Source organism: Pezoporus flaviventris, unplaced genomic scaffold (genome assembly GCF_033815535.1).
Source record: "Pezoporus flaviventris isolate CSIRO_AGI_PZ_B2104156 unplaced genomic scaffold, CSIRO_AGI_Pfla_v1 ptg000066l, whole genome shotgun sequence".
Taxonomy (NCBI): Eukaryota; Metazoa; Chordata; class Aves; order Psittaciformes; family Psittacidae; genus Pezoporus; species Pezoporus flaviventris.
In genome coordinates this window covers 19,591,997-19,736,175 of record NW_026892614.1, presented here as the reverse complement: position 1 = coordinate 19,736,175, position 144,179 = coordinate 19,591,997, and the positions used below count along the sequence as shown (strand labels likewise).

General features: G+C 44.0%; 2 protein-coding genes across 2 annotated transcripts; both read left to right on the top strand.

Moving 5' to 3' along the window:
* Positions 1-10,985: 10,985 nt before the first annotated feature.
* On the top strand, positions 10,986-11,687 carry SF3B5 (splicing factor 3b subunit 5). The gene has a single exon (XM_061470885.1). It carries the CDS (start codon positions 11,058-11,060, stop codon positions 11,316-11,318), a length of 261 nt encoding a protein of 86 aa, XP_061326869.1. The 5' UTR covers positions 10,986-11,057; the 3' UTR covers positions 11,319-11,687.
* Positions 11,688-31,263: 19,576 nt separating this feature from the next.
* FNDC1 (fibronectin type III domain containing 1) lies at positions 31,264-90,258 on the top strand. The gene is made up of 20 exons (XM_061471426.1): positions 31,264-31,464; positions 50,213-50,425; positions 52,071-52,169; positions 53,576-53,690; positions 54,231-54,418; positions 55,040-55,147; positions 58,444-58,632; positions 59,419-61,776; positions 62,901-63,016; positions 64,692-64,803; positions 65,749-66,129; positions 70,804-70,869; positions 71,540-71,701; positions 73,663-73,893; positions 75,281-75,389; positions 82,406-82,485; positions 85,148-85,177; positions 86,652-86,813; positions 87,834-87,956; positions 89,438-90,258. Exons 1-20 carry the CDS (start codon positions 31,374-31,376, stop codon positions 89,551-89,553), a joined length of 5,049 nt encoding a protein of 1,682 aa, XP_061327410.1. The 5' UTR covers positions 31,264-31,373; the 3' UTR covers positions 89,554-90,258.
* Positions 90,259-144,179: the final 53,921 nt, after the last annotated feature.

The window sequence follows — 144,179 nt, the reverse complement described above, 5'->3', positions numbered from 1 at the left end:
AGATGGTCAAAGGGTTGGAGTGTGTGTGAGGACCTGTGAGGATAGGCTGAAGGAACTGGGCTTGTTTATCCCAGAGAAGAAAAGATTTAGGGGACTTAACAACAGACTGCAGGAGATGAGTGATACAACCCAAGTGTATGGCAGGAGAATGAGAAATGGTGCTCATAAATTGAGGTCCCAGTAGGAAATAAAGGAAAATTCACCGCTATGAGGGCAATGAAGCATTGGAACAGAAGACTGCCGGAAGGAGTTGTGGAATGTCTATTCTATTCTTGGAGATTCTCAAGACCTGGCTGGACAAAGCCCAGACATAGCTGGTCAGAAGTCTGCTTTGAGCAAAAGGTTAGACAAAACAACTCCCTTCAGCCTCTTCCAATCTATGATTCTGATGTAATCCAAAATCAACAGGTGGAGAGGCCAGATCTTGGTGTTAAAAAGTACCTCTAAATAGACAGCCCCTAAATCCCACATCCCACCTCAGTGCAAGAGCCGCCAGACTCACCATCTAGTGCCCATTACTGCATGAACAGAGTCTAAGATAGATTTGTTATCTGCTACGGAAAAGCCAGCTCTTCATTAGTCAACATTCTTACTGCAACACGCCTACATTTCATTTTAATCTTGGCTATAAAGCTAATGAATTTATCTTCCAAAGGTTTGTTGTTTCTAATGATACATATCTGCAGTTTGACTTTCTTGTAGCTTTCTTTTAAAACAACTCTGTCTTTGTTCAGGTGTCTGGGTAGAGCAAATTACCTTCTCTGGCTGTCAGTGCAAGACAAAACACACTCTCCTGGCATCAGGTTGTGGCCTGACAGTGTATATTGCCAAACTGATCCAGGCTGGTCAAAGAATTTTATCAGACAGTTTAACAAGTGTTTGCAGTATATTACAAGTCATAAGACAGATTGATTAGATGCAAACAAGCACTCTCCAAATTCCCTTACACACCCAACAGTATGTCCATCAGCCTTCAAACCTTCAAATCTTTCTACATGGAAATTTTCAGTTTTATTCCCTGGAGATGAAAGGAGATAGACATGCAGTTGTTGAACGGCAGCATTTCACTTGCAAGATGATTATCCGAGTAATGTTAGAAACCCTGTCATACTCATGGCTTTGGTGACAAATTAAGCTGATGGACTAAGCTAGGTTTTTAATGTATGTGACAACAGTGATAATATTGCATTGCATTTATAAACTGTGTTCCACTTCAGGCTCTCTAAACCAATTTGTGAGCAATTACTTTAAAAATACTGCTATATGTATTGTTATCCATGTATTATAGATGGGAAAGAATCACAGCAAGGGTCAAAATGCCTACAGGTGTACAGGAAGCCGTGATCTAACTAGAAGTTGCATGCAAATCCCCTGAATGCTAGTCCTCTCCTTTCCTGAAAAGATTGCATGCCTTTTCATGTCTCTGCCTTTTTCTCACAGATATTTTGTTTCTCTTAAGGCTTATGCCTCCAGACAGCCATCTTTCTACTTCATTTCCTTAAATAATTTCTTAGGTGTGAATGCTATATAGTTGGCACAGAAAATATTGTGTGCTACTTAATAAGAATTCCTATGCCAGTTAAATTTAATTGCCAAATTGAGTGAAGTCAATAGAAGTTTGACCGTGGCATCAAGTGAGACAGGCCAGTATTTAAAAATGCAGGAAGCGTGAGATGGAGGACAGGCAGTGGGCTCTTTCGGTACTGGTACACAGGAGAGTCAAAACATAATGATCATGTGTCCAGCTGAGTGAACAGAACGTGTCTGTGTGCCCTTTAGCCAATGCCCTTAAAGCAAGAACGAGAAAGCAAAATGAGATTAATTATACAAATGCTCTGGCTGCTGGCTTTGGCAGTTACAACATGTGTTTTTGATGAAATGCTTCCCAGATCCTAGAGACAAGCCCACACTAGTGCCCGGAATTCAGATATATATACAACTGCAAATCACAACCAGACTTGTGATTATCCAAGCTCCCCAATGAGCCGATCCCAGAATCCCAACTCTGATGCCCCAAACCTGGGAGAAGTAAAGGTTTACACCCAGATACTAGTGTAGCAATCCAAACCCAGTAGTACCACACATCTGTAAGACATACTTTGCATCAGCATACCTTCATTAAAGTGCCTTTCTTAGAAAAAACCTGACTACCAAAGGTCTGTCTATGACCAAATTTTGTTTCTACCACAATCCATTGACAACCTTCATGAGAAAAGTGTAAAAAAGAGGTTGAAAGTGACCTTTGTCTTGAGACAGCTGCCTAATAACCAATAGCTGTGGGATTTCTGAGATGGAGGTTGCATTCAAGCATCCAATCAAGCTGAAAAGATACTGTCAGAGCCAACGTACAAGCTGTTGTTTGTATGGAGCATATTGGTAGAAGCAGTTGAAAAGTGTATTTAGATGTGTCCCTCACCCCACCGCTCTGGATCATCCTGGGCAAACAGTTTCACTTTGATTTGGGTAAAAAAGTGAAAATTTCCAGATTTGCTATAAAAGTGGTAGAACTCATTGGAGATAAACACATGACTATTTCTGCATACAAATAAAAATGCAGGTCTCAGAGGAGCTCCACTGTGCACCGTGTGAGAAGGGCAAGAAATGTGTCAGCATGAGTGTGGGCTCAGCTCAGACTCTGCTCAGTGACGTAGAAGGAAACAGAAACTTAGCTGACAACAAAATTTTCCAAAGGGCTAATTTACCCAAAGCAAACCATTCTGCTCATAAACAAGTCTCACCTAGAGATGATGTGCTGAGCCAAGTCAGTGGAAAATCTCTGGGGAGGCCCAGCTGGGCAATAGGAACAGTGCAGCCCCAGAAAGGAGCCTGCTCTGCCACCAGCTCAGAATAGTGTTCTGGCAGGGGATTTCACTGCTGCCTGTGCCAATGTACCCGTCTATTGGATGAGGCTGGTATTTTCCTTTCTTAGTATGGCCATCAAGACTTAGTGCTTGTAAGACGGTATACAGTTCTCAGAAGAAACACTATTGCACTTCCTAATATGGTTTATAAAGGAAACAGTGACATCCATAAAGTAGACGACTGCCGTTAACACTTTTTTCCTCTAGATTTATGGCCACCTTTTTCTTAAAGCACAGTTACATTCTTCTGTTTCTTTGGCTGATAAAGCACCAGACAAATTACTCTCTCTCAATGCAAAGTTTTTTCTACTTCCTCTTGAGCATCAGCTCTTCCTAGTTAAAAGGCCAATTTTTTTTTTTTTTCTACCACAAATATCAGTCAAACCAGCACACCTACATCTGCATGAAAATGTTCTATTACGATTTCTATGCCACTGTTCTGGAATTCTACGCGTACACAAAAGATCCACCTTCTTTCCTGACCCTAACCTACCATTGAAATTAGTTTATTGTGAAGTTCTTTAAATAGGGTAATAATAATGTCTTAAAAAAGGTGTCCCTGCCCATGGGAGGAGGGAACTAGATGATCTTAAGGTCCTTTCTGATCCTAACGATTCTATGATTCTCTGATTCTAAAAGCACAGGTGCTGTTTTTTTTGACTTAAGCTCCATGTGAGGGTCTCTTAGGATAGTAATGATGACTGGTTTTACTAGTGAAGGAGAGCACAAATTTTATTTATTTATTTTTCTACTGTGTGAAGGAAGAAACACTCGGCCAGAACTGAACACCAGAGTGCTTCAGAAGGGGACATTCCATAGGTACCACTGAAATGATTCAAACTGTAATTAACTATCCCTGCTATCCCAAAATACAGGTGCATATGCATTTGGGAATGAGATGAGTATCAAATTGCAAACTGAGTCACTTGACAAGCTTGTTTTACGCTTCCAATTATGCAAGCAAGTTTGTGACTCAGGATCTATACAAGTCTGTTCTCTGACAAGACAAATCAGTTCTGCCGCTGAGCCAGTCAGAGCAGCCCTTTTCACAGTGATAAATCCAGCAGGCAGCCATGGTATGGAAAAGATTGTGGAGCCTTTATTCTGTGTGCAGCTACCTCTATGAGACAGAGTAAATACATTTTAAAGAAAAATAATCTTCAGGTCATCACTACAAAAGGAACTAATTAAATGGGGGAGAGAAGAGGTGTCATGGGATTACAGTGATTGGTGTTCATGGTTCTTTAACTAAAAGAGATTATTTTCTTTCCCATAGCATTTTCTGTTACTACTGTTGTGTCTTCATCCCTTGCTCATAAAAATCGTCCAGCAACTTGCTGTATTTGCAGTTGTTGTTCATAATTAATTTCTTTAATTGTCTCTGATTTGTTTTTTTTTTTTTACTCTTGCAAATAATTTCTTACGTGTTAGAATGTGACAAGGTTGGAGGTGCCATGCCAGTTACAAGCAGTCACAGACTCATGCACACATTGGCATGGGAATCTCTGCCCCGGCCTGTTCTGGAAACAGACATATTTTGCTGGCACATCTTGAACTAACTGTAATCTTTCCTTACCCTTCAGGCTTGATTCTCTTGAAGTGCCAAGTATGAATGACTGTTGCAAATAGTCTTGGCACTTGAAATACCTAACCCTTAACACCTACTGACAGAATGTCTAGGCTGCATTCACAATAAAAGTGAAGAACCCACTGGGCAGATTGCACTTCCCTCTCTCTACCTGTAAGAAATACAACCATTAGTCCTGGATATATACATATATATATATATATATATATTCAAAACCTTTGCCTTCATATTTACATATTTACATTCATATTTACATACATATACAAAATCTTTACACTCATGCCCAGGGGTGAATCTCACCAACACCCACCTTAGTTGATATTATAATAATCCTACCGTGAGGCCATGAATGAAGCCCCACTGTGTGAACTGCAGTGCAAGAACTGTAAGAGAATGCCTTAACCAAGAAGAGCTCATCATTATACGAGGCTGAAAAAGATATGGAAAATGGAACAGAGAGTTATGTTTTGCAAATGTTTTATTTGGCTTTTCCAAAACGTCAAAAATGGGTTTCAGTACACAGGTGTATGTGAATACTGAATTGCCTGTTCTTTACAACAGCTATTCTGAGAGATCCATAACCATCTTCTACATGATTTACGCACATCCTGTTGGGGCTCTAGATCACAGCCCCAGTGCCAGCAGTTTTCACAATGACTGATGCTTTTCTTAAAGCCTCTGTCCCTGCAACCATTTGAGCATGTGAACATTTCAGCTTTAGTTTTCTAAAACTAAGTACCTTCAAACATCATAAAGTACTTTCAATCATTTATGGAGAAAAGCAAATATGAACTAACTGAAATACAGAATCTCAAAAGGGAAAAAAAAAAAGGGAAAAAAAAATCACCATTTTAAAAGCTTCCAGTTTTGGGTGATTTCTGAGTGCTCGGCCTTGACTTTGTCCAACTGTTTTTTGGATTTTGTCCAGTTCAATGCCTCTCAGTCTTTGAAGGTTGCTGAGGAGGTGGGAAGAAATATTACAACCTAACTAGATAACATGTTTCTGCTGTACTCCTTGCATATGTTTGCTTTCCAAAATCAACAATTATTTTTCAAGCTCTCAAATCTCATGCCAAAATGCATAGATGGGGTGGCTATCACCATATATTACTAACATTGCCCAATCCTGACTATAAATACCTTGCTTCCAGTGACTTATTTCTTGCCAAGTCTCCACACTCTGGATTTACTTTTTATTTTGAGGATCTGCTAAATTAAACATTTTTCAGCTTTTAACAAAAAGATATTCCCAAGAATGAAACTGTCAATCAAGAAGAGATATATCATAAGTTATCAACAGCTGTGCCTTGAACATACGAAATCCTCTATGGTGCTTGGTGTTGTGAAAAATTATGTTCTCTCTGCCTCAAGTGTAATAAACAACAATTCTTTGATAAAGGTGAAAGTGAGATACATTGCACAGCCTTATTATTGAAAGCTTTGCTTTTACAGTAAATGCAAAAGGCTTATGTACATTTCTTATTTCAAATGAGGAAGTTTGTAATGCAAGTTGAGAAAGAAGCAGTTAACTGACAGCTATTGGTCTTCCTTTTCCTAGAGATGCATGGAAGGAACAGTTTTATTCTTCTTTTTTGCAGTTATGCTAATTTCCTAAATATCTGTTGCTTCCCCTTCTCTCCTCTGCCCCGTGAGCAACCCACAGCCTGAAATTTCATAACATGAATTAGTACAACATGCACCAAATAGACGGGTTGATGATCCCCTGATACACGCTTACTGCAGAGCAGGAGATGAAATGATGAATACTCGTGCACTTGTGTGTAGGGAGGAAGCTGTAGGGGAAAGGCTGGTTGCAAATAGGCTTCCTTGTACAGAACATTTCTGAGTACTGTTCTGAAGAAATCAGTATTTTTAAAACATGATATTTATGTGGCAGATAAAAAAAGAAACAGCTGCATTAAGGAGCTACAAGAGTCACACTTAAAAAAAAAGGAAAGTCACCTCCTCTGTTCTTACCCTTTCCTGCACACAGAAAGAAGACAAGTGATACGATATACTGAGCTACTCAGTGGTCAAATCAATTTCTTCTAATTTAAGCTCATGTACGTTTCTGATATCTTCTCTGAGGCCTACTCAAAGATATATCTTTCTTCACTGCTACTTTTGTATACCTTGTTGAACACAATTAATAGCTCTATTAGCTGTGACAGTTTATCTGGGGTGAATAAAGGAAAGACACCCAAAGAAAAGTGTGGGTAGAATACAGCTGCGTCTTGGATAGTCCTGTAGTCTTTCCTTGTTTTGTGGTGTTTACTATTATGACTTCATTTTATTTCAAAATACATAAAAAGAACAAACTCTCCCCATTGCAAAAATATGTGTGTAGACACAAGCAATTTTAATTCACTTGGCAGACTATTATTAGCTCCATTTTTAGCCTGCAACAGTAACTAATCCCATTAGTGGAGGGGTTTTTATTTTTGAAGTGATGGCTTAGGAATAGCCCTCTAAACAGCAAGTGAGACCTGCCTTTCCCGGACCTCCACTGTGCTCTTGGTAAAGGTGCTCCATTTTCTCCCTCTGCACCACATTTCTCAGATCATCACATTATTTGGAATCTTATCTGTATGCACTGTGCTAGTGACCCCTACTGTGGCTCTACTTTTAAGGTGCTCTTACACCACCCTAGGAGATTGTCAATGACGTGTAAATTAAGCTGATTAAATTGTGGTGCACACCTAAGGTACATAACTGTTACTCAAATGTATACAGAAGAAGTAGTGTGTCATGGTGATATTCACAAGCAAGTGATGGAGCGTGAATCTACTAGACTGAAGCTTTGGGCTACAAGAGGCATTCCTAGGCAGGGGACCATTAGGTCACAGATCTAATCAGTTTCATAGAGAAGGGTCTAACACACGGTCAGTTAACCTTATCAGGACCTTTATGTTTTCACTCTGCCATCATGCAACAATGGTGTACTACAGGATATGTTATTTTAGAAGTACTTTAGGGAGTTTCAGTAAAGCTTAGTGTATAACCCTGGTGTCATACCATGCAATAAAACCAAAACAAAAATATCCTAAAACCACTGAAACTGACATTAAAAATAAACATTTTATTTCCCATGAGCTGCAAATCACTTATTGCAACAGCCCCCTGTCCTAAGTTGTGACACACCATAACACACCTAAGCCTAAGCATGGCACTGTCCCATACTAAATTGATTCCTGCCTTGAACCTCAGCCCAAGATAATTTTTCAGCAGTGAATTTATCTAGTTGCAGTCTTATATAAAATAATATGATTCCCTTTGCTGATAGGAACAGTAATGAAAGCAGCTTGAAGTGTATGCTTTCAATGGTATGATAGACAGTATTGTTTCTTTTCCTTTTTTTTTATTCCATGTTCTTATCTGATAGCTTTGGCAAAGAATTAGCCACACAACCCTAAAAGATGCTTTCAGATGTTTGAGTATTTTCACATTATAAAAACAAAGCAACAGCAAAACCTAGTTTCTAGTAGTGGAAGAGAGTTTAAAACCATGCTTGCTGGGAATGTTTTTTCTCTATCTCAGAAGCAGCCCCAAAGGCTGCAGGTGGTTGCAATGCAAAGGCATGTTCTTATACTGGAGCAGAATCACAGTTCTGACTGCAAGGAAAATGAACTAGAGTAGCTTATGTAAAACCAGGTGGAGAAAGACCTGCTTATGAAACAAGTTTTTCGCAAGAGTTTTATTTGCGCTCTGATATTGTATTGGTGGGAAAAATCAGTATAGTGAAGAATAGAGGAATTTCTAAAAGAACCCCTGAAAACCAAACCCAAACAACAAAAAAACTCTGCTATCATCTCTTTGGGTGTGTGTTGGATTTATCTATTAAAATCTTTGCATCCCCTTGACTGTGGGGTATTTATGTCTTCACTCTTTCACCCGAAGGGTCAGCAGGAAATTTACAAACTGTTATATCTTGCCGTGGGCAGCCACTGTAACTCTGCCTTTGTTAGTCCAGCGGCCGCCTCTACCCTCTTTCTCTACACTTTGGGGAAGCCATCAACTACTCCCGTTTTACGGAAGTCTATTACTCCCGTTTTAGGGAAGAATTTACGCAGGTCCAACACTGACATCCAGTGGCCACTGCGGTTCAGGACACGCTCCCGGAGTCTGGACTATTTAAAACTTGGCTTGAAGTGGTACGTGCGGCTTTACTCTTCAAATGTATTAATTCAGCACTTAAATCAATGAATTTATGTGATTTCCATAAGTAAGCGTCGGTTGTTCCAGACAGTAATTATCAACATGGCTTCAGAGACAAATATAAAGTATTCTGATAATTATATTTAATGGTACTCAGTACAAAGGTTTTGAAATATCCTTAAATGCTAAATTATTCAGGAATCCTAACTGCACAAGGATATTACGACTAACTGATAATTCTCTCTATATATGCCAACATCTGTGCATAATGCATACTTACTTACACTCTGCCTCTCCCCAGTCGCTTAATAATCCTGAACTTGAAATGCAAGTGCCCAAGTGCAGGCATCCATTTTGCACTATCTAACAAGCAAAACAAAGACCAAAAATAAATTTGCTTTTGTGTGAAAGGAGAAATGAAGATAAAGTGAACATAATTGAATATAATTCTTCAGAGCTAGTAGCTGAAACTTTGTATTTTTCAAGTGAAACTTGAAGTTAGGTAATTACTCGCAAATATTTGTTAGTTGCCTGTTGGCTGGTAATTTTACTACTTGTTTTTTCTTCCTATTTTTGGTCAGTTTGTCTGGTACCCTCTGAACATCTGTCAAAAGTCATCATCCTTCAAACCATCATTTAAAAAAGAAATTAAACCCTTCCCATGTTCAGATTATGCCCTTTTTTTTTTGTCTTTCTATACACCAGCATATATAGGAACTCCTGAGGAGTTGCGTGCATTTGTTTGTTTGTTTTTTCTCTCTTGGTCTCTCTGGAAGCAACCACAGAATGCAATTGCTGTATTCAGCTGTGTAAACTGCTTCCTGCTGAGTAAGCCTTGATAGCAATGACTCAACAGATCCTCTTAAACATAATAATAATAATAAATCATAGTCTTCATCTAATTCTTTGCAGTAATGGGTGAGGACAATTCAGGACATTGTTTTGACTTTGTTTTCTGTGGCCTTTTAAACAAGGGGCTTAGAATCATCTGGGTTTTCACAGAAAATTCATGTGGGTTTCTTTTGACTACAGGGTGTTTACAAGGACAGAAAGAAACAGCTCACTGTCCTGTTGGAAATTTCTGCAACATTTCTTTCCTATTTTAAAAGAAGTGATTAAAAACATTACTATATGCAAACATGAATCATTTCATGCATTTTAAACTTAACATTATGTAAGCTCTGGAATAGAGCTGGAGAAGAAAAACTATTTATTTGATGGATGATAAAGTTTATTTCAAGCTCCACTTTCACCAAAGAAGATAGGCAATGCAATTTATAATTTCTGTGGGGTTCATATCTGCTTATGTGTTTAACATTCACGTAAAATACTACCTGCCTTGACCAAAAAAATCTTTCTTAACAGAAATACTTAGTTGTGGCTTAAATCCCTTGACCCTGCTCAGTTGCAAAGCCTGCCTGGGGGAAAGTAACTAAGAGCTCTGCACCACAAAGGAACAGGGATGGGGACTACAGTACTTTCCTCAGCTACATTCAACAGAAGTAACCTTACCAAACTACAAAATGCTGAGCACCTCTTTGGCCTTTCTCTACATGGTCTTTTTGTACAAGAGCTACCATAGAAAGTGCTGCATTGCCCTCCAACCAAGCAAAGGGGTGACAAAGATGAGTGTTGGGAGCTCTTGGCACTCCTGGCTGTTTTCCTGGGTTTTCTTTCTTTAGGGCCAGACTTCCTGCTTCCCTTTGTTTATGAGTCAAACTGAGATGCAGTGTGTGCCGAGGCAGTGTCAGGAGCTGGGGTGAGCTGTGCCCTGAAGTGTGAGCCTTGGGGTTTTGCTTTCCTGTTTTCTGGAGACTCTCTGATGTTGCTCCCCATGACCCGTTATCTAGGTGTTCTGTAGCCAGATTTGACAGCGCACGCCCCTTTGATTCTCAGAGGAATTAAGCAGTACCTACCATACCAAATCCATATTGCCCTGATTTGGCAGGGGTGTTGGCCTAGATGATCTCCAGAGGTCCCTTCCAACCCCAACCATTCTGTGACTTTGTGATATCTTCGCTTTACAAATTAACCTGAGGCTTTAACTTGAGGCTTGAGCCTGATGCTTAACTGAGCCTTGTACCTGTCCTGAGAATACAAGATCCTGAACTAGCCGCTAATCGTCAAGTACATGCTTTAAAATAACTATGTGTCACAGATGCTGACCTGGGATTACAACTGTCATTCGTCTTACTACTGAGTTAGTCTAGTCATATAATGAAACTAACAGTAAATGATTTTATTGCAGTGCAGACCGCATAAGCTTTAAAACGCGCCAGGGTCCTCCCCGGTGCGGGAGGGTGGCGGGAAGACTACAACTCCCGTCATGCTCTGCGGGGCGCCATGTCCGGAAAACAGCTGCTGCTCCTCGCCGGCCGGAAAAGGTGCCTGGGCGCCACTTCCGCTCGCCATTTCGCGCCGCGCCTCTCTTCAGCGCCTGTGTGGCCGCCGCCATGACGGACCGGTACACTATCCACAGCCAGCTGGAGCACCTGCAGTCCAAGTACATCGGGACGGGCCACGCCGACACCACCAAGTGGGAGTGGCTGGTGAACCAGCACAGGGACTCGTACTGCTCCTACATGGGACACTTCGATCTGCTCAACTACTTCGCCATCGCCGAGAACGAGAGCAAGGCGCGCGTCCGCTTCAACCTCATGGAGAAGATGCTGCAGCCCTGCGGGCCGCCCGCCGACAAACCCGACGAGTCTTAGCCCGCCCCGGGCCGCCTCCCGGCTCCAGCCCCTGGGCGCTGTGCCTTAGGGGCGGGTGGGCCGGAGCGAGCGGCGGCATCGGGGCTCCGCTGAGCTCGCCTGCCCGCCTCTGAGACCGAGCCCTGCAACGAGGGGCTGCCGTTACGCCCGCGGGAAGGACCAAGGAGCCGCACCAGGGAGGAGAGGGAGCTCTGGCGACTGTGGCCCTCAGGCCTCGTGGTCCCTCTGCTCCAGTTGGTGTGGTCTCAGAGGACTCTGACGGGAGAGGCCTCGCAAAACGCCGGCTTCTGGACAGTTTCAGCTCTTACATGTACTATTGTTCGGATCTTTTAAGAATGGAAAATAATAAATCTTACTGGGCATTTCTAATGTTTTGTTTGATAATCTGCTAATAAGAGGTACTTGTTCTGAAAGGAGTGCTGGTTAAGCGTCATTAAGCGTTTATACAACCATCCGAGGTGCGAAGCTCAGATAACGGGTAGCATTTTCCCAGCGGGCCTGGCTGGTGCTTGGTTGGCGGAGCTGTGTTTTGAGGATCCCTGCTGACGAGGGAAGAGTTTGTGTTGTTAGTGTTTGTTGTGTGTGGTGATTTGTCACCTAGTGACTAGTCACTCTAGTGCTTCAAAACCCCAAAATTGCTGTTATTTAAATACGTTTTTCTTTCCTCATCTTCCTCTTTCCTGTACTTGTGTTTTCCAAACTTTGATTCTCTCTGATCCAACTTAGCTACTTTTTTTTTTTACTAGTGTTTTGTAGTCATGTAGTGGGTTTGGGTTTTTTTCATTACTCTAAACAGGTGTATTAATGTGGGGCTAGGCACTATTAATATGGAACAGGAACAAACATTACTCACAGCTACTTCACAGTAAAATGGTTGTGCACTGCTACTTCAAAGTAAAATGCTTTAAGGTGAAGGAATCTTAGACTACAAACTGAACTATGTTGACTTTTGTCACTTAAAATAGGCCTTTTGTTCAGAATCTCAGTTCTAATGATTGGGAAGAGTGAAAAGAGATCTGTTGCTTGGAGAAACTAAGCGCTCTGATTTCAGACATGGATCATTGTAGCTTGGAGTGGCTGTGGTTTTGGTGTGGGTTCTTTTTCTAACATTGAGAGGAGTGTTCAGTGTTTTCTGATCCTATTAAGACTGAATGCAAGCTTACCAATGATTTTTTTTTAGTGTTTTTTTTTTCCTCATCTCAAAACACGTGAGTCTTACTAAGGTACTCGTAATAATATGATAAAGTAATAAAAAGTGCACAAGCGCCTGGTGCCACGTTAAAGTCAGTACATTTATATTCTGAAGAATTCAGAGATGGCATTTTTCCAGTTTTGTTGCACATATTAAGATGGGGGGAGGTGGTGGTGAAGTGGTCCTAAATAAATGTTACCTGCAAGTTTTATCGGGAACTACTGCAATTTTCAGTAAATGAGGGTGACTTGTTTGGTTTTCACTTCTCATGCAAGCTGTCACAGGTGATTTGAAGGTCATCTGTTCCTCACATACTCAGGAATGTGGCTGAAAGTTTTTCACTAACTTGAGTTCAGGCACTTACTAGTAGGTGTGCAATGCAGCCTTGCAAAAAATGAGTAAATTTGTATGTAAATCAGGCAAGTTTCCTATTACTATTAGTAGAAGTCTGCTCCAGGATCAAATCTTAGAAACTTGCCTTTTCTCTGATAGGAATAAGCAACATGCTCAGTGAAAAAGGGTGGCATGGGGGCATCCCACGGAGTAAGCTGCTGGTCCAGGTTCTCTTGCCTTACACATACCATAGCTATTTTGTCATCAAAAAAGACCAGAAACATCAGTTACTCTATTTCCTTGCCCAAAAGCAGCTCTGTAAGGTGTCTGATCTGCTGGCAGCCAACAGGCAGTTGGTGTGTGGAATGGACATCAATGTCAGGGTTGGTTCACTGGTGTCAAAGGAGCTTGAGCCTCAGCGCAGGAACTCGGGAACTGGAAGAGCTGGGGTGAGGGTACAGATGCTTCTGTAACAGGGTGGAAACTGAGTTTGCAAAGTTCTGTGAAGGCGAGTCTTGAATCTCTTATGAAGAAGAGAAACTGCCACTTAATCTACTCCTGTGTAAGTTAGAACTTCAAAACATTTCAAGCAAGATTTCTTTGAGACTAAACTGCTACGGTTAGCTCTATCAATGTGTGTTCTCAATACATTTTAAAATGTGAGCAACAAATGTATGACACAAAAGGAAAGATCAATGTCCCCTTGCATGCTGTTATATAGTGCAAACAGCATTCAGAGATGGGTCAGTTACATGCTGAGCAAACTTGCTGGTTCTGTCACGTGTACTCACTTGGATCCCAGTTAAGCATATGCCTCTGTTTTAGTGTGGTTGGAAAAGGTTTTTAGGAGTGCCTGTACTAAGTAATATTTACGAGACATTGCAAACACTTCCTTAAGAAATGTAGAAAACCAGAGCAAAGTTAGAATTCCCGAGAGTTCAAGATAAACTTGAAGACAAATGGGAGACACTGAAGAGTGTGTTTCTGGGCTATGGTATTTTTCCTAAATCCCAAAGCATGTTTAAAACCAATGAAGGCAGTGAGCTCTTCTGGCTATTGGGCAAGAGTAAAGCGTCGTAAGAATAGGGTTACCTGTGCTACTGGGATACATCTGTTTTTTACCTCCATCCCAATTAAAAGATGAAGGGTACTGCTTGTTTAAAAATTTGCTGTATATCTGCATGATGTTCTTTCACATCCAAGCATTATGGCTTTAATTGGGCTTCCCACTGTGATCTCTGGCTCATTTTCCTGAGTTTCTGTAGCTTAATTTCACATAGTGTGAAGTATGAGAAATACAAGCTATTTCCAATGTGATGTGCATTGACTTTGGTAAGAGGGAATGAATTTCACCTGCTTGTGTTCTGGTAGTTAACATGTCTTTGTAAATTCTCTGGGCAGTAGAACATACATGCATTTTTAATTAAATTCTAATGGATATTATATATAGTATTTAATGACTGTTAGCTAAAAATAGGATACTGAACCAATGCTAGGTTGTCTGGGATTTATGAATGCAGTGAGAAGTAAGTGGATGGCAGGTGGAAGGAAAAAGATTTGCTTCTGGTGCCTTAATTATACATGATTGAAGAGAGGGAGAACCAAGCTTGACTCTTTCAGAAAAAAAAAAACAACATGCAAAGCTTCATGCTAAGATGGTTTATTTTACTTATAAGTGGGCTATGCTTAAGCCAGAAAATATTACTGGAGAAGTGCACTGCCACCTCTATTTTTAATTATGTTTGCTACCATTCTCTTCTTAATGTGGCTCTCTTTTTACAACAGGTAGCATAAGTGTGAGGTTTGCTAATTGTTTTATATATTAAGAAATCTCTGCAGCTTGCTGTCTGTATTCTAGTTACTTTTCATTCTAAGTGTTTTTTTTTCTTCTTGTGCTACACCAGAGGGCAGCAAATGCAGCTGCTGTTCAGCTGGAGGCACAGATCATTGATAGAATTGCATTCAGTTGTGCAAGTTTGCTCTGAAAAAAAAATAGACGGATACTTCTAAAAATTGCTAAAACTTGCCAATAGTCAGAAATACTTACTTTTTCCGATGTAAGGTTCAAGACATGCATTATAGCTTTTATGCACCATGGGTGAATAGAGCAGTATGGGAGCCCTAGCACAGTTGGAAAAAAAAGTCCATTTTGAGGTGGAATCAGAAATTTTGAACAGGTCAGTTACAACAGCATTTAGTTAGGTTCATGCAGGGCATAATTAAACCCATGTTTTCTTCTGTGGCACAGCTGGCTTAGAAGTTCTTCATAGTCTGATGCCTCTTGGGTAACGCTGATAATGGTGCTTGTGGGGCTGCAGTGTAATAAATCACATTGCTGAAAGATTGTTAAGATTAAACTTGCAAAGTTAGAGTTTGTAACCATACTACCAAGCCCTGAGGTTACATTTTATATCTGATTTCTCTCATCACATTTTTAGCTTGACCACACATGGCACTGGCACAACTGCATAGTGAACTGCTGTGGGCAGACTGAGAATAACCAGGCTGATGCAGGACTGTCTGAACTCTGGAGCATTTGTATTGTATGTCCTGTTTGGTGTAAATATTGAAAAAAAAACAAATATACAATGCTGATGAATAGAGAATAATAAATACTTGTGTTTTGTGATTACTGCTGATGGGGTACTACTGTTATAAATCACTTCCCACTTGGACATCTTGAGTGACATTGTGTGCGGATTCAGTACTTCATATACTAAAAGGCCAGGGGTGTCTTTGGCATTATTAGACCACTGTTCATATTGGTTTAAGAGATGCTTGTAACAAGACTCACCTACAGCTACTCAACTGCACCTTTGAGGCACCTTTCAAAGCATGTGGCTGAACTTTGCCAAGATATCACTGGGTCAGACTTGATTGAGCAGGTGCTCCATGGGCTGCCCTAAGAGTGTACAGACCCATCCAGACAGAGGCTGGGAAAATGGCTTTGCACCCACACCAGAGCTTTGGGACTTTGCCAGGGAGCTGCAACAGGCCTTCATCCAAATGTTGTTTAAGGAGCTATATGCTGCTTTTCATTGCTTGTTAAAATGTTTTCCTTCTAAGATACTGATTCTGAAGCAGCTATTTACAAGACAAATCTGTGAGCAATTTTAACTTGTTGCACTGCAGAGCTAACTGCAGCTGTCCTGGGATGACCCTGGGAAGCTGGAGTGAGCGCTTTGGCAGACATCTTTCCCAATGCTCTGTTTTGTGATTTTATTCCCAGTATTTTGACTGTTTGTTTATGATGAGGCTTTAAGGGAAAGAGATGATGCATATGCTCATCAAGAAAGCAACTAGGCCTGTGGGAACTCAGCAGCTGCATAGGATGACTGTCTTGGTGGAAGGTCAAGACTAGGGGCAGTACAGGGCCACAGGCTGGCCCTACAAGGCTTTGCTCACTTGCAGGCTAGGATTTACCAACCCAAACAGGGCACACGGAAATTCAGTCTGTTAGTCATGCAGACCTGGGTTTTATCTAGCTTTTGCTATCTTAGCTGGAGCTAAGATCTTGTGATTGATAACTCCAGAACATAGGCCTCATCGTGCCAAAGGTATCACTCTGAGCTGCTGTTTCCTTCAGAATATGAAGCATGGTGCAGATGAGACAAAGAAAAGCCAAACTTAAAACTCTGAAAACAAATTGAAGCATCGCTCCCTGAATGCATGCACCTCACCAGTGACACTGCCAGCACCAGCAGAAGGAAATTGAACTGGAGTCAGCAATGTATGAGGACTGTGTTAAGGCATGATGTTTGGACATGATGTATGTTTACTAGGAAATTAGGAGGTGAAGGGCTGTAGAGTTGAGGGATTACAGTGTTTAAGAATTCTTAGAGAAAGAGATTTCATTCCTTTTGCTGCCCTTATGGCAGTTAGCTGTAATCCTTTTGCAGAAAGCTTATCTTCTTCCCACCACTCCTCCAAAGGACACTACCAGAAAAGCTAACGTCATGAGCCAGGAACAGAGCATTTTTCTTGGCAAAGCTGAGCAGACAACTTCAGGCCTTTTCTACACAAAGAAAATAAATGTAAAATGCCTGTTCCTGGCTATCACTCTCTGCAGATGCTCTTTTCCTGGAGTAAATAAACTGAAGACAAGTACTTGAGAGCAAGTTACTTGCGGTAAATTAACTGTGAGGATGCATCTGCTGCTCTGTAGCTAGTACCTGTTGCAAGTCCCTGCTTTAGTGTCAAAATCAAGGTCTTCTGCCTCTTTGCTCGGAGGCACTTCCCTTGCATCACTGGACACTGCAGAGCTCAGAGTGAGGGGTCAGCACTGAGCTTGAGTGTTGGCCTTGGTGTAGTCTCAGTGTAGACCACTGTATCTGCCTCCTCACTCAGTGTTCTGTCTCTGCTTTCCCCTCTAAGCAGTCACTCTGTGACATACCACCCACAGCAACAGCAGTATTTTGCTATTGCTTAACTTACCAGCCATGCAACAATTCTTCCTGGTGCTGATACCTCAGTTTCCTTCTCCAGTGATGCTTGAGGAGAAGAGTAATCTTACTTTGGTAAAGCCCATGAGCTTATGAATAATTGCTCTGGTTTAGGTTGTCAGTGAGCAACTGGCTTGTGTCAGCTGTCCAGTGGAATAATTTGGGGAAGACTGCGGCTCCAAATTAGTTCTATATATACACATTTTGAGATACAAATCTGGACTGGAGTACTTCCAGACTGAATTCTCCCCCACACTCACTGTGGCTAGAGTAAACAGCAAAATGCCATACGTGGGGTTTATAAAAGCAGTCCAGATGGGGAACAGTAACTCCAAGCAGCTTTTCCATGGTGCTGGAGTCTTTCCCATTCCAGGTGGTGTTAAACCCACATGACATCATGGCAAGGTTGGCTACTGGCACAATGCACTGCAGTCGGTAGTCACCTGCTGATGCATTGTATCCCACCAGAACATACCTCTCCTGCTGCAGCAGGTAGCTGGCAGCTGCCTCTCTGGTGGGGAACGTGGCTTTGAGGGGAGGAAGGCCAGGCACTTTGCCAGCTGTAGGTGACCATGCTAGGATGCAGAGGGCTGGCTGCTTCTGGGGGACTTGGCTGGATGAACAGTGTATAGCTGTGATTGCTTTTTGTCCTTGTGGTGCCCCTGGAGAGCATCCCAAATCCTGTAGTCAGGCCCCCAGGAGCACAATTTATACTCCATATGAGGCTTGGTATCTGTAGCATCATGCTGCAGATGCATTTCCTGGGGGAAGGGTTGAACTTAATGATCTTAAAGGTCTTTTCCAGCCTGATTCCATGATTCTATGCAGCATCTGCTTGGATGTAAACCAGTCCTATGGGGCTGTGTCTTTTCCTGGACCACAGGAGCATCCTTCAGCTCCTTGCAGCACCCTGACTCATTTGCCCACATCTTCCAGCTTCTCCAGCGAGGGAGGCACAGTTTTAGAGAGTCACCTCCTTCCCCATGTACTGCTGGTAGGTGGGATGCAGCATGGGAAAGATCGCATATTTCTGGGAGTCAGAAGGTGTTGATGAGGAAATGACTGAAGCTGATCAGCTGAAAGGTATTCTTTTACTTCAGCATGGGTTTTCATTTATGCTGAGGATGAGGAGAGGGAGCACTATGTCTTTGCAGAGCAGCACCTAAGGGAGGAAGTTGGTGACACAGACATTGCCGGCAAGCGGGGGACCCGCACATTTGATGGTCTCTGCACTTGCTGCAGTGTGCAGAAAAGGGAAGTGGTTGGCCATGAGCAACACAAAACTTCAAGTCTCTGGGGTGTTCCCTGGCGAGCATCCCCTGTCCTCAGAGAAACTTTAGCATTTCAATATGTGCTTTTGTTCTCTTTAATGAGATGAAAAAACAAAACAGTGAAAGGTTTTGTTGCAGAAGGGTATTCTAAATAGTTCTGATTAGGGACGGTTGAAACATAAAGTTAATTTTACACGGTTTATACCAAGAGGAGAATGTTATTACAGTTAATACCAAGAGAATAAAATGGAATCCAACATCAGTAGCTCTAAGAGGAAAGACTTGGAGGTGCTGGTTGATGAGAAGCTCAACAGGAGCTAGCAATGTGTGACTGCATCCCAGAGAGCCAACTGTATGCTGGGCTGCATCAAAAGAAGTGTGTCCAGCAGGTCGACAGAGGTGATTCTCTCACTCTGCTCTGATGAGACTCCACTGGAGTACTGTGTCTGTCCAGCTGTGGAGCCCCCAGCACAGAGATGACAAGAGTGCTGGAGCACCTCTCCTATGAAAGCAGGCTGAGAGAGTTGGGAGTTCTCAGGTTGGAGAAGGCTCCAGGGAGACCTTGCAGCAGCCTTCCAATGCCTAAAGGGACCTACAAGAAATCTGAAGTGGGACTTTTTAGATGGGCATGTGGTGGTAGGACAAGTGGGGTGATTTTAAGCTGACAGAAGGTAGATTTAAATTAGACATTAGGAAAAAATTCTTCACTATGAGAGTGGTGAGGCACTGGAACAGATTGACATGAGAAGCTGTGGCTGCCACATCCTTGGCAGTGTTCAAGGCCAGGTTGGTCGGGGCTTGAAGCAATCTGGTCTAGTGGAAGGTGTCCTTGCCCATAGCAGAGGGGTTGGAACTAGATGAGTTTTAAGGTCCCTTCCGACCCAACAGATTTTCTGAGTCTATGATGATAAAACCACTTGATATAAAACACTACGATGCCTTTTAAAAATGTCCTGTCGACACTTTGATCAGTGCATTTTCATGAGATATTTGAAGTGTAGTTAAGGTACTTTTCTACTCGAATTCTGTTGTCTTGAATACTTTTCACTGTTTTTTAACCGAGAGCGTTATCTCTTCCTGCAGTTTAGCCATTCACCAGAAGGTGGAGCTTAATGTCTTGTGGGTGAGCTAGAATTGGCAGAATTTTCACTAAATCCTTTGGATTTCAGGGCTTGAATGAAATGTCTTAACCCCCCCCCCGCCGTGTTTTGCAGAGGAAATCCGTCTGGATCAGCATGACAGCTCCCCAGGCCATAAAACCTCAATCTCTGGAGTCTTAATGGTCCCAGCCTGTCTGGGCCCTGCACAATCTAATTAAGCCAAAATATCATCACCTGAGACACATCAAAGTCCAGAACCCTTGTATCAAGAGCAAGAATAATTGTGTCCCTGGAGATGTTGCTTTCTTCAGGATTACTGGGAAGCTAAGGAATAAGATAGAGGGGAGCATTTTTCTCATGTTTCTGCCCCAGTCCCAGCAGGCACGGAGCACAGTCTTAGCGTACCTGCGCACCAGCAGATGTTCAGCCTGATTCCTGCATGCTGGATCATAATGCTGAGTTCTGTGCACCTCTTGGTAATCTTGGGGTCATGCAAGCTCTTAAAAAGGCTTTCTCTGGCACCCAAACCACTGCTGCCTTGTAGTGGAGAGTGCAGGGGGAGTGGAACTTGATGATCTTAATGTCCTTTCCAACCCTAACCATTCTATGATTTTATGAGGTGTTAAATTGTCACCCGCAATCATTATGCTGCAGTAGAAGGAAGCCTTTTGGGTAGCATTGACGCAAATTCCACAGTAGCTCAGGACAAGTGTCTCAGATATTGATCCTGAATCAATTCTCTGTGAGGCCATCACAGAGCAACAGGAATGGGTGATGTTGTCTGCAGTGTTACTAAAGTGCTGCACAGCAATGGGCTGCACAAAAGGAAGCTTTCTCATGGCTTTCTGCTTAGATACACAGTGTTGCTTAAGTCCACTCCAGTGTTTAGGTAGATACCTAAGCTGGCTAGCTGTGTCTAGCTGCCTTATGGATGTGCTCAGGACTAAGACTTCTTACTGAACAGTACTTGACTAAAACCAGCATCTCCCTCAGCTTTCCTTAACTGTAGTTTGGGAGGAAAGATAAATTGCCTTCCTTCACGATGCAGGGAGTGTTTGACTCAGAACACCCCTTGCTCATGGTCCTCTTTTACAGGATAGAAGTTCGGGTTCAGATATCTTTGGAGCAAATTAATGTAGATCCTGTTCCTGGGGGTTGCAGAGGAAATGAGGTGTTGACACCTTCCCCATGTGTGAACCTTCTACTGAAACTAGGTGACCAGAGCAGCTGCTCTGTGGTGGTAACTTTGCATCACAGCCACAGAAATGTCTTTTATGGGTCACACCAAAGTTTCACCTAGATCTGTGTCCTGCTTTGGCAATGTCCAAAGCTGACGTCTAGGGAAGAGGATAAGAATATGTATAGTGATTCCTACAGTACTCCTCTGACTAGCCGAGGGATTCATGGAACTAGAGAAGATGATGCCTTTATGTTAGACTGCCCTTTTAGAGACTTGGGTCAGTTCTAGTGGGCAGTTTTCCTAGCTCCTGTTTGTCTGTTTGTCCTCTTTTGTCCCACCACCTCAATTTAGAGACACTTTGGAAAATGTTTAGCAGTAGTGGACCCATTGGAAGTCACTTTGGTGTTGAATGTAACAGATTCCTTTGGTTAGCCATCTAGATGCGGGCGCTATTGGTTAGTGAAGATCCAGCTTTTGATGACTGGTACAAACCCATTTGCTCAGTATAGCAAAACCCAAAATGGGTAGCCAAAAATTTTACCTATTGAATCAGAATTCAGTGTCCTCTCATGAAAAAGAAATGAGAAATCGTTTTCTGCCTATTTTATTTCAAAACAATAGTCTTATCTCTATTTCAGTAAATGTGTGGTTTATTAACAGTGAAGATAAGTCCCACTGTGCATTCAAAACATTCCTCTCTTCTGCATCCTGAAAAGCAATCAATAGACTCATAGCAATATTGGCACTTAGCAGAAGTTAACCACAACTAAGAGTGAGGTTAACATGGCAAACCCATTTGCTCAGGAAGCTCTTGAGACAAAGCTGAAATACAGTGTTCCTGTCTGGCAGCAGAGAGAAAATTAAGCATTTTTCGTAGCTCTTAAAATGCTTTTAAATGCCAGCATTCCCATGGGGAAAATCAGTTTCTGAAAAGAATTTGCATCAAAATTATCTTTGTACCCACTTCTCTAGAAAAGAGTTGGTTGTCCTTTGTTTTCATAACCACTGTGCCAAGTATCCCAAGTATGAGGAAATACTGAGTTCTGCATCCTACTTTCAGCAGCAGTTTCCCTTCAGGCAGCCATTTCTCCTGCCAGAAAACTGATGCCAGTTCCCCTCGCAGTACAGTTTGGATGTGGCAGTGCCAACCACGCAACCGTGACTCTGAGGCTGTTAATTCTGGTGCTGCCAGAGCCCAGTGGAGGTTTGAGGTCTTGTTATTCTGGGTGTTATACAGCAGGAGAAAAGAGATGAACCCTGCCAAGAAGTACCTACAAGCAGGAAAAGGGAAGACATACAACAGCTGGAATCTGTTGCATTGGAGACTGCTGAGAAATGACTGAGATGTCGGGAAAGCCAGGTTGGACAGAGCCCTGTCTGTCACAGGTCTAGTGTGAGATGTCCCTGCCCATGGCAGGGGGTTGGAACTAGATGATCTTAAGGTCCTTTCCAACCCAAAACATTTTATCATTCTGTGATTCTGTGAGGGCTTTTCAAAGGTGGAAGCAACCTAGATTACATAGATGTATAAACGTGAAGGGAATTAATTAAACCTCATCTTCATCTACCTAGTTGGGTGTTCTCATTCAAAGTAAAAATGACTCAGTTGATGATATTAAGCCACCTTCACTTCACAATTTTAATAAATTCCAGTGAGTTTTTCTTACTGTCCCACTATGATACAACTCCCTTTTCCAAGCTGGGGCTAGAGGAAGGAAGGATAGAAGGAGCAGGAGACATTCTGATTACACAGGGTCAGAAACAAGAGAGCAGAGTGCCTTGTTAAAAAGATGAGGCTTGAGCAGATAACAGCCCTTTACAGCAATTTCTCACATGCAGAAAGTCTGTAGGGGAGAAAATAAGGCACCGTCAAATGCTGAAGAATGATAGAAGCTTCACCTAGGGAAGGTCTGAAAGGTGAGAAGAGAAGCCTTTGGTGAGGTGGAGCCAGTAGGTCCTAGGAAGCAAGAGGGCAAAAATAGGGAGTTAAGAAAATCAGAGTAATGCTTTGAAGGGACTGAGTGCAAGGTCAGGCAAAACCGTAAAGGATGACTGCTGGGAAATGATGCAAGAAATGACAAGATTTTAGAGAGGCTGAGGAAGATCAAGAAAACTGAGACACAGAAGCAGTCATATCCAGTGGAAGGAGCAAGTGAAAGATGTTATCCAGGAAAAAGGAGACAGAGGAAGCTGGTATTGACTTGGCAGACACAGAGCAGTGCTAAAGCAGCTGTCAACATCACAGTCAAGCAGACCAACGAAGGAGCAGTCCATAGTAAAGGTGAGATCCATTTCAGTGAGTATGAAACATAGACCACAACTGCAGGACAAATCAAGGGAAAAGAGGAAAGATGCCAGGTAATCAAATGGACGCCACTGTGGAGGTGTTGGTGGGGGTGTGACTGGGAGGTAATGATGTAAGGGAAAGTTAAAGTCCAGGGCAGGTTATCCCAGAGTTACCATGGGACAGCAATATCAGCATGGGGCAGGAAGAAGAGTTGGACAAAGTGGTGATGATGGGAAAAGGGCAAGTAAGAGCAGGGAAGTGCTAGAATTAGTAATAGTGAGAGGAAAAGCCCAGTAGCTTCCCTCCACTTCCTCTCCCTGGAACAGAGGGCTGGGCCTAGTTGCTAAGGAAGGTGTGAGAGAGAAAAGGAAGGAGTAAGAGAACCATAGGAGCAAGAAATGATAAGATGCTATCTGAGGATGAGGGGTGAAAGATAAAAAGGGAGGAGATATGAGTAGGCAAAGGAAAACTGAAGGAAGACAAAGCAACAGTGCTGGAGAGGACAGGGAGGAGGTTGCAGCTGGAGATGACCTTTTGAAAATGCTACTTGGACTCCAGGCTGCTTTCAGTCCCTAACAGAATGAGAGGCAAATGCAGGTCCATGAGACTCAGAGGTGCCTCCTGCAGCCACAGCATGCTCAAACCATCGCTAGTTCTTCCTCTGCCAGGCTGAGCTCCCATCTCCCTTTGGCACCTGGATCCTCACAGTCCATTATCCACAATCACAGAACAGGTGTCTCAAAGGAAGGTACCTTGTCCCTGCAACAGAGGAAGAACTTCATCAATGCAAAACTGAAAGATAAATAAAGGTAAACCACCCTGAATGGCACAAACACCAGAGAAGAGCTTTGCCAGGGTTGCCATCTGCTGTGTTTCCAGACTGGTTCTTCAAGTATGCAGAGCCATTATACATTGGAAAAATCTTTGTCCTGAGGCAGCAGTGCTGTATCCCTCACAGTGGAGTGATCTAATGTCCAGTGAAGCATCCTCCTTGTTCCTGGGTTGCAGGCAGAGCTGGAGAGTGTCAGTAGCATCTTGTCCAAGAGCAACCTGGTCCAGTGTGAGGTGTCTCTGCTCATGGCAGGGGGTTGGAACTTGATCTTAAGGTCCTTTCCCACCTTAACCATCCTAAGATTCTATGATTGTCTCTTCCAGCCCCATCGGCAGTCCCAGCTGTGCCTGGGGAGCATGCTGCCCTCCGAGCTGCCCCCTGTGAGATTAGGCAGGCAATGCTGTGCCACTTTGGGGCCACCCTACTGGGCCCACGGGTCCAATGGAGATGTAGCTGCACATTCAGGGAAACCTCCTCCTGGCTGGCAAATACAGCAGTGCCTGCAGCCGAGCACTGTAGCAGAAATACCTGGCTCTTGTAGGGTGGCAGCCAGGGCTTGGGGTGGGAATCTGGCCTTCCTCACAGCCCTGGTGACAGGAAGACCATTCACGAGGAAATCAGGCACAACTCTCCAATGTTTTGGGGGTCAGCTTGTGCAACAGCAGTATTGTTTCCAGTCGCCAGGCTGACATGAAGATTTAGGCAATCGGGCTGCTTGGCAGGAGGCTCTTTCTGAAGAGGAAGGGGAAGAACAAATGTCTCAGTGCTGCAGGAGGCTTGCTTGGAGCATGTGAAGAGCCAGGGGGGCTCTGGTTAATTCCTGTATGCGAAATGAGATAGAGGGAGGAGGCCTTGGCCGGGATCCCCCTTTAACTCTAGCTTTAAATAGCCTGTGCTGTGCATGGGTCAGAATGTTTAATAGGTCTGAGTTATACTTTGTCTTTATGCTCATCATGTAGCATTTTGGAAAGCTCTTTGGGAAACCTTGACTTGAAAATATATATAACATCACTTTTGGGGAGGAGAGGGAGGGGGAGTGGGAATCACAGTTCTGGGAAGATCTCTTGACCTCAGAGAAGTTCATTTGTTCTTGTTGTCTATCTAATAAACGAAAAGTCATGTCTGGTCAACACTTTTTCAGTTATCTGTTTAAGATCTGCAACCACAAACAACTGCAAATATTTGAAATCTTTGTGAATCACCCTAAAGGTTGAAAATCTTTTGTCTTTCTTCCAAATGCCAGCAGATACACCCACAGTTAATTCCAGGCATTTAATACCACAGGTTCAAAGTCTCCCAACTCTGCAGATCACCATCTGCACTTTACCATGTTTTTGGGGTACTGTTACTGTAGGATAACATGACCTCAGTGATATGACTGGCAGCAAATTCATGGGGTCGTGCTGTGTAGCAACTGGAAGAATTAGTCTTGACTAGTGAGATGCCTCTCTGCTTGGTTGCTGACAAAATCAAACACTAGTTTGAAATTCATTGCACTGGATGTCTGCCAGAAAATGCAATGCAATCCAGTTTATTTGAATTCCAAGTGTCCTTAGTAGGGCTGAAGCTGGAGTAAACAATATCCCTAAAAAAAAACATTGTGAGAGGAAGCAGTTGCAGTCATTAAGGAAAAAGCAACCCCAAGCCATTGATCAATCTTGCTTTTTTCCTTGCCAAACAGAGACATAACAATAGCCTGCTCTTTAACAGAAGGATCTCAGTGAAGGAATATGCTCTACTGGTGTAAAAAAAATAGAGTTCCTTTCTCACTCCTGAGCTTCCAGGAGCATGAAGTTCTTGGAAGTGCCTATTGGGAATAAGCTGTCTCTTGCTCCCTGGTGGGGGACCAGAAGGAGCGTTAGGGAAATGAGCTTGGACAGATCTCTAACTCAGTGGAGTCTATATGGGTCCAGAAGATGTTTGTTAGAGTTGGGAGATGAGTTCTCTGAGGCTCTCATCTTCAGAAATCATTCCTGATCCTCTCACAACCCCTGCAAGTGCCAAGCCTGGTGAGAGCCCTTACCTTGCAGAACCAGAGCTCCCTGTCCCCATCCCTGTTCCCATCCCCATTCCCATCTCCATTCCCATCCCCATCTCAGCCACCATCCCTGGGCCAGCAGTATGGGAGCTTCCCTGCAATGGCAGCTCTGAGCTGTTGGCCGTGCTGTCACCAGGCAAAGAGAAAAAGCAAGTAAGGGTAGCCCAGCCTGCATCCTCAAAACTCCTAATTTCTGGCAGGGGGCTTAGCTCCTACTGCAGGAGTTAATGCAAGTAGAGTGAAAATAGAGGTCTAGAAGTCCTAAATTCTCCACTGCTTAGCCAGCCCGTGCTGCAGGGCCCATCCATGCAACTCAAATGCCCTCTACCCCTTGGAGCTGTGATGAAAATCCATTTATTCTGACAAAGTGGCAAAGGTCAGGCTTTTGTGCACAGCCCAAACCTCTGTCTCCACCGGAGGCTTTTCCCACTGCTGTCTTGGACCTGCCACTGGGCAAGATCAAACTGGGCTCTGGGATAATGTATTTAAGAAGGCAGGGGAAAGACACATCACAGAACAGCATCCAGAGAGAGGGGTGAGAATATGTGAGAGAAACAGCTCTGCAGGCACCAGGGACAGTGCAGGAGGAGGGGTGGAGGTGTGTCAGGTGCTGCAGCAGAGGTTGCCCTACATACAGCCTGTGGTGCAGATCATGATAGAGCAGATGTCCACCTGTGGCCCATGGAGAACCCTCACACTGGAGCAGGGGGATGCCCACTCTGGAGCAGGCTCCTGGCAGGACCTGTGGCTCAACGGGGAGAGCTGGAGCAGGTTTGTGGCAGTGCTTGTGACCCTTAGGAGACCCACACTGGAGCAACCTGTTACTGAAGGACTGCACCCCCTGGAAGGGACCCATGCTGGAGCAGTCTGTTACTGAAGGACAGCACCGGTCAAAAGGACTCGCATTGGAGAAGTCTGTGGAGGACTGTGGTCCATTGGAAGGACCCCACGCTGGAGCAGGGAAAGAGTGAGAGGAGGCCTCCTGCTGAGGAGGAAGGAGTGGCAAACAGCATGTGACGAATTGTCCTTAATCCCATTCGTCATCACCCTGTGCTGTTTTGGGGGAGGAGGTAAAGAAAATCGGGAGTGAAGTTGAGCCCAGGAAGAAGGGAGGGGTGGGGAGAAGGTGTTTTTAAGGTTTGTTTTCATTTCTCATCGCCTTACTCTGATTTGATTGGTAATAAATTAAACTGATTTCCCCAAGTCAAGTCTGTTTTGCCCATGATGGTAACTGGTGAATGATCTCTCCCTGTCCTTATCTCGACCCATGATCTTTTTGTTCCATTTTCTCTCCCCTGTCCAGCTGAGGAGGCAGTGATAGAGCAGCTTTGGTGGGCACCTAGCATCCAGCCAAGGTCAGCTCACTACACAGACTCTCATTGTGTCACATAACTGGTATCTATATACACACAGCACTGGAAACACAAGATGGAGCATCAGGATTTGGAGGTGGGTGCTACCATCATAGCAATAAATGACACACTCCTCCTGAGGCAGGCTGATAGAAAAAGCAAGAAAAATGACCAAATCAAAGAATCTTAGAATAAGTACACCAATACAACTAACTTCTGAGGGCAGCAGGCTGGGTGCTCTGCCTTCCTAAGGCTGCAGCCCCACAAATCCCCAGCTCCGAGAACCCTCTTGCCATAAAGCCATTGGCCTGAATGAAGCCGCAGTGCTTCCCAATTGCTCTGCTTGTGCTGCTCTGCTTCCTGTGCTCGGCTCAGCCTTCACCAAAGCCCTGCTGGCTGGGTTCCGTGAGCAGCTGTCTCAACAGCCATTTTCATGGGGCTTGCTGTCTGGACCAAGGTGTGTTTGCATGGCACATGCAGGCAGAACGGTGTCTGCTTGGAAGAGAAAGTGGCATTTGGGAACACAGGGCTGGAAACCAAATCACCTCTGTGGGAAGGAAGAGCTGCTAAAATGGAGCCCAACAGAATTAGTGCTGGGCATTTTGCCCCTAAAAGTCATAGAATCATTTAGTTTGGAAAAGACCATTGAGTCCAACTGAAGTGAAAACATTGGCATTTCTATAGGAGAATGGCATGGAAAAGATATGGTTTCAGACATAAATGACTCAAGCAAGGCATGCCAGCTCTACAGCTGCCTGAAAAAACTTAGTTGCTCCTTGTTTGTGTGCAGGCATTCTTTAATGACATAATCTCCTCTTGTTTAGCTTTTCTTTGAATGAGTCTACCAGATGGGCACACAAGAATTCAGACTGCGTTGACATTTGTCTGGTAATTTCATTTAACTTAAACTTTTCAGTTTCTTCTGACAGTTTTATTTTTGACCCTGTTCCTAGAAGTTGCATTGAGAAAATACCCCAAATACCTTCAAGAACATGGGCCTGAACCATTTTTATTATTAAAACAATGGAAATCTTTCTTTTAATTTCAGTTGGAGTTACCAAAGCACATAAATGGAAGTAATTAACAGATACATTAAAGAAACTGTTTGCAAGCAAGTGATTGCAGAAGAAGAAGCCAATTTCAGCAAATAATAGATTATCGGCTACTGGTGATTTGCCAGTAATAAGTATATTCTACACTGTAGAATAAATAAGCATTTATTCTACAGTATAAACCAAGCATTTGTTTTATGTGACACAGCTGTCTGTGCTTCTACCAACCTGTGCATATGCCCATGCTGAAACAGGACAACCTGCAAGGAAAAGAGGTAGTTACCAGGTGCTTGTAGTAGTTTTACATGGTTGGAAGGTATTTCCTGGCTCTCTTTTAGCCTCTTTTCTCTCTGTTAGTGGCCTTCAACAGAACTGTACTCTTCAACTCAAAAACTTTATATGATTAGCATGCTTTAAACTGTTTCAGTTAATCTTGAAGTAAAATACCTACTCAGGCTTACACATCTAAATGATCCTTGAACTTTATGCAGGTTTAATGTTAAACAAATGCAAAATGTTTGGTCTCAAATCATTAGAACAAAGTTGTGCTGAGCGATGATCTCCATTAGAGTAAGTGGCCAGAAACTCCTTTAGCAGTGTTTAACGCAGCATTCCTACTTTCTCATGCATAAACAAAGCAAATGTCAATGGAGCATACTGAAAGGCTGCTGTGTTTTCACTTGTATCCAAAACAGCAATTGCAGCTTGTGTGGAAGCTAACTTGCTTAGACACAGCACAGCAGGTGTGGCTTTACCACATGGTGCTGAACCATGCCTGCAGCACATGCTGCCACATCCATACCTGTACTGATGCTGGGGCTGAATCCTGTTTGCTTATGTCCGAGCGAGCTGTCACCAGTACTCCAGATTGCAGAGGACAGAAGCTCTCTGTACATAACCCCTGAGGTTCCCTATAAATATCTGGTCAATTCGGCTCACTAAAATTCTTCTCTTGCATGTCTCTGTGTGTCTGTCTCTTCTATTTGTAAACCTGCCCATACAAACCGGTGGTATTACCATTTCTACCCCAGAGACTGAAGCTGTCTTTCTTTTGCATTATCAACAAATATAAAGAATGAGTAAGTTTATTTACTGGGAAAAAAAAAGCTGTTTCATTAGCTGATGCAATTAGCAGAGCTCAAAGGAAGATGAAAAGATGAGGCAAGGAGCTCTGCTAGATTGTGCCAGCTGAAGACCTGCTGCAATGAATTTTTCAGAACAGCTGATGCCCCATATGAGAACTGTGTATGTCATTAACTCATCAGTGTTCAAGTGAGCCCTTGATTCATAAACCAGAAAAGGGATTTCAAAGGTGCACTCAGGGCACAGGTGTCATTTAATGTAGAAGGCTAAATTTGATACCTCACTGCGTGACTGCTGCTATTGCACTGCAGCCACATTCTGGACGAGGCCCCTCAAGAAGGGGAGAACTGAAGTCAAAAGGGGATAGCAAAGCAATAATGTTCAAGCAACAGAGGCAGCATTCAGAACAGTGAGGGGAATAGTGAAAAGTGAAGAGAAGGAAGTTACCAATGTTGCTTGATTCAATGAGGAACTAAGAGGCAGCAATATATTGAATGTGTGTTATTACATGTGTGCCTGATTTCAAGCTGTCTGCAGGCCTGGTCTTTAGAGATTCCCTCTCTTTGGTATGCTGCTTTGTTTTTAAGAGCCTCTCCCAGGTTCTAGAAGGAAATATTCCAGGATTGATGATAAACAGTCTTCTGGAGACCCCCACAGCTACAGGCTGGGACCAGCTGCCTTTGCTATCATGGCGTGCCTATGCTACCACATAATTTGTCTCCCTACCTCAGTTCTAGTCTACAGTTCCTGCCTTGCAAATGGCTGCTTGAATGGGAGCAGGTATGTTCGACGGCAGAGGTGTAGCCTGAGATTTCAGTGCCGACTCTGTGCTGGTCCACCATGTACTCAGCAATGGCGCTGTGCAGCAGCATGCTAGGATGGGTGTCTGGGCAGAAGCTGGTTTGGAGCTAGCACCTGCCACAACCCTGAGCAAAGCCTGGCCTTGTTATTTACCTTTGAATCATGCTTTACTTGCTTGGTCTGTTTGTTTGGGGGTTTTGTTTGTTTTGGTTTGTTTTATTTTCAGAAAATGTAGTGTTCCCAGTGCCTGCAGAATCATAGAATCAGCAAGGTTGGAAAAGACCTTTAAGATCATCAAGTCCAACTATTACCCCAGGACTGCCAAGACCACCACTAAAGCATGTCACTAAAGACTTCCTCTAGTGTTTTTGAACACCTCCAGGGACAGTCATTCTATCACTTCCCTGGAAAGCCTGTTCCATGGCTTAAGGTTCCTAACCCCAGGAACCCTAATCAAGCATGTTCCTGTTCCAAGAAACTCTTGTATCTTACCTCTACCTCCGTGGCAGGCAAGAACTGTAATGCCTGACTTAGAAGCACCATGTAGATCTGACAGTGCATCTCCCCAGTACAAGACAACTGAAGCAAAAGCTCTGTTCAGAAGTGGGGTGAAAGTTCAGCAAGAACAAAAGATATGAAGGAATGACAACCCTGTGTAGAAAGCTCTGTCCAGTCGTTCATATGCTGTGCTCAGCCAGGCCTGAACACCAGCTGCGAGGCCACAGTGACACCGGGAAAGAGACAAAATGTAGCATGGTGCGTGGGTAACACGAGTGGACGAGCTGAGTCTCCGCTGGTTGCCGGGGAGCAGGCTCAGGGCTCGGGATCAACCCGTGGACAAGTTTTCTGACGGAGCCAGGTGAGCGGCAAAGGATGCTGCTGGGACCGACAAACGGGGCCGGGTCGGCGGGGCCGCGGGGGGCGGAGGCCGGCGCTTGCCTCCGCGGGGCCGCCCCGCTGCAGTGTCCTGGCAGCCCGGGAGGAGGAGACGGCGGGGCGCGCAGGAAGCAGCGGGGCAGCCCCGCGGAGACGGACGCCGGGCGGGCGGCAGCTCCGCGCCCCGCCGCTCCCGCCGCCCGCGTCCCCGGCCCCATGGCGGAGCCCGCCGCACTCCGAGCCGCGCCGCGGCCCTGGGCCGCCCTGCTGCTGCTGCTGGCCGCGCTCCTGCCAGCCGCCGCCCCAGGTAGGCACCGGGGGTGAGCTTCGGCCGCCCCACGCGTGTCGCCGCCGGCCGCCGCGGGGAGAGGTGCAGCGCGGCTGGGGCTCGTCGGAGCGCCGCAGCGAAGGGTGAACGGGTGCTTCGGGGCAGCCCCGCTCGCTGCCCTCGCCTGGCCCGGGGACAGGGGCCGCGGCGGCATCGCGGGGCGGAGAGACCCCTGCTCGAGGCGGGCAAAGCACCTGCCGCTGCCCCGCGGCTGTACCGTCCCTCCGTCGGTGCCGGCAGCGCTGCCCTCCCGTAACCGGGGGGGGAGACCCGAGCTGTGACAGTGGGGGTCTGCAAAGCTGGGCAAACCCCGAGGGCTCCCCGCGGCTCTCGGAGACCGGGACCCTCCGGCCAGCCCGCTGCTGCTCGCCTGCTCTTGGGGCAGCTCCGGGGAGCGGGGCTGCAGCCTGCAGGGACGCTACCGGCCAGACCTGAGCTGAGGGCAACGGAAAGCTGCCGTCCTCTTGCCTTTAGTCCCCGGATGCCTTATTCCCGCTGGCACCGGGTGTGGGTCCCTTCGGAGCGCCTGGGCTCTGCCGAACAGCCCCGCTGGCGAGGGCAGCCCCAGCGCCGAACAGCCCACTTCTCTCCATTGCCGCCGCCGGAGCCCAGTAAATCGGACTCTGGAGCAGCCTGGGCGAGGCAGCGCTGCCGTCAGGATCCCGGGGACTCTCAGCCTCCTGTTTAACCTGCTCTGGAGGTGGCAGATCTTACCGTCCTTTCCCGCGTGCGCTCTAACGGCAGCACTCAAGGCACTGTTTGAACTGCAGGCAACGCTGAGCCACGAAGCTGCCTCAGCTTGTGCCCACAAGGTTTTAGACCCAGAGGCAGGGTATAGAGGGACATACGGACGCGTTTCAGCCCCTGATTTTAACTACTGGGGTTACAGTGGCCGGACAGTTGGGTACACCTGCTCCGGGGCTCTGGCTGTCCCATCTCCAGCACGGAGCTGCAGTCTGCAGAGGAGCCGGCCAAGCCTGGTAGTATCTCACCCCCTGGCAGCCCTGGGCTTAGGCAGGAGAGCCTGGGACCTAATGTCACCTGTATCTCCTGGGGAGTTCTAGAGTGCAGCTAAACAGAGCAGAAAGATCTTTGAGTCTGGTTTGAAGACGGTGTGCACCCTGCCCTCTCTGCTGTGACTCTGTCGCGGAGTAGCAGCGGTGTGTTTACAGAGGCTGAGTGCAGAGCAGCTTTGCTGGCATGTGCCCATGTACCCACCGCTGTCTCTTTTTCTGTGACGTGCTGTGCCCGTACAGGTTAAACCTGGTGGTCTCCTGGAAGTGGATTTGTAGTAGTGCTGCTCTGTGGTGATGGGAAATGGAGGAGGAATGGGATGTGCTGTCTATGGGGCTGCCTGCTGGCAAGTGAGAGGAAAAGAAGGGAAGGGAGCAGGGGAGCTTGTGTGCTGTCAGCATGGGTAACATCCATGGGAAATGTCATAGCCTCTGAGGAAAAGTGTTAGCTGTTGAGTGCAGGCAGGCTCTTGCTCCTCTGGCTGTGCAATGTCTAAAGTGATTGTAGGGGTGTCTGAAACTTCACTGAAAATTTTGGATGTAACATCCGTACAGTCTTTTTTAGCTTGCCGTCCCGCTCCAGTGTGCTGTAAACCCAAGCCAATTTCTGAACAAACCCAAATGTCTTGGCATAGCGCTGCACGAGAGCTCTGCGTGCTTCCCAGCTACAAACCTCTGGAGCACACCAAAACCTGCTGCAGTGGGAGCACTGCGTGGTTAACCCCAGAGCGGCTGTGCAGGGATAGGGGTGGGCTGCACGTGTGCTTCTTGTCCCTGGGGGTGTGCTGGCCATGCTGAGCCATCATCACTTTCTTTCTCCAGTCTAGAGAGTACTTTATAAGCCATTAACCCAGGCTGGGCTCTGAACAAGTGCAGTCTCAAGCAGGAGGGCTGGCGGGTGCTGAAGTCCTTTCTCAGGGGGTAAAAGCTTTTGCTGAGTGCCTTTGCCTTCTCATCTTCTAGCTCTGTTTGAAATGGTCCCTTCCTGTCCTCCTTTCCTCGCCTTTCCAGCACACGCTCTGTCTAGGTGACCTGTTCCAAACCCACTCTGCACTTCGGAGCCTTTGCCCAAGTGCTGTGTCTGGGAGACAGGGAGACTGCCTTGGCTCAGCGGAGGGGCTCTGACAAAGGAAGTGAAAGAACCCTTCACTTTTTGCCCGTGAAAAGAAAAGATTTCCCCCCAGTGAGGGGAGGGTCTGGCATTGGGCTGGTGCTGTCATTGACAGTGCTTCTGCTTATCAAAAGGGAAAGTCAGAGTGGGGCCTGTGCCCGGGATTGTGTGGGCAGTCTCTTGGGCCAAGGAAGTGTGGCGCCCAGAGGGGCGTTGTGCCAGAGCCAGCTTAAGGGGCAGATCCCATTTGTGTATTGCCAAGAGAGATTTTGTTGCTTGCTGCCAGATCCTGTGCCTGGGAGGATGGATACTGAGGACAGAAAGCAGCCCTGTAGGAATCCTCCTTGGCTGCTTTTAGACAAACAATGTTCGAGCACCACCTGTGGCCAGTGGGAGAAGTTTTGGAGGAACGTTAAGATAAGGCTGTGCCCATCGCAAGAGCCTTTCTGACCAACTCTCATTTTCGCTCCTTGCCTAGACTGTGTGACATAAACAGAGAAAGCAGAAGGGTCTCCAAGGGAATTTTCCACTTCATTTAGCTCTAAGGAATGTATCTTCTCAGTTATTTAGGACAATGCTGTAATGGTATTAACTGTAGCTCTGTACCAGCCTTTGGGTGTGTCAGAGGTATGAAAGACCTTGCGCAGTCCAAGTCTGTAATTCCAGCTCTTCAGACAGCACATGGACTGAGGCTAGCTGGACAAGTGGTTAAGGAGATGCTTTCAGAAGCTGATCTATACAGAAGGAAGATGGGAGGGTATGAGGGTGAGTAAATCATGCAGCAAAACAAAGACATTCTTTCTCTCTGCTTGCAGAGGGAATGGGATCTTGTGTGTATTGATCCAGTGCCCCAAAAATACAGCTTCCTCCTCAGACACATTCAGTGCTGAAGTGACATTGCTGTTTCTCAATGCAGGACACTAAAATGGTAAATGTGGCTTCTGAGTCTCAAGGATAGCTGGGGTCAGACTTCATGTCTGCTCCAAGTTGTGTGTGTCTGTCTGCAGGTGGCCTATTGTCTCCAGATCAATACAGCAAAGAAGTGTTTTCACCAGGCTTAGTTTCTGGTGCACGTCTAGGACCCACGGTTTCTCCAGCTGGCAGCTGTGTCACCCATCTCTCTCCATCAGTGGGGAAGAGCTCAGGTTTGTGCCTAAGATGGCACTGGAATCTGCTGGCATCAGCCATTGGCTCTCTTAAATTTACACTGCTGCCAGCTGAGGTACAACCAGGACTTGGACCTTTTTCTGCCCAAAGACCTTTAGGGTGAGCCCATGTTTAGTGGCCTTAACGTGATCCCAAATACTCAAAAACCTGCAGCTAAACCAGCACCTGTGGTTTTGGGTTGAGTTTTTTTTTTTTCATTTGTTTCTAGTTTTGCAATGTCAGGATCTGCTTATCTTGTTTAGCTTGAGTTACCTATCTTCATAAATCAGTATTCCTTAACTCTCCGCTCATCTACCCAAGCGAATCATCCATATCTAGGTGCATGCATGTATCATGGGAACATTACCCACTTGTGTGTGTGATTTCTGCTGGGAGGAAGAGGGGGGGCAGATGTTTAGCTGAGCCTCCCCCAGGCTGATAATGCACTATGCAGATGAAGTGCTCACTTCTCCAGAGGGAGTGGCATAGGCGTTGATGTGCCTTTCTGCCTGGAAGCTCCCTGCTACCATTTTTGTCCCCCAGGCTGAGGTGTACTGTGTTCTTGTGCAGCCCTGAGAGGGCACTGGCAGCCCTTCTTGCACTGCACTGATCCCTCGGGCACAGGGGGATGAACCGCTGGGTGGTAAGGCAGTGAAATCCAGAGGGCAGCAGCAGATCTTGAACCTGGAAAGATCCTTTCCCTCTGGCTGTGAACTTGCGTTTTGGCTGTGTTTGCACTGACACCATAGCAGCTGAGGAGTGGTGTGGCTTACATTTTCAGGGCAATAGAAGAGTGATGGGTCTCTCGAAGAAGAGCGAGGTTGTCTAGAAGATCCTCTGCTCTGCATGACCCATTTTAAAGCCTTTGAAATAATGTTTAAATTTTCTTATATGTGTTTGCTGTGCTGCCGCTTATTCTGCTGCACTCTTGGCTACAAAACGTAGTGTTGAATGTTCACAAACTGCAGTGCCAAAATAAGCACTGCCAAGATCAAGACAGTGGCTTAAAAAGCACAAGATTTACAAAACAAGAACTGCTGAGATCTTTTGCTTTGCTGTCTGTGCTCTGAGTCTCGTGACACACGTTTCTGAGCTTTCCTCCACACCCTGGATGTCTAGGGATTTGGAGAGACAGCATGGTTTAGCCTGCATCTCCATTGCCTCTTACCAAAGAAGCACTTAGATGAGCAAGGGGATTTTGTACTGACTGTACCTGGCCAGATGGACTTCTTATGCTCTGATCCCAGATCTCACATTCATTCTTAATTGCAGGCATCAGCAGCATTTGCCTGCAGCACCTCCATAGTTGTATTAATTTCCTTTGGGGATCTACAGGCACCTGAAAAGTGTCAGGTTTCCCTGGTTCCTCTTTAAGATTTAGACAAGCTTGTAATGAAAAGGAGCTTTTTCTATAGCAGACCACACGGTTGAGTGCTTAAGTACTATACTGGTAGCAGAGTTAACATGAGCAACATCAAACAGTGTTTACATGATGACTCCTTCATTGCTCAGTCTTGGCTTGCCTGGGGAGATGGGAGGTTGTGCTCACAGCTCTTGTGCCTCTGGTCACTTGCAAGACCTGTGCTGACCTCTGACCCGCTGTTAGCTCTTCATAAATTACATATGTGCCATGGGGTGCAGGAGCATTTTGAGATGCATACCCTGTCTGTGTCAGACTCCCATGCTATGGTAAGAGCTGACCACACTTCAGTGTCTCTGAAATCCATCTGCATATGTGGCTCCATTGCAGTGTAGGTGCTTGCATTTGTCAGAGTTGATCTATATTTAAAGCAGGTAGCCCCAAGGGGTGGAGAAGCAAGGAAAGGTGGAAAAAAGAACCAAGTCATGTAGCAATTGTGTGCTCTAAACAGAAAGCTTTTCCTAAACAAAGAGAAATTGTTAGTTACATCAGATGAAATACTGAAATCCTGTAGTAAGGAAGGCAGTCCGTGCTTCTCCTTGCCCTGGAAGAAGACCTGGAAGGTACATCCAAATTTCACTATGTACATTATTAGAAAGTGGTCTGGAGAAGGGTGTGTTTTAAATCACCCCTCTTCAGTGGGTAACTTGATCATCAAATCAGCTCTTCATGAAATAGAGCAAATTACCCTTTGAGGACTGCGAACTGTGTTCATATTTCATTGTTCCAGTACAGCTATTTTGCTATTACACAGTCATCAAGTCCTCTTGGGCATCTTGCAATGGTCCCAGTTCCAGTGAACCTTTCTGTTTGTATTCTTCTGGTGTTAAACTGATTATTTTTCCACTGGAGGACTCTGTTATTCTTAATGTATACATCTGCTGTAAAATAAGAGGCAACTTTTCAAGTGATTATTTGTCATCATGTTTACTGTGTAGTTGGCTGCAATATATTGGCTGAAACTGGTTTTTGGGGAAAAGTGCAGAACTGCTGGAGGCAGAATGTTATCTTTTCCCTGTCTCTAAAAATACAACTGAAATAAGAGAAATTGAATAGTTAACGTAATTTGGTTTGGTGTTCTGTAATTAAGTGCTTTATCCCTCCTTTCAGAGTGGCATTGTTGGAAGGATGTAGGGAGTGGGAAAGGGTTTAGCTGGTAACAGGGAACAACTACTGAGTTTGGCCTAAAACTCCCACAATAGAAAGTGGCAGATGTGACTGGTGAATCATGCTGCTGTGGCTGGCAGCTTGTGATGTCCAGTGCCCAGACCAAGCCCCGCTACCTTCCTGGTCAGCCCTCTCAGAGCTCCTGCATGCTCCTGCTGCCAAAGGAGGGAAGCATGGGAGCAGAACCCTGTGCCTAACCCTGTTACTCCTCTGGCAGCCTGGGAAGTAACCAGGCCTCGTGTTCTCAGCCTTGGGAAGCTAGTGTTTAGTTTTAGCTGTGCTGCTAAGGTCACTGGCCAGCTCCGCAGGCTGTGGGCAGATAGATGGAGAGCTGGATTTAGATGCTGTTATTTTAGCTGGGTAGAGTCTTGCTTCACGTGGCAGTCCTGCTGAAATACCTATCAGCATCAGAATCTGGCCCTCCATGAGCAACTGTGCTGCACTTTTGCATAGTCTGAATGTCTTTCCCTTTTGTCAGTCACCTTTTGAAGCCATGCCTGGTTTGGTAACATAACTGTGTGTTCTTTAGTGTCAGATGCTTTGCAGATGTCCCTGCAGCTCATGCACGGAGAGGCTGTAGCCTTGTGAAGCTGATGGTGATCCAGTCACATGGCAGAAAGCTTGCTCCGCTTTGCAGGAGCGGGTGCTCTGGGTTATGTGTTTGCAGCCTTACTGTCAGCTGGGCTTCACGTTGGCTTCCCTCCTAGGCATGCTGATGGTTTGATGTTTCTGGTCTCCCAAAGTAAATGTATTATAAACAATTTAAGAGCGAATGGCTGTGATGGAAAGGGTCCATCTGGCTGGACTGAGACTTAAGCCTGCTTTCAGGTTGCATGTATTTTTAATATACATATTTGGTAAGTGTCCGAGGACTTGTTACTGGGGGGGTGACATGGGTATCACAGGACCTGGTTTCATTCATAGGTCTCAGTCAGACTTTCAAAGTGACGTCTCTCCTTTCCTGGGCTCCACTGGCCCTGTTTGAAAAACTCTCTGAATGCTTTTTCCATGCTGTGGTTCCAGAGAGCTGCCCAGCCTCAGCCTCTGTTCCCTTCTGCTCAAAACTTTCCAAACCAGAAGTAATGACTGAAAACTTCTGTGAGATGCTCAGTAGTATTTCCACAGGGTTTTATCAAACCTCAGTGAGAGGTACTGTCATCCCACGTAGCATCCCTTCCAGGCAATGAGCTGACTGTCCCTGGGGTGGAGAGGGGTGCATCTCCGTAAGATCCCCTCTACAACTCAGGACACAGGTTCTGATATTGTCTTGCTGTAGACTCCCTCTTGTCTACTATGTATTGGGCTGTGATTTGTGATAGGCTTACACACATACTTACCTGCTGTGTGAAATCAGTGGACACAGCTGAAGAAAGTACGTGCATGTTATTTTGCTGGATCAAATCTGCAGACTGATGTAGCTTGGTGCCTGCCTGTCCAATCTGGAGATGTTAATCCAGCTGCACCACAGAGAAGTGCTTGAGGGTCAGTTCAGCTTGGTGATCAGGTCATGTTTCTCTGGTGAAAGAGACTGTGAGCACAGGCTTGGAGAGCCTGAAAATGTAGGGTATCATTTATTCCAAGTTAGAGCTGCACTTGGAATGCGTGGCATTAAAGACCTGAAAATTTTCCCACCAAGAAGGCTCTGAATGGCATTTGTCCCTTGGAGTGTATGGTGCTAGCAGGCACAGAAGAAATGGCTATATTCCTAAAGAAGCAAAGCCAACAGAAAAATAAGCTCTTCTGTGATGGCGCAGCAAAGGTACTGAAAACCTAGGAAGTCTAAACCGTAAACAGCAATACTAGCAAGCAAAATTCTTGTTAGGTGTGTATGCAATGTGATGATTGCTCTGCTAGGGGGCTGAGTTCCTGTTCTTCATTCTAAATGGCTACTGTAAGTCAAGCTGGTCCTCTGAGAGTGTGAGTGCATGTTTAAGGGCACTGACTCCTCAGTGGGCCCAGCGTCTGTCTTCATGAAAGCCGTTCCCAGTCAGGGTCAGGGCTTCTGAGTGCCAGGTAATACCTGTTTATTGCCACCAGATGTCTCAGACCATAGGGGATCCTCAGGTGCCCTTCCAGCAGCTGAGACATGGAGCAGGATGTGCCATGCCGCTGGAAGTGCTGATTGATGAGGGCCAGACACCTCTGCAAACACGCTCACTTTCCTCTACAAAACCAGCTGTTTACGTTACCATCGGGGAGAGATGATGAGTGGTATGAGACACTGTGGGGTTCTGGTCATGTTTGGTACCACACTGTGCAGGTCAGGCTGGAAACCTGCAGCTGATGGTGTGACATGGGAATGGGAATGACTGATACCTTGGAGGGGTGGAAATAGATTTCAGACTGCCATTTTAGTAAAGTTAAAAGAGAAATGGCTTTGTATTGGCTCAAGTCTTTCCCTATGGTGGTGACAAGTGAGCTGTCCCATGTGTTCTTGGAACTGTGCAAGAAGGCTGGTGTGGGCATGGCTCTGCCTGCACAGTGGTGCAGTGGGAGCATGTCTAGGAGAGGATGGTTTCCACACTCCCCATTGGGAATGGAGGGGAGGAACCACCCATGTATGTGTTAGCTGAAGGGAAGAAGAGGGAAATACAAGATAAATGTGCTTTGTTTTTTTTTTTTTCTAGCACCAGCAGATTGAGAGGAAGGATGGCAGCACAGTGGAGAGAGATGAAGGGACAGATGAGATAACTGATGGACCTCAGGGGCTTGGTGGGGGTATGCATCAGAGTAGCTGATGAGTTAGTATGGATGTTCCTGAAAGAAGGTGGTGTGCCTGGAGATAGAGGAGGTTAATTAGGTAGAATGGGTTCCCAGCATTCTACCTGTTGCTTTCTTTGGGGAGAAGCAAGTTTTTTCTTAAGACCAGAGCCTTGCAGAACAAGCAGCTAATAGTTGCAGTGAGGGTGGCAGAAGCAGACCCTATGTATCCGAACATAAGAGCCTCCGTAAAGTTAGCTATAGGGCTTGCAAGATTGTTGGCAATGAAAAAGGAGCCATTTGGCTTTTTCAGCAAGAAGGGCCTCTTACGAATATATATTTGAAGCTGTTTGTACTGTATAAATATATATATATTTTTAAAAAAACATTTTTGTTACAGTTACAAGCAGTCCCTGTAGAAACCAACAAGGCAAATACTAAAACTTTTAAACTTCTGTAGCAGCTTTTCAGTAATTTGGGGCCCCTTTGTGTGGAAGGAAATCACTGTGTTTCAGGAAGCTTTGCTGCTTTAACAAAATGTTTGTGCTACTGAACGGTAGCAGATGGTCACCCCAGAAGACGTTAGTGAGTTGCTTAAGCTACTTGTAAAGCAGTGCAAATTTCTTTGCCTTCCTAGCCTTGGTTTGATGGATCTGAGCTGGGGTTTTGCTTCTGCTGTCACTGCAGGGCTGGTTACTCAGTGTTGGCCACACAGAACATTCAGATCCAGGCTGCACATAACTCTGTTAAGAAGCATCTCCTTGCACGCCATGCAGTGGAAGCTCTGTGACTGTAGAAGTCATAGAAGTAAGGGTTGATTTTCAGCAGGAGCTCATATAGGGACTTCGCAAAATTGGTTAAGAGCTCACAAAGTGGGCAGTGCCATATGGGTGTTTTGGTATTTGAAAACTTCATTCCTTGTCAGAGAGTCACCTAGCAGCAGTCAGACAGTGTACCATGTCAGTACACTCTTCCACTCCACCACTTCTTCCAATCTCCCACTTTGGGTGTTCAAACAACAATATGTGAATAACACAAAGTAAGAGTCCATGCACATTGGTAATGTATGGCTCTGGCAGACTGCTAGCTATGGCATATTAAGGGCTCTGGAAGTCTAACATGGTTCTTCCTGAGACTTGATCTCCTGATTTTTGCAGAGACTTTTTTGAGTTGAAGGGTTGATTTTCTTCCCCAGAGATTCCTCTTGCCATATATCCCACTGGTCAGGCATGCTCTGTGCTGTGTGGGGAGAAGCTGCAAGTTTTTAACCTCAACATTGGAGGCAAAGCCATCAGTTGTTTTGTAGATACTTGTATTTCTAGTCCTAGATATCCCTGGGCTAAAGCAAGGAAAATGGCATGGATTTGCTTTTACAAACCTGTACAGCTGTGAGTGCATCCTTTCAATATATTGAGCTGCTTTTCAGGGGTATTAGTTAGGTAAAAATTTTGCTGACCATCCCAGCTAGCACTTGACAGACCACAATGTGCAAACTGATGTGGTGACTGCAAGTGGCTGCTGCCATTTGCCTCAGTCATGTTTGCTCAGCTATCGTAGGACTAATGTAGTGTGTAATACAGCCCAGGGCTTTCCTTGAAGACATTGTTTTGAATATGACTGCAGAGGTTTGCTTTTTGAATGTGAAATAAGAAAGTGATCTGTCAGTAATGGAGATCTGTGCCTATTCACTTCTTACCTGAGCCCAAACTAGTACAGAGCTCCTAAGAATGGTGATTACTATTACTCTGACCATTTCCTTGGCATGTGTTTTGTCTAGTATCTGTGAGCTTTGCACTTCGGGAGACTTGGGAGTGTATGGACCAGCTTCCCTTTTTTTAGGGTACAGAATGGTTGGAGCTAGATGATCTCATCGTCCTTTCCAACCCAAACTGTTCTATGATTCTGTGATTCTGTGTACTTTTTGAAAGATCTTTTACCATAAATAATGTGGCATAAAATTATTTAGAAGGATCAAGGCTGGTGTTATTTCAAGACATGAATTGTGAACAGTTTTATAGGTAGATAAATAATGGTTTAGTGGGTTTTATTTGCATTTTGCATAAAGAGGAAGAAGCAAAGACTGTTGTTTTAGGATGTACTTTTTCCAGTTCCTGTGAAGAAACTTAATCTCTGAGAGCTGCTAAAGAGCAAAGACCAAAAGAGTGTTTTGTTCCTAGCAAAACTGTACCTTGAGAAACTCTCAAATGTTTCTGATTTATGAAAGGTTTGCAAAGGGAAATAAAAATTGAGAGTTTAAACTTTTTTCTTTCCTTCACACATGATGAAACTTGAATTCCTACTCTCTGACTTTGTGAGTCTGAGGAATTTTTGGCAGTTTCTAGTGGAAAGTTGAACGTGCACTTCAACTAGGGATGGAATGGAAAGACTTTACGTAAACATGTGAATCTCCGATAGATTAAAAAATCTGTGTTACTGTTACGGGTCAAGGGAGCCGGTTTAGATATATTGAGGTGCTTTTGGAGAGAGGTGTAAACCACCTTCACCCCATACAAGTAATCCAGAGCCCTTAAGAAGGATGATTTGGTGAATCCTTCTCAAGGATGCATAAAGGAATGAACCAGTAGCAGAGCCACAGCATCCAGATTTCCCACACCGTGGATCCAGAGCTAATCTTTGCTTCAGAAATGTCTCACTGACCCTGTTTTAGTGTATGTGTGTGAAAATCACAGTTTTCTGGGATTTTCAAAATCTCAGGTATCTAAAGAACAGTTGAAGGAATGAGTTTCTGGCTAGTTGTGGCTTGGCTAACACTCATCGCTGTTTCCACAAATGACTGATGTACTTCGTTTGGTAGGTGTTAATGTGCCCAAGGTGAATAGGATTATCAGAGGCTCTGTGGAGTAGGGGTGTGAGGGTGAAGGTGGCTGAGAACTTTTGGTTCCCCTCCACAACCTGACACCCCTAACTAATACAGAGGAGGTTAGCTTTGAGGATCTGCCATAAAACATCCCAGCAGCCCAGAGCTCAGTGAGGTTTGGACAGAAATCAGATATTTGAATAGGAGCATTTCATTAACAATACAATTCAGATAAAAAGTGAATAATATGAACTAAGCATATAAAGCTTTGTGCTTTATGGATGTGGGTAACCACTGCTTGATATAGTTGGAGTAAAAGCTGGTGCAGAAAGAGAACTGTGCTGCCTGCTGTGACTTTCCATAAGCCTAGTCCATATCTCCCATCAGGATAATTATGCCCAATGTTTTCTTCAGCCTTTGAATAAGCAGGGCCTCATTCTTCACTTGACTGCCTCTGTAATGTGGCACTGATTTTAGTGAGATTGCACTAACATGAAAGCAGAGCAATGGAGTGAAAATTTAGGTTCATAAGAAGTAATCCAGGTGTGCAGCATACAGACGCTGCCACGGTTTAGTTAGCTCCCTAATGAGCAGTACAGTTTTAGTAGGTGTGTTTTCCTTCCTGTAGATCTGTGGCCATACCTGCAGGAAGCAGGACATAGGTTGGCTCACAGGAACACATGCTCTGCCTCTGACTTGTTTTCCCTGCCAACCCACTTCAAAGCTAGTTCAGGCTGCTGGGTTATGAGTGAGGGAGCAGCGGTATAGGGGATGCATGACAGCCTAGAAACATAACTCTTTTTTTTACTGCCTTTCCTGTGGGCATCTTTTGAGGCCCACCTAGAGGGGAATAGGCTGGCTCACCTGCAAGCCATCTTTATGGGTGAAAAGAATAAATGTGGGTAGGCTGCAATGCAGTCCCATGTCCAGGCTGGGCAGAGTGGCATTGTGCAAGCTCCATGCTGGTGTCTGTGCTGGAGAGAAGGGCTTCCGTGGGCTTGTGATCCTGCACAGCTGGGTCACCCTTCTTGGATAGCCGTATCTGTGTGGGCATCAGCTGTGGGTGGAGAAGTACCAGCTTCAACCTGTAGAAAGCTCTGCATATGTTCCTTGACGTGGAAATCTCTAAAGAAAGATTTCCCTTGGTGGCAACTTCACAGAGTATGAGAAAACCACTGAGATTAAGTCAGTCTGAGTCATGTTCCCATGAAACCATCCGAAATTTTCAGATAAAAAGCAGTGCTGGCAGGTGATGTAATTCTTTCCTATTGCCATGGTGGATTTTACCATGTGCATTTGTACTGGGGTCAATTCTTTCTCGTAGAAACACGTGTAGAGATTATGGCTCAGAAGTGGTAGCTCTCCATGTGGGAGTCAGTATATTTTGCAAGAGGAATAATATCCATCTTAGTGCAAGCTCTGTGTTATCTTTGCCTCCTTCTGCTGTTGTCACAGGCAAAACTGCCAGGTTGTTAGAGGAGAATGAGGGTGTTGCCGCTTATTACAGGTTGTGCAGCCAAAATCCTGCTTGGGTTCCAAGGGACACTTCCAGTAGCCCCACACCCCTGACAGCCTTTGTTTTGGGGACAAACAGCAGACTGGGGCAGCCAAAATTGTAGGTCTGTTAGCTTTGTGGCAATCTTTCATGTTGCATGTGTCAGGAAAGGTGGGATGAAGCTGTTGCCTCTACAGATGCTTGGCATCCCACAGAGCCGTACCCGTTGCAGGTCTTCTGCCTTATTCTCCAATGTTGAGCCGTTAGGAAAACCTCTTGTTTTAGGGCATGTGTTTGACAGTGGAGATGTGAAACTTGCAGAGGAGGACACAGACTAGTTTCGACTTGGAATTTGATTACCCTACCATACATGGTATGAATGGAGGTAATGAGCGTTGAGGTGTGAAAATGAGATGTGCAGTGGAAAGCATTTTGACATAAACTGGTTGTGGCCCCTTTGCCCTCTGCCCTCCTGTAGCAGAAGTGCTTCCTAATCTCCCAGCTCAGCCCTGTGGAGATCCTGGCCATGAACAGGGCAGCCCTGCACCTTTGCCAGCTGGTTTTGCCTGCACTGCTCTTTCCAAGAAGCCCCCAAAGGTGATGCCTTTTCAGTACCACCTTTCCTCCAAGTCAGTGAATGGACAGCACCCCGTATGAAGAGTTGCAGACTAGGGCCACAGCTGCAGTGTGCTCTCGCAGCTGCTTTGGGGTTGCTGGGGGTTTTTATCACCACGGTGCTTTGATCACTGGAGAAACCTGAATGAGAAGTGTCCAGAGGAAGCTGGTGTGATTGAGGAGGCTCAGTGGACTCCCTTTAAAGGGTTCTGATGTAGAAGGAAACCTGTGTTTGGATGTCAGTGGGAGAATGTAAAGCCTTTAGTACTTCACTTTTGGTTGTTCTCAAGTCATAATATATATATATTAATCATGTAGAAATATGTTGTTGAGTTTGGAAAATGCCCTAGTCCTACTGTGCTTAGCATTCAGAAGGCTCTTCAAAGAGAGCACTGGAAGGTTCTGTCGATGCTGTCAATTTAAAGAATGTCCTCTGGATGCCAGGTAACTCTTCTACAGATGTATAATGAGTTGCTTTGCTTAAATCAGACATTACAGTTGGATACTGGTCCTCTGCCCAAAACTCCTGGCCAGAGCTGGGTGAATTATGGCACACTTTCCATTGTGCTTTGCAGGAACTAAAGCGTTCCAGTCCCCACTTTCTGCGCCAAGCAGAAGTCTGTGGAAATGTGCTGAGCGATTATTCTTTATCTTTTTTTCTGAGAGAAACAAAGGATTTATGTGTCAGTTGTCTCCACTGCTTAAACTGATTGGCTTATTCCCAGGAGGACATCTGACACTGAGTGGCATTAAAAAAGTTGATCAACCCACATAGGGACAAGGTTGATGGAGCTTTTTAAAGTGCTAGGGAACCTACCAGTCCAGTAAGCCTGAGTCTGGATTTGTTCTCCCATTTCAGTCCTGCTTGCTCTGATCGTATGCTCATGCTTTTACACGTTAACTGCTGCCAACGCTACAAAGATCCTCACTAGACCTAGTGCTATGCTCTGTGTCATGGCTGGTCTGAAGTAACTCACTGAGCCTTCTGGAGTTAGAGCAATCAGCCCATCTTGGTTCAGAGGGCCACATCAGCACTGTGTCTGATGTCTGAGCTGGCTTGCCAACTGCAGGAAATATCTTTGTAGAGTGAACTCTTCTGGGGATGGCCCTGATCCAGCCCTCATTGAAGCTGGTGGAATTGCTCTCACTTTCTCAGCGGAACTTGGATCAAACCGCCAACTTAAAGAAAAAAAATACCAGTAATACTTTGCCAAAGTGACATGGAGTGTTAATTTTTTGGGTGGAAAACAAGTATCTTCCTGTGGTATTTTGTCTGTTCTCTTTGTTACTTTTTTTGCTGATGTGGCTTTGGGATAGCTGAATGGCGATAGGTAGCAGGGACAGTATGTGAAGGCAAGGACCAAAGCAGCAGCTCCTGTGTGGGTTGCTGGATGAGAAAGGTGAGATGTTCTCTGTCCCTTGTGCCTCTCAGTTATGGTAAAATGCCATTTTTCTCTTCCTGTTCATAAATAACAACCAGATTGAAAGCCCTGAGTTGCACAAAGGACTGTAGAGCTTTAGACGTGTGGCTTTACTAGTAAAGCTCTGCTTTCTCCTTTTTCAAGTACACTCTGTTTTGAAATCTATTTCAAATCAGGTGAAAAAAACAAAGTGGTGTATCAGAATTGTCCCAGCCCTTAAAGCCAACACACAAAGTGATTTACCTGCTGGAAGTTGGTAGGGCAGTATGTAGAAAACAACACCCATTGCGGGCATGAAGAAGGGATGGGTGATCATGCTGTAAAGCATTTTTGAGCACAGTAAGCTCTTTTTCCTGATGAAGGGCTGGCTGTGATACAGCCAGTACATGAACCCGAGTGTGGGTTTTCTCCCCCCACTTCTCTGGTGCCTCTGGCCAGGCTGGCGTTCCTCAGTCTTTCTGCACCCTTGGGCAGATGCCTATCTTGGTTTCACAAGTTGCCTACCAAGAGGGCAGTTGTAAAGGTGCCCTTAAATGTGTTTGCCACACGTGCTATGAACTTAAGTGTCACCACTCAAGCAGTTGCATTTAGGAGAGGCTGACGCAGTAGGTTTTAGGAGTGTGGATGTTTTACAAAGGGTCTTACCTCACAGATTGAATGAATTTTAGAGTTGCCAGCTGAAGAATCAAAATACAGTGCTTTTTTTTTGTTTGTTTGTCTACTTATTCACTGTCATTTTTTGCTACAAGAACAGCTGAGATCCTCATGGTGGTAGGGCTTGGACACATATGAGAGTGCATGGTATAAACAAGTGTTATATCTCAAAGAAATAGCTCAGAGATCTAAGAGCCACCTCTGGCTGAGATGCTTTTCTAGTCCTGGTGGTGGGTTTTGGGAGGGACGCTGCAGGGTGTTTGTAAACTGAATGGCTCAGCTCTGAAACTGTATTGCAGATTGGCAGTGGTGTGAGGTTATTATCTCAGAGGACAATTGATTGTGCTCAGGGAGCGGTTAAGGACTTCCTAAGAAGGGGATCTACTCTTTGTGGAGGGTGAATGAACTGAGCAGTTTGGCACGCTTTATTCAATCTTTGCATTTTATTTAATCTGTTTAGTCTGGTAAAGCAGCAGTAGTCTAAAACCCAGGGTACAGAGCCAGTCAGTCTCATTCGACACTTAGAACTTCATTTTTTAAATTAAAAGTAATAATAAAAAACAAAACACAGACACCCCTCCCCTACAACAAACCCAAAACAAACCCAAGCAACAAAATAAGTAACGAATCCCACCAGTTTCCTATTGCAGTGTAGACTGTGATGATTTTTGGTCAAGTTGCTCATGACATGATTTCATTTGCCAGCTGGCACTTTTGGCCTTTTCTAATGAAGGCAGTTGATCACTTTGTGGTGATTTTGTTTTCTCTAAGCAGCTACAACTTCTCTCTTCAAGCTGTTACTGTGCCTGTGGTTTGGTCACTGTGCTTAGCCTCCCAAGCTTCTAGCTGAAGTGAAAAGAGGGGTTGGTGGATGTTTATAGACTGTATGGATGTTGTCTACTGACTGTCCCAAACGTGTCCTCTCCACAGCAGAACCCATTTTATAGGTCCAGTTTTCCAGTCCTGAAGCAATGGCATATAGAAGGAAAATGTAGAAAAGTTTTTGCTGACTAGGAAAGGCAAAACCAAGCATTTTATACCTAGATTTGTGGTGCTAAATTGACCTCATATTTCAACTACTTATTTTTTCTCTTCTAATAGTTTTTAGTTGCTCGAGATATTTTTACCCTCAGTTATAGATTGGTTACTAGGGTCAGTACTTGCCTTTTCTTCTGGAGCTATTTCGTGCTTTCCTTTGCTAGATAATTGATGAAGCTCTCTGAAGAATCTCTGTGATTTGAAAAGTACAAGCTGCCTCTTTATGTGGTTGTTTAGAGGATGTTTTACCATCAGCTTCGACCTCATGATCTGGACTTACCTCATTTGTAAAATGTTATCCCACAGTCCTGACACGCACAGAAACTTTGGCAATAGTAGTGGATGTTTCAACTGGAAAAAGTCAATGCTGAGGCTTTAATGAGCCCTGCATTTTGGGGGCCAAGATACTATAAACAAATTCCTGCAGCTGTAGGTAATGTTGGATTTCTACACTGAAGAGAGCACAAGGGAGTGACTCTTTCTCATTCTTTGGAACATAGAAAAGGATTTGATTTTAACCGAAGGTATCTCTTTAGATGAGGTGACTGCTGTCCTTGGCCATTTCTGGATGCCCATTTATCTGGGTTGGATTCAGCTGGCCAGGATGGAGCTGTGGTATTGATGCTGGGTATGGGCAGCAGTGCAATGTGTCCATCCTGTGACATGAGGATGTGTTACACCATGGTATATATACCATGGCATAACCAGGTAGAGATATTGGGGTTTCTGTTTGCCCTTGGTCCTTCTATTGGTAAATCTATTACCACTTCCTGCATCACAAGGAGTGCAAATTCCCAGATATAATCTGAACGCATCTTTTCTCCCTCTGGGAGGATGAGGTTTTATTTACAGGCCTCTGCACCACGGTTGCTGAGATTGGTGTCCTTGTATACTTAATGGATATTCAAGTGAGGCAATTTTAATTTTAATATTGGAAAAGGACTTGCTTTTGGTGTGGATAGGGACATGCAGACATCAATACATACTTAAAGCAACATGTTTAAGTACTGTCATGAATAAATATGAGCTCCTGAACTGGTGCTGGAAAGCGGTTCTCACCTATTGCTTGGGGATACTTCAGTGCATTGTCTTTCAATGTCTGTCCAGGTCTCTGGCAGCTGTTGCTTTCCAGTCTCTTGTTCTTTTGACATTGATGTGATTGCAGTGACTGGCTTAGCCAGCGAGAGGATTTGAAAACAGTGCAACCTCTGAGCTGGCAGCTCACACAACCTTGAGCTTGATGGAATGGCATTGCTACAAAAGGCTGAGAGACACCTGCTTTGAGTGTGAAATGTAGATGATGGGGCAAAACCTCCCTACAAGTGTGGGAGATCTCAGTCCTGGCTGCTGGTGCCAGCCTGTTCTGCTTGCAGCCTGTGCTGTAGAATGGTGCAGGTCATATGCAGTGGAGAATAACAAAAACTGAAGATGCTATTCAGAGCAGCCAAACTGGTTGCTCGAGTAATCCTTACATCAGAATCACTTTGTAAAAGGATGCTGCCAACTTGCCAGCAGATATAGAAATAAACAATTTGCATAAGGTACCTGTTACAGTACTGGATGCTCAGGGTATCATATAATGGGAGTTTGGGAAGTCAAGAGTTGAAGCATGTGCAGAGCAGGCTTGTTAAATAAGAGGCTATCAGAAAGCCATTAGTGATGGGTTTAGGAGAAGAGAACCTGCTTTTAGTGTGGATTGCTTTCTAAATGTTTAAAAGGTCCCGTGCTTCATTTTATGCTGAACTTTAGTGCTTGACAAAAAAAAACTAATGTGCTGATGTCCTGAACTAGGGTAAGGGGAAGGTTAAACAGGAAAGCTACAAGACATCCCCATTTTCTGGCAGGAGTCTTTGTATTACGGTATGTTTTCACTTTCAGTGTCTTGCACCAGTCTGTCTGAAGAGCCTGGGAAAAGATGCAATTGAGTATTGCACATCCCACTTGGAAAACTTGTTGTTATTCCAGCTGGGTTTTATAGCAAAACTAAAAATCTATAAAATTACGCCTTTTGTTCTGATGTAATTTAATAGTTGCACTTGCAGCAGACATATGTTAGCTGCCATACATGTCATGTGCTCCATAATAACAGTGACAGATTTTGTTTGTGTGTGTTTGCTTATTTTTTGAAGAGAAGGACATGCCAAACAGACCTCTGAGAATGCGTGCCCAGTCTCCAGATGGCAAGTTACCTTTTCGGTGGAAGCCACCTTATGGTGGAGCAGGCTTGAGGAGTCCACGCAGCAGATCCCAAGGTTACCTCCGTGGGTATGGAGAGAGCAGCCGAAGGATGAGCTATGCTCCACTGTTGCAAGAGCGACAAAACCAGGAAGCACGAAAACTAGGTGACTGATTTCCCTGGTAGCATATCTAGCTGAGCTAGCACACTTCTGTTAGCCCCTGTGGCTGCTAGGTGATCACAGAGCACGTGTTGTTGTAGCCATCAGACAACTTCCTCCTGTAAATGAAAACGCTCACTATTAATTGCATTCTTTTAGCATGTTCCTAACAGAAAAATGCAATGAGCAGTGTAGAAAGTGATGCAGAACTTGATGCTGTGTTAAAGAGCAAGTTACTCCTATTAACAGCAGAGGGAAGGGCTGGGGAAAAGAGCTATAGCTCATATTCTCCTTGCATGTGGTGGGACTACTCTGAAATCCATTGTTTCTTGTCTTCCGCTTATGCTCTGTGTCCCTATGTTATTTCAGGCCAGTGGAGAAAAAAAAATAACACTTATTAAATTTATCCACACTTACCATTAAAACTGTTTCATGGGCTCAGTACTAGAGTGTTACACTTGTTTGTCCATGTTCTTTCCAGATGCTTCATGAGGTCCTGGTCACTAAGGGCTCCTCAGACAGTCAGGCTGACCTCTTCTGTTCTCCTTGCCCTTCTGTGCAGTGATCATGCCCTACCTAGATCATCTGCCCTCAGTTTAAAGGATTTCCCATTTAACAGTATCAATGGGGTTTGCAACTGTTCTGTTTCTACAGAGGCTGAGCATTTTCTTTTGTGTTGTATGTGTCCCTTGCCTGTGTTGTGACTGACCTGTCTCTGTCCTGCTGCCTGAGCATCTCTTGCCCCAGCAGGCGCTAGGTCTGCGTTCACGAGTCTTGCTTTGATCCTGTGCTGTTTGGGTGTGTTTGCTTCTTTCTTTCAACATCTCTCCTCTAGGCTGGAAGCCTGTCCTGCAGCTAATCTGGTCTTGGGTTACAAAATGAGGGATGGATCCAAAATCATATGTGGCTGCCAGAATTCCTGGCTTTGCACTGTGAATGTCTATTTCCTCTTCTGCTTTGTGGGTTTTGTATTAAATGCATGTCTTTATCTCCATTTTTCCAAAGAGAGAGAATTCCTCAGTAACCTCTATCTGTTCTCCCTTTTCACTTCTCATCTCTTCTCTAGTATTCACCTTTACATCTTTCTGTGCACCACTTGTGGAGGGGACACTCTGGCATCTGTGCCAAGGTGCCAGGGTTGAGACACATACCAATGGAAGATGCTCTCCTGTTTGATGCCCAGCACGTACCACTGCTCTGCAGGCTGAGAGCCTGCTCAGGCAGTACAGAAGTCAATGAAAACCTTGTTGTGGGCTTGGTGGGAGCTCAGTAACAAAGTTAATCTTGATGAGAAATGGTTTGTAACGTGGTTTGGAGCATCTACTTCTTGTTTTCATTATGTTTATGCTATACTTTTTTGAAGAGGGAGGAGAAATGATGTTTAAATAATCAAATTATCAGGAGAAAAACTCAGTCCTAGAATACAGGACTTTTGTATTGGTCTTTTCATGTTAATAATTTGCTTTCCTGCTTCTAAAATACCAACTTTACTGTTCTTATTGCACGCATATTGAACCCTCTGACGTAAATGTGGCTCTAAATAAATTAACTTTCGAGTAAGCTTCTCCTATTGTATCTCAGAAAAGAATAAAACAGAGTTCTGCCTGAAAAGACTTACAGGAATACCTCTGTTTTCTCCCTGCATGTACAGCCTCTGAGTCAGTTCATGTGGTTTCGCTGCCATCAAGGAGCTCCCAAGGACGGAGCCAACCTGTCTATAGGTCATCTTTAACTAAAAGAAAAGTCACAGGTATGATTCTTTCACATCTACTGCCAGTTCATGGAGACATTTGATCACAATGAGGTAGCCTTTTAATTTTTGGACTGCAAGTCTATCGGTGCTGGAGCTGCTAAGTTCTCTGTGTGTGAAAAAGCTTGTTGGATGTCTTCGTTTCTCCAGTTCAAGCAGGGTTAATAAAATGATACAATTCTGCAACATAGTTGGTTGGGGTTTCTGTTGTTGGGGTTTTGTTTGTTTGTTTGTTTGTTTTAGCTGGTCCTATCTGGCTATTGTCAAATCTTATGCACTGCAATAACTGCATGAGAAGACTCAAAACCTTTGTGAATAGGTCCCTAAGCCGCTTTCCAGCCACTTTTTTGTTGTAGCTGTTTGTCTTGGAAAATCTGGACTTATCTGAGAACCCTCTGCATTAAAAACCTGATTGGAAGAAGTGAAATTTGCTTCCCTACTGCCTGCCTTCTGTGTGGGCAATGCTGGGATACCATGCCACCCTCTTAAGAGAAGGGCAGTCTTTCCCTGAACTTCAGTCATACATGAGTGAGCTCCCTAGAGAATGAAATCATACTCCAGAGCTTACCAGCTCCTGTCCTTTCCTGAGACATCAATATTTTTCCATCTTCTATAAAAATTTGGCTGGAAAGCTGCGCCTTGTGCATTCCGTGCCTCTGGGATTCTTGGGAATAGTTGCTAATAGGAAGAGTAATAAACCTTTCATAGGGCATTAGGTGGAGTAGGCTAGACAAAGTGATGGACAGATAGAAAAACGAGCCTCAGCAAAATTAAAATCCTCAAACAACCCCCCAAAGCAGTTTCACTGAATTTAAAATTTTGTGACTATTTGAGAAAGAGACTGATGTGTCAGAACAGCCCACTCCAGGGAGCTGCTTTTTTTTTTCTTTTTTAATTTTTGCCTTATCTACCATAAAAAAATACAAAGCTGTTGAATCTGAGCAACCTGTTCGAAGCACTCAAAAATGTAAAAAATGCAAGAATTTTCCCTTGTAAAGTATTTTTCACAGTCCCTGGTTTTATTGACCTTCAAGATGAAACCAATTTTTTAAATCTCTAACATTTTCATAAGGCAAAAATTCTACTCTCCAGGCAGCATTAGCAGTGAGCATGCCAGAGATGAGTAATGTCAGTATGCTATAACACTTGCTATAAGTAACAGTCTGGGGACTGATAGAATGTTGAAGGACTGTAGAGTATATTAGCACTCTGGCCCTGTAAGCAAACAGATGAAACGATGACAGCATGGGGTACCATTGGTAATCAACGTACTTGATTTTCCACTGCATCTGTATTTGTTATTCATCTGTGCTGGGTGCGTATTGTCATGCCATTTAAAGACTGTTACTGTTTTTATGAGAACTCCAAAGTTCTTATTGATGTGCTATTTTGTTTTGCCATTTCAGAGGAGGAAGAGGTGGAGGTGGCACAAGACATAACTGTTCGAGTTATGTCCTCTCAGTCTGTGCTCGTTGCTTGGACAGACCCACTGTATGAAAAACAGAAGGTTGCAGCAAATAGGTAGTTAGTCCCATGTTTTCTTTTCTGAATGCATACTAAAGGTGAACTGCTGAAGGTGAACACACTACTGATTGCTATTGCATTTATTTAATTGCAGTTGGTTGTGGGAATGATTTAGCTCAGGACATAGAAATTTGCATATCTGTACCTATGACAGTGTCTGGTAGGGGATGCTTCAGAGAAGCTGTTAGAAACCTGATGAGGGTGGATGTGAGGTGATGTACCCTCCTTGCCTCCCAGACAATGCCTGGCTTGGCTTGGAAAGCCCTGCAGCTTCCCCCCTCTATGAGTAAGAGGCTGGAAAGAGCAGTTTGTCCCTTGGGATGAAAGCAATCAGACTCCAGTACAGGAAGGCACAAAAATGTTTGTTTAAAAGATGCTGGCTCTTGGTGGAAGCGGTACTTTGTTGTTTGCAGTTTGGTAGCTCCCCAGTAAGCCCTAGCAGGCTAGCTAAGGGTAAAGCAGCCCCATCCCTCTCAGGTTCTGCTAACACTAGGTTTCAGTGTGTGAATTTTTATTTTCTTGTGTTTCTGATGCCAGGCAATACAACGTTCGCTATCGGGAAAAGGGGGAATCAGCAAGGTGGGATTACAAGCAGGTGTCCAACCGTCGGGCGCTGGTGGAGCATCTGCTGCCAGACACCATGTACGAGTTTGCAGTTCAAATCTTAGAGGGAGAAAAGGAAGGCAAATGGAGCGTATCTGTTTACCAACGGACCCCAGAGGCAGGTGTGTGTTCAGAATGTCCTTGAGGTAACACAAGTTTTAGGGTTTGAGCAGTGAAATAGGGCTGACTTGAGGGAAAGTCAGAATCAGTGGTTGTCTGGGGTAGCAGAGAACATGGGAAAAGCCTTGCTGCTGCCCGCATCCCTGCAGCAGTGCCCTGGAGAGCACAGTGGCACAGCGAGAACAGAGGTAGATGGTTTGGGTATTTCTGGTGGAAGGGTCAGCACCTTGGACCCCTGCAGCTGTGTGTGCCCTTTCCTCTGGGGAGGAGCAGCCCTGTTGCTGTTCCTGTCTGTGGGCAGAAGATTTAAATCCTGCCTCTACCATGAAGAAGCTGTGGGGCCCTTTTGGTACAGGGATGTGGTCCCTGTACTTACAACATCATTCCAGATAAGCTACGATAGCAGTCTTGTGGAGACAGCCTGTAACTAAAAGCGTGGAATACAATTTCACTACAGGAGCCTGGTAGAGAGGTATAATAGAGGCATGTGTGGACCTGGGCCATGTGTGCTTTTCACGTTTATCTCTGAAATGGCTGTATAGGAATTTCTGCTATGAGAAAAGGTGTGTCCTGTGTGGGTCAACTTTTCTTACTTGCCTCTTCTGCATACGGCTGTTTCACAGCTCCTTCCAGTGCACCTGAAAATTTAGATGTTTGGCCACTAAAGGGGAAACCAACATCTGTAGCAGCATCCTGGGATGCTCTCCCAGAGAGTGAAGGAAAAGTCAAAGGTAAGTCATCGCTGTCATTTTTTAACCCCCTCAAGGAGCTGGTCCTCTCAAAGCCAGACTGCCACTTCGCAGTGAGATGGAACCACTGACTGTGCCAGGAGTTTTTCACTACTCAGTGGCTTATAGTCAACCGAGATTTCCTTGTTTCCAGCCCAACATCTACAGACCGTTACTGGGAAGCCATCATCACCCTGTGCCTGGGGCGTCACAGATCTTTCTGGGGTGTCACGTGTGCATGCTTACCTCTTCTTCCATTAATAAGCAGGTCAAAATGGAGCTCAAGAAGGAGGTTTCCCAAAGGATTTGTAACAGTTAGGTGAAGAAGGAAAAGCTGGGTAGTTGCTAAGAAAGTGAGTGGGTTTATGTTGTGTTTTATTTCTAGTTTGTCATGGAAGGAAAACTTCAGCTTAAGAAGTAAGTGCAAATAGTGATTTCAACAGATGCCGCATATAGGCCTTGCGTACTGTAGCATTATTGTACACGGTCATAAAGCTAATTTGCCAGTGGTTGTTTCCTTGCATAGAATTTAAAAACAAAACAAAACTTCTGGGTGTTTTTTTTTCTTTTTCCCTCTGAAAATGACCAGGCTGATTTTTCAGCTGCTCCCATTCTCCAGTGGTTGATGGGATTGTGTTCTCAAGTTACGCAAGATTCTGGAGGTACCTTATCAGCACTATAGCATCCCAGGATTTAAAAAAATCTTTGGCCTGGGGGGAAGTGCACCGTGCCTGCATACTAGACCTACTTTATGTGTTCTTCAGGGCAGTGGTGGAATTCCTTCCTCTTTGAAGTCAGTAGGAGTTTTGCCAATTGCTTCAGCGGAGCTGCAATTCTGTCCAAGCATTATTATTTTTTAAAGTAGGGTCATGCAAGGACATTATCTGAAATTTCAGATCTGCTCCTAATTTTGAGCAGTCTGTGGCCCTTTGTCCATTTTTTGTCTGCTGATCCTCAGATGGTTCATCCAAAGCAATCATTTGAAAGATACCTGATATTCAAGGGCTAAACACATTTACATGTCTAGTATATTGTTGCTTTTCTTGAGTACGAAGTCTTACAGGAGAAGTCTTGTTTTTAAACTAAATAAATGACGAAAGTGATATTTATACTGGCTAAATGAAATCACTGAATTAGCACTTCATAGTGCGCTAACTCAGTGATTTCATTGGTTTGGTGGTGCACAGTAATCAGGAATTTTTGTCTTTTGGTCCTTTTGTTTTTTAACCCTGTCCTTTTATATATTTGTACCACATATTACTGGGAGAATATATCCTCCAGTAGCCATTTGGGAGTTACCTGAAGTTACAAAAGTGCCTCTGCAATTAAAGCAACTCCTGTGTATCTTAAAACAAAATAAAATGATCAAAAGCATTCAAATACATTGATTTTTTTTTCCAACTAAGCATTAAATGTGTTTGTGTATAAAATGTTGAGGACTTTTTTTCCTGGATTTTGATAACCTATGCATGATGTATTTCTGAACACAATGAATATGGGCTTATTTTCAGAAAAAAAAGTAAGTTCCCTGGTTTTAAAGGTTTTTTTTATGTTCTAGAGTTTTCCCATCTGTGACTCCTCAGATGTTACTTTGTTTCTTTGCATAGAAAGAGAAAACTGGCAGCCTTTGGAATTTTTTTCCAAACCCCTATTTTTATCCTATACCCGTGCCTCTTACAGAGGATAGAAAAGAAAAGGAAGCCTGCACATGGTTGAGATCTTACCTGCTCTTCTTGAGAGTGTAATTGGAAGACTCCTCTTCATGCCTGCAGTTATTTCGATAGGGGTGAAATTTCTCTCAATACAGAAAGTTAATACAGGGCACAGATACCACAGAACTGAAAAGTGAGAGCAGGGTGAGTTTCTTCAGTGGCAGCAAAAGCTTGCTTTGCTGTGTCTTCAGTGGTGTTTGGTCCAGGCTATAGTGAAGCACAATGTGTCAGATTTAGATTTTGTTGGACAGGGGTGCTATTGGTACCATATGGCAATAAGCAGTGCAGTTATTTACTAGTAAAAGTATCTTTTCTGAATAAGAACATCCATCATACAGGCATGAATTTTACCTGCTGGCCTGTGGATTACAGATAAAACTGCTCTAAGCAATGGCTCAGCTGGAAACACTTATATTTGACTGCAGTAGTATTGTTTCCAAACTTAAAGTAAATTTTTGGTGTTTTCATGGGGATGCCTCTCCAGCTCTAGAACTGCTGAGGAATGAGTACATGGCCTTTGGAGCTGGTGGAGTTTCACCACAATGGACTGGCAGAGCTGTTTTTGCATGACCAGGGTCTTAAAGTACAATGCAATTATAGCTGTGTCAAGGTGTGTTGTAAATGTAGAATAAGAAAGTAATTAATAGTAATGAATAATGTCACCTGATTTTAATACTGATGTCTTGAATGATAATTATATAAATACACCATGTATTTCTTCTTCCAAATAATTTCGGTGGGACAGAAAATTTTTTAGCGTTCTTATTTGCCGTGTTCATAGCTACAGTGAGCAACGCAAATTGTGTGTTGTCCACCATTGTGAGCAAGACATGTTTTGAAATAATATTTTCTGGATCATGTGTTGTTTATTGCAGATATTTTGGTAGCTAGTCAGTAAGTACAAAATTCCTCTTGGAAAGTCCAAACTCTGCTCATGGTTCTTCAGGGTATTCTGATTGCAGCAATCCGCACTACCTAACATTTGCAGTCTTTCAGACTAGATTTCCACAGTGCATATTTTCCTGGCAATCTTCATACATGTCTTCTTCCTCCAGTGCATTTTCTCTTTGTAGGTTCCTTCTGGTGTTTCTGATTTAGGGCAGTTACTTTTTTTTCCAGATGGCTCATTTTTTTCCATTTATTGGTTGATGTCCAGAAACAAAAAAAGCCTCCTGATGCAGCTCACCAAAACACACAGCAGTTGGTGCTGTAACTTCCTCATGTCCCCCTACCTTCTCTAGAAGAGTGTACAGCTGCTGTCTGATTTCTCTTGGTGACACTTCACTGTGATGGGCATTGTTTCTTATGTATTTTTACAAAGGTATAGCTAACGTATTCCTTCTAGGTCATTAGGTCATTGATGTGGTTTGGTTTTGTCTGTTAAGCTGAACAAAAGTTTAACTTACCTACATATATATGTGTCTCTCTCTCTCATGTCTTTGTACTCCAGCTGTTGACTCAACGTGCATTGCTAGTGTATTAATTTTAGTAATGCACGTTCTAATTCATCCTACCCATACAGTCTGTCCGCTGGAAACAGGACTGTTTTCAGTTTCCTCCTTCCAACCGTCTGCCAAATCATTTCAGAATACATTCTTTCATACGCCCCGGCTCTCAAGCCATTTGGAGCAAAGTCCATCACCTACTCTGGAGCTACAACATCAGCCATAATAGATGGTCTGCAGGCCGGGGAACGCTATATATTCAAAATCCGTGCAGCAAACAGGAGGGGACCAGGTCCTCAGTCTAAAGCCTTCAGTGTCGCCATCCCAGCAGGTGAGCACCAAGCCATGGACCAGCGGTGTAGTCCACTCATTCTTGCCTTGGTCCCAGTTGTGTTAATTATTGCTGACTTAGCTTCTTCTGCACTTCATCTAACCTACGTGATTCTACTTCCTTAATACTGTTTCTGTTAGCTCTTTTCATCACTATATTGTCCAAATAGGTGCTTCTAGATAAACATTTGTCACTCTGCAGCATGTAAAAGGACATTTTATACCATTTTAACATCTTAAATAAATGCATGCCATGCTCTAGTTCCTGCTTGAAAACTCTGTGTGCTCTTGTTATCCAAAGGTCAATGAATACAATGCTTTGGGTCTTTGTACTATTCCTGACAACTCCCACTCCTGAAAGTCACTCTTAGTGGCTTACTTAGATACCACTCCTTGTCTTTGCTTCTTGCCAAAAAGATGCTTTTTTGGGATAGAAGATTTGCTGAGTTAACAAAAAATGTGGTCCTCAGCTTCAGATGGGGTAATGCGGCACCCTGCCACCAACATGACTAAGCTCTGCTGAAGATTTAGTTCCACTGCTGTTTGCAGTCCCTGTTTTTAGACACTTGATTTTATTTGCTATAATTTTTACTCAAGCTGCAATAATTCCACATAGATACCTTCCTACAAACCAAAACTTTCTCAGCCAGACTTCACAGACTGGTTAATGCAGAAATAGCGGCTGTCTCATGTTCTCTTAAGTTGTTCTTGCTACCTGGTTTCTCTCTTGATCATTTTTTTTTGTGCTGCTTCTATTGTGAATAAATACTCCTTTTATTTTCCCCAGCTGCTCATGAAGATTCTGTTGCTAAGCAACAAACAAATATTCCAAACAATTCAGATGCTAAAAAAACGAGGAATGCTGGCTCATCTCCTTCTCAGACTTTGTCTGTTTCTTCAAAAGTCCAGCCATCGCTTTCCTCTAAGCAATCTTCTGTTCGTTCACCTAATGTTAGTGATAAGAAGAGTCTTCTTTCTGAATATAAGAATAAAATCTTGACTCGAGGGGTCCTGAGTAAATCTCAGTTACCTTCCAGAAAGACAGAAGAGCTGGAGCCTGATCTCCAGTCGACTGAGGTGACAGATGGTCGAGATTCCTCCCAGGAAGCTTCAACGACACCACCAAAAGCCCAGGATCAGAGGAGAAATGTTAGACCCTTATCCCCTGGTCGGCCAGTCCACCCTGTCCTTGCCTCAGGGAGGACCTCTGTTCAAACCCACACATCAGAGGTGTCACGGCAGACAAGTACAGACAAACGTGAGTCACCAGCACTGTTACCATCAACAGCACAATCTTCTGCCTCATCTGTTCCTAAATACACAGATAATGAAACAAAGAAACTGAGGCAAAGCAATACCAATGTGCCTTCTGAAACCTCTTCCCAACTTCTGCCAGCCAAAAATAATGATCTTGCAGATAATGTGGAAGGAAAGCCAGACCCCATGCTGGCGAAAGTGTCTTCTAAAATTTCAGAGCCTAGTCGCATGGCTTTGCCATCAAATCGGCAATCTGCTATCTCTCATGAGGTTGTCCCAAGCCATCCCAGCAGGGCTGGCTCTCTAGGTCATTCACTTCAGCCGTCTTCCAAATCAGCAGATTCCCATGGTCGTGATAGCCGTAATGAGTTTGACAGTGAAGAAGCAGCGGACAGAGCAGTACAGCCCAGTTCTAGATCACAGCAAACAAGGCTCCCCTCAGGTTCCAGTTCTCACACGTGGAAGGATTCTAAATTAGCTGCAGCAGCAGTCCAGCTGAAGTCTGCTGTTTCTGGTCAAAATTCACCTCAGTCTCGCTCCTCTACTAGTGCCAAATCCAATGGAAAAGATAAGAATTATAGGGAGAACTCACAAGAAGCAAGCCCCTTATCTCGTTCTCTACCCTCCTCCAGGCAGTCTTCTTCAGGAATCTATTCCAAGAGAAAAAATCCTCAAGTCGATTCTGGTTCTCACCTCAGAGAGACACATGGTGAAAAGTCACCCCACTCTGACTCAGAAGAACAACAAAGTCGAGCAGCTGCTCCAGAAAAGCATTCTCCTTTGCAGTCTTCTTTTTCTAAGCATAAGCCTGAAGAGGACAGTCGAGAAGTAAAAGAAATGCTTGCTCAATCAAAACCAAGTATATCTTTGCCTAAAAAGGTGTTCTCCTCCCATCTTCCATTGGAGAAGACCTCCCACTCAGAGCCTCCACAGAGGGCACAAACCAGTCCTTCCTTACTGCATTCAAGGGGCCGGCGCCTCCCATCTCATGCCTCATCCCAGAGTAATGAAGAATTGCAGGAAGGTGATGATGAGGATGTAACAGAAGTCAGTGACAGAGCAAGCAGCCGCTCTGTGTTTCCTAAAGAGGTGTCCTCTTCTAGAGGATTACCTGCGTCTTTCTCTCAGGGAAGCTCAAGTTCATCTCTATCAAAACAACAGCAGCCAGGTTCTCAGGTACCTTCCTATAAACCAAAACTCACTCAGCCACACTCCAGTTCTGCCAGTGATACAGCAAAAGACAACCAGTATAATCCAAGATTGTCATCCACATCTTCGAAACAAGCTCATCCTTCATTACCTACTCGCTCAAGGGTTGCTACAAGAACAGTGTCCCAAACAGAGAAAAAGTATGGCTTGTTGCCCTCAAAAATGTCCAAAGCTGAACTTCCTCGAAAAGCTCCTACCTCCTCTTCATCTAAATCTCATCAGTCAGTTTCTAATGAAGAGGATGATTATTACAATGAATATGATCAGAAAGAGGTGGAAGAGAAAACCAAATCTTTGGCAGCAAGATTGTCCCCTTCTATTTCTAGAGGTAACAAAAACTTGTATGAAGACACTACCAGCAATCAGAGGAAAGCTATGGACACTTTTCTGCCTCACAAAGTAAGCTCTGAAGAGGAAGAGAAGGAAAAAACTCCAACATTAAAAACGTCTTTTCCTGAATCACCAGGAAGCTCTGCCATCACATCACGGATTGCTCAGTCCTCTAACAAGCATACCCCATCTAAACCAAGCTTTGTCTGGCCAAGTTCTTCTGCATCTACTACCACACACAATGTTTCTCCCACAGTTTCTTCCACTTTGTCCCCTCGCCAGCGACTACTGAACTCCAGGCTATGGAATCCTTCCCAACGGCAATTTGTTAGACCTCCTTATAGACAAGGTATCATGTCTTTGTTGTAGTGATATCATTGAATGGTGTTTCACCAAAGATCAGCAGTTAGATAAGAAGTCCTCTGTTAAAATGCAGGTTCAATTATTTAGTGTAATGTATTACTTTTTATTTTGGTGGTTCTCAGGGAGCCCAGTTCTTGAGGACATTGCCTAATTGGTGTAATGTAGTTCCCCCCGACCTTTGGTCCTGTGTTCTGATCTGCACAGGATCCCATGATCCACAGAGTTAGGTACTAAATTGGAAAGAGGGGAAAGAAGCTTCTGTTCCTTATTGAGCAATGACTTCGCTGAATGCTGCCTGAAAGCACATTTGTACTCAGAATATGACATCCTCTCAGGTATATTGCTTTTCATCGTATGGATTACTAAAAGGCTTTTGTAGGTTATATAGTGCTACCTTGCCCATACGTAGGCAGTAAGTTGTTTCCTTATGATGTCCTGATATTCTGTTTTCCATAATCAAGTTTTAAGCCACTCTACTATTTTTTTCTAAGTGACAGCTCAGGGTTGCACGTTCCTGTTGAAGCCAGCTTGTGTGACAGTCAGGACTTTTATGTCTGGGGTTTGCACCAAATGTTAGAGGTTTACTTTCTGTCAGAATATCTTCTGACCTGGGTAGTGGAATGGAGAGTCCATTACACATCAAGTGTTCCCCCTGTCACCTGTGGAGAATCACAGACAGTCTCAGTCATATTGCTAGGCAGAAATATTCTCTCTTCCTGCAATGCATGGACATCCATCTTGGTGTTGAGTAAGCTGTAGTAAATACCTTCTATGCTATGTGTAGATATCTGTGTTTTTTTCAATGTGTCCTCACTGTTACAGAGTGAGAATCATGCAGCTGGACTATTGTATTTGCTATACTTTAGTCAGATTCAGTGTTGTGTTGAGGTCCATCAGCTTGCAAATCTTTAAGATGGGATCTAACAGGGTCACAACAGTTGCTCGAAGCAGAAAGGAAACACCAAGTGTGTTTTGCCAAGTGTGGTGGTGGCTCTTTCTGCTCTCGTATATGTCCTGATCAGTCAGAAAATGCATTTCTTTGCATTTTAAAATGTGGTTTGTAGGTTGCACAGATTCCTTCACAATAGGGTGTTTTCTTTTCTATTTCAGGTTACAATGGCAGACCTAATCTTACAACAAAAAATGGAAATGGAAAAATAGTACCTGGTAATAACGGAAAACCAAGTGGACAGAGAGTAATCAATGGCCCTCAAGGAACAAAGTGGGTAGGGTGACCTTCTCTCCAAATTCAAGATGCTTTGGCCTTTTATTGTACTCCATTTTTACTAAGAAAAGAGAGAACAGTGAATGCCCTCAGTCAGTGAAGCTGTAAAGTGAGGTTATTCTTAGTGATCTAGTTTCTACTGTTCAATTGAAATCTAATGACAAATTCTCCATTTCCATTTTTTGAATATTTTACATGTGTGATTTAAAACCCAGTGGCTTGAATTTTTAACTATAGCATTACTCCCATAAATTCAGTGAAACATTTTTCCCTCAGTCAGTTGGACTTATACTCTCCAGTGTCTCTGAGCTTGTCTGCCATACGGTGTGAATGGGGACTGCCTGGAAGAGCTGCTGGGAAAGACGTGTTCAGCACTGCTTTTCCCAGACTCGCACTCCAGGGAGAAGCTTGTACCAAAATACAAAGTTACTCCATAAGTATCACAGAGCTTTAAAATGCACATATGTACGTATCTTTACGCATTTTGCCATTTGTACAGACATGTTCCCAGTGGTATTTTCAGAACGCACCTAGGAAAGCCCCACTAGGTGCCTACATGCCTAGACCTTGTCTTTTAAAATCCTTTCTAGGGACTTTATGACCAGCCAGCTGGGGGAAGGAACTGGTGTTAGTAGAGCTACTCACACATAACAACAGTCACTTTATGGCCACTTCAAACTTACTGTTTGCATTAGAGGAACATAAAAAGGTGCATCAGATATGTCACATTCCAAGGAGGCATTTTGAAAAGCAAGCCCAAAGCCCTTTCAGTAGATTCCAGAAAGTGGGTTAGAAAGGTCCTTGGGAGGCCGTGTGGCTTCTCTCTCTGCCCCATGAGACAAAGGTATTGCTGCAAGCAGGACAAACACCTTGTAAAGCAAGATCTGTGTCAACATCTAGGGCCTGGACAGCTTCAGAGACTGATCTCATGATGTGCTGTCCGTCTGCTACAGTCATTTCCCCAGCACCAAATGTAAGTCTGTCTTGCCAGCCTGGAACTGCTGCTCACGTCCTCTTCCCAGTTTCCTCCCAGCACTTAACACCGTTTTCATTTGTGTGTTCTGTGGCTCAGAGTCTGTTGCCTCAGGTAAAACCAGCATACAGTTCAGCTATTTTGTGCTGAAATAGAAATGAGCTCTGGGTTTTAACTGCAGTTACCTCTTGAATTCAATCCAAACTCTCAGACAGATTTGTTTTGTGAGACAGAAACTTTTCCTCAGTCTCCTATCCCAATTAAAATCTTAGCTACTTTGTTCTCAGTGCCATTTCAATCTAAATTAACTAGTTTAATTTTTCTTTTTCTTTTAAAATGGAATTCCTTAAAATTCCATCTTCAAAAGGACTCAGGGTCATACTCAAATCAGTGTTGAAGGAATCTACCTTGGGAGTTGCACAGCCCAAGAAAATCAAGGGAGTTGCTCCTTTGCACGTGAGAGCTACAGTAGGCAGTATAATCATGGTTGTGCAACTCTGGAGCCCAGCTCCTGGGGATCTGCTTTCTTCAGCAGTGTTTTTTCGGTGATTACTATACAATTAATGACTCACTTTTAAAAGTGTTGCAGCTATTCCTGATCATTGCACTTAGCACCTGAATTTCCCCAGGATTTCTGTTGCTTTGAAAGCTCATTTCACCTCCTCTTGTGTTAGCTAAACTTGAGTCCATCTGTTGCTTTTAGATTGTAGATCTTGACCGAGGGCTTGTGTTAAATGTTGAAGGAAAATACCTCCAGGATTCCCAAGGCAACCCTCTCCGAGTGAAATTAGGAGGAGATGGACGTACAATTGTTGGTAAGTGACAGCTTCCTTCTTACAGCAAAAAAATCTACACTTTTTTATACATAGTACAAGTCTTTGAGCTGTTAAATGCTTCAAGCCTCCCCAGGATCCATGCAAGCCATTTGGAGTTGCTTGTAGCTCAGATTTCCATCAGGCAGTCAGCACATTGTAGGACCTGGGGAGGCTTTGGAGCATCCTGTGGGACTCCAGACTTAGTACCTCACTAAGAATCACCCAAATCATCCTCACTTTCATCAGCATTAGAAAGGACTGCAGAACTGAGACAGAATAAGTATTGATGCTTTGTATGTATAGAAATAATTCCCCACAGGTAGCACTGTAGCAGTATGTGATGATTTCATTTTTTCTTCTGAAACTGACCACAAATAGTAAAAAAACCCTGTGTGTGATCTGTGAAAAACACTGCTGTTTGCATATCAGTACACCTGCATTGATCTCTTGAATGCAAATTCAGTGCCTGCTATTAAACTGGTTGCCCTGAATATTTGTAGTACACAGAATCCGACACAGAAGTTTACCTGGAGTGACAGCATCTCATCAGCTCATCCCAGTTTTCCCTTGCACATGTTTGACACCAGGGAGCAGGATATGGATTCATCATACCTTTCATCAACAGTTACAAGACTGAGATTAAATGCAGCCACTGTCTGCATGTGATACTGAAGTGAAACCTCCCTGCAGTTTTCCCAAGAAGTGTTTCTCAAAGAGCTAATTAAAGTGAATACCACTGTGGTTTATCTGACGTTCTTCTGAACCATTTTCCAGCTTCCTCAGCCATGGCTCTGTCTCGGATAACAACCTTCTTTGTCAACTAAGTTACAAGAGCCTGTAAATCACACTCTCAGTGCTCTTGTGGTATCTGCTGTTGATAAATGCCATGCTATAATCCTGAAATGGGTTAATGGTGAGATTTTTGGTTTTGTTCTTCTCTCCTAGATGAAAAGGGTGCCCCAGTGGTGAGTCCGGATGGGTTACCTTTGTTTGGACACAGCAGATTTAGTAAACCTGTAGCGAGTGCACAAGATAAACCAATAATAAGCCTTGGGGGGAAACCTTTGATTGGTCTTGAAATGATTAAGAAAACAACCACTCCCTCCACTACTACTACAACAACACCCCCAACAACTACCACAACATCTACTACAACCACTACAACAACTGTTGCTACGACTACCACCACAACTCCCGAACCAACCACCACTGAACCACCCACTGAGAAACCACTCCCAACATGTCCTCCAGGCACCTATGGACAGTATGATGATGAGGGCAACTTGCTGTTGGGGTTTGATGGCCTGCCGGACTGCAATGCAGAAGGTAACGTTCCTTTGTGCTCTTTGAACTTCTTTGGTTGTGTTGTTTGTACAGTACAGTTACACAAATGTAAAGCAGGAAAGAATCTGCCTCTGAAGACTTCGGACCTTGTGATAAGGTAGGAGCTGAGATTAGAGCAGCTGATGAGGGGTTTGGGCATCAAATGGTTTTTCACTGGGAAATGTTAACTTTCCCCAAAGCTGAAGTTTTCTGTGGAAATACTTCGATTTCAGCAAGACTTGGGTCTTGGGTTGGATCCAGTCTTGTCACATACATTCATGCACATGAGCAGAACTATAGGCAGTAGTTTTGTGGTCAAAGCACTCACATGTAAGGGAGTCTTCACTCCATTTCAGGCCAGGGAAGGACCTGAAGACACTATATGGTTTCTCTATTTTGTGTTCATTTCTCACAATAAATTCTGAAGGGTCTCTCGCTTGAGCCATGGTGAAACCAGCTTTTGCAAACTGAGATTCTTGTTCTCGTGCCAGCCCTTGCAGATGCAGATTGTCTAGCAGGAATGTAGCTCATCATGGATGAAGCTGGGGAAGGACAACCCTGGCTATGCATAGATAAGGCAGAGAGTTGTACTCTAATTTCTTTCTCATCTGAAAATACAGAACAGTGTGGGTGCATGTCATTATTTCTCTGTTGCAGCTATACAAGCTTAGGATGTGGTGCCAAACTGAAATCCAAAGTAAGCAAATACAAATGCACTGGTCTTTGGGCATTGAGCCTGCTCCATCACGTTTTACCCTTTTATAACCTGAATGTTGCACTGCAAATCAGTTAGCTGCTTATTTTGCAAATCCAGATCAGGCAGTACCATAGTTGTTCTTATCCTTTCCATTTGTAGGTAATACCCAACTCAGTCTACAAATGGGCAGCAGCAGCATGGTCATAACTTAAACAACAGCTTGGTAGTCAGAAATCTGCCAACTGCAGTAGCCAGTTTTAATGGTTCATGAAATCCCTTTACCTTTCCCCGTACACCTGTATCGCTGATGCTAAAGTAGATTTACAAGCAGGTCGTGTAACCATGGCTTAGGGAGCTGACCTATCACTTTGAAGAGTGCAGAGATATGGAAAAATGTGGCTTCAGCAACTCACACTGAGTCTGAAGATGGTTTCTTTGAAAGGGATCTCAGAAACAGAAGACTGAAAATTCCCTTACCAGCTACCCTAGGTAAGTAATGACTCAGGGATGTTAGTGCCTTGCAAAATGGAATCACAATGTTTTGTAGTGTTCATATTTATCTAACAATTAGTCACGTATCTAACGATGTTTGACAGTGTGCATTTATGGAAGTGCGTTTGTGTATGTGCATGTGCATGGATGTGTAGACACACAAACAAACATATGTATATATGTAAAAATTACCATCATTAAATATTTCTTTCAAGATTTTTGTGTTTGCCTTTGGAGCTTTCATTGTTCTTAATTGTATTTACAAAAGCTTTACAAATATTATCATACAGAGTCACCCTGGTATTTTCAAAGTTGCCTAAAAGGGACCATGTTTTTTATTAGATTTAGAGTCCTTCCCACTCCCACTACCTCCTTTTGCTTACCTTAAATATTGCTTAAACCCCACAATGTTTCCTCTCTTTGTCCTGTGCTATTTGATAGCTGAAGGAACTCTTCTGAGAATACATATTGTAAGAACAGTAAGAGTTCATGTAATATGGCTGGCATTAATCTGGTTATACACTCCAGAAGATGAGGAACAAAAAGCTGTGCAGTATTATTTTTAGCAGAGTTGTGGGGTGGGGACTTTTCATGTGATTTTGTGAACATTTCAAAATATTCTGCTTGTTGTTTTTTTTTTTTCCTTCTACCAGATGGGCTTGAATGAGAACTGTTTTTATACACAGGCTGCGTGTTCAGTGAGAATGGCCTTTAAGACACTCCTAAAACCTCTGCTGCCATTTTGACAGTATATCTGCAAGCACATCACAGCGGAAGACTGGAAGGACAAGATAGTGCTGGATTACCTGCTATACAGCTCAAACCGTGTTAGTCCCTACGTGGCAATTACGAAAGTTTCTCTGATGATTTTCTCCGTTTTTTTCATCCTGATGAAAAAAACATTTGACAAATGCAGCAAAACCAACCTTTCACAGAGGAGCTTGCTTGAAAAGAATGCATCTTTGTGGTATTTCTTTAATGATGGCTAGTTTTGTTTATCAAGTGCACTATTTCAAGAGGGATAAACAACTACTACGTGAACTATCAAAATATATCATGCAGTTTTCCCTTGACCGTTTCCAAATCGTATTTTTATGTTGCCTTTGCCTTTAACCTGAGTCTGGAAAATACTCCAGATCATTTGATGAAATCCTTTTTCTGCCAAAGCTTGATAGTCTTTTGTAAGTGCTTTACTCACAAACATCCAGAGGCCACAAGTGCCAAAATTCATTGCCAAACATTCTAAAGCTTTGGCAAATTTACTTACTCTCTGGCAGGATTTTTGCTTGACCCAGCAGAATTTATTGTCAACATTTCAGTAGATTCTGCAATCTTTAACTTTCAGGAAGGAGACTGGCCACACAAGTGTGATTTGTCAGTGAAATCAGCTGAATTTTTACATGAACTCACAAGGAATGAAAAGTGGAGACAACCACGTTATGTGTAATAAAATCAAGTGATGGTTACACAGTCCATTGTACTTATGCCAAAAGCTTGTGGCAAGTGGTCATAGCAAGACCTAGCTCATCTGGTACAAGCAGGTTCACTAAGAGCTGCAGCAAAAGGTGTGTGTGTACAGAAGATTATAATGTGAGAAAGAGTCTTTTGCGAAGTACCCTTATCATTGCCGTGCCACAGCTCATGCCAAAGAAGCACAGACAGTAAATTAGAAGAGACTGAACACCTACAAAACCAGAAAATAGTATTTAGTTTTGCTGGATCATCAACAAAGGCTGACCAGCTAATAGGTGTGAATGAATTGAAATCTGCCCATGAAGAACTTCACACTTCTGCACATCTAAACTTCTTGTTTACTTGGATATAGTCAAAGGTAAGTGCATACATTATAGACATTGGTTAATGATGGCCAACTGTGATGAGAAGATCTGCAGAGTTCAGCAAAGGATCTACTTTGCTCACTGCTGACTACACTGACTACCCTCAGAGAAGTCAAGTGGCTTCCAAGTGGATCTTCTTCTGAAAAGTGGCTGCAGAAGTCTAACATGAGAAAATGTCAGATTTTCTATATGAAATTTTGACAAGAATTAACCTTTTTCTGTATTCTCAAAGCTTATTTTGTCATTGAAATCGCTACTGTGTATTTAAAAGAAACTTACTGTAGTAACAAAAAATTAGTTTTGTACAATAACTGTTGGTTCTAAATAAAAAAAAAAAACCTGAAAAATGAAGATGTATTGTTGAAATGATATTTGTGAACTATTTGACTGACACTGGCAATTGAAATTTTACATTGTTTGTAGTACTGGCTTAGTAAAAATAACATTACCTGTTCCTGTGTAGTATCCTGAGGTCAAAGCTGTCTTTCTTTTGTCTTTGTTCATACTCTGGCCATTCCCTAGTCCCAGCATTTCATTGAAGACTTCTCATGGTACCTGCAGTGGGCTCCATCACAATGCTTTTGCTTTGTTTGCATTTCATGGCTAATATGCAATCTTAGCCATGCATTTCATAGCGTATCTGAGGCTTCTGTACTCTTTGGCTCCCCTGCATAACATGCAGAGAAATGAATTTCTCAGAGCATGCAGTGAGGCCTCCAGGATTCACAGGATCAGGTGCATGATGGTTCATGTATCTGATGATGGATACATGACCTGCAGAGATATTGAGATAAGATGTAGGGATAGGCAACTGGGAAGTCTGTGGGTGCATTTGCGTTGTTTTGTGGGGTGGATTGAGAGAATGTTTGGGGTGTGCACCTCACATTAACCTCCTCTTGCTATGCTTTCATATGCATCGTAGAGCAATCTCGATGTGCACAACCTGAATTCCTGCTGGAAGAAACTAAAGCAGAAACTACTTCAGAATGACACATCTGTGCCCCCACCTGTAATGGGCATTCAAGTCCCACAGGATCAGACTAAAGCTAGTCCAAAATACAACTGTGGAAAGTCCAGCATCAGTTACTTTGTTCTACAAATCCATTCCTTTTGGGGTGCATTACTTGCTAGCCAGTCTCTAAATGTCATGGCTCAGCATTTGTTTGATTTTTATTCCCCCAAAAAAATATTTAAATGCAAGTTTTCAGTTTAATTTATTGGTTGGTTTATTTGCATGTAAGTTTCTCACATTTGCTGCTCCAGAGACTATAAAACATTGTCAAACCCCGACCTGAGCATTATACACAGTTGCTGGCAGCCTGTCTTTGCTCCAGAGCATCTGGGGCCCAGGGCATTGCTCCTGGAGGGTGCATTCCTTTTGATTTTAAGTAGCAACTTAAAATCAAACCCTGAACCTGTTTTCCCTCGGCAAAACTCCCAGCTGCTGCAGTTAGCTGCTCAGCTATTACTCTCAATACACAGAGCGGGCTGTCACTGTGTTATCTGGAAACTAGGCAGCTGTCTTGTTTCTTTACAAATCAACTGCCTAAAAATTTTTATTTTAAACTTCATTCCAGAAGTATTTTACTAAGAGGCTGGGGACGAGACCATTGAATCCTCATGGAATTTTATTTCTTTCTCTTCCCATAGATACCTTCTCAGGACTGGATTCAGAAGTGACAGCAACTCCAGAGGCATATGTGATATATGATGATGGTACTACTTAATTGTAAAAGTCTGTTGCAAGTGGCATGTTTGGGGTTGGTTTTTTCCCCGAATTCCTTTTTTTGGAATTAGATTTGAGGGGGCAGGTTGGTGAATGGGAGCTTAAGCAGGCAGTGGTGAGCTGGGAAACTTTTCCAGAGCCCTACATCACATGTGAAGAGCAAGGGTCCAAAGGCAACTGTTTCTGGACATGAAAGTCCTTTTGAACCAGCTCTAGCATTTTAGAATAATAACACAGATATTTCTCAAAAAGCTATTTTTTCACTCCCTTATCTCATTCCATCTGCATCTGAGGGCTGTGGCCAGGGATTCAATCACTGTGTTGTCTTTTCTTGAGGATTGTGGGGGGAAATAGCATACGAAGCATATGAATGCATTCATTTATTGTTATCCTTTTTACTTGTGTGAGTGAGGTCTAAGTCAGCAACAGCACTGGTATCCCAGGGCAAAGGCTCACTGTCATCAGTTTGGTAGAAACACTTGCAAGTCTGAGACGCAAGCAACCCTGCCTTAGAGGCCCATAAGAAGCATATGGCAGCTAGGGCAGGGTGTGTGGCACTGCTCTGGGACTGTGGCGGGTGACAGGAATGTTTCCCTTCTCGTGGTTAAGCCATAATAACATGAAGCAAGCTAACATTTTCATCTCGTGTTTCCTCTGAAGACTACGAGTTTTTTGAGAGTACTTTGCCACCAACCACCGCCGCTGCCACCACCACCACTGCTTCTACAACAACAGAACTGGAAGTTGTCTATCCAGAGACGAGTGTTGTTGGCACCAGCCCTGTGTCAGCATATGATATCGCTGGGAAGAAACGGTTCACTGGTAAGGTTGTCCTGTGGTTTACATCACTTACTACTTGTGCTGCAAAGAATTCTTTTTCTAGCAAGGTCAGCCCTTAAGCTGAGGCTGTTGCACAGATGCATCCAACAGACTAGTGTGTGGTCCATGTAAGGACTGCCAACTAGGAAACTCAAACAGTAGTACTTTGTTCCTAGCTTTGACGCTTGCTTGTCTAAGTGTGGACCCACACTACTTTTGTTGAAACAGTGCAAGCCTCTTTGTATTCTTTCAGCATAACTGTTCTGCTTTGTATTCTGCATTGTGTTCAATAAGAGAGCAACTGTTGACTCTGGTGCTCAGTTCAGCTCAGCTGCATTATTTTAGGTTCACACCAGTAATTCAATCAATGAAAGTCTCCATGTGGGTGTGTCTTTCTCTGGGGAACCAAGTTCCTTTCACTGACCCATGCAACCCCAGCGATCTCACCAGCCTTGCATAAGCGTGTATGTCAAAGGTGTGCTTCCAAGTCAAAGAATGAATGGTATTTTGGTTATAAACTTCCCAAAAAGTAAAACAAATAGAGATAAATTTGACTTTGCTGTTTGTATCTTTGCTGTATAGAAGGAACTTGGTGAAGGAACCCTCAATACATTGATAGGAGCCGTGATGCTGGCCTCTATCTCTGTGAGCTGTTAAGTGTATTCCAGCTCTGACTTCAGAGCTCTTCTGCTTCTTTGTCAGGGGAGCATCTGAGAGCCAGACCAGAGGGATTTGGAGGTGGTAGGGCACTGTATTCCAGCCTCCATCCCAAACTGGTGACCCCCCTGCAGCCCTTTACAAACCTCTGGCATCTGAACTAAGGTCAGGTCAGCTGCTGGTTCACCTGGCATTTTAGCAGGGAGTTCAGGGCATGGAGAGTCAGCTTTGACTGATGTCTTGCCTTCCTTTCCAATATCCCCAAGCTTCGTGTGGCTTAAAGTGGAGCTCTACTACTGGAGTAAAAGGTTTATTTTTATATATGCTGAGATTTTTTCCAGTGCATCTTCAGTTTTCCCTGTCCAAACAATTTCATGATGTTTCTATTCGGCTCTCTTGCTGACAGTGCTTCTTGATTCATTTAGCTGGAGAGGCTAAAATTAACTTCATTGCAAGATCTGGAAAAAATCCCTTTAGGGCATGAAATGCAATAAGATAAACCAAGAAATGTTGGTTTATGAACATTTCAAGGCACTAGGGAAATAATATTACCATTTCAATGAATTGTATTATTGCCACTGAATAAACATTTCCAAAGCAAGTTTTATAGTCTTTACTTTGAATGTTACAGTGACTTTTAAGTGACTTAAAAAAGATGGTTTAATCTTTTCTTGAACTGAAGTGCAATTCCAGTCAGCATAAAGCTTCTATTTTTAAAAATAGAAGGTACAGGTAGGCATCACATGCCTGAAGGTAAGAATTCATGACTCCTGGTCCCTTAGTACCCAGCAATAATCCCTTTGTTTGACCTGGTTGGACTTTACCTTGGAATTAATCTTCTTGTTCCCTCTGCTGCTTCACTCCAGCTTCAGGATGTTTATGTAAAAACCAACCACTCAGACACGTAAAGTCTCGGGTGATCTTAAGTCCTGGCAGGGATCTGTTCCCACAAGTGGAAAGGCAGAGTTTGGGTGGCATTTTCACCCCTGCTTCCAGATCAGCTGGCAGTAGCATGAGGAGGGTCCTGCAGTCAGACCGCTCTCTTCTGCCTCTCACAGCAAAGATGATCCTTCTGTCTTTGCCTAATTGGGTATGGTTGTGAGTCTGAGGTAGACCTGAATATTAACATTCCCCCTGCTCATCAATCAAACTGAACACTAGCCGTACTTTATTGGCAGTAGTGAACATCTGGAAGGTGAGAAATTTTAAAATGCACCACAAAACTTGACTCTCTTCTTTTCAGGAAGTTGCCAGCCTGTGGTACCTACAAGCTGCCAACTAAACCCACCCTTTCGTGTGTCTTCCAGCTCCTTATGTGACCTATCTCAATAAAGACCCAGCAGCTCCCTGCTCCTTGACAGAAGCCTTGGAGCACTTCCAAGTGGAGAGCCTCGATGAAATCATCCCTAATGACCTCAGAGAGAAAGATCTGCGTCCCCTGAAAGCCCCTCACAATATCACTGTTGTGGCAGTTGAAGGCTGTCATTCCTTTGTCATTGTGGACTGGGCCAAACCTGCTCGAGGAGACATGGTAACAGGTACTCTCCTGAGGGTTACTCTCCTGATGGGGTAGTGGGGAAGGTTTTCTTAAATGACCATTTTTACCTTGAACTGAGTCAACAGCTCATAAAATTCTTGCTGTTCTACAGCTTTCCGAGGGAGATGAGCTACTTTCTGAGAAGTGAGAAAGGTCACTCTTGTCATCCCTCAGTCTTAGATTTTGGCACTGATTTTGTGCCAATGGTTCTGAAGTCACTGCTTCTTGCCTGGATGGTATCTGTGATAGCGCTTTGCTCACCTGAGCACTTCTGCCCCTAGGCAGTGCCCTCAGCTCCACTTCAGGTAGCTCCCAAGCCTGCCTTTGGAGCATCCTTCACATTTGGCTTCACTCCACTCCAAGCAAAGGTAACTGCGCGGTTGGAGCTGGTCTGGATCCTGCCTGGCTATAAGTGTGGCTGCAGGAACGGTCTGCCTGTAGAGGGGCTTCTGGCTTGCTTGGTGGTCTTCTAGCATGCTTATTTTGTAGGGAAAGAGTGTATCAGAGTCAATTATCTCCAGTGGTGTCTGAGGCCCAGACTATGCTTTACTTTACTTTTTAATTCCTTTACAGAAATTTTGCTGAAGTACTCTTGAGTACAAGCAAGATTCAGGGATGGGAAATGTGTTAAACAAATGTATTCAATTAAATGTCCTTTAATGTCTTTAGACCTTTTGAGAGCCAGAATGAAACCCAACTGACTTCAAGAATTAATCTCAAACATTGCTGGAAAAACACTAGAGTAAATAACCGAAATACTTCAGAAATTAATCAACCCCTGTTTGTCAGCAGACCCAAAAGGTCTGAAGTAAGCACTGGAAAAGGCACTGCTTTGGTGCTAATATCCAGCTTTTAAGGAGCCTCTCCAAGCTCTGCAGCTGACAGCCGTGGCCAAGGGGTGGGAACTTCTGAATGATCGGGAAAGGAGAAAGTGGCACTTGAACAGGCTACATGGTGCCTGCCCCGCAGCTTTTCCTTCTTCAAGGCTGTTGATCCAGTACCTTACTGAGTGCAGTCTGTATAACATGGTGGTTTTTTCCCTCAAAATCCCCTTGGTGTTTCTAACTATATTAGTTTATGCACAGACAATGTATCACTTAAAGTGGTGAATGTGTTGCTTCTGACATCTTTTTGTCTTCACTGTGTTTTAAGTCAGAATATGCAGCTCTGATGTACCATTCTCTGATGTAATGCTCCATCATTATTAGCTAATGACAAGAAATTCTCGTAACCTGGGATTTTCCAGAAGAGCTAGGCATTAAATCACTTTCATATTCAAAGATGCTTCTACTCCTTGTAACCCATAAAATCTACCATGGCATCTAAGGATATCATTTACTTAAAATCTGTTTAGAATCCTCACAACTATTTGTCTTTCCCATTTACAGGTTATCTGGTTTACAGTGCATCTTATGATGACTTTTTAAAGAATAAGTGGTCAACCAGGACTGCAGGGTCTACTCATTTGCCAATTGAGAACCTGAAGCCCAACACACGGTAAGGATTTGATCCACTCTTTTTCAGTTGTGTTAGAGAAGTAAAACAAATTCTGAGTACTGTCAATTGTTTTTCTTGGCCTTAGTATAAATGTTTATATCTCATTTTACTCATTCTGTTTGACAGCAAATCATTTTACAAACTGCACAGCTACTTGACATGATATCTTTACCATAGTAAGCCTGGAGCAGATGACTGTGTGTACATGCATATGTGCATATAAAACCACATATCAGTAACAGAGCAAATCTGATTAAGAATGCATTTTCTACTGTTACTCATAACTGAGCTGATTTTGTTGGGGAGAGAATACTAAAGTATAACTCTGGCAAGATGTGATGTGGCCATTCCCACCCACTGATGTGGCCAAGATTTGATACCTAAGGGCTGGTGGGGAGAGGTGCCTTTCTCTGGTCTGTTTTTGCTGTCTGTTCACATGAGTTGTGCTGGAAGAGAAGGTTTGGTGATATGGAACGAGGCCATGGCAGTTGCTCCGAAGTCAGTTGGGCAGGAGCTTTAGGTTTTTATCTTGTAAAAAGTCTCACTGAAATAGCAGAACAAGCATGCATGCTTGACATGATACTGAAATAATTCATGGCGACTGGGTGGGAAGTAAATGACCACAGAGGGGCTACATTAAAATGTCATCTTTTGACAGATGCTTGGTGTCTCTCATACTTTTCTCTCTAATTATGAGTCTGGGAAATACATCCCAGACTCCTGTACATCCCAGTTTAGTTTTCAGTCCTCCACTCTCACCCTGTCCCCGACACAGGCCAAGGAGGAATTGCCTGTATGCCCCAGCTTCCCCCAGCTGTGGTACTCTCTATCTTGCTTCTGTGCCATTTCTACCTTCACTGCAGCACCTCACCCCTTCACTGGCTTTCAGTCAAGTCTCCTTCTCCTGCTGCCCCAAGGGCAGTTTTGAAGGCCATTGATAGCTCTTGGCTTCTCATGTCCAACATCTCAAGGGCTCCAAGTCACCAGAAAGAGCTGTTGCAGTGAAAACCCCCAGGAACCCTGCAGCCGCTGTCCTAGCCATGCTCAGTTCATGGGAATTTGTGGCAGTTGAGCTGCCAACCTGTGATATATCCACTGAGATGTATGTTAATGCTAGGCTTCAGAAGGTCACAGTTTGGCTGGTTTTGAGTGGAGTTCAAACAGCAAGGTTATAGATTCATGTATCTTCATGAAGCTGGTAACTTATGTTAATATTAAGGCTCTGTTTCAAAGCAAAGTAGGGAGGATCAAGCAAGTGCTGTTTGTTTTAAGCATATTATTTTCCCAGCATCTTACTGAAGAGTGGTATGATCCATTGGCCTCTTGTACACTCTGTGGAGGCAGTAAAGGCTTCATGTGGGGTCTGTGGTGAAGAAGGAGAATTCTTTGCAACAGAAAAGTTGTGTGTATCAGCCAACCTCATTTAGAGTCTCCAAATCAACAGACTGAATTGATTGCATACTTTTTGTCTTAAAAATAACTCCGAAACCACTGGGAAAAGACCCCCTGCTAACTAAGAAAATATGGTGTGAAATTTGAAGTTAGTTTAAAAACTGTGTTTGCATTGTTAATAAATTTTATGAGAAATCTCCAATTAAGTTGGATTTGCTGTATGCAGATGCTATGGACTGCTGGGTGTACCATGAGGGGCTACTAGTGGTGCAACCTAGCTGTGTGGGCAGCATATCAGTAACAGGTTGACATCTTGGCAGAAGTCAGTCCCAGAGAAGATTTGAAGGTGACAAAATACCCTGGAAAACATTTGCCTGGTTTTACACAATGTAAACCTGGTTTAGGTTTTACAAAGAAAGTCTATGTTTAACCCTTGTCGTAAGCTGTCTTCTGAGGCCTTATCTAACCTCCATTTGAGAAGTGGAAGTTTTTCCATTAGCAAAACTCTGGTCAGCTTCAGTGGGAACAGGAGCTGTTTCCCTGCGACATGTGAATGTAAACACTGACATTACTTTAAAACTTACTAAATCTTAATACCAGCAGTCTTGACAAAGCCTGTTCCTTAACATTAATTCTCAGCTGTCCAGAAGACTGATGCAAAGGGCTGGGCAGCATCCGCTCAACCACTAAATCCAGTCTCCTGTAGTCACAAACACTATAATCCTTGTCATAAACATTTCAGTCCCTTCTTGAGCATGGTCAGGCTTTTTGCTGCCTCTTTGCGGGAAACCAAAGTCAGTGCCTGATGGGAGTGGCTAGATAGTCTTGTGATTTAAACTACTGCCCTTTACTATCATATCTCCATGTGTCATCAAATCTTCTTCCCTGTCCATTTGGGTTTTCTTCCCTCCAGGTACAGTTTGATCCCACAGTGCCTGCTGCTACCGATTCCAGTGTTTTACAGAGCATTTCATAGGAAGCTCTTGAACATTTACTTGGGGCTCACAACTGCAAACAGAGCTTGGATCTTATGGCTCTGGCAGCCAGATACACCAAAAATTTCTGTTTCCTTTCTGTATCTCCATTAAAGCAAAGCTGCAGCATGTGCAACAAGCAGCACGAGCCCCAGCTGGCTGCTGTGTCTCACCAGAGCAGCTCAGAAGAGGTGAGATACCAATGAAACCCTTGTCCTACACAAGCAGTAGACCTGCATCACACCAGCTGTGAAGGAAGCTCCTGTTCCAGCTCTGCTCTAGTGTCTTATTACAACATTTTTTGTAAATATTGATGATGGATGTAGTGGTAGGCCATTTCTGATGGATGGAGGCACTTTGTACTAGCCTATTTACATGTTTTCTTCTGGAGGGATAGTGCAGTTGTAGAAGAAGGGATACAGCCCCTGCTGCCCTCTCCATGTGCTCGTGGAAGGAAATCTGCCTTTCTTTCCTGACCCTCTCCCAGCCTCTTTTCCTTCTAAGCCACCAATCCCGCCAGGCAGTGGGTCTGTGGGTGCTGTCACATCAGCTCATCCCCTCCCTTTCACAGGCAGTGCGTGTCTCTCCCTCCCAGACACCAGGTCAAGCATGCTGGTTCCCCTCTGTGAGGAGCAGCCACGTGCTCTGCTTTTCCCCTCTGTGCATGCACTTTGGCTCTTGCCCAGTGCTGATGGAGGTCCCACAGCAGCCATCCCACCATCCTTGTGGCTGGCATGTGGTTGCTTTGCTATGGCTCCTGCCATAGTGGACTGTGCTGCTGTGCATCCCATGCCTGGTTGGCATCCAACCATCTCAGCCTGCCACTGGGCAGGGCATGGGGCTGGGGATCCGTGCAGGCATGCCTTCGGGGAGGATGGAAAAAGGGATTTTACAGCTAACTAATTTTCTGAAAACCAGCTGCTTCCCGAATTAGCCTGCTGAGTGATTATCTCACTTTGTGGCTGCAAGCGGCAGCTATTCAATTCCAGCAGAATGGAGACACCTTGAATTAAATCATAAAATCATTTTGCTCCAAGTGACAGGTACGGTGATACAATTAGTCATATAGTCTAAATGAATGAAAACATTACATATTCATTGCCCCATTAGCAGTTTACTCTGTCTTTTCTTGACATGTCAGTAGAAGTCATAAATAAAATCTCAAAGGAGGTTTATTCTTAGAAGGAAAAGGTTCTTTTCTTGTTGCAGTTGTGACTCTTCTGTGCCTATTGGTAACAATCCATTGAAATTCTGCTAAGTAAAGTGAAATGAAAGTGCAATCAACTGATATATTAAACATTTTGTTTCATACATTTACGTGATGAAGAGCAGTTGAGTTATACTGATCTGAGACTTCCTGGTGAATTCATCAGCTGAAGGATTCTGACTAATGACAATGTCAGATGCCTGGACCTAGAAAGGCTTTGGCAATTTCTTTTTTATTTGTCATGTCTGAGAAAGAAATATATCCTGACTGCATTATTTTATTGACATTCTTAGTACAGCAATCATAGCATTGTCTGTGTTTAAATCACAGGTCAGCAAGGCATGAGACCTGGCTCTCTTCCTGGCAAGACTAGAGTCTTCTTGTGTACATAAAGGCTTGGGAACCAATTTTCCAATTTAACGAAGAAAAATGTGCTCATAATTTCATTGCTGCTTTTTCCAAACAGTCAGACAGGCAACTTGAACTATCATGTGACAGGCTTCTATGTATGTAGCAGGGCACCTGACTACACAGTTTTGGTGATCCCATAGGTAATCAGTTCCTGTACTATGTGTTAGATACAAAACTGTGTGTTTTTCCCCACTTAAATAGGTGCATGAGGTTCTTGGGCTGTTCTCTCCTATTTCAGATGTGGATCATTGTGCTTATGTATCTCATGGGAATGTTTTGAAGCTAGCATTAATACACACACATTAAGTGCATTGAAAGGGCTGCTCAGAAGGTGCCACTGTATTATAAAGGTGGTAGCCAATTATAACTCTTTGGAAGTAGTAGAAGTCAGGTATCCATACAGATGTTTCATGCATTGACGCATTACAGAAAAGATGAGGGCTTGAAAACATTTACTTCTCTTCTTCTGAAGTAGTTACACCAAGCACTGGGGTAAGTTGTCATAGTTTGGCAGCCGTTTTGGGAACCAGTGTAAGGAATCGCTGCCCTGTGTCCCATCCCTGTGGTCAGGCTTGTGCCACCAGCCCATGCCCCAATCCAGGTAGAGAAGGTATGAGTGGGTGAAGGAGGTGTGGACAGGTGCAGCTGGCCCATGACAGCATTGGCAGCTCAGGACACTAAAGCAGTGCTCAGGCTGCCATGCTCTGCTTGGGTGGCCAAAAGTACAGCAGCACACGGGAGGCTTTTTGACTCCCCTCTCCTCTTTCTCCAGCCATGCTAAACACTCAGAAGCTGCAGTTAAGAAATCAAGGTCAATAGTTAAAACCACAGGCAAGCATCTCTGCCAGCAAGAGGATTGTGCTAGGCATGAGGAAAATGCACAGCCTTGCTACATTTCACTATTTAATGTGGTTTCTTTTGGCTACAGTATATGTGTCTTTTAAGGAAAGCTGTGAGTTGTTTGTGAACATCGTATAGTCATTAATTAGAGGCAGAACTGGCTGCAGAAAGCAGGAGTGGAGCTGGTTTCTGGTATCAGCTGTGGGACGCATCAGGGACAGGGGGCACATCCCCTGTGCAGGGGTGGGAACATGTCCCACAGAGGGTCTGGCCCAGATAAAAGGTAAAGCTCGTGCCACAGATGAAATCCAGAATATTCCATTCCTGTAGCTTCCACACTGACCTCGCCTAGAAGACCCACCTGTAATTTTTATGGAGTGAACAAGAAGATGCCCTGGTACAAACCCTGGAAGTGACTGACTTGCTTCACAGCAAAACATGGTGTTCACAGAACTGTCACCCTTCTGCTGAAGAAGTGGATGTTGTTTGCGCATCTTTTCAGCCTTTTCATAGACAGCAGTTTGATTCTGAGGTGAAGCAGTTCACTTTGCACGTAAAATGGCATTCCTTTTTAATGGAAAATGATACCTTTGCCAAAGGGCTGGTTCAACTGGGTCCCCTCTGGTTTATAATTTGGAATAGTTTTGTATGTGCTTAGCTGGTGCTTAGGCCAGAGAGGATGCTTTCAGGAGCCACTTCCAGGCCCTGCTGTGTGGCTGTCTTTGAGGAACAGATACATCTGATGGTATAGCAAAGCACACATGGTAAAAATCGAATGGCACACTAAACACATCAAAGTTCTTCGGACAGGACTGTGTTGAATTTCCCCACTGCCTGGTATGCCTAGAGCATGGCATTAAACCATGTTACACTGTTATGTTGCAAGGGATGCTGTCATCTCTTGTGGACAGAAGGGAAGAACAGGGAATGAAGCTTTTAATGTAGATGGTTGACCACGCTTGGTGAATAAACGGCATCAGATGGCAATAGCTTCCAGGGACATCAGATCGCCTTTGCTATGAACCACACTGTCAGCCCAACACGGGCCATGCAAGAAGAATGTCACTGGTCGGTTTCTGTGCAGGATGGAGAGAGCTCTACCACCAAGCATAGCCTCATGTTTTCAATGGGGCAGGCTCACTTTCACCAGCTAAGAAGGATCAGGCCTGCTACTTGGGTGGAACATGGCCGTGGGAGATGGATTGTGCTTGGTGGTGAACCTTCCTGTGAATAAGCACTTGCCCTGTTTCTCAGGTCATGCATGGACCTTTTGGAGATGCTTCTGGATACAAATCCTATGTGCATATTACAGAGGCACAGTAATGTTTTGGGTTTTTTTATTAATTTCTTTACAAGAATGAAATTGAGTAAGCAAGAAAGGAAAACCTAGACTAGGACACTTTAAAAATGCTGTGCTGGAAATTTTTACAGTAATCTTCCATTCTAATTGGTTTCTGCTGGACTGGATACAAAGATAAAAGAAGAAAACATTAATCTGGGGAAAAAATGTCAGGGTAGGCATCAAGTAATAATCATTGTATTTGGAAATGAACTAAAAATGTGCTTACACATATTCATCTCTAAGGGTGAGGATAATTTTGCTTCTATTGGGCAAAGAATGGAGTTCTAGTGGTGAGTCATGTGCTTCAAGTTAAGCATATGATTTAAATACTTTGGGGGAATCAATAAGGCAATATGTGAAGCTTTCTCATATTACTCAAGTACTGTGATGTTAATGCTGCTGGAGTTTTTACAGAAAGGTCAAAAGCTGAGCTTCTGATCTCATGTAAATCTCACCCAGTCTTAGTCTGCAGTTTACACCACTGCTTTCATAGGAGTTAATCTGGTTTAAAACTCTTCCTGAGACCAAGAATTCAATTGCCCTGCTATCTTTTCTTTTAGTCTGTTGCTAAGTATAAAGTGGATGTAATTGTGTGTGGTTTTGGGAAGGGGGATGATATAAATAAATGATCCAAAAACATGCATGAGAGCAACTGCAAAAAAGGAGGAATTTGTCTTTAGCAGCCAGCTCGTACCCTGGCTCAGTATCCAGCTTCATTTAATGCAAAGAGCACCTGAACTCAGGAGAATTCTGCTGGTTTAATTCTCATCCTGTTTTAGTATTATTTATAGTTTAGCCATTGCAGTCAAATTGATGTTTTAAGCTTATTTTCCCTCTCTTTTTGTTTCAGGTATTATTTTAAAGTCCAAGCAAAGAATCCCTTCGGTTATGGACCTGTTAGCTCTTCGGTCTCATTTATCACAGAATCTGGTATGCTTTGCTTTTTATTTTCATCTCAAAACTGAATTCCTGTTAACAGCTGTGGCAGAGCAGTGGCTGAAACCAGCACAGTAATAATGGTGATGATTCTGAACTCACTGCTTTGAGATTTATTTTTTAAAAGGTAAATTATTTGTTTTCAGTGAAGCTAGGGAAATAATGCGCACTCCGAATGCCACTATGAAGTTATGACATTAAAGCGAGCTTCAGGGAAACAGGAAGTTGAATTTAAAATACAAAAGACTACTAATGTTCTACAATACAAAATCAATGGGAAGTTTAATGTCTTTGATAGATTGACCAAACATTTAGTATATTAGCTTCCTAATTGTGAACAGCTGAACAGTTGGAAGCAGTTGTCTCTGGATGAAATATAGGAAACAGTTGTTCCATCAGATGGGCAAAGTTCTCTGTTCTTTTTTGGACAAGGCATACTGCTCTTTCACAGGGCTAATAGTCCATTCAAGAGCAACACCCCTTTCTAAAAATAGTATGTTAAATGAACTATTTTTACCCATTTCTTCTCCTTCCATTAAGCCAGAGGCCAATGACTCCACTGAATAATAAAGGGCAAATTTTTCAGTCTTTATTTGAGTGAAAGGTCTGTTGTCTCTTTCAAATTTTGTCCTTTTGATGACATGGGTCTTTTGCAGTCTGTGCCTTTTCCCATTTGACTCTACCCTGTAGTGCTTGCTTCAGAAGCTCCATTAAGACCCATGGAAGTAAGCCTTCACAGAAACAAAAATGCGGATAAGTAAATGGTCCTCCATAACATACTTAGATTTTTTTAAGGAGTAAGAAGCTCAGGTATAAATCCGAGCATAACATTTAACATTGGACCAATACAATCCAGCAGAGTGCCCAGGTGGCCAAGAACCATCCTGGCTTGTATCAGAAATTGCGTGGCCAGCAGGACTAGGGAAGTGATTGCTCTCCTGTACTCAGCACTGGTGAGGCTGAATCTGAAATACTGTGTTCAGTTCTGGGCTCCTCACTGCAAGAGGGACATTGAGGTGCTGGAGCATATCCAAAGAAGAGCAATGAAGGTGGTGAAGGGTCTGGAGAACAAGACCTGTGAGGAATGGCTGAGGGAACTGGGGTTGTTCAGCCTGCAGAAAAGGAGGCTCAGGGGGGACTCTCTACAGCTATCTGAAAGCGGTTGTAGTGAAGTTGGGATTGCTCTCTTCTTCCAAGTAACAAGTGATAGGATGAGAAGAAATGGCCTCATGTTGCAGCAGGGGAGGTTTAGATTGCATATTATGAACAATTTCTTCACCAAAAGGGTTGTCAAGCATTGGAACAGGCAGCTCAGGGAAGTGGTGGAGTCACCTGCATATGTGATACTTAGGGACATGGTTTAGTGATGGACTTGACAGTGCTAGGTTAACACTTGGACTTGATCTAAAGGTCTATTTCAACGTTAATGATTCTGTGCTATACCTTGCAGCGAGTTTTGCCGATTAGCTGTGTGCCAGTATATAGGCCTGAATACCTAGATTTCCCATCCATAATCAGCTAGCTTTTTAGCTTTATTTAATAGGTTAAATCCACCAAATTTAAAGTTTTATTTGCAGCACTGACCTTTCTTTTGTCGTGTGGCCAAAGGTGGCTTTCCAGCTGGCACAAGTACAAAGCATTTATTAAATTTAAAGCCAGATAATACAGTTACAGTGATGGACTTGGTCAGAAGAGATAGAAATTGCTAGTTCTGAGTGCTCTTCTGGTGCAACCAAAAGGTTTGAGGTGATGGGTATATTCAATAAAGAATGCCATCATAGGATCAAGCAGGTGTTTAAAAATGCTCAATCTTATCCCTGTGTTGAGTAAGATACTGAAGAGAACAGAAAACTGTTGTTCTCTTTCAACAAACTAAAAACTTCCTAGAATTTTTCTTCCCCATCAGTAGACAAGCACCATGCTTTTTGTTCAGGTATTTTGTGCACAATAAGGGCTAAAGACGTGACAGAAACTGCAATGTAATGAATAATGACAAGCTAATGCATTAGATCATGCTGTTTTGTTGTCCTTACTCCACACCTATTCCACCCTTCTTCATTTAAAAAAGGGTTTATATCAAGCACGCAGAAACTCCTGAAGTAGTGGACAGTGTTCCTTGCACTGTTCAGGGGGCCCCTGCAAAAATCCTGCCACTATGACAAAAAGAGTTCAAATGATAAATTCCATATATTTATGAATAGCCCTAAATAACTGTGCTAAACATGATGGTCTGAGACCAAGATTTCCATACAAGAGGTAGGTTCTGTTTCCCTTTGGAAGGCAGGCCTGCAGGTGTAACTTAGACTATTCAGAAGTGTACGGTGAAACTGTCCTCCTGCTCTGAGGACCTTCTGAGAAGAGGAAACGTGTTTCAAAGGTGGCTTTAAACTTTTGTATTAATCTCAGTAGAGTTTTTACCATATTAGAATAAATAGACTATCCTGTGGCAAGTTTCATCAACTGAGAAGAACGGTGGAATAACAAACACTCTTTAGCTTTGCACGTTGCAGAGACATGCAAGTCCCATACACATCATGTAGCTAAAAGCAGTTACTCTGCAACTTACTCTGTTCTCTTGAGTGACACTGAATGTTTCATTATAAAATAACATTTGGAGCAAAATACTGATTTTTTTTTATTTGTTTCATTGTTCTAGACAATCCCCTCCTCATCGTCAGACCACCTGGTAAGTCTCCTCCTGCTGGTTCTTCATGAAGTGTGTAAAACCTGTGCAAATCAGTTACAATGCAGGTGTTAGAATCGCATTAACCCACAGCTTGAGTTACAGTTTTAAGCAGGGACGGATAGTAATTCATTGTGCTAATTCAAAAAACATTTTCCATTTTCAAACCCCTTATTCTGGTCTTTGAAAAGAAATCTCTTAAAGATATGTTAGAATAAGCACTTGGTTATGGCCCATCTTTTGCCTGGTACAACAGCTTTAATTGCTTACTTATAAGCACTAAACTATATTGCTTCTGTATCTGTGTCCCTCAGTTGCCTGAGCATAGCTTGGACAGTGGGATCAGCTTTTCCTATTGAACTGTTATGCTCGTCTGTACTGATCATCATGCCCTTATAAATACTAAGAAATTCAAGGATGTGTTACTGACATGAATGATATGCCACGAACCTGCTGAACTTGCCTTGCATTTCCAAATTTGCAATAAGCCAGTTCAGACCCTAATCGGAAGAGCTGATTCCCTGGTGCTGAGTTTCAAGGACTGCTGATCGATAGCTTCTCACATTCAGTTTCTTGCAGGATTCAGTCCATGTGCCTAGTGAGAGGGAGGAAGAAATGAGTAATAGAATAAACTTTCAATCTCATTTGTAAACCACCTCAAAATAGCACAGTAAAAACAGGGCTTCGTGCTGCGGCTGGAGAGAAAAATACCAATTATCACATTGGAATCTGTTTGTGTAATTCTATATACATTACTACAACAGCAATTTCAAAAGAAATTACATTGTCTTGGTTAGTATAAAGCAAACATTTAGGTAAGCCAATAGGAATATATTGTCTTTTGCAATACAATTAAGCAGTCTCCTCTGCAGCAGTGCTCTAGATAGAGTTCCCCAGGAAAGTTCTCACTTCTCTGTTATTGGAAACTCATCTGTTTTGATGTAATGTGGGAAAACAAAACAGAAAAGTACATTTCTGATTTGATCTTTTTAACCAAATGGCAAAAAGGAACTTCACATCACAGGCTGTTAGTCACTACAGAATTCATAACATCTGTTCTTTAGCAAAAGGGTTAAGTTTTGTACTTAGTGTTATAACACAAGTGACTGTACTTAGTGTCACTGTCAGACCTAGGATCAGCCTCCTTAAGAAACTGAGTATCACTAGGTAGAGAAGATGTTTTAGTAAAACCAGTGAGACTGTTTTCTTAAAACCGTGGCTTACTACATAAATCATATTTGTAATGGTTTTATTATTGTCTTCTGCCTACAAGGGATTTAATTCAGTCCCTTGCTTTTTATTTTTTTTCTTAATGGTTCTTATTCTCAAAGTAGTACTTCTGGATATAGAAGAGCCATGCATTAATCTGCTGCAGCATGTCTTATAAAACATATTATCAGATGTTAATCTCAGCAAGACTCAAACCAAAATTCTAAAGTCTGTCCTTAATGTTGAATTTTTATTCTTTTTCTCCAAGGTGGTGAGCCTATCTGGATCCCATTCACTTTTAAATACGACCCCACTTATTCAGACTGCAGTGGCAAGCAGTATGTGAAACGAACCTGGTACCGCAAGTTTGTCGGGGTGGTTCTTTGCAACTCCTTAAGGTACAAGATTTACCTCAGTGATGACCTGAAAGGTAGGCACAAAGATGTATTTTCTGATATATGATTACTTGTCATTTCCATCTTCGTGCTTTCTTCACCTCATCTGTGAAAGAATTGTGTGATGGCTATCTGGTAGTCCTTCCCTTGAGAAGGTCTGATGGGATAGCTGAGCTGCCCTGCTTTTGTGTTGTCCTCATGCCCTGAGCATTACCTTTCAAGCAGACCTCAGAAGTTTTCCTTGAGAAGCCTGCGTGTGTTTGTATCCTGAGAAAGCAGGGTTCTTTGTACTGTGAAAACAAAGTGCTGCTCCCCACACATCTCCCTGGGAAGTCCCACTCTTGCTCCACAGGTGGGTGAGTCGCAGCTGAATGCAGACAGAACAATAAACCCTAAGGATCCCAGAGCAGACTGGAGAACAGTGAAGGAAAGACTGAGTGGCTGGGTGAGCAGTACTTTCAAGAGTTAGCAGTAGCTCTTGTACAGGTGTAGGTGCTGAGAGACAATGAAGGAGACTTTCATATTGTTGATCTGGGGTAGGGGGAATATCTCAGTGGCTTTTCAGATTATGCTAATTATTAATACTCTCATTGCAGCGCATTGGTATAGTTTAAAGACAGTTTTTGAATATGCAGTAAGAAACAAACCGGGTGTCAGGACCCATCCTGTCTGTTAGAGAAAGAGCTCCACAGTTTTTAGTTCCATTTGAGACTGCAGTCAAACTATTGATATATAGAGGGGTTTTGATTTTCTCATGATGTATTGAAATGACTGATCCACTTCAAATTCCTTCCATCACCTGTGGTGCAGTGTCCATGAATTTGCAATGTGGAGACTATTTCTTACTGAGCTATACTCATTTCTCTTTGCCCTAATTTCTACTTCCATACTGTGTAAGTAGCACTCTTCCTATTTCCAGCTGCTGCTTGTTCATTTGTAATACCGTGTTTGTCACTGTAGTACTTCTGCTTTCTCCCATATCTAATTTCCTGGTGGAAAGGAACATCCCAAACAAAAGTAATTCTATGTCAAATAATTTATTTGTCACCCTTCAGACACTTTCTACAGCATTGGGGATAGCTGGGGAAGAGGCGAGGACCACTGTCAGTTTGTGGATTCACACCTGGATGGAAGAACAGGACCTCAGTCATACGTTGAAGCCCTGCCGACTATCCGAGGTATGGCAATGGGGGAGTGGGATGCTGGCCAGGTGCCTGTCATCCCATCATAGGATTAAAGGGTAGGGAGCAGAGCACATAGGGACTCTTTGTCCACTGCTACTGGCAGCTCTTTGAGCAAGTCCAGCTGATGCAGTAGATGGCGAGGTAATGTTGTACTCAGGCCCAGCAGAACAGGTTATGAGAGTCTCAGAAGGAACAACTTGTGAGTGTTGAGAGGGGGAGACAAAAAGAAAGAGAAGGGCATACAATGCAAATAATTTACAGGAACAAAATGCAGAACTAGGAAGAAAAGAATTGTATAGATCTGAGAATCCTTTCCCTAATTACAACGCAAGCCTCATTGCAAAACTCTTCCACATGCCACAAAGTGCCAGATACATCTTCACAAATATGGCTTTTGCAAATGCTTTCTGACCAGTTCATTCAATGCAAAATACATAGGAGTATGTCTACTGACTTAAGGTTGGGCTGCAGTACTTTTGTATTCACCTGGTAGGTGTCTCCTTGCAAGTGAAAATTCTCACCTTGAAGGAGTTTCTCTGAGTAAGCTGTTTAGGTCACCCAGCTAAGAGGGTGATAGCTTGCTTCACAAAATAAACCCAGTCCTGAAAGTCAGTCAATCTTTTCAATAAATCTGTTGATTTAACTTATTCAGTTGGCTTTAATGGTTTCCATGGTAAATTCTTTGTTGACAGCCTTTTCATGGTGGCGTTACCAGGAAGAAACTGAAATAGTCACTGATACTTTTATATCACTGGGAAGTATTGCATTTCATTTCTCAGTTCAAAAGAGGGATGATAAATCCAGATGTGTGTTACTAGGTTTGGGAGACAGAGATAGAGAGCACACAGAAATTATACTGTTGGCACAAGACATGAGTGTTTCAGATGTTCCAGTGCACGAGCTATGCGGAAAAGAATGCTGCACCTCTCCTAATGCTTTAAGCATTCACATTCTTCCTGCTAATGAAGAGAAAGGGGGAGAAAGGGCTTAACTCCATATTTACTGCATGAAATGACACCTTTGTGCTTTGTGAAAAGCTGATGTTTGTTGAGAGTCTCTTGAGCCCTATGAGATAATACGATTTAATGGTATTTTTGACCCTTAGTCCTTCATATACTTAAAATGACTTACAAACTTCATAAACACAACTGAAATATACTCACCTTTTGGAGTGAAATACAGAAACTCCTTGGCAGACCACAGCATTACACAATAGTTCAAGAGATTTTGAACAGTAAAAACAATCAAAATAATACAAGAAATAGAAAGGACCAGAGTTAAACCATTCAAGAAAGATCTAGGCCAAATACCAAGGGCTAGCAAATACCCTTTTGACAAAATTCCATACCAGACAGCTTCTAAGTTTTCATCTGGGCTGTGGGAGCTGTGGGATTGACTCTTTCTGTGTTTGTTACTTTTGTTAAATTACTGTGTCTTTGTTTTGTAATGCAAATGGTCATTTTTCCCCACCACAGGATATTACCGCCAGTACCGCCAGGAGCCCGTATCATTTGGACGCATTGGGCACACAACACCTTACTACTATGTGGGCTGGTATGAGTGTGGCGTGCCCATCCCAGGGAAATGGTAGCAGTCTGCTTCCCTATCTTAGGCAGACCATGCTTTTCCAATGATTTCTACCAGAGAACTGTGAGCAACTGATTCAGAAAAGAAAAAACCCCAAGAGAAATGGTGCAAATGATGAAGACCAGCTACTCAAGATACCCTCTTGAAGCCAAACATGGTCCCCCCTTTACCAGCCTAAATCTGTGGTGCTGCTTAATTTCTGCTTGGAAGCAGGGACATGACATAAGTTTGGTGTCCTGCCTTCCTCCTCTGGGTCTTTATGGCACAGACAGGTGGTTGCAATGTGTGAGACTTGTGAAAACTAGAACTGTATTAGCCTTGAAAATCTGGAAGTTTCTTATATCTTGCAGGAATGACCTAAGCATGCTGTGCTTGCTTAATGGGATATTACACTGTCCTTTGCTGCCTGCCAGGGCTGCCCTATGCAATCGTGCCATGTAACTGGCCACCCACCGAAGGCAATGTATTCTCCTGAAGAGTTATCCTGTGGGTTCACCCACTGCTGGACTAATCACCAGGTCCCAGTGTAAATTCACTTTGAGGTATATGTATATCTATATAAATACAGTACTGTACATCTCAGAAGTACTGCTTAGAGATGCTGAGATTTTTTCTTGTTCACTAGATAAATATGTTTGGAATTTTTATGTAAAAGGTGCTGTTAATTCTTCGGGAAATTGCTCTGCACAATACAATAACCAAGGAAAGAGCTGTATTCTTCTTGTGAGTACTGTTGACCTAACATTTTAATTATTGATCAAAGACCTGCATCCTGCTTCCTTGGCAGCCTTTGGACTAGATGTTCAATGGGAATCTACTCTTCTGTCCATGTTAGAGTGGCACTGTATAGCCCAGCAGAAACACGTATTCAGCAGTTTATCAGCATCAGTTAAACTTTCTATCCTTTACTATTTGAAAGTTTTCATCTTATTTGGTATGTTATTTATTCCTTGTCGGTATCTTTCCTTCACTGTGCGGAGGCATGGGATAAGTAACTTGCAAATTAGAAACTGCTTTTAACTTATTTGTCTACCAAAAAGCCGAAGCTACCTATACAAGAGTCAGCTAGGAGGAAACTCATTTGACTTAGATCCGTCCTGGGGACAAATTGGGATATACTTCCTTTAAAATACTACAGAAATCTGATCCAGAACAGAAAGCAAAAGCTGACATGGATGAAAGGTATAATGATAATTTTGAAGCAGGCATTTGGAAGCTTGCAATAACATAGAATTTTAGTAGTCCTTCTGAAAGATCTAGCATTTAACAGCTTACTCCGTAACTCATGGTCTTACTTTTTCATGGTAACATCTTAACAGCTTTTGCTTAAGATTCCCCCATTAAGACTCCCCCATTCTGACAGCCTGGGAGAGTAGCAGTATACCTGAGCGATACAGTCTCTGCTCCATCTCTCACTCTCATCCCAGCTTACACGTAGTGTAGGTCTAATACCTTTTCGGTTGCTTCCTGTAGTTGCTGTAAATTGTATGGGGACAAAAAAGGAACTAAAGTGATTTAAAGAGCATTTTAATTTTTCATGGTGATTTGGGTTTTAACATTTTAATTGTTCTCACATACTTTTGCTTCTGTACAGTGCCAAATATATGGTCTTGAAGTATAACTTTCTTCCCTAATAAACCTATGATACATGGTTCTATTTCTGTTTCATCCTTTCTGGTCATCTGTGTCAAGTAATCTGACAAAGTGGCGAATTGTTAGCTTTCAAAAGATCTTCTTTGGGAAAGGAGTAGGCGTCAACTTTTTCTAAAGGACTGAAAGCATCTGAGTTCTCCCTTTCAAAGGTTGTTAACAGCTAGCATGGAGTTACCAAGGGCAAATCATGCCTGACCAGCCTGATTGTCTTCTCTGCCAAGATGCCTGGCTTTGTGCACAAGGGGAGAAAAGTGAATGTTACTGACTTTGGCTTTTGTAAATCACTTGGCTTCCGTGGCGAAACTGGTGGGATATGGCTTGGACAGTTGGAACTTCAATTTGGATGTAATATTAGCTACAATGTGAGGCTCAAAAGGTTCTGATCAAAAATAGTGCAAAGTCCAAGTGGCAGCTGATTGCCAGTGCCACCCCCAGGGGCCGGTACTGGGGCAAATACTCTCTAATGACTTGAACAGTGGGATGGAGTGCATGGATGGAATGCACTGTCAGGAAGCTTGCGGCTGATGCTAAACTGGGGCTGGATGGTGGATGATGCACTGGAGGGCAGAGCTTCTCATCAGAGGGAGGCTGGAGAAATGAGCTGTTAGGAACCTCATGCAGCTCAGCAAAAGGAAGTGAAAAATTCCACGTGGCATGGAATAGCCCCTTACAGCAATATAGGTTGTGGTGACTGCCCAAAGAGCAGCTTTGCAGAAGAGGACTTGGGAGTCCTTGTGATCAACAGATTGAATGTGAGCACTCCAAAGAGCCATTCCAACCTTAGTTATCCAGTGCCTTTTTATGATTCTAGAGGAGGCATTCAGTAATAAAATGTGTTTTTCTTTCATTGAATCAAAGTCATGCCTTGGTCCAGAGCACAGTCTTCAGCACATGTGAGTAGGACTTGTGTCACTGACGCTAAAGAGCAGGGCCTGTTTTCTCCAGCCTAGTGTTTAAAGATGGATGTTCCCTCTCCACAGCCAATGCGTTCTGCATTTTCACCTGCAGAAATCACAGAAGAGTTTTGATTTGTTCATCTGCAGAGATGTGGTTCCTTCTTTCTGTGCTGGAAATACCCTTGAGGTGGGGACAGTCCCATTCAAGGATGCTATAATGGATAAAGAGCCGAAGCCATCATTTTTTCTGCAGCCTAAGCTGGGGATGAGTGGAGGGCACTGTGAACTGTTGCCGTCCAGTATAAATCTTCTCTGAGGCTAAACCAGCCACGGCAGAGTCAGCAGTAGGATGCGACAGTGAAATGCAGTGGTGTGCAGTCTGCTGTGCTGTATGAGGTGGTCTGATTGGCACATTTGCATCCTTTACCCCATGTGCAGGGTAACACATTATTATGACAATAGGCAGTTTCTTGAAGAGATGACACTATTTTTGCTCTTTATTCATCTAAGGGGTGGTGGGATTAAAGAGGCAGCTAAAGTCGTGTGGGTCAGGAGATCCTCTATCTATGCAGATCCTCTCTCCATGGCCCTGGCAGTGCCCTGACCAGTTGGCCACCCTCTCCTTTCCTTCCCCCCTTCCCCACTGTCCCTGTGACATACTGGTCTGACTATGCCACCATGGGAGAAGCAGCATGCCTGCTTGGAAGTAAATGCCATCTCCACTGAAATAGCTGTACAGCTTTGTAACTTCACTGCATACCAGGGGACATCATGTGGCTCTGGATAGTGCCAATGAGAGAGGGATGGGCCTTTCCCTCCATCAGCTCTCCTCCCATGGCCCCCTTGCTGGCAAAGCCACATCTGCATCTGGTCCTCAAGCACTTGGAGCCAGCTTGGAGAATGCCATGTCCCTTCACAGACTCTGAGAGTTGTTACAACCCTGCTCTTGTCAGAGTGATCCTTGAGGCAACGGGATGGAGGAGAAAGAGGATCACACACACACACACACACACACACACACACACCCCAGAGGAAATTCACACAGCTTGTGCCTGCATTGCCTCTGGTCCAAGTCTCTCTGGGGCAGAGGGATGCCAGGACCCTGCCTGGTGGGGAATTGTACAGAGCTGGAAAAGAAAGGGAGAAAAACACAATGGGTGAAGGGGTGGGGAGGAAAAGACAGGCAGAGAAGTCGCCTGAAGCATTGTCTGGCCCTGGTCAGTTCCAGATGCTAATCTCTGATCACTGTACCATATTTCTCTGGGAATTGGGATTTTTGCCTCAAAGGCAGCAGGAACAATCACCAATATGTGAGAAATGCCAAGGGCTCTTGGGGGCAGCCAAAGCCCAGCATGTGGACCCAGCAAACAGAAGAGCTCTTTGGTGATGAAGGAAGCATTGGGCGTTGGTTGGAAAAATAATTGGAGACCTTTGCGGGAGGTAACCCAACCCACTGAACAATGTGAAATGCCCCTTGTGTTTCCTCCCTACAAGAAACTGTACAGTTGTTTGTCCCCAAAACCCATGCCCTTTTTTCTCACTAGGCAGAGAGATGTTACTGACGTGAAAAAGCTGCCTTCCTCTGACAGAAGAGAATGAGGTAAATGCAGAAAGAAATGAGGTCAATGCTACAGCAGCACAGCTCTGCTGGCATCCATGGATACCTAAAAAATCCCACCCCTGGAGAGCTGCCAGCCTGCCTGAGGGTCCCTAGCTGGTAACATTTGAAAACAAAGCCATGTCTTGTACTGCTACTCTTTTTCTCATTGTGCTTCTGTGTCCCATAGAGCAGGAAGCATTCCGGCAGGACTTGTGCACATCACAGTGCCAGCTGCACCACAACAGTCAATAAAAAGTATGGCCCTGGTGGGAATTAGCACCTGGAGGGGAATAATGCCAGACTCACAGCTGAATGTGATAATCATGGTGTCATCAGGAAGTCAAGTGTTAAAGGCAACAGCTGGGGGGCCAGGTCCTTGGGTACTAACAGTTGTCGTTAAGTCCTCATTGCCAGTTGTGTTGCTCCTCAGTTGTAATATCCAGCTCCAAACAAACCTGACCAGCAGAAGAGCTGGGGGAACCTCCACATGGCATATGCTGAGGAAGCACATACTTGCAGCAATGAAGTTCAGCCACAGATTGAGCTGCGTGAGCAAGGACACAGTCAGTCGACTCAGTGACATACTTCTCTCATCAGCACAGTGAGCCTGCACATGGAGTACGTTGGTGCTCCAGCAGAAGGTAAATCAGACCAAGGGGAGTGTGACCACAACAATTAGGGCACTGGTGCACAGGACACACAAGAAGATGACAAGCACTGCTCTTGTTCAGCCATGGGAAGGGAAGGCTTGGCTGGCATGGTGGATCTATTTAGCCTTATGGGATTGTAAAGATGGAACCACATTTTTCTGAATCACATGCAGTGAAAGGATGAAAGGAAATAGACATAAACAGCAACATGGGAAATCCTAATGAAGTATTAGAATGTTTTTATTATAGGAGATAGGAGTGATCAGGCATAGGACAGCAGCTCAGAGAGGTGGGGAAAACTCCATCCCTGCAGGTGCTCGTAACTGACCCGGAGCGGGCCATGAGTAACCTGATCAAGCTCTGATGCTGGCTTCGCTTTGAGCAGTGTGCTGGACCTGGCTTCCAGAGGTTCCTTCCTGCTGCATAAAGGGGAAGGATCACCTTTTTGGAAATGTACTTCTTCACTCCTTCATTTGTTAAAAATGCTCTTTGTTGTTGTTGTTGTTGTTACCTAAATGGAAGCTGCAAGCTGGCTTCCAGATAAAAATGTGACCACTTGTGAGGCAGTGAGGGAGACTGTGGGGGTAAGAGAGGGAAGGAGTGTAGTCTCCTAGACTCCCATAGAGAATTTCTGACCTTGGTTTCTTGCAGTGAGTAGTTCCTGCACATGCCTCCCGAATGTGACTTGTTCAAGGTCACAGCTGCATTTAAGGACCACATCACATATGAGTGTTGGTGGTACCCTCACGTTTGTGCAAAAAGCCTCTAGATGGCAGGAGGTGCTATTTGGCCAGGTCTTGCAGTGGGGGATGAGCAGCCGGAGAACTTGTGGCATGTACATTCAGCATTGTACACCTGTAGCAAGAAAATTGCTTTAACGAAAGTGCAGTTTTGGTTCAGGAGCAGAGAAGTCCATTCCCAGGTCTTAGAGATTCTCTCTAAGAAGGATTCCACCCCCACAAAGCAAAATTTGCAATCTGTTATGTCTAAAGCTTTGGAAGACTGTAAGTAGAAACAAAGTGCAAATACACAACAAATACTCCTGCTGGGCTTTCTCAGGAGATGCTTGTCCTAAAATTGCAGGCACAGGGATTTTCCTCAGAGTGCTGTGGGCAGCAAGAAACCATTTATTCTGTAGTAGGAGTAAAATCATTATAGACTATTTCCAGGAGATTTTTAAACTCTTCTTGAATGTAATTGCAATGGTGTTTCTGCCCACCTAATTGCTTTCCAAGCTTCGTCCTTCTGAAGATCCTTGTTCTGTGAGCTGCAGCTCCTCTTCATTCACTAAAAATATGGGCTCTGTTTATTTAAACTGCTAATAAAATCCCCATCAGCATTTGCTGATTCTCCATCTCTAACCTCATTTTTTTCCCTTCATTGACATTCTCCCTTCTGTAACTGGAGATTCTTTCTTGGAGCTGAGTGAAGCATTGAATCTGTCCTGAAAGTGTCGTCTAAGGTATGCCCAAGAACGCTTCACAATGGAGCACTCAGACATTGGTGTTCTTCCCTGGTACCCATGGGCATGTCATAAGGAAATGAAAGGGAGGCAATAAAAGACAGGAGAAGACCTGGGATCAAATCTTCTCCACTCCTCCAGCTCACCCAGCATCTCTACTTTCATGCTCATGGGTGTTCCTACCAAGCAGCAGTGATCGCATTGAGTCTATTGCTTGTGTCAGTTCATGGGCTGGACTTACGCACTAGTGAGTCGTCATCCTTCCCCAGGCTACACATGCCATCACACTTGGTGGTGAGGATTATTTTGGCCAGCCTTGGGAGTTCGATATTCATAGAGCTGAGGAGAGGAGGAAATGGGCTGTTCCAAATGGCTCTTCAGAGTGTTCTGGTTGTTCTTGGTTTTGGCTGGGGCAGCCTTGAGAAAGGCAGAGGCAATCTGCTGACCTGCACCTCTCACTCCACCAGACTTTCCCTGGGCAGATGCTGGGAATCCCATTCCCCAGTGAAGGGCAGAGAGCCCAGACCTGTGTGACATGGTGACCCATATGGGCAAAGCTGCCTGAAGTCATGAGCATACAGATGAGAGGCTGCAAAGAGCACATACACTGTGCATTTTTGTGTTCTCTACCAAAACAGCAGAGTACATAAATACAAGTCAGCTGAGGTTGTGTTTAGTTTATGCTGCTATCAGCAGTGAACAAACCAGAGAATACAGTTCCAAGCTATGAATATGTTACCATTTCCTCTCCCTTGAGTGCGAGGACAAACAAGACCTACAGAATTAATCATATTGCCAATACCAGCTTTGAGCAAAGCAAACAAAACAGAGAAGTGACTAACCAGAATGAGGACTATACTATTAATTTCAAGTAATGCTATGGGTTATTATTACCTCTACTGTTCATTTTTTTGGTACTATCCTGCTCTGAATGTTTACCTTTTGAAACAGCACACTGGTGTGCTTGTACTGCATCAACTGGGGCTCCTGCACAGAGCATCCATGGTCATGCTGCAGCCCATCAGCTGTCCCGCCAGATACTCCACTAGTCTTCAAAGGCTCAAAACTGATCTTTCCAACAAGCATCTTTCAGGGTGATAGGGAATTTTCCTCTGGTGGCAAAGTCAACGATTCTCAGCTTTCCCACTTGCTTTTTGAACAGAAATGTTCTAGGTTAAGTTGGAGCTTCTTATAACTGACCAGCCAGTTGCCGGATCCAGTTCCCTTTACTACTGCTGCAGCTCTCATTTTACATCTTAAGGCTATATTATTCTTTTTTCTAAATTTTCAGCTCTCCTGACAGAGATATTCTTTAGGAACTTTTGTTTGTTCCAAAGAAAATTCTGCTTTGGTTTCTTCCTTTTGAAATTTTCTTTTGAGAATTATTCTGGAAAGAGAAATCTTGGACTGGTTTTCTTTAGAAGTCCAAAAGTTCAGAAACAAGGAAAAACGTGTTTCTCAGAGTAATTGAAATGGCAGTTATTCATACAGTCAGTGAATTCTTATGTATATCTGGAGTATATTATAGTACACATCAATCAATGTATCACTTCACATGTGATTAACCTGTACTGAAAACAGGATTGCTTCAAAAAGCCATCATATTAGATATAGAAACAAAAAGCTTCATAAGGATTATTTGAGTTGCATCTGAGGAGAAAAATATATGGCACTGAAGTATATAGAGGATGAATAACAGATGGTACTATACAGCAAATTCTTAGTCTTAGTGATATGCTAATGCTTCTAACCAGTGGATTAAGTACGTATTAGAGGAGATAGATAGGATGCTTATACATTTTGCCCAAGACTGATTTTGTGTCCCAGGACACTGTGAGGGCATGAGCTTGCTGTCATGCTGAAGATCCCCCACAATACACTTCTGCAGATTTTGCAAGGTGATTGTACCTCCTTTGGAATCCCAGCAGCAGGAGGAAAAATATCCTACTTAGACAAGAGAAAGATATAGCAAGCATCAGTGGTGGGAGAGCAACTTACTGCATGTGAAACCTGAGTGCGAGCTGCAAGAGCTTGGAAAATTCTGAGAACATTTGAACATCTTTTACTCTTTAACCTTCCATGGCACTCTGAAGAGGCTGAATGTCCCTTGCTACTGCCAGTGCCCCCAAACAGCCTGGGGCAAGTTCAGCTGAGTGATCAAAATGCAATGCACTTGTTGTGATCCTTCAAACTTCTGAGATTGTCTTCTTTTGCAAAAAAGGCTGAACCATGGGCTGCCAATGCAAGCCTGTTTGGTTCAGGGATCTTTGTTCTCTCAGTAAAAGTAAGCTGCCAAAGACAGGTGTCTAGTTTCTCCATGCTGACGGGTGTTCCTATCATCCTGGTGCCTGATTGCAGTTTTCCATTCTTGTAATCCAAATTTTCATTGATACAAGCATCCTGTTTCACTTCAGAGGTCGCAGCTCCAAAGAAGAGCTTCATGCTTGTGAAAAGTATTTTCTTCAAATAATCATGCAATGTATCAGAAGGTAAAGATGTTGTGATGTGGGTTAACCTCTGCAGCATATAGAACATTGGTAGTTTAATAGCTGTTGTGTAAAACAAGTGAGAATACCTAATTTGCCTCTCTCCATTCCAGGATTTATTTGTTGGCGCCATTATTGTGGTGGGGAGTGTGCTTCTGCATGGTGTGTGATCATTTTTCTGCAGCTATCAGCCACATCAAACACAACACATTCATTTCCCAAACACTGAAAATGGGAAGAATCAGTTGGGCAAACCCAGTTACCTCTGTTTTTTTCTGACTTTGTCATGTCTCCCTCATTCATCCCTTTATGATGATAATGTATGTCTTTGGCATGCAACTAAACCTGAGGTCTTCTTACATTCGACACCTGGTAGTTCATTCAACAGTAGTACACCAAACAAAGGCTGCTTTGGTCCTCTTGGATCTCACCCTGCCAAGGAGTAACAGGAAAGGAGACTGCAAGAGTGTCAATGGAGCTATCTCTGAGGGTTTTGCTTTATAAGAGAATCCCCTGATAAATATTATCCTTGTCTTAATGTTGCTGTATGTCATTACAGAAGTATAAAAGGGACACCCCAGAATGCCCATTAACTCTTCAAAGGGCTGGACTCGGATATCTTGGAGATTTCTCAGCCTGGATCAAAGACTGGCTATGTGCTTTCCCAAGTTTCAGTGCTCCTAGGACACTTAGGAAACCCAGTAATAGGGAAAGCTCCTCAGTAGGGGGCCTTATTTTCAGTCTTGTGTCTTTTCCGCTGTTGTTATTTCTGTCGTTGTCCCTAACCAGAAAAGCTTTGTAAAAAGCCATTTTAGTACAGGATACACACATTTCACACACACAGGTCTGTAGTCCTTTTTCATGGCTTCAATTAGCAGCCAGAATTGCAGGTTCCTCCATCATTTGGATACCCAGAGCATGGGTTAGCCAGCTGCTAACAGCTACAAGTAAAGAGGCTGGAGCTGGAGGCTCCAGATCAGCTGATAAATCCTCACCTCCCTCCTTAGACTGCAGTAGAAAACCTCTTCACTTCTTGAAAATGCAAACTCTGCCTTCAGAAAGCTGAAGTTTCCAATTAGAAAATGGCATTGTTAGCAGTAGCTGGTCACCTCAGTACTGGCCTGAGGACAAGTTATGGTTTCACTTCAGCTGCAAGCCTCAGGAGAAGAACATTTTTGAATTTGAACTGAATAAAACCGGATGACTGTTTACAGATGCAATAAACTAAATGCTTGCTTTTGGGCTCATGTTGCAGTTTCTGCCTCCATGTACTGCCAGGAGGGCAGAGCAGCTGTGACAATATATCCACATGGTATGTCAGCAGAGTAGTCTCTGTTGTGCTTCACCCATGAGGCTCATTACTTTTAAGGCTGGAAGTGACTATAGAAAGCTTTATATTTTATAAGGTGTCATGTAAGGGCTTGTTTGCAATTTCCCTCATTCCTGACTGACTGTAGGATTCTGTTGTAGCCACGCAGCAAATGTAGTTTTCTTTACATGCATACTAGCACTGTGTTTCCCTATTTTATGAGAAAAGTTTATTTGGCTACTGTTATGGTGCTTTGTGTTTTATGATGTTGAACTGCACAGCAGTTCTCCTGTAAGGTCTGAGTAGATCTAATGGGAAATAATACACTCCAGAACATGCAGACATGGTTCGACAGAGGCAGACAAATCTCAGATGGATTACAACCCTTCCACTTAGTTAGGAAATGGGGCTCTTAATATCTGGAATAACCACAGAGAAGCCAATAGAGCAGTGCCAGGTTTACATTTGGCTCCCTTGCCCTGTGCATGCTCCAGTTGCTGGCTGTGTCGACATGGACAGCTTAACCCATTCTTGAACTCCATAAAGCATCTCAAGGAATGGTGCATCCACATCTGAACATGTCTTGATTGTTTAGGCTTGTCTTCCAGAGCTTTCGGATTTTTATATAGAGCTTAAACAGTCCACATTCAGACTCTTGCATTTGCTCGTCCAGTTTATCCCTGTGAAACTAGCAGAAGCTAACCAGCTGTAGAGGGGCTGGAAGCCAGTTACAGAAGAGACTTTGCTGTTTCTGAAAACAGTCTATCAGTTACATACCTTTTGCAATGTCATACAATGAACAATTCTTATGAACTAGCTAGAGGGGGAACTCTGTGTAATAAATGTTGACACCATTACCAACATCAGGTATTTTGCTTTTGCAAATGGTCTTTAAAACAAACTGCACTGTTCTTCCAGAGTTTCTGAGCAAACAGGCTCAGACAGTTAAGTAATTATAATCTAGGGTTGCAGGAGAAGGAAATGGAGGGTAGAAGTGACTTCTCATCCTGCAGAAAATAAAAGGAGGAAAAAAATAATTAAAAAGGCTAATGTGTGTGTTCAAAGAGACCTTTTGTGTGTCTGTTTTTAAGAGGGAAGGAGAGATGTAAGCTAAGACAGTGTCACAGGGAGATGTTGGAGGTACCCGAGACCATGGGGATTTGTTTTACTGTACCCTTTCTATGCTCCTGATGCAAGGTAGAGGAGCTGCCAAATGCCAAGACCTTCACCAGAACTTTGCTTCCAGGAGCCAGAGTGTTTCTTTCTAAGTCAGTACCATAGATGGTAGTAAGAGAGATGAAGGCATATAGGTATCACTAAGAGTTATTCCCATGTGAGAAATGGTTGAAAGGAAGATTTGAGCGTCTTTGAATGTCCAATAAAATTGAGACAGGCCCATAGCGGGCTGCAGCTGTTCCAGGGGAGAACTGGAAATGGAAAGAACCCAGAAGAGCCTGAAGACAAGATGGTTAAAAATCCCTTCCCTTTCTGTTGAGGTTGGTGTGAAAGAAAAGTAGCAAAAACCTTGGCATTCAGTGTGTGGGAAGCTAAGTTGTATGTAAGGGAGAGGAAGAAGAGTTAATTGCTGAGTGGGAGGGAGGCAGAACTTCACACTGGGAGGTTTTACTTATTTTATGGGGCTTGCTCTGGGCTGTAGAGCTTTTATGGGTCTCTGAGGAAACATCTGAGCTGGCTAAAAGTTCTGCTGAGCTGAAAAGAGGACAAAAGTACAGTGAGCCGAAGATAAGAAAAAATACTTAATCCAATTTACATTTACCTGTTTTGTAATCCACACATTATTCGTATGCCAATATTTGCTTTCGCCCCCCCATCCCCATCAATAAAGCTTTCAAAGCACTGAAGTGTCAGAACAACTTTTTTCTAAACACTGCAAAGTCTCTGGAAATCTTAAACTGAAAAAAAAAAAAGTTACATTCTTAAGCCCTGCCATTTCCACAATGTTGGGGACAGGGACAGAAACCCCTCCAGAAATGAAAAGTCGGCAGCTTGGTTTGGGGTTTTAGCGGTTTCACTGCTTGGCCTGTGCTGAGAAGGCATTCCAAAATACACAGCTCCTGTTAATGCCACTTCCAGAGCACTGATCTCTAACCCATGTTTTAAAGAGTCTTCTCAAATATATGAAGTAGAAGATAGGGCCAAGAGTGGAAAGCTGAAAGACCTAACAGAGCTAGAACATTTCTGAGGCGGGTACGTACATATGGCATCCATACGGCCATGGCTGGTGAGGATGAGCTCGTGTCTGGTCTGTACTGCCAGTACAACATAGGTTGGTATGTGGCAGCTCTAACCCTGTGCTTTTCAAGTCCAATCACTCTCCTTTGTAATTGAGACATCCTAGTACAGGCCCAGGTCTCCCTTGCTTCCTAGAAGCCACAGGTAAGCTTTCTGAAGTAAGCAGTTGCTTCAACTATAGCTCATTTTCCACAAAATACAGTGCAGAAATGAGAATGCCATTGAATTGTAGATTCACATTAAATGGTCTGTTTGGTACTTTGGGGTATTGTAACAAGCTTTTGAGAGCTTCATGGAGCACAATGATCACTAGCAGAGCCCCAGCACTCTTGTGACTGTTAAGTCTCACTGTAAACCCACTGGTTACCAAAGATGCGAGTTCAGCATCTTCTGACAAGGAAATGCTGATCTAACTGAAAAGTTTTGAAATGTGATGTTTCCTTCAGAGCCAGGGTAAAGAATATTTTCCTTGCTGACAACAGAATATGCTCAAGCATTTTGGCAGGTCAGGTCCCTTAATGACATACAGTAGTGTAATAACATGAGCATGAAGGGAAATCAGATGGCTGGGAACCATAACAATGACATCAGAGGCCATAGCTGTTCCCTGGCCAACCTGGCCACCCAAGCCCTCTTTCACAAATTAGACCAGAAGACTGCTCTCGTTGTTCCCGTAGTGATCAATTCCCAGCGTCATACGGACCAGGCTAATTTTAAAAGCTTAGTCTATAAAGTATTTTCTGATAAGAAGCCAATGGCTCATGGCACCTTCCCTTCCCCTTCCACTGAAGTTTAAGTGAAGTTGAACAGCCATGAAATTGTAGACAGAGCAGGCCAGTGTTTGCTTATTTATCCAGCTCATTAGAGGAAACTGGAAGAAGCTGGCTTTTCATAATAACTACTTAATGATCTGTCCTGATTGTGAGAATGACCCTCCAAGAAAAATAGTAATAACTAAAACAGTGCTAATAAAGATTTTGCTCTTCTGCCTGAGATGGGGATTGCCTCAGTGTACAGGCACTGCACAGACATGAAGGACTCCACATCTGTGGAGTGTTCAATCCTTTAGCAATATGCCTGTCTGTCAGCTGATTGGTCTGTTGGTCCATCGATGGAATGCACTCTGTCCTCAACTTGTGTTGGACTGGAGAGCATCTCTGGGCAACCTGTTTGCCTCCCAGAATGTCCTCAGGATGAAATAGCTTCTCCTTATATCCAAACTGAACCTATTTTATCTCAACTTATGCTTCTCATCTCATCCTTCCACTCTGCATCACTGTGAAGAACCTGGATCCATCCTTGAGGGAGGATTCCCTTCCCATAGGTACCAGGGGCTGCAGTCAGGTCTCACCAAAATCATCTTTTCTCCAGGATAAGCAAGCCCAGCTCCCTGAGCCTCTTCTCACAAGGCGAGTGCTTCAGTCCTGATGATATTGGTGACCCTTCCACTGAAATATATCCAATTTATTGATGTCTTCCTAGTATTGGGGCACCCCAAAATTGACACAGTATTCTGGATGTGACCTTTCAAATGCTGCGTAGAAGGAGCAGTCACTTCCCTTTATCTGCTGACCATGCTGCTCATGCAGCCCAGGTAGCTTCTGGCCCCCTCTGCTGCCTTTGGATGGAAAGAGCAGAGAGAACAGTCCCGAATTCGTTCACATGTAAATTAGTCACTAAAGTTATCCTGGTGGACCTGAGAACAGAATTCAGACCAGACTAAATAGCTTTCAGCCTCAGTACTTGAATTTTGTCTGCCCTCATGAGCTGAGGAGGAGAGCAACAGAGGGATGCAGAAGCCAATTTAGAAAATACCTAGAATACATTGAATGAAAAACCCAGTGAATTTTTAAACTGCTAACTACTAAAACCTCAAGGGATGAAAGTAGAGGAAAATGCTGTTTATCTGATCCACATAGCTAAATCCAACTCTAAGCCATATATTGAGACCTTGATGGACAAGTAGCTCCTGTCCTAACACCAGACCAATGTTCATGGTGCTCTCAGATTGGATCCTTAACTGTTCCTCTGTTTTCCTAAACCCATTAAGCTAATGCACACATCAGCCATGAGTTTGCTAGGGTGTAAGGGAGCTATACCACCTCTCTAGCTTTCCTCAAAAAAAGTCCCTGAGGGGCTCTCATGCTCCCTTGGAGTGGGTCATGTAGCCAGATGCATGACTGTAGAGTCCCTGGTCATACTGGAGTTGTATTCACAATTGCAAAACATGAAACTGATATGGAAATTTAGAGATGTGGTGATATGCTGGCTTTATGAAGTCAGTGAGAGCCAAAGGAAAGTGCCTATGTTCCTTCATCAAGGTGAGCTGCCCATTTAGATCTGTGATTCCTTCTTCACATGCTTTGCATTTACAGGTATGGTACTGCCTGTGAAATATCTGCACTAGTAGCTGCCTGCAACACCCTGGAGGCCTGAGAGGACAGATGCCACCAGCCATCAGGAAATTGACAGCAGCACTACTGTGATCAGTGGCCTGGAGCAAGAACACGTTGTATTTTAGAAAATAAGAAGATTCAAGTTAGAAATCCATGGAAGGGTTGACTAGAATGGACCTGGAAAGGTTAGCTGTTTCTGGAAATGTATCATATTCTTTCCATCTTGTCCTGGGTTCAGCAGTAGCAGTCATGTTTCTCCTCCTTGGTAGCTGGTGCAGTGCAGTGTTTTGACTTTCGGCTCGGGAACAGAGCTGATAGAGATGTTTTGGTTTGGCCAAGGACTTTGTGAGCCTCATGCTCTGCCAGGGAGGAGGGGAAGCTGGGAGGAAGCAGAGACAGGACACCTGACCCAAACTGACCAAAGAGGTATTCCATACCACAGCACGTCATGCCCAGGATGTAACTGGGAGTGAGCCGGAAGGGCTGGGAGACTGCAGGGTTGGAGGAGGTATCGGTCGGAGCTTGGTCGGGCTTGGGGGGCGAGTTATCGGTCAGCGGGTGGTGAGGTGTTGTATTCTGTTCCCTTGTTATTTCCTTTATCATTATTATCATTGGTGGTAGCAGTAGTGATTTGTGTTATACCTTAGTTACTAAACTGTTCTTATCTCAACCCGTGGGAGTTGCATTCTTTTCGATTCTCCTCTCCGTCCCTCCGAGAGCAGGGGGAGGGCAAGAAAGGGGGGGAAGTGAGCGAACGAATTACCTGACTGGGTTTAAACCACGACAGTTCTTTTTGGCGCCCAACGTGGGGCACGAAGGGTTGAGATAACGACAGATCTGACTGGATTAATAGTCACTCATCACAATGCTGATTTATTGGGTATCAGAGTTGTTCTTGTTGATCTCACAGCTTCAGACCGTTGTAACTTACGTAGAGCCGGTATTTGCTGTGATAGTGTTTATCAAGTGTGGGGCCTGGGCTAAGGTTCTTGTCTCACTGTGCTTTATGGCAATGGCTTGTAATACGGGTGGCCTCCAGCAGCAGGGAGGGACGGACGTGGCCGTGGACTTGTACCTGGCCGTCCGGCTGCTCTTCACCGTCCTGGCCCTCACCCTACTCTCCATCTTCGTGAGGCTGCGGGGAACTGAGGGGGAGCGGCCCCGGGAGCCGGCGGCTGCTGAAGCGGCCCGGGAGAGCGGCCCCGGGGACCAAGCGGCGGCGGGAGCGGGGCCGGAGGCCGCCAGGGGACGGCTGCCGGTGGAGGAGGCCGGGGCGGTCGAGGAGCAGAAGGAAGCGGCTGCCGAGCAGCAGGATAAGGCGGCGGAGGAGCCGAGCCCCGCGGCAGAGCCGAGCCCCGCGGCCGAGCCGAGCCCCGCGACGGCCGAGAGCATTCCCCGGCAGCCACCCGCCGAGCCCCAGGAGGATGCAGGAGACCACGCAGCATTTCCCAGCAAGGCAGAGGAGGAAGAGCTGGACTCAGGAAAAGAGAAGCCGGTGGTGGGAGAGCCGGCAAGCACAGCAGCTACACCAGCCCCAGTGACAAGCACAGCAGCATCGTTTGAGAGTTCTGAAGGCTCTGAATGGCCTTTGGGTATCCTTGGGACCTGCCTGCTGATTGTGATGGGGATCAGCATGTTGGCACACACACAGGCTGTGTTCTACCCCACAACCATTTTGTCTGATCTCAAAAGTTAAGCAGTCAGGTTTGGGTCTTGTCTGGGGTTAGACAACAATATAGGGGGACCAAGAGATTTTCCCCAAGGCTGGAGAGTCATGAGTGGCAGGGTGTGTGGGACAGTATGGGCAAGTATCTAGTCCACTGGGCCCCTCCAGTGCTTTGGAAGCGTCGGAGATGGAAGGCAGCTGTATGGAGTCCCCAGCAACAAGCTGCAGAAACTGCTTAAGGGGACAGTGAATTATTTTAAGCCTGGTGGGCCCATGGCACTTCACGCCACCAGAGCAGAGATGCAACACAGAGATGGACTCATGATCGAGGGGTGGACTTAACAATGGACACTATTGCCCAGGTTATTCACGAGTATGAACACTGCACACAGTCTCTCCTGCTCTGGAAGACTGTTACAAGAGATGGAGCCTGACATGGACCAGATGGACGCAGCAGCTTTATAGGGACTGGTCCATGCACTAAGATAAGAGTGCACCAAGATAAGAGTGATGGTATATTGAAAATGTGGGATCTGAGCATGACGTGAATGGTATGGAATAAGGGGTGGATAATGTCCTGGGTTCAGCAGTAGCAGTCATGTTTCTCCTCCTTGGTAGCTGGTGCAGTGCAGTGTTTTGACTTTCGGCTCGGGAACAGAGCTGATAGAGATGTTTTGGTTTGGCCAAGGACTTTGTGAGCCTCATGCTCTGCCAGGGAGGAGGGGAAGCTGGGAGGAAGCAGAGACAGGACACCTGACCCAAACTGACCAAAGAGGTATTCCATACCACAGCACGTCATGCCCAGGATGTAACTGGGAGTGAGCCGGAAGGGCTGGGAGACTGCAGGGTTGGAGGAGGTATCGGTCGGAGCTTGGTCGGGCTTGGGGGGCGAGTTATCGGTCAGCGGGTGGTGAGGTGTTGTATTCTGTTCCCTTGTTATTTCCTTTATCATTATTATCATTGGTGGTAGCAGTAGTGATTTGTGTTATACCTTAGTTACTAAACTGTTCTTATCTCAACCCGTGGGAGTTGCATTCTTTTCGATTCTCCTCTCCGTCCCTCCGAGAGCAGGGGGAGGGCAAGAAAGGGGGGGAAGTGAGCGAACGAATTACCTGACTGGGTTTAAACCACGACACATCTGCAACAAACTTTTATTGCCATTTCAGCAAAGTTTGGTTAATTTCATTTCCAGTGTTTTTTCTTCTCCATGATGCTTTCTGCCCTTTGGGGGTCTAATAAATAGTAGAAGTGCTACAATTCTTTCCACTGTCTTACTCCTTGTATTTGCAGCCAAGTGTAGCTGATCCAGAAGGTTTACATAAGCATATCAAGCATCCAAATTTCTGCACTGGACCCCTAACCATAAGGGATTTTGCTGATCATTGCTAGAAAGATCCTTTTTGGGGACACAGTTCTGCAAACACTTGTGAGCGTGAACAACTTGCAGAGATTTATTGACTCTTGGGCATTTGCAGATCATGAAATATTTGTTTTGCATTCAAGAAATTTCCCAGTTAAACCCAGGAGTTATGTCTTCTTGGAGCCAGGAAAAGGCCTTGGATCATTCAAGACGAGTATTTTGAACTCTTGTCAGGGATGAGAATCCATTCCTGGACAAGGAGTCAACAAGCACATGGGAGATACTGACTTAATTTAGAAGAGTTTGGAAAGATAGAAGAGTCCTTGGTCTTAACGTGTGCTATTTATTTATCGCAATTCACACAAAATCATCCAATGTGACACTCTGCTTCTTACCCCAAAGACAGTTGTAGCAACTAAGCGTTTTTTTAAAAAAACAAATTTAAAATTCTCTTCACGTCCATTCTTGAGCTGGAGCATTTTACTTTCACAAGGTTTCTCTGAGATGGCAAAAGCTGAGCTCAAGAAATAGAATACCTCAGGTACGCTTCTGCTTCCTTGCTCTTCATTGATGCAAGCAATTAACACCAAGCATTACAAGAATTGTCCTCAACGAGGACAAATTTACCCTTCAGAACTGACAGTGCTGCATCTGGGCAGCAGTACAGTGTTTGCACTGTGCTAACTGCATCTGTCACCCTTGTAGGGCTAGTGGTGGGTCTACAGTTTCAGAGAGGAGGAGGTACCAGTGCTTTCCTTCTTTGCCAGCTGCTCCTCCAAGCAGGAATAGTCATATAAATGGCAAACAAAATGAGCCTGAACTTTGTGACTCCCTTCAAGCACAGTTCACAGATTAAGTGCTTTGTGTTTTTACAGGCTAGATGAACTAGAGCAGCCTGGCAGGTGTTACTCATATCCCAACAGGTAGCTGTCAGCACCTGAGCACAAGCTGAGCTGGTGTGTTTTAGCTCAGCTTGTTAGCACCAGTTAAGGAGAGGTGACTGAAAGGGAGTTTTCTCCCTCTCCGTTTCTGAATGCCAGCTTAGTGTTTAACTCATTGTTAACCACTTCCTACACACTCATTTCTGCATCTGCAGGCATTCTGGATGGGTTGGATCAACATGGTTTTCTGTGACTTGTTGTGAAAACAGTTGGAGCTGCCTACAGTTAATGTCTTGATAGCAGCCACATCTGACACTGCAGGCTCATTTCCCATCTGGTGCCGCATCAGGACTTCCTAAATGGCATTGCTGTAGCTAGAAGCACCACAGTTCAGTCTGCTATGATGGAGGCAAACAGAAGGACTATTCCACTACTGCTGCAATATAGCTAGCTGGAACTTTGCTGACACCAGCACTTGATTGGAGAAGGAGGATGGTTTTGGAGCGAGTGTCTGCCTTTCCCATGCACAAGTGCAAAGACTTGTACTGCACACTGGCCTCAGGGAGCTCAAGCTAGGCTTCATTGAGGTGAAACCAGGGTGAGAGTGGTCCCTGGAAGTGCCTGTAGTGTGTGCTACCTCCTCATGTGCAACTGGTCCAGCCTGGAGCTGGGCTGAAGAAAACCCAAAGGTGGGTCCTCAGCACAGACCACACTTCAGACCTGCTCCAGCTGTGCTGCATTGCTTGTTGGTGTAGATGAAGCTATGGTCTCCTCCAAAATCCACCTTGCTTATGAAGTGCAGAGTTTTGAAATAGTTAAACATTCCTCAGAGTGATTACATATAGCAACAGGAAAGCTAGCAAATAATAACTAAAAAATATCCTGCACGGAGTGAAGCTAGGAAATCTGGTTTGGATAAAGGCAGCACAACCCTGAACTTTCACCCAGTTTCAAGCTGCACTTCCTTGCAGTTTGGAGAAAAGTCTTCACCTTGCCTTTCTCTGATATCTTCCAGAACCACTTGACCCCTGACAGCCTCCTTCAGCTCCTCATTGCCCTGCTGCTTTCAACCCCCCTTGTAGAATCCCTGTGCAAGTGTGTAGTATTTGAGGATATTTTTGCCCTGCTTTGAGATCTCAGAGCTACTTGTCTGAATTTTCCATGTGGTGGCCTGATCTACCCCAGCTGGGGATCATTTGCTGGAGTGAAGTCCATGGATGTACTTTGATCACAAAAATTAAGGATGATGCCATTACTGAAGTTCGTAGACTTGCCATCATTTTTGGCTGGTCAAGATTCCATCTGGAGCATTTCTTGCCATTTGCATCACTGTGAGGAATCAATGTGCACTCACAAAGGACTTCAAACCTGGAATGCATGCTAGTCAGTGTTGAAGAAATCTGTCAACCTTGCATTTATTGTAGAACAACTAAAACCATTTCCTTCCACCCCAATTAGTTAAAACATTTCATTGTAAATAAGTCAATACTTCCAAAAGATTTTTTTCACACAAACATGAAGAAGCCATCAGTGCTCAGCTGGTGTGGTGGTGTTACAGCATTCCCCTAGACAGGAGGTCTCGAGCATCTGAAACACAGCTGCTGACACCTGCCCAGCTGGGTGGATTTAACCTACAGTCAAAGAAGAGAAATAGGCACTTTCATGGAAAGACTGAGTTCATCCTGAAACAAGGGGAGGGATCTAGCTCCAGGCAAACAACTGAGTGTTGGTGCCTATATTCTTTCTAGGGACGGGACTCAGTTGCCTAAGCACAGGCCTCATGTGTATCTTGTGTGATCCCTAGACAGGACCCTTAAAAGCTGTGCATCACCCGTAGGTCTCGTGTTATACCTGCCAGCTTCATCGGGTGCCTACCCTTAGACATCTATGTTTAGGCAAGGGACTGAAGGAGAACTGCATGGCCCTGTAGGCTTAGCTGACTCCATGGGGTAGCTCTTCACTCAAGGCTTTAAATTTTACCACAGGCACTTACATGGGTACACAATCATTTAGGTGCCCATATCTGGAGATAACTATTGTAGGTGCCTAAATTGGCCAGATGGCACTTATCCTCAGTTTTCCTACTTCTTCTATTGCTTGATGCAAGCAGGTTATGTGGCTCAAAATTACTTTTAGGCAGCAGTGTAGCAGATGGCTCAAGTTAGGTTTGATGAGAGCTTTTAGAGGTCAGACTCCCTATATCTGGTCCTGATCCAGGCCTGGAGCTATGCAGACTACATGGAGAAAGTAGCTCTTCTGGGGCACCTTGCCTTCAGTCTCTTTCCACAGCTGGAGAAAGGTCCAGGATACAGCCTCAGGAATTGGGATCTAACCTGGGTATGTCCCCTCTTAGCAGATACTGCCGGATCACTGCACAACCCACAGCTGCACAACCCTTCAGTCCTTTTGTAGTCTTAGCTGTCACCTCAGGACCTAGTAAGGTTGTAGCCTTCATGCTTGTGGATCAGAGCTTGTCAATTCGAAGTGAATGGCTTGGGATGCCAGAAGATGGTCAAGCAGAAAGATATTTGTGTTTATTATTTTATCAAGCCAATAGCTTGTGGAGTCCTTAAAACTGTCAGGGTTGGGGACACAGGTTACCTGCCTCTGCAGAGGGACACTTGAGTGTTTTGTGCAGTTCTGAAGCCCTACAACATGCTGTGGGTTCAGAAAGTGTCATAATATGAGCAGAAGTAACCAAGCAAGTGGTCTGAGCAGCCAAAGTCCTGCCTGGCAGCACTCAGGGACCACCTCTGGGAACTCAGAAACCTGCACTGTAGTGGAAGCAAAGCATTTGTCATGGCTTCATTGCATTTAGGATATCAGATGCACAGTGAGAATAAAAGCAAGGTAAGCCTGTACTTACCAATAGCCTGGTGAGTGAAACCCAGAGATCCCAGCCATCTCAGGCTGTTGCCTTCACAGGGTCAGAGAGAGGGCACTGCCAATGCCTTAGAAATCCCCATTTGTCAGAAGATAACTTTTGAGATAGAGATGTTTTGAAAGTAGTGCCAAGGACAACAAACAGGTTAAGGCCGAAGGACAAATTGCCAGATGACTGCAGACACAGGGTTTCTCTTTCATTTCAGAGTCAAAATGCCGTAAGGTTTGTTACCAGTATCAGACTTCAGTTATTTCGTTTTTTCCTGACTGGAGAGGAATGATGAAAAACAAGAAGTTAGTAATGTTCTACATCTGTTTGGCAAAAAACATCTTGATTCAAGCGTGTTCAGCAGCTCTACATCTCTGCTGATCTGAGAATATTTAGTGAGCAGCAAGGGTGAAATATATTGACTTCCAAATGACTACATTAAAATTACAATGAGGAAAACAGAAAGAGGGAAAACTTCAAAGTTCTAATTCTTGTATGGCTTGGCACATTCCTCTTTGTTTATTATCTGTACTGGTATAGTGACTGCATCAGGGAGCACTAGCTTGCTGTGCTTTGGAAAGTGGCTAACACATGTAGCCCTGCCCAGCGGACCTGATAAGCAAAGTCAGAGAAACTGCAGGGAGTCTAAAACTGGTAGAATTCAAGTGACACATAGCTGGAAGATGAGCTTTAGGTCAAGCCTGTGGAGGGGAGAGAGTAGAATCTTTGTTTTCAAATGACAAAGCTGTAGGAAATGGGATACAGTAGAAGCTGTTTTCAACACTGATTTTCTTTATCACATTAAACAATAACTTTTGTTCTCTACATCCTTTTCTACTCTGGTGGTGGTTTCATTTTGGAAGCAAATTGCTCAACTGGTTTATGGTCCAAGGCCCCGTTTCTCATAGAATGATGCATGCACAGAAGGGCCGAGTGGGAGAGGCTCCTCCAGCCTCACAAGGACTGACAGGGTCTGACATTCTTTTCTGACCAGAAAAGAAGAAATATTGAAGGCCTGAAAAAATCAAAATCAAAATTAAGCGCAGCAAATCCAAAGGAAATGAACATTTCAGACTGGGTGAGCGGATTCTCTAGTTTCCAAATGCTTATTTTGATTTTGACCTTTTAAAACTGTTTCCAAATGTTTTTTCTTCTCAAATAACTTACCAACCTTTTGAAAGGAAATGCTTTTTCAAATGTTAGAAAGTGAATCCTTGAGATGAGAGAGCATTCAAATATCCCAACTGTCCCCAGACTTTTCTCTTTGCACCAGGGCATACATGGATGTGAGATTTACTGGCAGCTCCTCAGCTAGGCTTGAGGATGGCTGGAGCCAGGGTTTCACCTATGGCATGGCTCCAGTGGCCAGGCTGGTGATGGGTGCTCCCACAGAAGCCAGCCCCCAAAGGACCCACACCCACTACCCAAGCTACTCCACGCAGAAGGTATGTGTGAGTGCGGTTTTGACCTAAAGCCACATGCACTTGTCTTCCTTCCAGTGGCTGTGTGTCAGCAGTGACAGCTGGAAGTACTTACTGTCCTCAACAGTCCCATTCTGTTCTAGTTTGCTTCTGACCACATCAACCCTTCTTAAGACGGGTGTTGACTCCTGTTCCTTTCAGCCAGGACCCACATACTCAGTGGAGAGATGGGGGCTTCCCTGCTCTCCACTCAGGCTGCTTGCCACTGTGTAACTTGAGAGCAAACTGGTAAAGCACGTTTCCAGCAGCCTGCAGGACCATGCGGAGCTCCTCTGGAAAAGGCTTTGGTTCCTGGGGAAAAGTAGCCACCTGAAGCATTTTAATGATATCAAAGAGTTTCTGAACTGATCCTAGGATAGGATCTCTTAGCTTTAGGATTGCATGTCAGACTGATATTTAAAACAATTCAATCAGTTTTATCCACCTGCCTATCAGAAACAATGATTCTCCGGCTCACCTCTTCGGAAGCACAATTCATGACAGCTTGAAAGCACTCAGCTGAGTTGCATCATGTCCTCAGCACCTTCCAGGCATCCTAAATCTGAGTTCCCAGCAGCTCTCCCCTAAACCCTTCCAAGATGGGCTCCCTTACTCAGTGGTTTTGGCTGCCAGAGGGAATTTATGGCTTGAGCCTTGATGGAGACTGAATTCTGCTATCAATCAAAGGAATATTTTAGTGCCACCAGGAAAAGATTAAAAAGAAAAGAAAAAAGAGGGGGTAGCATGTAAAGTTTGGGAGGTTTTGTGACTTGGAAAGTGAGCATAAATATTTAAGGAGACCCCACCCAGTATCTATCACAATACCCCACCCTTCTGTCCTGTAAGGACAGTGATGACAAAACGGGTCTCATCAAAAGCTACTGGCTTAGAGGTGTTTATTCCCATTTCATCAAAAAAGTGAAATCTTGTACCGGAGTCATTTCTGTGCCAGAAAGACTAAGCTTATCTCTGCAAGTTAATGGGAGAAACACAAATAGGCCATTGGAGGATAAGACCTTATGGCAGTCAGCAGTTTTATAGCTCATTATCTCTTTCTTTCAACTCATAAGACGGTTTTCCCCATAAACATTTCAACATCCAGGAGAATGTGGTGGAAGGCCAGAAAGAAGCACAGCATGCAGTCAAACCTGCTCTCATAAATTTGTCTCACATTGAAGTTGTCCTGAAGCCTGACCCAGCTGTGAACATCGTCTTACTGGAAGAAAGAGAGGAGAGCTAGCCACCTTGCTCCTTCAGATGCCCAGTGTAACTGGTCTGCCTTAACCACACAGTCTGATACACAGAGGTGGAGGGTAAGCCTGGCTCACTTCTCTCCACCTGGTCATCAGAAGTGAAGCCAGGCATTGGCCTGTTGCTGTTGGTGGTTAACTGGCAATAATATGACACAGTTTCACATTCTCTTGATACTGAGGGGAAACTGTCCCAGAACTGTTCAGATGCTTAGAAACAAGCTCTACAGGGGAATGGCTTGCATATTTTTGCATTAAAAGAAGAGCTGAGCTTGCTCCCTTTCCTTGTAGTGGCTACACTGCTCCTGATGATCCCTTATGGTTGTTAAATACAGAGACTTAAGATTCATCAAGGGATGTTCGGTATGTTTTATAGCTCTTCAAAATGTTATTTCTGACATTTACTTTTTGCTCAAGCATTCTTTGTTATGCTCATTGCTCTTTGCACAAGTGTCTGAGTTTCTTCTTTGATCCTGTGATTTGGTCCTGAGCTCCTATTATGTCTGTGTATTCCTCTGAACTTTTATACTTTTTTTTTTATCCAGTCATTCCTGGCTCTTTCTGCTTTTCATCTTATTCAGTCAGTTTTTTGTATATGTGCAGTAAGTCTTTCATGTATGCGCAGTAAGTCTTCCATGTATGCGCAGTAAGTCTTCCATGTATGTGCAGTAAGTCTTCCATGTATGCGCAGTAAGTCTTCCATGTATGCGCAGTAAGTCTTCCATGTATGTGCAGTAAGTCTTCCATGTATGTGCAGTAAGTCTTTCAGGTATGCACACGTAAGCTCAATCAATTGTCCTTGCTTTTTTTTTTTTTTGGTGTAAGATTCAGCTTCAGTCTTTCAGCAGAAAAGCCTACACATAGAAAAGGTCTGATATTTAGGAGTACAGTGTTAATTAGTTAGTTACTGTTGGTGTAGTTCGTGTAGTTAGTTACTACAGCGTTCAGTGGTAGGAGACTGTTTAGATCTGGGAACTGTACACTGAAAGTACCACCCTTTGGGGATGCTTTGCTTGACTTACTGGCAGTTTGGGATCCAGTTTTGGGATACCCAATCCTCTATGCACTATACACTGTGTATGGAGAGTCTGAAAGCCAGATCTACCTTAGGCCTCAGAGAGAACAGAGCTATGGTGTGCCTGTGCCCCTTCACAAGCTTGCAGAATAGCCTGAAGAGCTACTGGCAAACACAGGTAAATGAGAGTGTCCGCAGGCTGACTTATTTTGATCAGTTTTGGATCAAGGCATGCCAGCAATGGGAATGGGAAGGACACAAAACAATGTGCATCTCCTTTTAACTCTTTCCCACTCAACTTTATGGTGAGCCCAGTTTTGCTGGATAGTGGGATGTCTGCACAGGGTACAGGGCCATAGCAACACATGGTAGTTTCAAATGAGCTCATAACAGACTAGTCTGATCTCAGCCTGCAGCCTGTTGTCCAGTATCCTGGTTGGAAGACACACAGCACTTTGGATGCCAAGTGCCAGATCCAGTGTGGTTCCCTAGGCCAGACCAGGAGCTGGACCTGGTTTGCATCTGTCTTTGGCTACTTCTGTAGCGTCTGAACTCCTACACATCCATGCTTAAGATGTATTATGTGTCTCTGTGCCTCTCAAGATGCATATTTATAGATTAAAACCACATTATTTTCATATGAGAAATGATGTTTGGAGACCGACCAAAGTAACAGAGAGCTGTGATGCCACAGGGGGGAAAAGTATCTCCAGAAACAGCTGAAGAAAAGTAAAAGCCAAAAACCACTTCTTCCTCAGAAGGTGATTATGGTTAAGAGAGAGGCATTCTGTCCAGTCTTGGGCTGTTTATGACCATACCTAATCATGACAACCTTCTTCACTGTTTTTGAGCACCTCTTGTAACACCCCTGAGCATTTTTTCATTCTTCTGGTTTGCAACTACTAGTCAGGAGCTTCAGGTCATATTTGTAGGACCAGAAAACACCATGGATTTGGTGGTCACATGCCAGTTACCATTACATTTTCTTCTCCTTGCTCTTTTATTCTAACCTCAAGCACTAGCAAGCATTTCCAGAGGTCTGGAGGAGACAATGCAGCAACTGTGTTACCTGTTGTCACAAAACTGGGAACAAGAATTACAGTGGATGTGGCAGGATGAGGTGGTGTGGTGGCAATCAATGTGGATTTCTGCACACTCAGTCCAGTATATGGATAATAAGCTCTCAAGGTTACTCTGGAAGCCTATTTAAGCTGTTAATCATTAAGACCAGTGCTTCATTTTATCCTCTTTCTCCATGCTCTCTTTTCTGCATTGCAAAATCTTTTCATGTCAGGATTTCTCTCTCATAGGAACTTAATGCCTAGAAAGAGTGCACTGGGATTGTATATAATGAGGCCATGAATGCTGGTTCAGGTCTTAAAGTCACAGCTTAATTTACAGACAGATTTGAGCCAGGCCTTGGCTTCAGCCAGCAGCATCTGGCAAAGGAATTACGCAGGGATATTACAGGAGAGGAACCAAGGGCTTCTTGGGCAAGGGAAAAGAGGAGGATGTTCATACTATCCAACTTTGGGCATCTGAACCACAAATGAGACACGAGTCTCTTGACAGAGTTTCCAGAAGACAATCAAGACCACCTTGATGCCTCACTTAATATCACCATTTGTTCTCACAGAACACATCCTTAAAACTACGTCACTGTTATGGGAATTATCTGTGCAATAAATGATCAGAGCAAGTGAAGGAAATCCTGGACACCAGTAGTATTATTTACCTTTGGCACCACTTTTTACCTACAAGAAGGCAGAGCATGATGAATTCAGTGTGGCTTGTGATGTGGGGAACGTAAAACCCTTTATCTAAGAGTTATCATCTTTTCTGTCAAGTATGGAGTAGCTCTGTAGTGACCAGCCATGCATGGATTTGGGAGACAGTGTAAAAAACCGGCAGGCTGGACTGGCTAGACCCTGCACAGGGTGTTAGGGACTAGGGTGCAAGTGGAAATGCCCAGGAGAGCCCAGGGGTGCTGGAAGGGTGAGAGCCAGAGCTCAGGCGCAAGACGGCAGCATTATATACTGGGGACGTATTTGCTGTTCACTCCATTTTATAGCATTCAATCAGCAGGCAGTTAACTACTGTGCTTCAGGACTCACAAAGCAGATACGTGTTGATCTTTGCACACACTACAGGATCAGTTCTGGCATATTTGTTCGCTACGAGCAATGTGCTCATTCCTGTGCTTGAAGGGGTAGTCTGTAGAGAATAGTACTGCTTGAGATGAGCCAGTCAGGGAAGCCTCCCTGTGTGTCAACTGCTTGGTGCAGGAGGGCTCAAACCATACTGCAGCCTCAGACAGAGCCTCACTCTTATTCTCTTCCTTTCCAAACTTTGATTTTTCACAAATCTCTACAACAGTGTTAGTCCTCACATATGCACCAGCAGGGCAACAAGCAAAGGAACTCTGGTTATGACAGGGCAGCCTGCCAGGGGAGAAGGAAATGAACCGGTGTGTCTCCAAATGCTGGGAGGGCTGTGTCAAACAGATGGCTGTGGTAAACAGAAATTTCCAAACCTTGGTAAAACACCTTCCTTCTTATAACACAGATGGAATTACAGGGAACTTATTGTGCTTGGTAATTGATCAAGCTTTTTAAAGCAAAGACATTAGTTGCCATGTTAGTGAAAAACACAAAAGTGCTGACAAATATGATTTTAATCCCATATAAAATTGTGGTGAGAAAAATAAAATTTCTCTTGGATGCTCTCCATGGTAAACCTTACTTTTGGTTGGTATTAATCCTCCCTGAAGAGCTTCTGGTCTGATTGTGTTTTACAATAATGTGGAAAGGCACTCCAGGCCAGTCCTGCGCTGTGCTTTGTTCAGGTAGCTTTTCACATGAAGGCAGAACAGGAAATTAATGCTGGGGAAAAATAACAAAAAATTCTTGACATTGATTGCACTTTTCCGATCCTTTAAAGCCTTCCACAGTCCTATAGGAGACGGTAGTAATGAGCGAGCTGTCTTCCACCGGGACACTATTACGTTTCACATGCAAGACTTAGCCTGCCAAACCCTTGAAGGGGACAGAAATTTTGAAGGATAGGTTAGGGCTCCAGTTTGGTTTCTTTTCCTTGGAGGGGATGCTGGGCTGTATTTGAGTTTTGCAAAGCTGATGCAGAAATACATATAGCCAGGGAGTAAATTTAAAAAAGTTTTAGTCTGGCTTCCTTTTTTGTTCTCCTAAGTCAGGAAATTACATTTCGAGGAGAACATCTACATGGACCACACTATGTTGTAGAGATACATATGCTTGCCTTGAACAAGGTGACCTGAATACTAGAAATGGTACAGCTATTGCAGCACAACATTTCCCATCTACTGCTTTGAAGATGCCTGGCTCAGCTGAGGTGAAACTAGCTGCAGAATTCCCCCTTCCCCATAGGCTGTGGATCAAACATGCTCCACTTCAGCCCCATCAGCCTCTTCCACAGGAAAGAGGCCAGTATGTGGACATCAGTCCTTTTTGTGCAAAGGTCACTGGGGACCTCACACTGAAGTTTGCAGTTCCTGGTCAGTGTTGTAATTACATGATGCAAAGACACAGCAGGCAAGTTCCTGATTGCTAGGACTGCTCTTTTGACCATCTCATCTGCAGTAAACTTTAGCTACCCTGAACTATTTATTTCCTTTCAAAGTGCTGTATTATTTAGGGACTTTTCATTGGCCGGGCTGGATCATGCTGAAGGCTCACTTAATGTCAAAGTGGGGTCCTGACATAACTGTAAAATACATGCCAATGCCATGGAAGTAATACCGGAAATAGAACAATGGCTACAAGTTGTGATTTTATTAGCACTTGGTGAGTCTTTGGGGAAAACTCATCCCTGATGAAATATGGTGGCTTCTCACAAAGGCCATGCCCATACTCTATAGACATCTAATTTGAAGATCTGCCAATTGACTACAGAAAACCTGTTGTAAGACAGGCCAGCGATATAAATCAAGTTTAGTTAAACCCATCCAGTGTTTTGCATGAATATTTTATTGCATAGCTGCCAGGAATTTTGCTGGATTCAAACTGACACAAGCCAGGTTTAGTCTCATGTTAGAGACTGAGCTGGGAACTACACTCTTCGTCCCATTTAGTCTAAATGGAGCATCTCAGTGTGCAGATCAAGCCTACGGAGCAGACTGCAACATTTCCTCCAAACATCTGTGGCTTAACATCTCTCCAAGATGGTTAGTAGTCAAAGTCATTGACAAACTAGGTAGCTACTCCTAGAATATTAAGCACAAGCTGCTGGGTTTGTGCAGTACAGTACTTATATCTGCCCCTTACTTTTAAGTGCAGAGCAAGGAAAGCTCTTGCTCAAGCTTACACCATGGTCATACCCATCAAAAATGTTTTCTGCCATAAGAAACATTTGTCAGCAGTGACTTAAAGCTTTTTCCTGTGAAGCTGACATCAATAGGTCTGTTACTTAAGCACTCTTGAACATTGGTCATCTCCTCTCACTTCTTGTGGCATTCACATTAGAAACAGCATTTTTCAACTCACTAAGCTATGGATCCCACTTATTTTAATGATACAAGAAGCTGCATTTGCAAAGCAGTTGGGATTTGGGTCTCTAAAGCAAAGACGAGAAAGTCAAATACACAAAACAAAAAAACCTCAGCTTTCTCAGATTTAAATTATTTTCATTTATTATTTTGGATATGAAAAGAAAACTTGGAGGAGACTGAATTGGAAATGACAGTGCTCTTTTGAATTACAAATTACATTTTGTGACAGAGCACTGGAAAGACGGTATCAGCAGGGTGTCTATAATTTGTTGACATGTACAACAATTTTAAATTATGTACATTTTTATATAGATACTCATTTTGATCACAGTGTGCTATCAAGGGTTTTCATCCTAGGTTCCGACCTCTTCTGTGTAAGAGTTCTGTGTTCTCTAGTACCGAAATGGGTTGTAAACCCTTTTAGCTGCTCTCATGGGTGGAGCTGATGATTCTGCACATTGGTGGGTGGAATATGTATGAAAAGCCATGAAGCCCTGTAGCATTTTGACTCCAGGCACCAGTTTCCCTTAGATTTGTTTCTTCACCTATTTGTGCAAAGTTTCATTTTTCCTTTATTCCCCATTTGCGATGGCTTTCCTGTGGGGAAACAACAGAGTAGAAAAACGTCTCTTTCATAATACCTCATTTAAATAAGCTCTGTTCTGTCCCTCTACAATAGTCTGTAACCACTCTAAATCCCTATAACAACCTGAAGTTCATCAGGTGAAATGACAGAGGTTTCTCTTATTATTTAAAAACTTCAACAGAAGTTGAGAGAAAGAGAAAAGTGCAAAGCTGCATTTCACATTTGGCCTTTTTACTAGTATACATCTGCAGGGAGATTTTGGTTTTGGCTCTCTGTGGTTGTTTCATATTTTCATGTGCCATATTCATCATTAGATCTTGTACTGGAAAGAGTACACAGTGATCAATTTGATATTTTAATATGGTTTATCCTCTGCATTTGTGTGATACCCATTAAAACATGCATTTGGCCTAGCATTGTCTAAGCAGTGGGCACTGTGAGAGTCATGACTCAACTCCAGGAAGAGACAGAAATACAGAAAGTCAAGTATGTGGTGGGACCATCTGTCAGTGACACACTCTCAAGGAGGCAATTCACACTGAATGGAGGAGGTGAAACACACTACCAGTCCACACATCTGGAATGCTATGAATAATCGTAAAATCAACAGGGAAGAGCCAAGCAAAAAATTGTCTCAAGATCATTTCTCATTGAGATTTTCTTAGAAATAGATGTCAGACCAAAAGGAGTAATCTACTGGAGGCAGCAAAAATCCCTGCCTTAACAGTCTGAGTTTGGCTCAATGCAAACCAACCTTCATATTCCCTCAGTGGGGCAAGAAAGTCTGAAGACAAAGAGATGAAATCTGGGTGCTCCTAAACTGTTCGTAAAACAACTGGAGTTGCCCTTTTGCCATTTCTAAGTCTGAAATGTGGAGGAAACAAATTTGCATTACCGATGGTCACTGAGCTGCCTGACACTTTGGTCTGCTCGGAAGGGGGCTTATTTCCCCTTCTACACTTCAGAGGTCAGAACTAGTTGGCAGGGCTGTCCTGCAGGGACCAGGAGCAAGACTACTCCACATTAAAGGGCCCTGCAACAGGGCATGACACAGACTACATGTGTGTACACATCAGGCTGTGGCTATCCAGGTATGATGCAAATTTGCCACATGTACCAATTTTGCCACATGTACCTTAACCTGCCCAGAGTCTCCCCAGCTGGACGAATTGATAGGTGGAGACATTCATAGGCAGAGCCCATCCCGAACCTGCTCCCTATAGTTTTCTTCTTGCCAGAGGCATGCCCACATCTGTGTCCCTTGCTGCATCCAAGCTCTCTGGATGCCAGAAGTGAAGCAGGAGCTGCTGCTGCCTGCACACTGCCTGATGTCGCTAGCTGGCAGCCCCTCGGCCCTCTGCTGTATGGCCAATGGATGAAATCATATAACTGTCTGCAGAGGAGAGGAATTTGAGATACCAGCCCAGTTCCAGTCTGTAAACACATTTATCTTAGTGCTGTTGTCACTAGTGTGGTTAAAACGGGGAAAATGCAGAGAGACAAAATGTCTGTGGAAGGCTAATGTGGTGAAAAGGCTAAAAAAGAAGAATGAAAAAGAGCTTGATTAATGGACTCATATCTAGCCCAAGAGCTAGATACACTGAGAAGTACTTTGATTCATTCCTATTCACTCCCCATGTTGATGCACATTCACTTGGAAGAAGGGCTTGACTGGCTTATGCCATGTGCACACTGCTGCTGAGCCACAGTTGACAAGAAGGCGGTTACACAGATATGTGTCACTCTACCATTTGTCCTCCCTTGGCCTTCTGAAGAGGGATCTGCACATTTAGACATCATACTGTGCCTTTCCCAGACTTTCCATCGGTATGAAAAACTGGCATGCCCAACAACACCTCAGCAGCGATGAAAGTGCAGAGCTCTGTGCATGGCTTAGGAAAACCTGCAGCTCAGCTGTGCAGAAGAAATGCTGAGCCTTCATATGAGAAGCTTAGCAATAGATAATCTCTCATTATGGGCTCTCCTGTCTACCTGGATATTAACAGCAATGGATAAGATATCCTATTTCCTGTGTGAGCATCACTGAAGACTGAAAGCAATCCCATTGAAAAGCTCCAGAGGCAAAACTTGGCTGGATAGTGAAGGAGTGACAATCTTTGTCACAAAACCTTGGCTTAGCTCCCAGACAGCTGTTGAACACTTTTATTTCTGGCCATAAAATGTAAGGTTCTAGTGTTACTAGCTGGAAAATGCCATGAGGGTTTTATCCAGAGGTTTTGCTTGCAGTTTTGTCTTGTTAAAAGCTAGATTTGTTTTCCACGTCAGGAGACCTTATTCTAACACAGGTTTAAAGAGCAGCTGGGTTGTCAGCAGTATTCAATACTATTTTTCCAACTTGCCATTCACCAGAAGGACTGGCTTCTCCACTGCCTCCCTAGCAGCTGGAGAAACTCTGCTGCTCAGACTAACACAAAAGAAGGCTGTGGTAGCCTTAGAGTGAATGGACAAACCCTCAACCTATTCCTCTTGCAACATCATGTCAGTAATACATTGAGGGCCTGTTTCACTAAGTGACACCAAGCCTGGAAGACATCTGGTCATTTTACAAAAAGAGTATTTCATGATTTTTGCTTTTAAAGAATCTGCAAATGGCCTGGATGCCTAGAAGAACAGATGCTGAAGTTCATCAGTAGCTTGAAAGCAAGGAGCTACAGCTGGCAGGCAGAGCTGTAAGAAGTTAACATAATGGAAAAAACAACACATTTTCCATGTAAAAATTCTCTGTTAAGTAGAACACTGTTGCATGGATTTTTTAAGCATTAAATAGTCTCCAAATCCCATTCAATGTCCCAGAAAAGAGGAAGTATATACAGGCCAAACACTGGGAAGAGGGAGGAGATGTAACTGGTCACTTGCAGTCTGGTTGCAAGGAGACCTTTGCACCTTGGGTGATCAGAGACATTGTGTTGAGTATACACTGTTCAATGTCTTGTCTGGTAGGTGAAGGCCACAGAACCAACTTCTGGCTGATGTGAGACTGGCTGAACTAGAGCGTATTCATGCCAATGTCCAGAGCCATCTATTTGCGCATCTCAGTTATTCTTGGCATAGTGTACATGATCAGTCCTGCCTTCCCCTGCCCACCCCAAACTACATAAAGCTATTCTTGTGTTATAAAAACCTAGCCAATCTGTTTTAATTGATTTTTATTATAATTAATTTCAAGAGGCAATAAGCAAGCAGCGCTGGGTGCACCAGGGAGTCTCCGCTCCGCCAGAGACGCACACGGGGAACTTCTGGGAATAGTCTCTTATACTTTTTTGGTTTCCCGGGCTTCTTGGGTTTCAGCCAGTCCTGTTGTCTTCTTTTCCCGGGCTTCTTCAGCCAGTGCTGTTGTCTTCTTTTCCTAGGCTTCTTCAGCCAATCCTGTTGTCTTCTTTTCCCAGGCTTCTCCACCTGCTGCTGTGGTCTTGTCTCCGGGTGAAGAAATACTACGTCTATCACAAGTCTGACCATCATCTTAGCCCCCATAAATTCCACTCCTTATGTGTTTATTTGTTCAGCGCACAGATTTCACAACGTTCTGTAACAGGACGTATCTCTAAGTTACCTCCCCCCCCGCCTTTTCTAAGAACATTCATGCAATTTAAACAATGAACAAAACAGTTCTTTGCACAATATTGCGGTTGACCCAGGGGAATTATTCCCTTGTTTCTTCTTCCTCCTCACTGTGGCATTGACAGGGACACTTATCATACCCTTTGCACATAGCACAATGATCACAAGGGATTCCATCTCCACACAAAGTGCAATGATCACTAGGACCCCTGAGCTGCTGACACGAATCACTCTGATGTAACTCACACTTGTAGGCTGAAACACATCTAAGGGGCATTGCTTTTCATTGCCCAGCTTCGACACTGTCCAGCTGGTGTGACTGAAGGAAGTCACTTGGAAGACAGTTTCTGTTAGGGTAGAGCCATTTATACAGATGGCGTCTCCTAGACATGATCTCTCCATGCATCCCTAGGGAAGTCTGTCAGCCCTATCTTCTAAGGAGTCAGGGGCAGCAGCAGTGCCTGCCAACTCACTGTTCCCAAACCTGCCAGCCCAGCAGCTTGTCAAGCTCAAGCTGCCACCCACGTTGGGCACAAATCCTCCTGGCTTTGCCTTTCCAATACACACCCCCAGCCCATCACCAGAGAAAAACCCTGCCTGTTTGCTCAGGATGCCTGCAGCATGGCTTGCACCAGCCTGAGCCTCCCACTCTTCCTTAGATGAAAGGACTTGACAGCTCTTCAGTCTGACAGCTCATTCTCCCATGGCTTTAATGAAGCCTGTAATTGTCTTGGATTGCAGTAGTTAATTTTGGACTGTAGAAACAGCCAGTAATTGGACAGGAAAAGAAGGGGTCTTTATATTGCCTGCCAAATTGATCTCCGTTTCTCAGACACCCTCTCTTCTCCCACAGCATCTCAATTGCAGCTTTCTTCTCTCCACACTGGCTCCAGGCGCCTCCTTGTCTTTCTGCAGAGGTCCCCATGGCTCTTCCTTCCCCTGCCTCCCCATAATGTTTTTCCCTACTCCCTTCCCCAGGTGGTACCATCTCTATCCCTGCCTGGTCCACTTTCCTGCCAGCACAGCCCCAGCCCAGGGCATGCAGTGGCAGCAGGATGCTGGTCGTACCATGGCCAATGGTCCCGCCTGCAGAACCAGGTCAGCCAAATGGGAGATGTAAGTCTGAGTACATTTTCAGATTGCCTTCACTTTTAAATCTGACTGAATTACATGGGCACAGTTCCAGCAGAGGACCCATGCTGTTAAGCAAGCAACAGCCTGAGGAAGGCCAGGAGCCTTTCCAAGTGCAGAAATGTTTTCAGCTCAGCGAAACCACCTTCCAAGGCCCAGTAGAACACTACACAGGTACTTCAAGTTAGGGAAGTGATTAAGTACTCGGCTGTATCAGAGCCTTCAAGTTTGCAACTTCACGACAGCAAAGAAGAACGTCTCTGCAAAATGCCTTTTACAAAACTTGTGATACCTTGCATGATGATCTCAGAGAAGCTGTGAAGCATCAGGGCATAGATGACTGCCTGTTGATATCAAAGTGCTTATATGTCGAGCACATTCCCTCCTGGGGTTTGCTTACTTTGAGATGAATTTTTTAAATGAGAATCCTCAGAGGAAAGACAAGTTTCAATTCTATTAGAAGGAGGTTATCAAAGTGCAAAAGTTTATTTTGCATGCAGAGCCAACTGTCAAGCTGTGCTTTACTCTGCTCTGGGGTGGCAGAATGAAGCAGGTCTGTGTCTTGCATCAAAAGCTATGGCTTGGCAGTGGTCAGGTGTGGGGCAGTAGGCAGAGCTGAGTAGAGGGGTCTGCTCTGCTGTCAGAGGCTGCAAGCCCATGCAGTTTTCATGGTGTGTCGGTGGGCTACTGCTCCTGTTGCTTGTTTTAGTCTCAGAAGTGCTCATTTCTGCTTCTTTCCTGTGGGACTAGTGTTATATGTTGCTGGACATGATGACATCTGAAGGAATTTTGCAGATTTTTTTGCTAAATCAGGCCCTGGCAATCTCAGTGCTGAGACCTGTTGTTGGTTTGTTTGCCCAGGCACAGTGAACTCACCAGTAGTGACAACAAATGCATTGAAAAGTTACTGCTTGCCACTGGCTTGCAGAGACCTCCAATGCATCTACGAGGCTCGTGCAGGGTGCCAAATTTCACTTGTTTTCTTCTGCATCTTTCATTCTGTAACAGTGTACTGGAAATATCCCTGTGGGGTCCACGCCTCTGGCGAGCCCCTTGCATTACAGCTCTCACACTTTCAGGGCAAGTGAATCTGTGGTGGCTTTGAGATGAAAGGCTCTGCTGAGCTTCCAGGTGCAGAATTAATGCTGTTCAAGCCCCGGTACTTCAAAGAACAAAGACTAACTGAGAGTCGGGGAGAAAGGGTGTGAGTAAAGGGGCTTACAAGCTGTCTTGCTTGGCAAGGTGTTTTACAGGCAGTGCCACACACAAGCCCCATGGAATGAGGTAGCCAGGATTTTGCTGCTGTCCCACATAGCACTTGTGCAAGAGGCAAGGTGGCTACTTCTGTTGGTGCCCCTGAGGCTTGCAGGGATCCCTGACCTGGCACTCCTGGCCATGCACAGAGGTGCCTTGGTTTGGAAGTGCCAGCCATCCCACAGGTCAGGAATAGAACACACCTCTGGAAACAAGTCCTTGTGACATCTTCACCAGCCCCTACAAGCAGTGGTGGGTTGTTTTTTTTTTTGTGGTTCTCTATCAGAGCAGCCACCTTGTTAACAAGATAGAGATGGAAGATGGACTTTGAGGGTCAGCACAAGCTCTGCAGGCTTACACTGCTCCTTGGCCATTATTGCATGGGTGATCTGGGGGATGATCTTTCCTTCTGGTTTTAATTTGCTGACAGTTGTTACTTGTCAGCAGGACTTGTTTCAGAAGGTGTTTGAGTGACTAGCTTGCCTCATGGTGACAGTCAATTTATCATGATGTAGTGTTTATGCAGCCTGTCGCAGTGCTCACATATGCTCTCTCAGTGCTGCATGACCACGCAGCCTTCAGTGGGATACTGCAGTTGGATGCCCAGTTTCTAAGGTTAATCTCATGCATGGGTATGTCTGCTTAACCTGATTTCTTCTCAATTAGCAGCTGGTGTGTAACACTTTCCTGCTTCTGTTGTGACCTGTCAGCAGCTTCACCGTGCTCAGCTCTGGAGAGCATAATCAGATTTGATCTGTGCATTTTTCACCGTCATCATCCAAATGGCCCAGAGTGTAGTAATATGACTTCTTGCAGTTCTTGCAAGTACATCTTGTTGGCCACATTCAACTATGGGCCAGTAGTTATCCCAGCAAGACAGCAAGACATCCATGGGTCAGAGACACAGAGCTTGGATTCCTCGCTTACAAAGGATGCTTGTTTTTGCATAGGTGCTTCAGTATGGAGACAATCAATATCCAGCTCTTAACATTGAGGAATGCCTGGTTTCTGGCTAAGCCTCACTTTTTCCTCTATGCCGTATTCTCAAAGCTCCCGAGCAGACAGGAAAATTTGGACTCCAGGAGTGGAATTTTTTGCTCTGAGAAGTGGATTACTAGAGACACATGACATTGGATTGCAATATGCGAAGGATAAAATGTTAATTTCTGGTTTTAAAATGTGCTGTTACACATTTAGGAACAAACCTAAGAACCTTTGTTTGCCGAGTGCTGAAACTTAGCAGCACCACATTTGTGTTAATTCCGTCTGTTGCAGTTCAAGACAAGAGTTACTAGATGAATCAACAATGTGCCAGTTTCAGAGATTTAATAAATAGTGTAGTATCACTGCTATGTAATCTGTCATCTCTTTGAAAAACTGAATTATAGAGATGCTTCTGGATCACGTGGAAAGGGCAGGCAAAGGAGGGGGGAAACACTGGCATGATGTTCGCTGATACAGTGTTGCACTTAATGTAGTTATAAGCCTCCATTTTTAGGTATTTCCCCAAAGTCTTGGCTAATGTAACCAGAAAAAGCTGGATGGCTAGATGCACAGAATAAATGTTTTCCTCCTCTGTATATGGAGTTTCTTTAAATAACTTTGGACCTCTGCTGACTACACGTGCTTTCCTCAAGGAGAAGAGACTGGGCTAGAGTTTCTAAAGCCTGCAGAAGTGAACCTCACTGCAATTAGCTTCAGCTACATCGCCTGCCTCAGGGAGAACCCGCCTGCCAGGCGGGGTTGGGTCTCAACAGAGACAACTCACATTTCTTCTGGAAACTCTTTCCATCTTCTCTCAATTATTTCAATTGCTAATTTCAGCTAGCAACAAGCAGTTTCCTTTTCTTGCTCTGTGGTGGCTGGTGTCCCTTACTAAACTGTATCACATACTGCTCTGAAAAGAAGCAGGATGGCATAAGAAGTCAGTAGTGCGAATTTTAATACTGACCTGATAGCCTCCAAAGCCTTAGGTACATCTTTTAATGACTCTCTTCAAATTTCCTATCTACTGGACAGGAAATCTGCAGTTTTCTGACATATAAAAGCCTAACAAGGAATATGCTGGAAAATGTTTTGAGGAGAAATGCCAATCCCTTAGATGGAACCACTGAGGACAGCAGGGGTCTTCTACAGCTTCTCTACCCAGCTGCTGATTTTTCTCCTTGGAGTAATCCCATGGGACCAGAGAAACACTTGTTGAGGAATGTCTTGGGAATTCAGTTTGGGATACAATGCAAAGCACCTGTAGCTGTAATGTGCTGTGTGTCTGTGCAGCACCATGTCAGCAACAGTGGACCAGGCAAGAGAGGCAGAAACTCTGTGAGGACTTGCAGAGCTGGGGAAGGGAGCATATGCCTGTGGCACCCCCAGAGGAAAAGATTTCACTGATGTTGTGAATTATAAGCCTATGTTTGTTACTGTCATTTGTTCCGTTTTAAAAGATAGAATACAGGGTGGTATTAAGAAGAAGAAGGAAATTATTATAAGCTTAAGAAGCCTCTTTTTGTGTCAGCCTGACACAAGCAGGTTCTCATATTTCTCCCTCCCTCTTCCTTGTTGTTCTCCCTTCAGAAAGAAGCGGTTGTTTTTATACACAGCTGAACACATGTCCAGCTTTGTGACTGGTCACATATAAGCAGTAGAAGGTGTTAGGATCAACTCTAAACCCTATTCTCTTATCCTCCCTAAGAATGCTACTGTTAAAATTTACTTGAGAACTATTTGTAAAAGTACAAAGGAAAAAGTCATAGGTCACAGAATGATCTTCAAATGCTCTTGCTCACTCATTAAATAAAGTGAAGATCTTTGAAAATGCAAATGTTAAGAAGTATCTTTTTCCATATGAAGGCACAGTGTAGGGTTCATTTATATTTAGAGTTGACATTTAGAAATATAAACAGTTGAAAATGTTAAGTTACGGGGCTGTGTGATCTAATGTTGGTCATGACAGAAGAATCGGTACACACATCTCACACAGCAGAAATAGACTGTGACTGGCATAATAAAATAACCACTTTTAATTTCATTCCAGATGAAGCTCAGTTTAGTCGTATTGTTAGCTGAGCCTTCCATCATATAGGCACTAATGACTCCAACAGAATATTTGCAGAGAAACAAAGCAAGCAGCTGTGTACAAGGAAATCAATTCATATGTTCTCCAGACAGTTAAACATAGGCACCCTTCACAAAGAGCCTTTGCTCCAGCTTCTGTTAGATGCTTCCAGTGCAGTAGTCAGCCACAGATTAATTGGTCCCAGCGAGGCTCCCAGCTGGGCTGGCTCAGGCAGTACCTTGCCAAGTAAAGGACCAGGAGTCATTCCCTGCCTGGGTGCTCCCAGCCTGCAGCATTGTGGTACAGAGCCCTGTCACCTGCAGCAAAGCAGAACCATCATTAGCATTGCTGGTAACAGGTAGTCCCTTCTGTGTGGTGTGAGGAAAGGGCCATTCGCAAGTGTTTCAGAAAAAGAGAGGCATAGGAAAAACTTCAAAGACTATAGTTTGAGAAGAAAATACCCATGAATCACAATGCTGAAGGCTCAGGCCCATCTTTTTTTGTGTACTAACACAAAATGGCAAAGATCACTGGCAGAGTCCAGCAAGTGGCCTTAATGACAAAACATCAGCATCACCCCCTGTCTGTATGTGAAGCTGTTGCAAAGATACATGCTCTTTTTGTGGCAAAAGGTTAAATTATTTTGTGTAAGGACAGGTGAACAGTCAACTACTAGCGCAGGAATGACTGACGCAAAGGAGCACTGAACTTCTGCGTTTGCTCAGTGAGACCTGAATGCACAGTATTCACCTGGTTTTATACCAGTATGGTTCCACTGATTTCCACAAGGAGGGAAATTGCATATTGGTCCTGCTCCGACATCCGAAAGCAATTCTGAAAAGCAACAGATTGTGACCACTTTCACTCTCTCACATTTCAAGTAGTAGCTTAGAGAAAGTTTTGTCAGCAGAGCTGGTCCAAATTACCTGTATTCTTTCTACCACAGCATATCACAAAATATATTAAGTAGAGCATATGGTAGGAATAGAGATAAAATGGGTTAAGGAACCTAACCTAAACCTATTCCCAGTTCAATATGCTTGTTATAGGTTAATCTCAAAGTAAGGAAGTAGAGATGGGCTGCAGCTCACTTTCAGTGATGGCACCTTGTTGTGATATACACTCAGGAAAGCATTGCTCAGCCGTGAGTGTGTAACAGGCACAGCACCCAGCACCACGCAGGTGGGGTGCAGAGTGCTTCCAACAAAACATTCCAGCTCTATGAGCTGGAAAACAACTCTTCTGTATATCAGAAGGGCCTCGAGGCTAAATCCAAAAGGGATTTAGGCAGACTCACACATGGGCTAAAAAATAACACAGGATCACATGTGCCTATTAGGAAGTATTTAATTTTTATAAGTAACGGCATTTTCTCTGAGTACCGGCCTGAACTACTGACCTGACAACTGTCTTATTCCTCCAGCACTTGTCAGATTTTAGGTACCTGAAATAAACTTTCAGGTCTTTCCCAATCCTATTTCCTGCTTTTTTCTCAGAGTTTTCATATGTATTTTATAAAGCTGTTTATACAGAATAATTCTTTCTTGTATTTTTCTGCTTTGTATTATCATATAGCAATTAATACCAGCCTCCATAAACTCCGCTAAGTCACTTTATAGTCCACATGCAAAACTCCATACCAGCTGAGTTAATAGAGTGTTTTTCTCACATGAGGCAGTTCCCAGTAGGTTATAGGCAAGTGTTTGTACTTCACAGTATGAGGGCTTCATAAGCATCCTTTTAATTGCACACTGATTCTCAGAAGAGATCATTCAAGACTATTCATTTTGGGCTGTGTGGCATTGCAGGCATACATTTTTCATCTACTCCCATCTGTTTGCAAAATTGTTTTTTCTGGAGAAGTGATAGGGGCTTTAATGAAGCAAAAAGTCAAAAAAACAACCTCCCTAATTGAATACACTCTTGGGAATTCATTTGGAAATAATACTCCTCATTTTTGTCTCCCTGTCTGACTGCCACTGTTGAACCACAGAATTACAGCAGCCTGCTAAAATAAACTGGCTTGTGTCTCAGGTCTAGCCACAGTCCTCTCTAAACCGTTTAGATACCATTTGCTGATACCAGAACAATATTGGAGGGGAAGCATGCAGCTGGGGTGGAATGTAAACATGTGATGAAGGTGGCTTAGCTGGCTATGAGAAATGCCTTCCTCTTGGCAATAAGCCCCTGGAGTCCATATGCAAAGGACCACAGCGTGAAAGGAAAGGGCAAATGACAGTTGTTTCAGAAGAAAGCTGTGCAATTCACTCCCATGCCTAGGGCTCACAGGGTACAGCTTTCCCTCCAATTGTCCCTGTTCAGAGCAAGCTGCTGAGTTTGCCAAGAGACTGCATGAGCAGTAATTAGCATCTCCCCTGGTAGATTAGTTTACAGTGAAAGGAAGACAGCCAAATCCCACGCAATCTTCTGTGAACCATTCCTTCAACATCTTTGATGTTCCTCCAGCCACTGACAGCTACTGAATGGTCCTCCCATAACTCCAGCCTTGGTGATGAGCTAAGATCCAGATATAATGATTTTTTGTCACCTCCTGACAAGTCCCTAGAGACATCCAGTCACCCACAGGCACAGCCATGGAATTGCCAGGCTCTTAAATTTTCATGCTGGCAGCCCAGGAAAGAAATGCCATTAAGTTAGATCATTTTAGGGTGCTGCTGAGTTTTTTATTAAATTGAAAATCTTGGGTCTAAATGAATGAACCTTCAGGTGCCAAAATGGATTCTATATGAGTATTTGAGACTTTCATATGCTGGAGAAAACTGTTAACAAGTGACACTGGCCTGATGTACTTTCCTTCACGCAGTTTGCTCTCATTTGTAAGAAGCCTCTTGAAAATTTTGCTCATGTAGAAAACCAGGGAAGGATTAATACTAAAGGAGTGCCAGATCCATTTATGTCCAAGACATAAATGAAGCTTTTTTGAATTGTAAGAGTACAGGGAATACTTCTCAAAGCTGTTCTCTTATGCTATAAAAACTTAATGAGTATTCAAACATGGCCTTCACAGCCTTATCTGTGTTGCTGGAGTGACTCAGTTCTATGAGATTTTGTACCCCATCATTCCTAGAAGCATGGGAATGGTTTGCCATTGAGAGTGGTAAAGTGAGAGTGTTCTGTATTCATATATTCTGAAATAGCCATCACAGGCACTTCAGCAAACAGAGTAGAATCATAGAATAGTTAGGGTCAGAAAGGACCTTAAGATCATCTAGTTCCAACCCCCGTGCCATGGGCAGGAACACCTCACACTAAATCATATCACCCAAGTCCTCATCCAACCTGGTCTTGAACACTGCCAGGGATGGAGCATTCACAACCTCCCTGGGCAACCCATTCCAGTGCCTCAACACCCTAACAGGAAAGAATTTCCTTCTTATATCCAACCTAAACTTCCCCTGTTTTAAGTTTTAACCCATTGCCCCTTGTCCTGTCACTACAGTCCCTAATGAAGAGTCCCTCCCCAGCATCCCTATAGGCCCCCTTCAGATACTGGAAGGCTGCTATGAGGTCTCCATGCAGCCTTCTCTTCTCCAGGCTCAACAGCCCCAACTTTCTCAGCCTGTCTTCATACGGGAGAAGCTCCAGGCCCCTGATCATCCTCATGGCCCTCCTCTGGACTTGTTCCAACAGTTCCATGTCCTTTTTATGTTGAGGACACCAGAACTGCACACAATACTCCAGGTGAGGTCTCACGAGAGCAGAGTAGAGGGGCAGGATCACCTCCTTCAACCTGCTGGTCACGCTCCTTTTGATGCAGTCCAGGATACGGTTGGCTTTCTGGGCTGAGTGCACACTGAAGCCAGCTTGTGTTCATTTTCTCATCAACCAGCACCCCCAAGTCCTTCTCCTCAGGGCTGCTCTGAATCTCTTCTCTGCCCAACCTGTAACTGTGCCTGGGGTTGTTCCGACCCAGGTGTAGGACCTTGCACTTGGCATGGTTAAACTTCATGAGGTTGGCATCAGCCCACCTCACAAGTGTGTCAAGGTCCCTCTGGATGGCATTCCTTCCCTCCAGCATATCAACTGAACCACACAGCTTGGTGTCATCGGCAAACTTGCTGAGGGCGCACTCAATCCCACTGTCCATGTCAGCGACGAAGATGTTAAACAAGAGCGGTCCCAACACCGATCCCTGAGGGACACCACTCGTTACTGGTCTCCAGCCGGACATTGAGCCATTGACCACAACTCTTTGTGTGCGGCCATCCAGGCAGTTCTTTATCCACCGAGTGGTCCATCCATCAAATTGATGTCTCTCCAATTTAAAGACAAGGATGTCATGCGGGACAGTGTCGAACGCTTTGCACAAGTCCAGGTAGATGACATCAACTGCTCTACCCCTGTCCATCAGTTCTGTAGCCCCATCATAGAAGGCCACCAAATTGGTCAGGCAGGATTTCCCCTTAGTGAAGCCATACTGGCTGTCACCAAGCACCTTGTTGTTTTTCATGTGCCTTAGCATGCCTTCCAGGAGAATGTGCTCCAAGATTTTGCCAGGCACAGAGGTGAGACTGACTGGTCTGTAATACCCCGGGTCATCCATTTTCCCCTTCTTGAAAATGGGGGTTATATTTCCCTTTTTCCAGTCATCAGGAACTTCACCTGACTGCCGTGATTTCTCAAATATGATGGACAGTGTCTGAGCAACATCATTCGCCAGCTCCTTCAGGACCCACGGATGGATTTCATCAGGACCCATGGACTTGTGTACATTCAGGTTCTTAAGATGGTCCCCAACCAGATCCTTTCCTACAGTGGGCCCAAGGTCTCCATTCTCACAGTCCCTGCATCTGCCTTCCAAGACTTGGGTGGTGTGGTCAGAGCCTTTGCCAGTGAAGACTGAGGCAAAGAAGTCATTCAGAACCTCAGCCTTCTCCAAATCCAGTGCAGCCAGGTCTCCTGAGAGCTTCCTGAGGGGGCCTACATTTTCCCTTTTCTGCTTTTTATTTGCTATGTACCTGTAGAATCCGTTCCTGTTATCCTTAACACCCCTAGCCAAGTTTGATTCTAACTGGGCCTTATTTTTCCTGACCTAGTCCCTAGCTTCCCGGACAACATCCCTGTACTCTTCCCAGTAGAAGCCATGTAAGGAAATAAAGGAATTCTTGAGACTGGGTCTTGACGGCAGACAAGTGCTTCTGTCCCTTTCAGTGTAGAGTCCCCTACTACTACGACCTGCCGCTTTTTCCTAGCAGCACCAGTAGAGATCTTCTTTAGCAGTGCATCAGCCGGCTGTTTCTGGCTCGAGTGCGCTTCCTCATTAGCCCCCTGCAGGACAGCAAAGCGGTTCTGCCTGGGGACAGGGGATTTAGGGGAAGTCCCTTGCTTTTGGTTGTCCTTTTCCTTCTTTTTTTTTTGTTGCTTTTTTTTGTCACTAATTCCCAGCTTCCCGGGTTAGCGGCCTCCTTCTTTCCTTCATGAGGTAGAGGTGAAGCTCGAGGCCCCTGCACAGTTTGGGCCGGGAGCAAGCATTCCTGCTTCCTCTCAGCTTCCCTGACATCTCGCAGCCTATTGACAGCATCCCGCAGCTCAGCCCCTGCTGCAGGAGGACCTTCACCAGGGAGCACCGAGTGCAGCCCTGCCCATCGTGCACCCTCCCCTCACCAGACCAGTGCAGGCACTCTCCTCTCTACACCCCGAGCTCTGCACTGCAGCCTCCCCTCTCATCGGCTCTGTCTGGATGCCTACGCTGCCACCGCCGGGGCAGCCAGAGCAGAGCTCCCGGACCGGACCCTGGTCATAGGACGCATGCTCACCAGCCCGCTCGCCTGCCCGCGCAAACTGCCTCCACCCGCTCTGTTCGCCGCGCTCCCTGGGCAGGTTTTTACCCCGTCAGGGCTGGTGCCGCTGCTCCAGGCTCCGCCCCGTGTGAGTCAGCTGCTCGCTCTCGTCAGCTGAGCTGCCGGCTCCCGGGCAGGTCCTGTCGAGGACTTGAGGCTCCCTCGGTGGCTCTTGTCGCTCTGAGTTGAGGCTCCTGGACGCTGATCTCCGCGTCTTCCCAGCTCCTGCAGCCAACATGGGCTTTCCTGAGAGCCAGCACTTGATGCTGTAACCTGTGATCAGGCTCTGCTCATGCAAATGTGCCAGGAGGATATTATCAAGGTGTAAACCAAATCATTCATAGTTCACCAACAAAGCAAGCAGGACAAGTAAGACTTGTAGAGAGCAAAAGACATCTGATTACAGCTAAATGGCCAGGGACCCATTGTGTATTTTTCTGTGCTGGGTCTGCTAACTCTGGAGGATGGGACGGGCTGTATGAGAAGGTGACAGCTGTAGGGGTTGTCATTTGCCATTCTTTCTCCCTCCCTTTCTCTCTCCTATGACAGGCATGATAAGGCCTTCTGGTGTCAGATATGTTCACCTTCTTAGGGCAGCCAGTTTTCCTCTGTTCCTGGGAAGCCCAGCATGAGCTGTGGCATGACTAGTTCAGCCAGTGAAAATGCTGGCTGAGCTCTTTGCTCCAGCTCTGCAGACGTCCTGTGTGAGAAGATCAATGAGGTGTGCAAACTGTCTTCATTGCTCTTGAAATGGCAACCAGAGGTACCTAGAGCAAAAGTACACATATGGACATGCCTTTGAAGAGTTTCCAATGAATACAGTCAGTCTTCAGCAGCAGAAGCTTTTCTCTTTGACCAAAGCATAGATGCAGCATGACTTGTTTGCCTCTGAGCAGGGAGAGATGTGAAATGTTGCCTTTTCAATAAAACTCAGCTGTAGATGTTATAAAACAGTCAATAGCTCTGGGTCTTCAAGACACATGTCCTCAGTGCAGCTGCAGGATCCTGAGCTGCTCTCTTAAAGTTAACTGTAGGAACATGGGACTGGTTCAGCACTGGGAGATCACAGATGTCCATCACATCTGTTCTTCAGAGCTTTCAGTGACAAGAGCCCACTGCCTCTCCATCACAATCTTCCCTTGTATTGATCCCAAACTTCCTTTGCCACAAGTTCAGAAGATTTCTTCTTGTCCTCCAATTTAAACTATGTAGGGAAACTGGTGAAAGACAAAGTGCTACAAGGCAGAAGTGAAAGGCACAGATATAGAGAGGAGAACAGTCAGCCAGGCAGGAATGTTACAGAGAAAGATCAAATAGCTATGTGCAATCAAAAATAAGACTGAGTCAATAAAGCAATTTTGGTCCCATCTTTCTCTTTCACTGAAATAATTTTAGATTTAATGACTGCTTTTGTTTGTCTTGTCAATAAATTTTACAGGAGTTCTCCCTATGCCCAGGTCCAAATTGTAAATATATGCAGCAGATATTTGAATTTCCTTGTTGGACATATATCTGTATCTGCTGGGCTGAACAGCATGGCACACAGACAACTGCTCCTTGCACATGGTTATGCAGCTGGCTGTACTCAGTGGTTCCACAGAGACTATTTCACTTTGTTCCACGAAAGAAAATCAGGGCGGAGAGGTGTAAAAACTCAAATCAAGATAATCTTGCTTACATCCCTGTTATTCTCCAGGTGAATTATCTCTTCAGAGGAAGAAGCAAGCTTGGTCTGAGGCAGTCAGTTCTTGACAAGGTCATGCTGATGTTATTTTATCCCCTCATTCTCTTTCAAACATTATTAATTGTTTTGTTAACAGTCATGGTGCCATCGACATGCTGATGTCTGAGTCATTAGAGAGCATATGACTGTCTGCTTCTCACTGATCTCTTTTGATGAAGAGGTCTGGGTCCTCTGGGGCTAAGACAACAGATGCTAGTGAAACACCTGCCAAGAGCAGGAGGGGATAGAACAATGCATGTGGTGGTATCCAGCACCAGAAAATTAATAAGACCCAGAGGCTGACTGTTTCATCACTTCAACAGAAAGCCACAACTTAAGCAGAGATCAGAGAGGATCTCAACACATTCTTGTGTGGCATCCCAGGATTACTGCAAATGTCCTTCCAAACTCCTGGTGAACTCCCTGGTTTGGGCAGTGTCTCTCAGTAAACACAATTTTCAGTGCACAGATGACATGTGCACTGAGTCACCCAAGTACAGAGTACTTACCGGCTCACCACAGAAACCATTATGCTGTACATCCTGATATGCGGGGAAAGCTCAGTGTACTCATGGCCCCACACTGAGAAGGAAGGCAAGGACCAACAGGGCTGGGGCCAGGCTGCTCCCTCTGACCACTAAGCTCATGCAGGCAGGCAGGCTGTCCCTTGGGTGACTTTCCCATCCCACTGGGTTCCTGGAGGAGCCTGCAGAGCAGTGGAGGATGAGTCCTGCAGCAAGGAGCTTCTGAATCACAGAATCAAAGAATGGTTTGGGTTGGAAGGGACCTTTAAGAATATCTAGTTCCAACCCTCCTGCCATGGGCAGGGACACCTTCCACTAGACCAGGTTGCTCAAAGCCCCATCCAGCCCGGCCTTGAACGCTGCCAGAGATGGGGCAGCCACAGCTTCTCGGGGCAACCTGTTCCAGTGTCTCACCACTCTCACAGTAAAGAATTTCTTCTTAATGTCTAATCTAAATCTACACTCTTTCAGTTTATAGACTTTACCCCTTGTTCTGTCACTACAAGCCCTTGTAAAAAGTCCCTCTTCAACTTTCTTGTAGGCCCCCTTTAGGTACTGAAAGACTGCTCTAAGGTCTCCCTTGAGCCTTCTCTTCTCCAGGCTGGACAAGCCCAACTCTCTCAGCCTATCTTCATAGGAGAGTTCCTTCAGCCCACTGGCCCCCTCTGGACTCACTACAGCAGGTCGTTTGTATGTGAATCCTTGAATATTAACCAGCTTTCTTGGCACCCTAGTCTGTCCAGAGCCTTATCCCATGGTACTTTACCAAGCAGAAGACATGTGAATGGGACTGTGAGAGCATGTGCCTGTGCTCTTCTTTTGGACCAAGTTAAGCAGATACAGTAAATACCTAGTTTGCAGACAGCCATTATCATGACCCTTTGGGGGCACTCAAACTGGAGGTGACTTCTCTCCCACTCCAGTCAGCAAAAGATGTGAGCAATCTGCATTATTACTATTATTATGACATGAAACAAAAAAACTGTCTTAGTCCTCACAATTTCACTGCTTTTCTGCTCTTCTTAAACTGAGTGAGCTCCCTGACATGAATGGTCTGGACTCTCATAGGCTTTCTCATAGGCTTATAGGTGGAAAATAATTTCCTGACACTTGCAGTTTGCAGAGTCTGAACAGGAGTGTGGAGTTAAAAGGCTGGCTTTCAGGCTGCCAGCACCTTGACAAAGCTCACAAAGGATAAAGAACAGAACCTCTGAATAACTGAAATCCAGACATCCCAAAATGACTCAGAGGCAACGACACTGATGGATGTGGAGAGAATAGGAAGGGGACCTAGAAAAAATAAAACCGAACCAGAATATAAAAGATGTCCCTAGGGAAAGTGTCAAGTTCTGGTACTGGGGGCTTCTGGAAGCATGCCTCTGGAGAGTTCTCCAAGATTTGCTCCAGATTTGTATGTCCTACATACATTTTCTCTGCACAACTGTAGCAGAATATTCCTAGAAAGTGCTGCTTCTATATAATTTGGTAAACAATATCTTAAACACATAAGCTGCCTTCTTCCTGAAACAGTTTGCTGAATAAGCAGATTCAGGGGTGAGTTCTTCTCTTATATCATTAAGTGTCCTATTAGCTTTAATGGGCTGGAATGGGCACAGTTCTGCTCCCTGCAAACCAAACTAAACACTTGTTTTTAGAACTTAGACTTGCAAGGACACAGAAATTCAAGCCTCTGTTACTGGCAGTTCTAGGAAGTTCAAGAAAACCATCTAAAAGTCCATCTGAATGTGTATATATTAATATATATATAATATATATTATATATAATATGCCCTATTAGCACCATGAGCATGTTAAAAAGCATGGTGTATTTAGGGAACATGGGAAGGAGATTTCAACATGAAACTTAAGAAGTCCTTAAAGGCAATATTTAACAGTGAAGGATGTTCAACAGTTCGTTTCATAGGTCCTGAGGTCCTGAGACTTGTGTAATTACCAGAAAGTTGTTTTATGTTTGTGGGTAAATGGGAGTGATATAAAGTAACACTGTAAAAATATGGGTGAGGTTCTAAAAAATACTTGAATTGGTCTAATAGAGTTCCTTCCTGTTTGCATTGCATCTCAACATGAGCCAGAGCCAGACAAGGCTTTTCAAAAGCCCTTCATCTTTTCTCCAGCATTCAGTTTCAGTGCTCCTATGTAGGAAAATCAGGCACATTCCTACCTTCAGGCTAAAAAAATTAAGTATTTCAATCATGATGATTGAAAATAAGTCTAGTTAGGCTGATAGTAATGGCTTGCAGCTCCTGCCACAAAAGCAGATGACATCTGCATGAAAAAGACTCTCAAACACATGATGAATACTCAACATTTTACTCCAAACCATTAGCACAATTTCTGAAACATAGCATTGTCCCACCTATACTGCAAGATCACAGTGGGTTCATACCTGTGCATCTCCAACTTCTTCTTGCGGCACTTGACAAGACAAGCCTCCATTCCTCATAAAGCCTTTCATTATGAGGTTGTTCAAGGTGCATTGCTGAAAGATTGTAAATGAGAGGGACCATCTGAAGTTGACAAAGGAGACTGGCTAGAAAAAAATACTTAAAGGTGGTGCAGACTCAAGAGGAACAAAAAAAATCTGAAACAACATTTTTCTCTGTTCTAAATGAAGGCCACCAAGTTTACATCCAGTTTGTATGATGCAAACCAAGATAATCCATGACCTGGTGGGTAATAGTTCCAATGAAACCTGATTTTCTTGAAACTGATGAGTCTAAACCTTGGTGTTTCTGGGCTCTGACCTCAAATAAAGGAAAGGCTATGCTGAGGTCTTTCCTTCATTGGTGGCAGAGCAGCTCAGCAGCTTCTGTACAGACATCTCTTTCCCTGAAACATGGAGCATTTTAGGAACTTGATATCTGTGTTTCTCCTCCCTTAAATCGGAGGAAAACTGCTAAAAGATTCTAAATTTCTTAGGGATACTTATGCAAAGGTATACACTTAAACACTGCAGTTACAGAAATCTCAGTTCTTTATAAACACAGGTTAAAGGTATGGCAAATTAGACTGAAACCAGAGTTGAGTGAAGAATTCTTCAAAGATTTTGGTCAATCTTAAACCTATTATGATTTTATTATGTTTTCAATTAATAAGATCCCTTATGAGGGGTAGTGGTGGTGTGGCTTTTCTTTTTGACAGGATTTGCTGCAAGGCAGTGATGGATAATCCTGTAAATAAAGTATTTTCAACAAATACTGTACTGAAGCTGCTCCTTTAGGCATTCAGATGTGGCTGAAAAAACATGCAATACCATATGACTTTGGCTAACTAACTGTGTAGCTCAGATATTGGATCTCAGATAAGAGAACAAATAGTTGTGGCGAACAACTTTTAGCCAGTCACAGACAGATGTTTACTTGTGGAAAACTTTCAGCTAATGGTGAGTATTTCTGGAGAAGTCATGGTCTGTTTACAGGCAATTTCTGGCATGAAGGGACTATATTCATCAATTAAAATGTTTAGTCTGAATTGGTTTCCAACTCTAATTGAAACTAAATGAAGAACTAGCTAATCTGGGTTGTAGCACTTCCCTTTTAAAAAGCTCCAACACATGTGCTGCTTCTTGATGTATTGGTAACCACGCATGAGTTTATTCAACTTTGTCTTTTCTCAAGGGTGTGGTAAACATGCTGATTTTCTTGACCTTCTGTGATGGTTGACAGGTTCTTGATGATATATCTCTTAAAATTTAAGAGAGAAGGAGATTAAGAGCAGGAAATTATAACATCTCTAAATAATGATAACGATATCACATAGGTTTGCCAAACCATGGCAACTCACAGCTGGTTGCAAAGGGGTTGCAAACTTGGTGCTCAGTTTAGGAAGGAGCATCCTCACCTTGTTCTTTTCCATGGAAACTTTGCTCCAACAGGAGCCTGGCTGGGACTCTTCGTCAGACTGCACCACTCTGTCAGCAGTAGCTGTCACCCAGCCAGAGAGGCCCTAATTTCCTGGTACGTTTCTCTAGCCTCTGTCGCTGCTTTGTGTTGGGAATAAGAAACCCCATGTCCCACTGCAGCTACGTAACAGAAATAACCCACTGTAGACATCAGGGTGCTGGTTGGCTGCAAAACCACTGTAGACAAAAGATATTGCTGACAACAAGAGCCCTGGTGTAGGAAGGCAGGAGGACATACAGCTCATGTATGCTGCCAAAATTTATGTCAGTCTATGAAATGGAAAGCTCTTTGCAAGATCTGCCCCAAAAAGGAAAAGTCATTTGGGGTATGGATTAAACCTTAAATTCAGTTTAGAGGCAAGAACATCAGTCACTGCTGTTGGAGTCTGGGATATGCCTTACAAACAGCGTGTGATGTAAACTCTGCTGGTCCATCCCCAGGGAAGTGAACCTAGGATCACATCAGCATACAGCATGTCTCCCTGGATCTCTAGGGTCACCCAAAATTTTTAGCCCACCACAGCTCTTCTTCACCAGGAAAGTCCAGAAGCACTTCCCAAATAGGACTGTCCAAAGGAAAACGCCAGACTGGGGCAAAAGGAATGTGGGCCAGTTCCTCCTTGCCCTTGTTTTTATGCAAAAGAAGACCAGGTCAAGTGGGGGTTAAACTGTGCCTGTAAAACAGAGCTGCCAAAGGTTCACATAAGCTGGTTCTGGCAGCCAAATTAGTAGTGTTGATGAACTAACTGTTGTGGCTGCTCACCCTTGTGATTTTCCAGGCATTTGAGAACAGCTGGATCTGTCTATAAGGAAAATGCGACATACTGTCTCTTAGTTTTATTGTTGTTTTTGGCAACGTGGAAATATCTTCAGCATGCTCCATTACCCAATACCAGAAGACAGCCTTCTCATAGAGAATATGTTTCAGCTTGTATCTTACTGTGTAATGAGCAAGACAGATTTAAAAATATTACATTTAATGGCAGTTTAATTGTATATGAAGTCTTTGGAAAGTATCAACAGCTAAAGAGAAAACCAATATTTGTACTCAAATGTCTCTAAAACCACAGAGCCTGTGACTGGAGCCAAGAAATAAAGCCTGTATTACCACCCTATGGGGATTAAAACAAGAGTCATTTGGGAACCAGGGGTGTTGTCTGGGATGCACAAGCAGTTGGAATGAAGGGGTGTGCTGGAATAGTCACAGACAAGCTAGTGTGTCATAAAGCGAAAACTAGTTGGTGCTTTTTGGATAAGCGTGTGACTGAAATGCTGGAAACATCTTTGTCTTTTGTTTAGTAGGAAAGCCAGATGCAATAAATGAGGTAAGTTTGCTGGGTACAGATCTCAGAAAAAAAGGTTTTCCTTTTTGGAAACTTTATTCAGCTTTTCTCCAATGCTATTGATGACAAATACCAGGTATCTCAGGTGACTAGAAGAATGGGACTAACCTTTCAGAAATGTGTCCCTCAACTCCATGGTGCAAAACAAAGGGAGGAAGCAGAAAAAGCAGTCACCATTTAGTGCAGTCTCCAGTGTCATTTCTTCAAAACACTGTTCTATGACAGTGAGGGAATGATGGCCTTGATCTTCATTAGAAGATGATCCAGCACAACACAGGGTTAGTAAAGCACAGTCCTGAAGGCTCAGAAACATAGAGACAAGGAAAAAACCAAACCACCACATGTATTATTTTTTAAATCCCATGATTTCCCAAACTAACCTGATTTATGATTACTGGGCACTGGAGCTTGGACAAGACACAGCACTTGAGAGGAAATCGGTGGCAGAAAGTGGCTCAGTTTCCTCACTGGAGTTGCAGCAGTGATGGCTTGGCTGGTAATGCAAATAAAAAGCAAATAACACACTGAGTCTGCTGGTAAATGGTGTTGACTTATGTCAGTGGAAAGAGTAGTCCTGACTTCAGTGAGCACTTCTGGGTGAAGACAGAGGACAAAAGCTTTCCAGGCAGAACCAGTAAATGAAGGAAAGGCCAAGAGGAAATTCCTGAGGGAGTGCTGTCAGCATTACTGTGACAGATGCTGGTTGCAGTCCTGGGCATGGGACCATATAGTTCAGACACAAATACCCTTCATCCAGACATGTCCAAGAGGTGATGTCCTGCACCCCTAAAGAGCCCCAGTGGCTGTCCATGCAAGGGTTTGGCTCCTTTAGTGTCCCAGTCAAACACCTTCATATCTGTTGGTTTGTGTAGTCACAAAAACATTGCCATAACCCAGAACCACTATGGGTCTGGGCAATTTGGAAGCAGGCTCCTGGGGGTTTGAAGAGCATGAGTGAAACATCAGAAACTTGATCAACATTTCTCAGCTTGTCGGTAGGTCTCCAAGAGAAACACACATTTCTGAGGCTTGGTATCTTCTAAATGATACAAAATAATTGGGAGATTGGAGAGAAAGTCCAAAACCATAGGTACACAGAGCTCTTTCCCAGACAGTTGGAAGGGTGTGTGCATGCATGTTAAGAGTCTTCCATCCCCTTCACAGCCCCTTCAGCCGGCTTCCTCCTCAGAAGAGGCGAAGTGGGGCTGAACTCAGCTCAGGTACAGCCAGTCCTCTGAAGGTATCTGCAGACCTGCTGCAAACCCTGTACTCCCAGTGCATTTTCCTGTCTGGCATCAAGCCTCCTCATTAGTTTGAGCGACAGGGGTGGCATTGCCAAAAGGAGATAGTTTAATTACTGCTTCCCTCCTTCCTCCATTATAAAGTGGCTGTAAAGCTGCTCGAAGCTGACCTTGAGCCATCCCAAGGAACTGCGTGAGTGAAATATTTAAGAAGGCTACTTACTTAGGCATCAGACCCACAGGCTTCCTTCTTAGCTGTCTGTATAACTCTGAAGCCACTGAGTACTTCCACAGCAAATAACACAATTTATTAGGACTGTTCTGGGTTCCTATGCACATCTCCCTCAACCGTCTCTGCAGACAGATGGTGCAAAATGGAATCAAATAACAGAGGAAATGGTTCTAATCAAGGGACATCAGCATGAGGCCACCCCAGACTGGAAGGCACTCAGACCAGGGTTTTTGGACCCTGCCATTCTGAAACATAACAGTTTGCATGAAATCTACAAGGGTGGGACAAGACAGGATTAGTATATTGGAAAGAAGAAAGTCATCTTGCATGTACTTGCTTAGAGTGCTAGCTTGATCATAGCATCTCCAGAAATGCTTCCTCTCATTAAAAAGCCAGTTTAGCTGTTGCAAGATTGTAATTCCCTTGTGATATCTGCCAGCACACAGTACATGGAACATGCTGGTAGCCATTAAGCTGGTAAGCCCCACAGCAAGGAAGTGGCTGT

Excerpts from the sequence above, each read along its gene's own strand:
- SF3B5 (XM_061470885.1), top strand. The coding sequence starts at position 11,058 with ATGACGGACCGGTACACTATCCACAGCCAGCTGGAGCACCTGCAGTCC.
- FNDC1 (XM_061471426.1), top strand. The coding sequence starts at position 31,374 with ATGGCGGAGCCCGCCGCACTCCGAGCCGCGCCGCGGCCCTGGGCCGCC. Across the intron at positions 53,691-54,230 it reads CAGAAGGTTGCAGCAAATAG|GCAATACAACGTTCGCTATC; the intron begins GTAGTTAGTCCC and ends TTCTGATGCCAG. Across the intron at positions 86,814-87,833 it reads CCTCAGTGATGACCTGAAAG|ACACTTTCTACAGCATTGGG; the intron begins GTAGGCACAAAG and ends GTCACCCTTCAG.